General features: G+C 42.1%; 8 protein-coding genes across 18 annotated transcripts; 5 read left to right on the top strand and 3 right to left on the bottom strand.

Annotated features, from left to right (window-relative positions):
* Nucleotides 1–24,876: 24,876 nt before the first annotated feature.
* LOC124184327 lies at nucleotides 24,877–27,990 on the top strand. The gene is made up of 7 exons (XM_046573901.1): nucleotides 24,877–24,990; nucleotides 25,054–25,157; nucleotides 25,272–25,364; nucleotides 25,443–25,589; nucleotides 25,653–25,770; nucleotides 26,313–26,544; nucleotides 26,623–27,990. Exons 1-7 carry the CDS (start codon nucleotides 24,877–24,879, stop codon nucleotides 26,787–26,789), a joined length of 975 nt encoding a protein of 324 aa, XP_046429857.1. The 3' UTR covers nucleotides 26,790–27,990.
* A 25,379-nt stretch (nucleotides 27,991–53,369) lies between these two features.
* On the top strand, nucleotides 53,370–113,903 carry LOC124184325 (lachesin-like). Of its 5 annotated transcripts, none has more exons than XM_046573897.1 (9): nucleotides 53,370–53,641; nucleotides 93,926–94,019; nucleotides 97,835–97,956; nucleotides 107,034–107,219; nucleotides 108,191–108,383; nucleotides 109,730–109,861; nucleotides 109,932–110,051; nucleotides 110,608–110,778; nucleotides 111,543–113,903. In XM_046573897.1, the coding sequence occupies exons 2-9, from the start codon at nucleotides 93,959–93,961 to the stop codon at nucleotides 111,947–111,949; spliced, it is 1,392 nt and encodes a 463-aa protein (XP_046429853.1). In that variant the 5' UTR covers nucleotides 53,370–53,641; nucleotides 93,926–93,958; the 3' UTR covers nucleotides 111,950–113,903. The 5 variants fall into 5 exon arrangements, with proteins under 5 accessions (XP_046429853.1, XP_046429854.1, XP_046429852.1 ...); XM_046573898.1 differs by having other exon boundaries at nucleotides 93,923–94,019; XM_046573896.1 differs by lacking the exon at nucleotides 53,370–53,641 and adding an exon at nucleotides 73,966–74,324.
* Nucleotides 66,356–71,129, bottom strand: LOC124184329 (zwei Ig domain protein zig-8-like). The gene is made up of 6 exons (XM_046573906.1): nucleotides 70,095–71,129; nucleotides 69,480–69,637; nucleotides 68,627–68,837; nucleotides 68,083–68,233; nucleotides 67,277–67,425; nucleotides 66,356–66,969 (listed from the first exon to the last, which is right to left on the bottom strand). Exons 1-6 carry the CDS (start codon nucleotides 70,219–70,221, stop codon nucleotides 66,869–66,871), a joined length of 897 nt encoding a protein of 298 aa, XP_046429862.1. The 5' UTR covers nucleotides 70,222–71,129; the 3' UTR covers nucleotides 66,356–66,868.
* Nucleotides 113,904–114,573: 670 nt separating the features above from the next.
* LOC124184645 (leucine-rich repeat transmembrane neuronal protein 3-like) lies at nucleotides 114,574–116,467 on the top strand. The gene is made up of 3 exons (XM_046574595.1): nucleotides 114,574–114,892; nucleotides 115,287–115,643; nucleotides 115,743–116,467. Exons 1-3 carry the CDS (start codon nucleotides 114,672–114,674, stop codon nucleotides 116,161–116,163), a joined length of 999 nt encoding a protein of 332 aa, XP_046430551.1. The 5' UTR covers nucleotides 114,574–114,671; the 3' UTR covers nucleotides 116,164–116,467.
* Nucleotides 116,468–119,427: 2,960 nt separating this feature from the next.
* LOC124185762 (F-box/LRR-repeat protein 7-like) lies at nucleotides 119,428–122,216 on the bottom strand. The gene is made up of 2 exons (XM_046576850.1): nucleotides 121,810–122,216; nucleotides 119,428–121,337 (listed from the first exon to the last, which is right to left on the bottom strand). Exon 2 carries the CDS (start codon nucleotides 121,322–121,324, stop codon nucleotides 120,020–120,022), a length of 1,305 nt encoding a protein of 434 aa, XP_046432806.1. The 5' UTR covers nucleotides 121,325–121,337; nucleotides 121,810–122,216; the 3' UTR covers nucleotides 119,428–120,019.
* A 224-nt stretch (nucleotides 122,217–122,440) lies between these two features.
* LOC124185760 (pre-mRNA-splicing factor Slu7) lies at nucleotides 122,441–125,730 on the top strand. The gene is made up of 6 exons (XM_046576849.1): nucleotides 122,441–123,085; nucleotides 123,310–123,541; nucleotides 123,637–123,908; nucleotides 124,012–124,335; nucleotides 124,456–124,753; nucleotides 124,911–125,730. The coding sequence occupies exons 2-6, from the start codon at nucleotides 123,314–123,316 to the stop codon at nucleotides 125,553–125,555; spliced, it is 1,767 nt and encodes a 588-aa protein (XP_046432805.1). The 5' UTR covers nucleotides 122,441–123,085; nucleotides 123,310–123,313; the 3' UTR covers nucleotides 125,556–125,730.
* Nucleotides 125,731–126,099: 369 nt separating this feature from the next.
* Nucleotides 126,100–139,132, top strand: LOC124185759 (cytosol aminopeptidase-like). 6 transcript variants are annotated; one of them, XM_046576846.1, is made up of 9 exons: nucleotides 126,100–126,498; nucleotides 127,246–127,361; nucleotides 132,711–132,883; nucleotides 133,051–133,225; nucleotides 133,336–133,663; nucleotides 133,784–134,052; nucleotides 134,133–134,311; nucleotides 134,412–134,648; nucleotides 138,769–139,132. In XM_046576846.1, the coding sequence occupies exons 1-8, from the start codon at nucleotides 126,412–126,414 to the stop codon at nucleotides 134,636–134,638; spliced, it is 1,554 nt and encodes a 517-aa protein (XP_046432802.1). In that variant the 5' UTR covers nucleotides 126,100–126,411; the 3' UTR covers nucleotides 134,639–134,648; nucleotides 138,769–139,132. The 6 variants fall into 6 exon arrangements, with proteins under 6 accessions (XP_046432802.1, XP_046432803.1, XP_046432801.1 ...); XM_046576847.1 differs by lacking the exon at nucleotides 138,769–139,132 and adding an exon at nucleotides 135,002–135,435; XM_046576845.1 differs by lacking the exon at nucleotides 138,769–139,132 and having other exon boundaries at nucleotides 126,102–126,498; nucleotides 134,412–135,435.
* LOC124185763 (mediator of RNA polymerase II transcription subunit 28) lies at nucleotides 134,986–141,660 on the bottom strand. 2 transcript variants are annotated; one of them, XM_046576852.1, is made up of 4 exons: nucleotides 141,437–141,660; nucleotides 140,512–140,857; nucleotides 140,045–140,253; nucleotides 134,986–136,699 (listed from the first exon to the last, which is right to left on the bottom strand). In XM_046576852.1, exons 1-4 carry the CDS (start codon nucleotides 141,485–141,487, stop codon nucleotides 136,499–136,501), a joined length of 807 nt encoding a protein of 268 aa, XP_046432808.1. In that variant the 5' UTR covers nucleotides 141,488–141,660; the 3' UTR covers nucleotides 134,986–136,498. The 2 variants fall into 2 exon arrangements, with proteins under 2 accessions (XP_046432808.1, XP_046432807.1); XM_046576851.1 differs by lacking the exon at nucleotides 141,437–141,660 and adding an exon at nucleotides 141,102–141,430.
* Between the last annotated feature and the right edge of the window lie 2,519 nt (nucleotides 141,661–144,179).

The following is a 144,179-nucleotide window of genomic DNA, read 5'->3' as shown; positions in this document are numbered from 1 at the left end:
ACTAAGCACGTTGCCATTCATCCAACCACTGAATGAATAAAGAACAATTAAAATATATGAAGTTGTATTAGTGGTGAAAAATGAGACCCACCCTTGCATCCACTGTGAAGCACTGCTTTTCGTGCCTGGCTTGAAATTCTTGTTGGTAGTAATAAAGAGAGCAGGAAAATCGGGTATTGAATAAAATCGAAATTTGAGATTTACGATTCTTTAAACAAGCACAACGCTGTTTTTCTACCGCTGATATCAATGCCGCACGCTTGTCGATATCCGTTAACAAGCTTTTTTTACCAACGAACTTTTTGCCACGCATCTGCTTTTTAAATTTAGCGAATGACGATTTCGTTCTGTTCGATTACTATTTTAACCGATGCAACCAGTGTATGTTTTATCGTATTACTCGAATCCAAAACTGAATTTATTTGCGACATCTAAAAAATTTGTTACCCATGTCTACGTAGGTACATACATATAAATATAAGAACATCACATTGATGCTTGCGAATTTAACAATTTCTGTAAATTGGTCTAATCGGTTGGTGAAATAGAATTATTCTCCACACTTAAAAATTGGGAGGTGAAATTTTCTGAGATTTTTACGACGTTTAATTCCATTAAAATTCTTACGCGAAAGTCACTTTGGACGATGGACAGTTTTGTTGAGAGAGAAAATCCGGGGAAATAGAAGAAGACAGAGAAAGAGAATAAAGTGACGAAGGATGTTGCTCGTGGCACTTAACTCGCAGACCATTTTACTTTTTACAACATCCATGACATTATATACTTGCTTTGCTGTGTTGCAAGCTTCGCAATTTAGAGTGTGCGGCGCGTCGAGGTTGACGAGAAGAAATGAGAGTTAAAAAAACTGGATTTGAAGCCGAGTTTATCAATTTTCTAGCCAAAGTTATACGGGAAACGCCTCGATTTTTCCACGTACTTTACTATATAATTTTGTTCACTTTTTTTTACAAAACTATATTTCGAATGTTTGATTGTTCAATGAATTTTTTTTCGCAAGCGAAATAAAATGACCCAAGAAAAATCAGTGGCAACCTTTTCTCCGTCCATATATTTCATGGAATAAACTTCATATTTGGATTCCTCAATATGTATAATGGCATTGGATTTTGGTTTTGTAAAGTTTACGTTAAGTGAATATCCTGATTTGGCTTGTTCCCCTAATAATGCATGAATTTCAAAGACAATATGCTAGTTGAAAAATCGAAAGGTAACGTGATTCGATTACTTGCACATAAAAACTGAATCAATTTGAGCGAAATTTCACGTTTCCCATCGGACCCAAAGCTATTCCGTCTAGAATCTCCAATATATGACGAATAATTCTTCTCTCCAACTCGATCATAATGCGCATACGATGCATGCTCCTCGAACGTGAGATGCATAATTCACTATCATTGATAGCTCGTGAACCGGCCACGTCTCGCCGGAGCCGTGCTTTTACATACATACTACTGCGTGAGCCTCGTTGCCCGATTTACTTCTACAGAAACTGTTCGCACTCGGCTTGGGTTCCATTTACTTTTATCCATACGTCAACGCTATGAAGTTTTCATGCGTATTTCAAGCCGGATTCTAATCAGGCCGATTATGCATACGTAACTCGGTCTGAAACGTGCATTAAGGAATTCGCAGTAGTACAGCACGCAGTTGGGTCAGACAGAGCGATCAACGAGGATTGAATCAGTGATAACGCTGTTCGCATTCGTCCATCATTGTGATTTCATTTCTGTGTATAGATTTTTCGGGAGAATCCTATCGTGTTTAGGTCGTAGTAGTCGCTATAATTTGGTCTGTATCTCAAAGCGTGACAACGATTTCGTTTTAATTTTCATCGTTTCTCATCGATTCGACAACTTACTGTAGTAAATCAAGACAAAGTATTTGGCGTCCAGGATGAGGAGAACAACTTGTGCCAAAATTTCACGCGGTAACGAGAATTTGGGAACAGGAACTCGTAAGTGTCGCATAACCGTTTTGCATCCTCGAGTCAAAGGAAGCCGCGTGGTTGACGTATCCATGGGTCGCGAGCACGCTTGACAAGGATAGATGCGGCCAGCTAGGCAGAACAATGCGGATCTCATTACGAGACGGCGAAGAGATTTCTCCGGCGTTGTGGCAGTACGCGCTTCACGCCTCGGGGGCACTGGTATTGACATTTGTTCCTCGTCTGGGTAAAGTGACAGACGAGTTCGTAACGGTCCCTGAGCTTCTGTCGAATATTCCGACAGTGAGTTTAATGCGGCGCGAATACTTCCCAGTGGTCTCAGTCATCTATTTGCTCCTCGGGGTTCTCCACCTTCGGAAATAAGACTGCGTTTGTTTTTATGCGCAAAAGTCGAAGCCGCCTCGCAGAATCTCATCATGCGGACCTTGTCAGGCCGGAAGTTACGACGCTGCTGCCATCTTCTCCCTAGCTTTAATTGACGATGATTAACGATGCCGCGAATGAGACATGCAACAGGGGGATACAAAAGAAATGTTTGAATGCAAGAACACCGAGGGACCTCGAAGGTCGAATAAGCCGTAATCTGACCGGTAAATTGTTAAATGTCTCATAGGGGACGCTTTGGAGGCTTGGCCGGTTCGCTGAGGGTTGTTCTAAATCCCCTGTAATGGCTGAATGCAAAGTTGCTAAAAGACACGCGGTAAATAACGAACGAAATCCAATTCCGTTGCGGTTGGAATTCACGCTCCTGCGCGTTATCCGTTCTCCTGCCAGCATAAACTACCGTATATGCGGTGGGCGGGTGGTGGCATATATACAAATCGAAATAAGCCCGACGCGTTTGATCCCATTTCAGTGGCAATCGGACGTGCGGCAATCATGACGAAATGAGACTCCGTCGTCTGCTACGCACGCATCGTCGATTCGTTTTTTTTTTCTTTTTTCTTTCTTTTTTTTCATCCATCATAAGTCGGTCATTTTCTTGTTCCATCTTCTCGTCCCCCTTTTTTTGTTCCTCGTTCGGTGTAGGCGAATGCTAAAAAGTAACCACTGGATGAATAGCTGACTCCGCATTTCAACATCTATTTAGGATTTGAACTGCAGAATTTTGTACAATGTTACGCGTATCGCACGCGTACCACACCACGTATTTCGACCGGCGCACGTGTTGCTAACAGCTTCAACTCTGCGACACAAATAAAACGTTCTCGTTTTCTCTTCTCTCTTCCCTTCTTCCTTCCTTCCTTCCTTCCTTCCTTTTTCCGCTTCCGAGACCTGTTCGTCTCCCTTCGGATCGGACGTGCATAGCAAGAAACACCCTCTACGACCTTTTGCCCTCTTCTTTTTCGCTGCTGCGGAATACCGACGCGGAATATGCGAGTTTTATCTTTGCCACGGGCTTTTATACCTTCTTTATGGACGTTCGGTTGTCGTTTGGTTTCATTTCTTCCGAGTTAACACACCGGGGGAAAGGAATCGCCGATGATTACACGCTGGGTCAATGGGTCGACGCCAATTTCGGACGCGGAGGATTACCGCGGTGATACCTAGCGTCGTTTATCAAGCACCTCGAACTCCCCTTTTCCATCGGCTACAACTTTCTGGCCGGTGGAGTATGATTCTGCCGTTTCGTCGTATTTTTTCATAATTATTATTGCTTACGTAATGTATTACTAACTCTTCTCGTCCTCTTTACCTTCCTCTCTATCCGAACGTCAACACGCCGCTCGTCACTTAACCGTGGCAATTTTCGCGTGCTTAATTCGCCAACAGCTCGCTAGACACTAATTCAATTATACACGCCGACGCTGGTGGGAGTTTGAAATTTTATCTAAATTACGCACGCTAACTAACGAGTGTTAGAAATTATATGAGATTTTAGTTACAAGTTATGATGGGCTTCCCGCTTTAGCTACTGAAACGGAATAATATTGCTCTTCTTCGAGGTCTCGAAACTCAGTCACGGCGAAACGGTGAGAGAAGAGTGAAGAAATGGTGGGATCAGGGAAACGAAGGGAGGAATGGGAAGTGAAGGAAAAGAAGAAGCTGGAGAAAAAGTAAGGACGGTGTGTAATTTGTTGGGATCACAGCCTGAATGAATAAGTACGAAAATTCCTTGCAGGCTTTTATTATTATTATAACCGACGAGTACGTGAAACGAAATACAAAGTTAATAACTGTTGCTCCGCAGAAGCATGGGCGTTGTTTCACCGCTGGAATAAAATCCATTAGCCACTTCGCCCATCGTCGCCGTGTCCTCGTGCAGTGAAAGTGAAATTGGAATCATGAATACATTATAACGGGGGCGGTGAAAACCTTAATTTTATACGAAATATCATTCTTTATACATACATATATCTGCCATGTACCCACATCCCGTGCGAAGGTGAAGATCGGGTGAATGTAAAAATATGTTCTCGCTCATACTCTTCACCATCATTCACACAGGAACAAGGCTTTCTTTCCCGTAGTTTCCACTCACAGATCATGTATTCTAACGCGATGAAATGGGATTTAACCAAGGCATTCGATTCTGTCGCCCAGTTTCTCAGCCATCCGAACGATTCTCGGTACGTTTCTTCTTCCAAGTCGTATCGATATCTAAAAACAAGAGAATATAGCCGATCGGTGACACAAGTCGGACTTGCCAAGACTCCGGAAAAAATAACTTCAAAGAGGGGAAACGATCATTGGTAAAACGATCGTTGCGGTTTTTTTTTCGTTTTAGTCTCTTTCTTTACTTGTATTTTTCTTTTTTATACGCTCACTGTCAACGTCCGGTGATACATGTCGTGAATCGCTGGAGGAATCTTATCACACCGGTACGTCGGAGGATTGAACTACTCGTCGGGTGGCAAACATACTACCGCGGGTCTCAACAGATTTCCCATGTGAGGGTGGTTGACGGAGAAAATGCGGTAGACTTCTGTCCGCGGCAAGTTACTTCCGGCGCACCTCACATGTCACTGTCAGGTGTTCCAGACTCTGCAGACAGATGTTGCCGCACACGTTTAAATAAGTACCAACCACATGCCTTATTCATAATTGCGTTAACGCACGAAGATAAACATCTACCCGTGAAACTTGGGTAAAAAATTTGTCTTAATTCCGAGAGATGCGGAGTGTCTGTTTTGAATTGATAACGAAAACGCAAACACAAAAATAAAGAAAAGGGTATAGGAATTTTCGAGTAATCCGCAACAATATCTCCTGAGGGTACGCGTTAGCTTTACTGTTTGCACTTCTCCGGAGATAATTCTACTCGAAGTTGCAAGTCTGATAAAATTTAGGGACTTACGTGGCACGCGTACGTATAATGTAATAAAATAAAACGTGTATTAAGCCTTGGATGGTGGGATGCAGGCGACGGTGGTGAAAGCCTCTATGGTAAGTTGAGTAAGCTAGAACGGAGCCTGAGCTAATGAGACGAGATATGCTTGCTCAAACAAGTTTTGACAGAATCTACCATGATGCTCAACCGTGCAGTGCTCTTTAACGAAAGATGGCTCGCTAACCGTAATGCATACGTAATGGACGAAGTTTTCATTTACTATGGTAAATGGCTTCTTGCTTGCTTGCTTGCTTGTTTGCTCGCTTGTCTTTCGCGTTCCCTAGTCTCGATCAATTTTCCTCAAACAAAAGGTAACCCCTCCAAGTCTTGATTACACCTACTAGCTGCCTCATGAGTGCCCGGGGTTACCCTTGTGTTGCGTTAGCTGCGGATATCACGATGTCACGTGAACGCCTTGTAACGCTAATTAAAGGATTGCAGGTAATTAGGTTTTAGTGAGATCTGATCGTGATCAAAATAACAATAAATGTATTTAACGAATTGACACGATAGTAGATCGATGTGATTTCGTGTTACGGCGAAGTTCCGATTGATATGTCCACTTACGCGAGTATAGATTGAAAGTGCGTGGACAACTAATATGCATTTCAAATTGAAAGAAAGGTTCTAATGTTGTGGGGGAGGGTAGAGAAGAGACACGATGTGGGTCATAAATTTTTAGGATGAGGATGTGGTGGGAAAAATGCATCTAGGTACTTGAAAGGTTGGACATAGAAAATATGAATAGAATGTACGGATAGAAAACTGAAGGACCAAGTGAAACTTGCAATTAGCAGAAAATATGTGGAAACCAGATGCATGGTTGTAAATTACCTTTTAAAGCTCAGCGAGGATTTTGCGAAGCAATAATACAATATTCTTTCGCTAGGGATCATTGAATTTCACCACATTAGGTACGAGAATTTTCCATTTTTTCGATTCCCTCTCTTTTTGTCTCTTTGTTGAATTACAGATATATTGAAAATTCTTTTCGTTTAATATCGCCGGTTTCAATATTTTTTCTCGAATGGAACGACATCGTCGAACAGTTAGCTGAATATGGTCGTGATCAACTCGAGGAAATAACCAGAAAGCTTTCGGAGAGTGTAATCGTTCAATTACGGATTATTCTGACAATCGTTATGATTGTTGTCATTGTTATTGCGCACTATGGGCGCGGGTGGTTCTAATTTCGTTATTATATTATAATACACTTATACTATTACCGTTTACTTCGTGCTTCATTATATCCGTAATAAAAGCGTGGTGATTGATTTGGGGAAGAAATAATAACAGCTGCCAACGGCTGAGCGTCACAATTATAGGCTCAAAATACATCTCGACAACTTAACAGAAACTATATTTAGCCAATTGTTGACCCCCAGGTATAATCATTACAACATTATAAGTAATGATGCATTTTTTACCATTATATGCTGCCAATAACGCCGTCATTGATTGTTACGAAAATAACAGACATTATGAAAATTGGACCAATTTCCATTTCATCCTTCCCGGTCGCCGCACGTCGAACCACCTTTAAAGTGGCTTATTCGTCGATGTGTACAAGGCTCATCGCATTAGCCGACAGAGACGCATTTTTCTAAAACTCTTCGTATCGACGGTTACTTTATGCTTCGACAAAAGGAGCTCCGGATCGACGACGTGGGGCGGGACGGATGGGCATTGTGGTGTCCGATTGTAGCCGGGAAAGAGAGTCGAAGTGGGGCTCCAGAGTCCCGGGATTAGAGTGGGTTGAAACGGTCCTAATAGGCATTCAGTAAAGGAAACGCAATTTCAGAATACGTCTTCAATCCTTACTCGCCGATCGTTTTCTACGTCTCAGATTTCAGAACGTCAAAGATTTCAGAGGACACAGTTTTATGCAAAGGAGAAAATTTTCGCTCGACGTATATTGAGATCTTTCGATATTGGCAGATGCACGGCATCGTGTTGCAAAATTCTTCTTCACATCTTTGAGACATAAGTCTTTTCGTCAATTTTATTCCATTCGCTATCGCTTACCGTGATTAGACAGACACTGATTTCTCGTAGGTACTCGCATTCCAAACGTCGGGAAGTGATGCGTTTTCGCGAGTAGAACCAATTAGCAATTTCCCTTGGTTCGCATTTGAAGTCTGAGTGGAGTCGGATCCAAACTGTAAGTGTACCTCTCGACTAGGAGAAGTTGTCAAAGCCAAAGACCCGGGAGTGGTAGCACCTTGGAGTACGTTCGGCTGTAATTTAGTCATCGTGGCAGCGGGTTGCATGCAGGAAACAGTGAATTATGATCAAAAGGTACATGCAATATCACGATGTATGTCTTTACATATATATATATATATATATCACATTTATTATTTGTAGTGCAATGTAATTTACCTGATTAATTTCTGGGATGATGTTGTCTGCGCAAATTGTTTGAGGTTCTCTTCACGAACGTTGCAAAGTGGTGAAATTTTTCAACGACTATTGTATACGCAACGTGCTGCTCTCCGGCATCCGGTAACCCATGCACGCCGAGCTGCTCGAGAAGCGTAGATACGCGGTGTGGTTAATCCCAAAGGACCCCGGTGAATCGTGTTGTTTTTAGTCTGGAAGCGTGCGAGCTGGGTGGTGGCTCCTCTTTAGGAGCAGGAAATTTGACGACGTCAAATTTCGTTCAACATCCACGACCCGGGAAACCCGCTACGTTCCCCTCGGGCCGTTTTGAGATACGACCGGTCATGCATAAGACCTCTTTCGCTGCACCATTTCACGATTAAGCCGTTCGTCTCTTTTCCAGAAAAGAAAACAAACATGTTCAGAGACGCTCGTCGCGTCCGCGTGACGCAAAGAATCGCGTAACGCATTTTTTCGAAATTACGGAAAAACGTGGAAAGCAGTTTTAATACGCCTGTGTATATTACACACGTGTGTATTTGTCGGTAATGCCGATATATGAAGCTTGTACATTATACACATGTATGCACTTATATGTGTGTATAAACTCACCGCCGAACAAACAAGAGTCGAAGCAATTTGTACAGGGTTGCCGGTAAATCAACATCACCGGCAGCACGAATGGTCCACGACATTGATTTACAGATGTTCGCATTATAGCCATGTGTACAGGTACCAACCAGCAGCAAACGTGCTCGCATGGTGATAGAACGTGTGTTCGCAATTATTCCGTTTATTTGCCAATTCATGCCGTGGTCATCGTCGTCGGTTTCTGCACGCGTCCACCTTTGAACGAAACTCGTTTTACGGCCACTTTGACGAGGCTGAACAAGCTTTAAATGCCAAATTACAATCGTTAGAGGAACGATGAGAAAAATGCAATGGAAGAAAAAAAAAAACATATGGTCAACCAATAATACATGAAGGAAAAAAAAAATTTGCCATCCATGTTTTTTCTCCACAAAAACAGATGTAAAATTGGTTCATTATTATACCCTTCCGGTATTAACCCGCACCCATACATTACACGCTTGGGTATTGTAATAGGTCGTGGGATCTTGATACGAGGCTAATGGATCATCCAATGCTTCACAGAATAATTCGTATAAAAAAAGAGTGCTCGATCGTTTTTCACTTCTTCGGCCAAAATTTCGCATTATAAATCGTGAAAAAAAATGTTTGTTCTCGGCCTTTTTTTCACCTAGTATTTTTCTTTCTTTTTTTATTGTTCTTGTTTGTGTTTTCTCCCCCCATGTTCACCGGTTGAAATATCGCCCCGATTACTTTCGCCGGGCGGAGAATTACGGCAATGACTCTCGACGACGACGACGACGCAACGGACGCGGAGAGTACCCATATACATATATACACATGTGGCGCATTATACTTTTGTATTCAATTTCTGGGGGCATTGAGTGTTCACCAGGGAACGTGAACCGAAATGATTGTACTATACCAAGGTACTGTACAGGCTACGTTCGTATTATATGTTTCATACATATGTATAGACTCATTCGTGTAATGTTATGGGCATCCCAGCCACCCGAGCTATCGCGTCATATACGCTGCAATAGCTATCAAACGATGCCCCTAATTCGATTCCTCTGATTAGCCGATTGTTTTCCGCTACCCGAGGGAAATATACCGTACGAATCGAACGGCCCAGCAGGTGGAACAAGGTTCGTCCGTACGATCTGTAGGCGGGTAGATGCACGCCACCATCACTTGATCAACGTTCGTTCGCGTGAGCTTTCCCAGATAGAAGTGAACCCGTTGCATCTGTAACCTGGTTATACGGTGACTGGTACCTACTACCTAGGGCAACCGTTGCGCAGAAATATTGCATATGAAAATTAGCATAACAATCATCGCGTTGCTGATGCAAGTGTGTGTGCGTTGAACCGAGTCGGAACGCTACGTGGTGCGAATGCAAAACAATGCTGTGTATGTGACATTTTCAGTAATATTGTTGGCCTTTCATCCCCCCGATGTATGCAAATCACTTGTAATAAGTGGGTACGTTTTGATTTTTCAACCGGTCCGCCTTTGTACCATCGGGTTTGATATTCCCAACCTTCGTTTCTTGTTTATTATTGTTATTGCCGATAGCTGCACCTTAGTTGTATTGTAGTATAGTTATCAGTGCTAATTTTATACTCGCAGAGGCGTTAACACTGGATGTGAGAATTATTTTACTTCATATTACGAAAAGTAATATGTAATATACTTCGCAGGATTTCCATGGAAATCGTTGAGCTCTCTGGAGCAACTCATAGTTTATTCGAAGAATAGAATTTTCTGAGATGATATTCAGACAAATATTTGATACTCTATTTTTATTCAAAAATATCCCAGTTTCGATGCATTCCTAAGGTGCATCATTCGGTTTTACTTTTATAATATTCGTGCGGAAATCGACCCATCCCGAATTCCTGGAATTGCACCATGTACCTTGAAATTTTTAATAATTCTGTGATTCGAGAAAGTTGCAGCAACTCTTACAGTGTGTATATAGTATCTACGGTAAATTGCACGTGATATTACAGAAATTTGCAAACGAAATTGAATGGTCTTTCGGAGAATCAAAAACGATCCATCGATGGTTCGTTGAGCATATATGATTTGTTTTTTGTAGCGTTTGCTGGTGAAAAGTTTTCACCGGGAAATAATTTTCGGCATCGTGATTATGAGGGTTTGATTCAACATAAGTACGTTTGAGGAAAGAATTATTCCTGAGACTTTGACTTATGTACCCCGTCTGATTGAAGCTTCATTCAAAAGCGGGGTTGGAAAAATGTCTTGGATCTCATTATCCGTTGATGAGGTGGAATTCAATGTTCTCCATGTCTCTGGGTTTATTTTTATATATATATATTGATATTTTTGGCGCAGTAGAAGTTGCCATTTCTTTTTGCTTGGTACTTTTTTATCCGAAGCTTGACTAAAGAACTCGACAAAAATTATTAAATTAAGATTAACGATAAATATTGCGCTTCAAATAGCAATAGAGAAATTAACACCTTGCAAATATTCTTGAAATTAAAAAAGTGCTGATTTTCCAACTTCGTAAAATGCAAGGTTTCCGATTATTGATCGAGAAGTTCAGAAAATATATAATACGACTCCAGTTTTCCGTAGTAGGATTCAGCAAAAACCATGGTGACGCTTAGAGAATGATGAATTTCAGGAAGTTGACAGTCGGAATAAGCGATATTTGATGGAAATTTTTCAATCAAGAATGTAATCCTCAACCGAATTGAACGGCGTATTCGAAAATGGAGGGTTGAAATTGAAATTTGTTAAAATGATTTGAGTAACTTGTTTGAGAATTCTTGAACCTGAGTTACGTGGGAAGCAAATCCGCGACGCGAATTACCGGAAGCCTTATCGCTGCACGGTAGTTGATCATCCGATATCACGTATATAATACATATCGAAGATATTTTTTTTTCGTGGTATAAGGTCACATATTTACTCTTCGTAATCATTCTGTAAAGTCGAAGTAATTGTTTGGAGAAGTACGAAGCTTTTGTTGGTACAAGCGTAGGGTAATTTGGCGTGAAAAACAACGAGAACAATGACTGGGATTTTGGAGGGAACGCGGAATCACGTCCCTTACAACTGTCGGTACGCGCCCCATCGACTCGAACCATCCTGGGGTGCCAAGGCGGCAGAGTCATCGCCAGCCAGGATATGCATACAATACGGTGCTGACCCACACCCGGGCTTAATCAACGAAATCAATCCTCCGCCAAACAAATATGCGTGAGTGGTTGCTGCCAAATGTTTGAGCGACAACACGCACTTGGCCGTGGAATCCCCCGTGACACTAGCCGGTGTTTGCCCTCGGGGATGGCTTTATTCGTTAATGGCTCGCTGTCCCCCGAGTTTCGCGTGCAGCGCTAGGAGAGAGAAGCGTTTGTCTCCACGCCGTTACGCGATACCGGGATAAATCCATTTAACGATACCTTGCTTACGGTACACGTGACTGCGTACCAGCCTATCCGATTTTCACAGGCTCCGATGATCTTCTTTCAGAATCTCTGCGTCCATCCGGTCCTATCGATTCTGATGACTTGTATTATCCGTAGCGAGAAAACAGACGACGCATTTTTAGAGCATTGAGGAGGTTCGTTGCATGGACGAAAGTCGATACTGTTCGTCGATTTTATTACGAGATGGGAGTGCATCGGGTATTTATTGAATTAAGATATTTGTCAGCCTTTGAAGAGCTCTTTCAATTGATGCGAAAATAGAAAATACTGGAGTTATGAACAAAATATTGAATTGTAATAGATGCTTCATTTCAAATCGATTTAGAAGTGTTGAAAATTTATTAAATTCTACTACTGTACTCTTTAGTTTAATTCAGAAGATTATCTAAACTGCTAATTCACCGGAACACTTTTCTATCACGTGGTTGGCTTCGCTAAATTTTATATCTTACAACATCGCACCGATATCGATTACCAGTAAAAAGATCCTGATATTGAATTGACAATTGCCAAAAAACAAAATATATTAGAATTTTAACCATACATTTAGAAATATTTCGAAATGAAGTATCGGTATCTCAGTTTTTTTTCATACTTCCAGTATTTTTTATTTCTGTATTTTTAAACGGATGTCGCTGCTTGCGCAGATATTACGACTATGCCAGGCCGGAAAGTTAGTAAAAGTTGTTGATGTTTGGTGAACCATTGTTGTCAATAAAATTCACTCGATTTGGGTGAGATTTTCTGACGATCGATATTCAATTTTTATCCTCTCGAGGAGTCAGAACTCTGATTATTTGAAATTTCGATTATGAAGCCATATTTCGAAAGCTTTCGAATTAAATCCTTGCATGCCTCGCGAAGATTTCTTAATTCTTCCGAACCCTTTCCAGTTGTTTATAGGTACCAAAAATTTTATCGCACATGATGTGGTTACCGCGGCTAAGTTGCTTGCTCGCTGGGCGTTGAGGATAATATTTTTCATTTTTCTTTCTTGGAAGCGAGGAGAAACAATAATCGCTCTAGCCATTCTATGGGATATATTATGCTCCGTTGATAGAAGTGCAAAGATCTCGATGCGAGGAGCCGTACAGGGACCGTCCGGTAAAAGTTGCGCAGGGACGTCGAGTATGCGGGGAAAAGCTCATGTACCTTGGAAAGCTCGAAGTAGGAGACAGTCGTTTGGGAATTGGCACGGTGACAATAAGTTAGATTTCGACAGAGTGGTCGAAGCTTGGTTTTCAAAGTTGGAACAGAGATCTTGCCCGTCTCTGGCTTCGTACTTGGACGTTACTTTACGTACCGTGAACCAAAACTGCGTGAGGATGCTGACAACCGGAAGAACTCAGGTAAACGTGTCGTGGAATGGAAATTTATTTGAACGTTACCGAAGCTTTTCGTATACATACATGTTATATGGAAACGCGTTGAACATTTGACCTTGCGGATAGAAATCAAAGATATACCCAATATAATATCGAAGTGCAGATGCGTCGATAGAAATAAAAGTCGGAGACGAACGTCGTCGTCAACTTTATATCGGCACTAGAATATCGAATGGAAAAGGAATGACCGTGGCGTTGGTACGAATCACACGGGAACCCGTCGGCGACGGAATATCGTTGATTCGAATTCCCATGACACCGGTAATAAACCGTCCCGTAATCTACGAACTCGATCGAAAAAATATAATCGAAGCTTATTCGAGGGGATATGCTGCAGAAATGATGTGTGTATGTAGAATGATATATGTATAAATATAGGTATATGTGTATCATTCCCCGTATCGCGTCCATTCCCAAAAAATCGAACGGTGCATGGTCGAGCCGATTTTCGTCCCTCTGTAATTCTTTCAGTAATATCCATTATGGTAAAAGAATAGCGGATTATCTTTTCAATCGTGCAACGTCTGTCTCTTTGGCTTAATCACGGTTATTTTCTCTTTAGTTGGTGTTTATTAAAAAAATTTTATTGCTACAATGTCACAGCTTATTTACCCGGCCCAAATTTCTCAAAAGCGCTGCTTGTAAAGGCTTTGATAATTAGTCTCGACAGTATTGAATTAAATTGTATTATAAATTTTTAAAAATTGTACAATTGATGCAGCGTGAATATCATAGCGAAATATACATTATATGCATGTAGTGAACGCCTGTGGTTTGTATTTTTATTTGTACAAGTTCGACGTCGAGTTCTGTTTTCTTCCACGAGCAATCGAAAATCCCGCGATTTAATTTTCTACGTTTTATTCTTTTCCGCCTTGTTCTGGTTTCCACGGCTTTAAACTGCAGCCTGATTTTCAAAACAGTACGTCGTCCAGATTAAATTCCCTACCAATTGCATCATGGAGCCAATTTATTCAAATCCCGAAGAGCAAAAATAAAAAAAAAACCCAACCAATTTAACGATGTTGCTGCCAACAAAAGCTCGCAGCTCGTATAACTGCCGACCGGCCACGTCGAGAAGGGCAAAATAAAATTGCAAATAAAAAAAAAAAAAAAAAAGTAAAAAGGTTAGCTAGTCGGTATCGTTATATTCATATGTATATACCGCTCCCGATAGTTTTCCCTGCTTCAGCCATTTTTAACAAGCCATGATGTGCCGTATAAAGCGTTAGTGTGAAGGGCTTTGAATAGAAATGAGTAGGTATTATAATAAATAAAGAAGAGAAAAAGGAAAAAATTACGCAGCCTACAAAGTGATTTAAGCTGTTCAAGCTTGCAGCTCTTGGATTTCGGGTTGATATAGTGATATTGGGTAAACCCAGCCAACCCTACTTATCCCAGAACTCAACCTAGCGGAGCGAAACCCACAACCAACCGCCTTCTCGACGCACTCCAGCAAAACACTGCGCCGCCCCTAGCAAAAACAGGTAATTTGAATATCACTCTGCAGTGAATTTAATATTTTAGAAAGTTCCCCCTTTCGTTACATACACGTACGCACGCATGTCATAGTATGGGAGCTTTGTGCAGAGTGTAGAGCACCTTTCATATACTTATGCGGTTGATTTTATTGCTGGTAAGATAAAATTCTACCCCTTTGACGCTGCAGGGCACGGTTGCCACCCTCTATTTACCACCCACGCGTAGGTGTACACTTGAGCAATCTCTGCACGTGTCGCATCCTCGATGCCTAACGCCTCTGAATGTTAGCCACATTCTGCATCGCCTGTTAAGTTCCATGGATTGATATATTCTTTTCACATACTTGTAACTTTTATAATTTCATATTAAGTCATTCTTATATTTTACTTTAAATTTCCGTATGCATCGCCTCCATGCGGTTTTCTTTTTTTTTTTTATCTTTTAATCGTTTTGGCAACATTACTTGGCAACTGTGAGTGAAAACTTTTATTTCGAAAGCTCAACCGAGAGAGAAAAACTCTGCGTTCATCTCAGGCAAATCGTGTTTAGGAATTCTGTCTCTGCACGAGCGTTAATTTGTTGTAGCGAATTCTAGTTTTCTTTGTAAATAAATAATTTTCAACCGAAATCCAGCCCATGATACACGCCAGAGATATATTTTTTTGCACCTTGTTTGCGTGGGAAGATGATAAATTTAAGACGTCGAGGTTTGTTGCGACCGCATGAATCGCGGGAAAACAAATGCTCGAATAATTATTCAGGATTAATTTACGCAAGAATGAATTTGGAATCCTGGAAAATCCATTATTTATACACGTTTTGTGCACAACTTTTCACATTTTCCATGCACGATCATTTATTTACTTACCTTTCTTACCGCTCTTCACAAGGCGAGTACCCGTTTACGATTACACAATATGAGATTTGTGAATTATTATTAGTCTTTCGCACATATTAAAAAATTTTAATTTTAATACAATTTACTGAATTTCAGACAGTCCTAGAGTCGCGAAATAACGTTTTTCCTAAAAATCCATCGTCACATCAACCTTGCGAACTTCAACCTTATCTCAGTCAGTGACAGGTAAAGTTCAGAGCTTGCAGGTTTGGGCTTAGGTTGAACGGAGAAACTATGCCGTCCGCCATCTATTACCGCCCACCCTCCTTCCTGTCGGTGTAATATTACCCTCGATTGATAGTCCAGGTATTTAATTGGCGGAAATGTCAGCGTGCCTTGCGAGTCGAGGTTACTCTTAATTATATACGCGTATGCCGTGTCGGGTTACAAACAACGGCGAGTTATTTAGCCCGTCGAAATTGAGTTATGCCATCCATCGCCACCGCGGTCTTCGTTCGGGCAAACGTGAAACCCGGGTTTCAGGGCTCAAACTATCTCGGTACAATAATTCCAAAAACCCATTTCAGACTTGATACATACTCATCTATTCATCCGTGATTTTTATATCGAACAAAGGAAAATCAATTCATAGGTTTAAGGGGTTTTTCCGTGACGATACACTATATTAGCACGATACGCAAGCGGAGTTTGCTGGATGAATTCTTAGTGTCTCAAATTTTCACATTTCAGTAAATTTTTCCCAAGATTTTTTTGTCCGCGGTAGGAGCTTTCAAGTGGAGAAAAGAATCGCTGAGTCGAGATGAAATAGAAATGTTGATTTTCTGCCAAATTTTTGATTCATACTACGTGAAATGTATTGGAAACATTTCTTGCTCAATTTCAATCGAGTTTGAAATTAATCAGGTTTGTTCCACGTCCAATTATACCGTTATCTTTCTATGAATCATTTTTATGCTCACCGTTCCAAGAATACTTTATCATTTTGGAAAATTTAGTCTTTCATTTGTTCAGTACAAGACGGCAAACGTCTAGACTCGGTTTGTCCGTGACACCAACCCTTTTAACAAGTCAAATGAAAGTAACGAACGAACACGATATGGCTGCACAAATCATCTTCTTATTTTTCTCCCGCTTTTCTCTCTACTTAGAAGTATAATAAACAGATAGTTTTCATCAATCTTTTCCCAGAGAGAAGGCTGTAATAAGGCAGCAGTAGTGGACTGTTTTTCTCCCTAACAAATGAAGTCCCACGTTATATTTCGAGACGTTAAGGCGGGGGATTGGTTTGATGTAGATGTGAATAGAGGGGCGCTGCTTTGTGCCGCAAGATGCTGCGAGCGATGCAAACAGCCACTTTAATATTAATGATAATTAATCTCCTCACTCGCGGACTCGCTTTATCTCTGTAATTACACATTATCCTCGCACCGTGTCAGTCTCGTCTTTCTTTCACCTTGCGGCTAGAGGCTGCGGGCAATGGCGCCCTGGAAAAACCTTCTTGCTTCAGCCTGTGAGGCGATAATACGCGGTTAAACTATTCGCCGTACCTGAGGCTGGAAAATATTAACTTTTGAAAAATAGATCGAATTACACAGATGATAATAAGTATTCAGGCGAATAATATTTTTCTTTCATTTCGATTCAGTTGTTATTTTTCCCCTCCGCTGTGCGCACCTTCGTCGGAAGACGTCTTCTCTCTTATATACTGTATTATTGCACGGCCAAGACTCTGAAACTTTCCAATTATACACATACGTGTATATCCTTGACTATTCGTTACGGTACAATTCCAGCCTCACAATCAATATCCCATCGTTCCGTCCGGTTAATCCCCGTCGTATACGTATAATATGTCGTATTATCGACCATAGCAACTGTACCATTAGATGCGATAATAATAAGGAGCCTGCTCGCCATTTTACGCCGAAATCCGCCGAAGAACGAGGAGGGAGACTAAACAGTTCCGCGAAGATTCCGATCGAATTGGTCCGCACGTGAATTAGTTGAAAAGAATTGCTCGCGCCGTATCTCCTTGAACTGTATTCAATTGAAATAAACATTTATGTAGTACCTATGAAGTAGAGATAAAAAGAAATGCTTGGAGGGGAGAAAGGAGTAAAGAGGACGGCATAGAGAGGGAGTGAGAGAGAGAGAAAGAGAGAGAGAGGGGGAGGAAAAGTTGACGGCGAACGTTTCCTACGCTCGTATAAAGAGTGATAAAAATAACAATGAAAGTCGTGAACGAGTGACATTTTATTCCGTCACGGGAGGGACGTAGAACGATATAGGAAGGGGGAGGGGGTAGTGGTGGTGGTGAGGGGGAGGAATCGCATAGCCACAGGGCACAGGAACGGATTTCGTCTTAACTTATGTCGAGCCGTCGCGTCGCGAGTCGTCGTCGTCGTCGTCGGTGACTGCGTCGGTAAATGTCAGGTGCAAGGCTCATAAATAGCGTGGCATAGCGGAACGTTCAAGTACACAGGAGGCGAACCGAAGATATGCTAACACGGTTAAGGATGTTCGTCGTCGTTCCATGGAATTTCTTGTCACGCAGTGAACCGTACGCGGCGACATCTGCGCCAGATTTCTATCGATGCCGATTTCGCAATAGGATTCTATCTTATGAAAAATTTCCCACATCAACCCCTAAAAAGCAGAGAAATAAATCGACAAGGGGATTTCGCAGGTTCTAATCGCGGTGCCAGCTGTTAGTCGTCAGGCACGAGGCGAGACTCTGAGCTGGGCTGATAAACCAAATTCGATTATTCGCTCCTCCATCGATATTCTTATTGCACACAGGGCGTTTGAATCGCGGTGAAAGTGCGTGAAACACACTAATCCGCCTAGTCAGCCGCGAGCTTTTGTTGAAAGAGGTACGATCTACAGGCGCGTGTTAAATGTTACGACAAACAAACGAACCTCCGAACCTTAACCCCGTTTCCTCGGAGTGCTGACGAAGGATAGCCGATTCTGCAGGGTAAAATCCACACGGTGTAATATATTAAGTACCGGGTTACCTTACACACGCGCACCTATACATTATGCATACATACCTGCATACCTATACATATACACCCCTCTTCGATCCAGCCACTTTAAATTCTATCGGGTTATACCGGCGTGCAGCAGCATTTTTATATAACCCAACGCGGAAGCTGCTTGTCAGATCGAAAAAAAGAAGGCAATCAAGCCGGTCGCTCGTTGAGGGGTAAAAAGAAAACAAAAAGAAGTGAAAAAAAAACGTGATTAGCTAATAAACTCATTTGATGAAAAGCAGCCGATAATGAAACGTAGTGGGTAACGAACCGATAGAAGGAGAGTCGAAAAATGAGATGAAGCGAAAAGAAAAATGATTTAATAAGGAAATAAATAAATGGTATGAAAAAAAAGAAATAACAAAAATAAGAAAAAAAAAAACACCAAGAGCTTGACTTATAGATATATCGTGCGAGTATAACACATAGATTCGCAGAGTTCTACGTGAAGCGCCTCGTAAGGGAGGACATTATCGTATTTCTCGTGGACGACCGGCGAACAGGAGATATAAAGGCATTATCTTAACGTCTTCTGGGGGTGCTACTGCGACTGCATTCGTAATCGAACTGGGGCTAAGTTACTATTGATTTCAGTCAGCACCCCTTCCCTTTACAGCAAGCGGCATTCGGTCCTTTTTGGCTTTTCGCATTCAAACTGCAGAGTCGATTCACCGTGATACCCTGTTCAGTTTCATCGCATATCAAGAGTGCCGGGGTGGGTTAAATTTGACAAATGGAGAAAACAGTTGAAGCCATTGGTCACCCTTCATCTCTTCTCTGACCGTGGTACAATTTTAATTCTTCTCAAGCAGATATCAGAAAATAGCGTCTCCTATTGAAGTTCCCGGTTTATGTACGTATTCATTTTGCAGATGAAAAAACTGACGATGAAATAAATTCGAGAATGTTGAAATCTTTGTTTGCAGAGATGGTCTAAATATCGGAGTTTCGCAAGAAATTATCAGAATAATGCTACCGCATTTATATTTTCTCTGGATTTTCCAGCTCTCACGTGCCATAACCAACCCTCATAAATTGTTGCATTCGCTACTGAGACAACATTACGCGAAGACGCTGTATTATACATGGCTGCATTATTGCAAGCGATGGAAAGTAACATTGTACAGAATAAGCGATTGATCGCGAGAGACTGCAGCGGCGTTGGAGTGAGCGAGAAAATGTTGACACGAGGAAATTGAATAACGAGAATTTTATGTTATCGTGCAAAAGGCGGAAACACCCATAATACGTTGAGGGAAAATCTCGCGGCTTTTGAAAGCGGTCATTTCACTCACTTTAATATTTCCATATTATTACCATTACGCTATGCGCCAACTCACACACGGATATGTGAATATACGTATACATAATTACGTATACATATATATACATAGACATATTCACAATTTGCAGCACTTGAATAAGTATTTTCTCACCGGCAAAACCATTCGGCAGGCAAATTTCAACCTCCGCGTAATCAGCCGAGAACCGTAAAATAACCTAACCCCGTATTAATCCAACGCCAGTACGATTTTGAACATTCGGAGAGAGGACCGAAACTCTGATTCAAATCTAAGTCATATTAGAACGGCTGAATGGTCCTGCCGGATTCCCATTTCGCGTTTCGTGCTAGGAAAGGCGTTTTCTCCGTTACGATTCGCCGTCCGCGGGGACCGGTATCTATTAGCGCAGATTGGCTTCGCACGCAAGATATTCGGCTCGACCCTGCAATTAGAACGGAATCTACGCGCCTCGATTCTAGTACGGTCTCGCAACGATCGTACATACCTACCAAGAATCATGGCTGTGTACCTACAGAATCATGCTTCTACACGTGCCGTCAATTCGTCCAGGACTCTCGGGCTCTCCACCAAATTACCGAAATAAGGGCCTGGGTCAGGACACGCCAGCTATTTATACGTTATAGGCGCCGCCAAAGCGGACACGTGACAAACCGTCCGTATCAAATTTTTAAGCAAACTTCAGACAAATTCTCGAGTGCCGTAGGTGAAAGCCGAGAGAGAGAGAGAGAGAGAGAGAGAGAGAGAGAGAGAGAGAGAGAGAGAGAGAGAGAGAGAGAGAGAGAGAGAGAGAGAGAGAGAGAGAGAGAGAGAGAGAGAGAGAGAGAGAGAGAGAGAGAGAGAGAGAGAGAGAGAGAATAAGGGGAAAAACACAAAACTAGAAACAGATAAAAGAGATAAGTATAAGGGGTGATTTTTCACTACATATACGATGGCAGACTTCATTCATGGTGAGGGTTTAAAAGCCGGTATTATTTCCAAACCACATGGTTTGTCGCTCACTCGAGGTAGTTTATTTTCACAGATTCGTCGAAAGTTTTGGTGAAACAAGCCGTGAAAAGGGATATGCTTTGTTCGAGGAAGCCTCACGTTCCACGAATCGTTACACCGTGTATAGACAGTTTGTAATAGTACCGGACGCCTATGGCTTCGGTTATTTTCGCTGGTAAATAACGTACATTCGAGACGTGATGAAAACCCTTCGAAAAGTGGCCAACCAGACCGTAAACCGCGCGTGGTCGTTTCCGTGAATTTTTCCCTGCGCAGCAAATGATTTCCTCTGCAGTGTTTTCATTCCAATTTTCATATCCTCGCGGTTTTTTTTTTTTTTTCTTCACACCTTTATAAATATAATGTTTCCAGATTCTTTTTTTTTTTCTCCTATTTTGCCAGTGTCTGAACCGAGTGAAGACACAGTGAAAAAGAGGAGAAAGAAAATTAGACACAAGATAGTAAAAACATAATATAAGGCACAACGAAAAAAAGGATCCAAGAGTGAGGCCAATTTCGAACGTATTTTTGCCGGCGTCTCGTGTAATTCCATCAAATTCCGCATTCAATTTCGTATCTTCTCAGGCATTCTTCATTCCTCTCCCACGAATACCCCGCCATCCCGTTCCGTCGTTCTCCTCCCCCCCCCCCCCCCTCTTTCCTGTTTCTTCATTTTTCACCGCACCCCAAACTCCTCCGCTCTCCACCCCTTTTCGCCTCCGTGGCACGTCAACTATTCGACGTGTCGTCGCTGCTGCCTCCGCAAACGTCGTCTCGACACGTTCCCTTCTTGGCATAGGCAAATTGCGTTTGATAAACGATCACACTTTCCTAGACAGCCCTCACGCGATTTTACCGCTCACTCTTTCACAGCTCTTGTACATATACATAACATATACCTACCTATAAGACGTATGTGCCGTGTCTCGCTTTTCTGAATTCATTATTTCACCTCTTTTACTCTTTTTGATCTCCCACATCTTTTTTTTTGTCTTTTTTTGAAAAATTCATGTCTCTCTCCGTTCTCCGATCTTCTTTGTCGTAGCCCCTATCCATACAATATAAGCCTTTGTCCCTAAAATTTCGTCGTGATTTGTGAAGTGGCTTTGGATTTATGGCCCGCGGAGGTATAAAGCTTTCGACATCCACGCTTCCGCATATTTTGTCCAATACTTCACGGATATGCGTGTCTCTTCGCTTCTCCCTCTACCTCTCTCTCTCTCTCTATCTCTCTCACACCTACTCTTCACCTTTCTTTCTCTCCGTCTTTAACACGTGCGAACAAACGGTCGATCATTTTTTAGTCGCACTATTTGCAGAACCCTGCAGTGACGGGATCGCCGATTCGGCGCTGGTATGCCGGAAAGATATGGACGAGCCACATCGTTGAGATCCGGCTAGCGAAAGGATTCCCCGGTCGGAATTCGAGGCACCAAAGGGAGTTGATTCCTGTCGGATCGTTGGATATTTTTCTCCCCTCGCGGAGTTGGGCAGACCGACGCAGTCAAGGGTGTTTGCAAAACCGTGGCGAACCCGCGCGTTCTCTCCCCGAATCACCAGATCCGCCGTGTAATCCTGGCCATAGATTTGCCCGAGGATCTGGACCAGGGATTCCCCGACGGCTCCCTGGGCAAATAGAGTTAATGCACGATTCTGCTCCTTGCGAATCTCGCCCCGTTTATACTGACCTATATAACCGTTCCCCCAAAAAAGAGACACCAGGACCAACCGCACTCCTCGAACTAGCCTGCTGCTTTACGTCCGGCAGGCCATTTTGCCTCCGGTCGCCCGGTTCGGTGAGAATTAAAATGAATCTTCACCGGTCTGCGGTGTACTCGCGGTCACTTTAAGCCCCCCTCCCCATTAAATGATCTCCCGGCGGACCCTGCGGCTCCTGGATCGGCTAACTAAAACGGATCTCCGCAAATCCTTGCTCGGAACAATGATCGAACGACGTTGGCCATCCACTGCCCATCCATCAGTAACGCCGAAGATTTCTTCTCGCCGGCTAGCTGCAACTGAAACGACAGGGAAAATAAAATGTCAACGGCACCGCTTTCCTTTCGCCTTTCGTCGAGTTTAAATTGCGTGTTAGATATATGTATAAGTGTGTATACAGGTATACGAGAATTGATTTCAAAAGTACCGGAGATTCAAAGCTTTTACTTTACAGTTTCGAGAATGCGGGAAAGTTTTTCATTTATAGTTTTTTTCAATGAACCGACCGTGTGGTGAAAATTACCACTCTTTGACAGGCGGCTAACTCAAGCAGAGCACGCGCTGCTTTATCGTTTAAAATTTTCTTCCAAGCCCCCGTAGTTAAGTATGAAATTCAAAAATTATTTGGGCCCGGGCTTTTGTGCGTTCGATTGGTGGATATATTTTCAACGACACCCAGCTGAGCGTCGCTGCATTATACGCAGAATCGATCGTTGCCCGTTCAATCATTTTTGACGGGTTTGTCGATGAGTTAATCCCGCGTCCTTTGCCGGCACAAGACCTGAATAAATAGGTTTAATCAAGCGCTCGGATAGCGTTCCATAGTCGTGGCTCGTAAGCTATTTTTCTCGCCGACCCTGCAGCTTGTGCTGTGCTTTTCTGTTCTATCGAATCTTATACGTCTATGTCTCACTGAAACTGTGACGATAAAATTCGTGTTTATTTTTATAGCGTTCGCTGCAGTCTTCGGCCAATTTCTGTCCGTCTTTCCTTGTATAATTTCTTTGAAACCGGACAACGCGGTCTGCCTTTCGACTAACAAGCTGTACTATAGAAAGGGCGGTAAATATCGGGAGCGATTGGAAAAGTAGAATCGTGCAAAGTTCTTATCCTCCCGCTGCTCGGGGTACTCTAGAGATTCCAGGTAGACAGGTGCTTTTGGGTACCATAAGTCGCGTCCAATGGTCGGGGTTTTCTCCCGCCAAGGATTCACGTAGAGCCTTAACTGTTATTGGCGCGTTTCCACTTCCCGCTTGACACTTTCCACATCCCGTTTCTCGCTCCAGCTTAAATTGCTCCACGACCTTCTTCTGGGCAGCATCTATATCTACGGGTTTGCAGGGTGATCACGATATCAGGAACACCAAATTTCCATGATTAAGTCCTTCCTTCGTTCAGTCATTTTCCATTGATACTCTGCCTCCGTATAATACGGTCATAGAATATTTGAAAATAGTCAATTTCAAAAAAAATTCTTTATGTCGCATCTAAAAGATCTTAATTCCAGAAACTCGTTTTCAATGGAATCACAGCTACAATCCCTACGAATGCGTTGTTGACGGAAAACAGGCTGGACAGTTTCTTTGTTTATTTATTTATTCTTTTTTTCTTTGTTCTGAAGCCGCGTTTCATTGCCTGGATTGCGAGTAGAGAGCTGGATTAGCGGGAAACGGGAAGTTGGGGGGATGGATTCGGTCCGTCGGTAATCCCCAAAACTGGGTTTTACCACGTAACGGAATGGAGCTTAGACCGAAAGTGGAAAAGTAGGCAGGACGTAAAAGTGTAAGTATACCTTGATGAACCATTCGTCGACAAACCTTTGACGATCTCCAACCGCAATGGACTCGAGTCTCGTGTTACATCGCCCAAATTACTCTCGGCAAGCGGAGTAATGTTTCAAAGGTGATCACACCCTCCCTAATTCCTGCATTCAGACGCAAAACCTGATAGCGAAAATTTTCCCACCGACGTTTCCACTTTCGCTGGTCCGCTCTTTCTCCTTTATTCTCGCTTTCCCTTCATCGGTAACAATTTCACCCTACAGCTGATCCTTTTTTCAACCCACATGTATACTTACACGGCGTACCTGCTTCTCGGGTAAAACTTGATTACTATCATCACAGCAAGCGCTGATCAAGTCTGCAGAGCTTCGTTTGAAACAAAATGCAGTCTGGAAACCTTCAGGCTTCATTTATCGACTTCACTGCCTTCCGTGATTCGCAAAATTTTGACGGGTAAACGTCAGTTTAGAAATGCAATGATATAGAAATACTTCAGAATTTTTTCTCCACGCGGAACGCGTCAATTTAGTATAAATTAATCGATGCAAATTATCTGTCGATGACGATAACTCAAAATTAAAAACGTCATTATGGTATCAAAAAGGGTGAAATACGCTCTGGCCCATCTCTCACGGAGGCAGCACATGGCCATGCTTGCTAGACCGGCGTGGAGACGTCTGAATAAAACTGACATTCATTATATTGTAAGATGAAATTGAAATTTTCAGAAACATCGCTCAATTTCACACATTTTCCTTCGTGTTCAGGCAGACCCGTATTCCGTGCATCGTTCAGCCCTGAAATGTCACCCCTCAAAGAGACTCAGAATCATGTCGCAGCCAAGAGTAGTCAACAAAAAATTCGACCCCACGTAAATTATTTACGTTTAAATTTCCTATTGCACCTACGTCTACATTCGTTGACTATTTATTCGGGTTCACAATGCGCGCAGTTATTCAACAAAAGCATTTAATCGATGTTTCAGGAAGCTCGGGTCCAGCTATCCGAAAATCCATCCGAAAACTTTGAATGCAAAGCCCAGTAAGCGAATTGTCGAGATGTCACTGCCTAAGAAAAGGTATCGTTGATAAATGTCCATGAACATGCAACGTTCGTCGGTGTAAGTGAAACTTTAATCGGTGATGATGTTTAACAGAATGCTCCTGATAACGAGGAAACAGTTCTTTGAAAACAAAACAGTGGTACGGAATATCGACTCGATCCTCAAGGCGATCACCAAGACGCGTTACTTCAAGTACAGAATCCTCTGTCTTGCGGCGGAGCAGCGAATGATGGCAAAAGCGTAAGCACGAAATTCGCCGTGTATCTGACGTGGGTGAGAATCATTGAAAATTTCTTCCTCAAGGGCGAAGCTCCGTAAGCGGCTTCACAAGGCTCTTTCGAAGCCCGAGGATTGGGCAAAGCACAAGCAAACATTAGAGCGGATTGCAGTGCCAAAAGTTGTTCCTGAACCCTGGACACCCGTAAGTATTGACACCCCGAATGATTTCTGGTCCCGTTTTATCCGGTTCCTTGTTCCTTTTTCCTTCCTCGTTAATTAACGAAGCTTCGATTAATTTCTCTCCTGTCAGGTCGCTCAGCTTTTCCTTTCGTCATCCTCACCCTGTTTCTTTTAGTCGTCCTCTTCCTCCTCCTCCTCCTCCTCCTCCTCCTTCTTCTTCTCCTCATCACCCCGCCAAGACACACATGCAATATCCCGTCACGCCGCAGACATTTCTATCCCTGTCACCAGGATACTGTTTTCTTTTAGATTATCTCGAGGTTGATCCAAATTTCATTTCTCTACGTCACGCAATGTGCTTTTCCCTTGCGGGTCTCGAGTCGCGAAGCGGCCGAGTCCTACCTTCGGGATGTTTTACTATAATGGAAAAATAAATACTTACTCAACAGTTTGCCCGTACAGATTGTGACATACATCATGTCGCGTGCGAAACGCGTCATGGGGTATGCGTACAGGTTTGCATGCTGTGACAACTAATTACTTTTTCCAATCATCCGCGTGAAGGATCGCGGTGAGAAAAAGAGCATCGAAGAAATGAAGGATAGGCTGGATATCCTGGCCCAGCCGGTGGTCAAGGATTCAGGGGCGAAGCTGAATCCCTTCTCGGTCAAACCTGGCGCGTTGAAATACCAGGCAAGCGAACGCATCAAGGAAATAGCGGTTCGCAAGATAACCAAAGACGCGTATCCCCCGAAAGATCCAACCGCCGTTTCTCCGGCCGCCATTAGGGCAGTTCGTGAGTATCGACTGATTCTGCGAGATTCGCGTATGAAACGGAATTGAAAATTGTCTCCTTCTTGGTCCCTTTTCACAGCCACACCGAGGATCCTGATTCTCGCAAAACCAGCCGCCAGGCCTCCCGGACGCGAGACGGATTTGAAGGAAGACGCTTTCAGCGTCGTGCCAAGGGCGCTCAAGGCCAAGTGTACGGCACGAACGAAAATACTTGCCAAGCCCAAGTCGTACGGCAATTCCACATAAAGTGACCGGAGATGAAACGCCGGCACGTTTCGAACGGATCGACGCGACGTACGCATCCCTCGACCGCAGGACCCTCCGTTTCTTCATTCGCCTCGCAATCAGTCCTGGTGTCTCCTCTTGTGTCATACATGCGATATATCTCGTTCGTATAAGTTTTGCAACTACCGTCAAACCGTAAACCTTTCATTAATCATAAGAGAGACCGAGAAATTGTGGAAAGAGATGAAAAACCTGGAATATGATGAGCACTGTACTCTTGTCATGCCTCGCTGCCCACTCCGCGACATCGTCTCGACGACTCGCCGCAGTACTTGAATTAAATATTCCTGGGCTTATTTATTTATTTAGCCTATGAAGAGAGAAAGCTCTCGTTCTTCCCTTCGCGCTTGTTCGTCATCGGTTGGCTCCAGGGTAGGAGAAAATTGTTCGCTTACGTTACATAAATAACATCGCCTTTACAGGATTACGGTGAAAATTTAATAATATTGAGAGCTTACTTCCCGCAAGCTGACGGCGAGCTTACGGCAATAGGTATATAAGGTGCCTTGCTTACCTGTAACTGGAAAATGGAAAATTCACCGTGACAGACGACATGTACATACATACCTTCCGCCTAGATTCGCTCCATCCTTTGTCTACAAATTTTCCTCCTATGGTCACATTTTCCGCCTCACCTACGTGGACGAGACAGTAGAAAAGTAACATTTGGCTCACGGTGACCGAGCTTTGCAAACTGATACTGCACGGTTGATTTCGTAGGTGAACGATGCATCTTTTTTCCCGCGAAGCATTGTTATTAGATATAGTGATTCGCTTCACGATTTTTCATAAGATTGTACGGTTTCAAAAAAGAATTGAATTTTTCCAGATTTTTCCCCATAGGTAATGTGAGACATTGCGAAGCAGTCTCGTTATATTCTTTTGTCATCGTAGAAATTGACGATTGAAAGATACCTGATTAGAAATTCAATCTTTCTTCCTGTTCATCTCATAGACGTATATTTCTCTGTATGAAGAAGAAACGGGAGAGAGAGAAAGAAACGTGGGACAAGGAAGAAACAAAAATTATCAAATGATTCAATTATTTCCACCAGGAAAGGGAATGAGGCAAAGGTACGTATGTATAACTTCTTCTGGTACATCCTTGCATCCTGACTGCCTGTATCCTGTAAAACAGCTCTATTTTACGTGATATAATATATACTAGTCTTTTTTTCTCCACCTTTTATTTTAACTTTTTTCAATACATAATCTCATACATTCATTTATGGGTTTTCCATAAAAGTTGAATTATATGTACCCGCCGCCGCGTTTTAATCCGCACAATTATCTTATACATAATAATTCTTTATTATCAAAGTTGCACAGAGAATTTACATTTCCTCCTTGCCGTTGCGGCGACCACCTGGAACCTGCATGATTCGATGCTAAACTGAAGAAAAACAAGTAAGAAAAGAACTCGATAAAGTTGCTAGCGGAGAACCTAGAAGGAGAAACGTGAGCGCAGATGAGATTTGAATTTTTCTGTGAGCTGGCCTGCTCACCTGCCTTTTCACTTGAACGTCTGTTCATTGTAATGTTTTAAATATCGTCAGTTACCAAATAACCTTGCAATACCTACTAATTAAAATTCAAACCTTATACCTCACACAAAGGGCAATTATGAATGGAAAAAATTTGATTTTCAGCCTGCTCAGAAACGAGCAGCTGGTAGAAAGGAACCAACGTAACCGCTTAGTTGGCTTCAGTAGCTCTGAGAGAATAGAGTTTCCGTAAAATACTAATGAAAGTTAAAGTTCAGTAATTAATTACCGTTAAAATGATCAACTAGTGCCCAACAAACTCGGTATGACGTATCGCGTGGAGATATTGAAATCGTCAAGTCAAAGCATTGCTCACATTCAATTTTATTGATAATGATGCTTCGGTAATTAAAAATAACGTCGCACAACTGAATTGATTAAAAGTAATACTGTCGCCACGCTATTGCAGCGACAGCACAGCAAAGCAGTTCGAATAATCCTTCGTGTGTTCTTCTCGCTGTCTACTGGATTGAAAGGTTTTAATGGGATAGCATCTCTTGTGAACGAGAAACGAAAAAAAGTGTCAATATAAATCTGCGACTCGGCTCAGTAGTCCGAAAACCGCTTCGAAAACTTGGTTTACTTTACTAATTGACGCCAGAAACTTTCAATGCGAGTAATCTCTTAATATCATCAATGCTTTACGTTAACAGTGTTTTAAATTATTAGTAGCTGGAGTTCCACGTGTCGTAGATGCTTGCAAGTGATTCAACCGATCCAAAAATACAAGATAAAATCAGAGCTGTTATAAAGACAGTTAGTGAACCTTTTTTTCATTTCTTTTTTTTCAGAAATGATCAAACGAGAACTTTACTGATGGGACGGAGTGAATCGTAAGCTTGTCGAAACGATCTCTGATGATGATTTAGCCAGCATTGCACTCACCCAGCTTTTTGTAATACGCTTCTATTGAAATTATACCGATTACAGAACAGCGTCGCGTGACGTAAAACTGAGTCCGTGGCCGATGCTGTCGCATAAAAAATCCCAAAGTACAAATACGCTCTTGCTGTAGGTGCGACAGGTGTCAATTAGAGCCAAAAGCAGCAGTCCAACGCATCTACAGAAGAAGCTGCACCTCCACGAAGAATCGCGTGCACCAGATTCATTCGGCTCCGAGTAGAATCTAGACTCCAAAGAGAATGCAACCCATTTTCGAAAATCTTTAGCATCGTAACAATAGTACAAAACACGTGTTTTACAAACGCGTGAACCTCGCCGTGAATGTCATTTAATACGAATTCAAACAAGAACCGCGGAGTTCATTTCAAAGAAATACGGAAAATGCCGGAGACCCGGATTCAGACACAATTTCAATTTCACGCATGCCTGTGAAATCTTCAACAATCTTGAAGAAATTTATATCGACGTTTTTTTTTCATTTCTATTCACAGCTACAGAACGCAAACGTGAAATCCCGGAATTAATTGACGACCATTTACGTTTGATGTGTACGGAATATGTGAATCGGGGGTATAAATTTCAAGCTATAATGACAAAAAGGTAAATTGAATCTTCTTAATTCTAAAATGGTGTATAATTGGGTGTGGTGCAAAGAATCGGTGAAGTGAAATTCACCTTTTTGGTCCTGTTTGTTCTCCGGAGCTACAAATCATGGCTGTAGAGCTGTGGGAATTTTTTTTGACATCGAATTTCTTCGTCATCGTGCATACCTATCTACAGGGTACTGTATGCGCATACGCGGGAAAATTAATATGAACTTCTGGGTCCGCAGACGTTTCCTGCACAGTTGGCCTCACACCGTACGGCTACTCTCATATTTCCCATTAAATTTTTTATCGTATTATGTACGGAATACCGAAGCGTAAACCGTCGTGTACGACGAATTTCGCCTCAGACGCGCGCGGTTGTTCGAAGGTCGGCATTTGTTGCGTGATGAAGGAATCAGGGGGCTGGGTTATAAATTGATATTTACGAGCCGAGAGCGTTTATTCGGGGGAATAGATATCACGAGTCATTTTTTACTCCGTTATACACGTAGAACACCCCGCGTCTATCCAAATCGCGGCCGAAGTTTGAGGGAACGAAATTGTTTAAGATATTGTCAGAAACACCGTGCCTGACGTCAGTCCATTGATAAATCAACCGAGCAAAGTTTCCAACAGTTTGACGTCTGTGGTTGGGGGATTTTGGCTTTGCCTCCGTACTACATCATAAACCCTCCTCGGCGCGTTGATCATTGGCTGTTGTTTCCACGATGTTTATCAACGATCGATAACGCTCGATCAGGAAATCCGATGTACAGGCATGTCGCACCTACTCGAACCTCGAGCTTTCTGATTTATTACACCCGGTCAGGTGGGTGAAACCGTGTGGTTCGATACCAGCGTTCTCTTGACGGCTTTGCACCCCTTCGCGTTGATTTTCACGACTGTACCGAAAGCATCGAAGCAGCTGGTTTGAAAAAACAAAATCCCCTTCCGAAATAAGAATTCCGCCCATATGTGTACACATACATGTATAAAAGCGCAGTTGGGACGTCTGCAGTTCGAACCGAGTTCGTAAAGTTGGTAAACCGGTATAATAGGCGTTTGGTCCTGCTGGTGGGTCGAAGAGTTTCCGCTGTGTACAGCTATGTATCAGGCACAGCCACTGCATGCCGCTTGCACTCGAACTAACCGAGGGTAAGACGGGTATGGTTTCTTTTCAAATGGAACGATTCAATTAGAAGAATCCCGGAAGCTCGAATGAATGGGCGAATCCTCTATGGCAAGGATAAGCGGGGCCGCAGGTGGAGGGGCATCGGTGAAATGACGCAGACTGTGGGGACGACGTACCATCCGGGGGTGGTGGAAACGTCGGTGATTCTGGTCACGTAAAAGCCTGGCTGTCACCGACTCGAACCAACTTGAAACCGGCAACAATGAGCGGGCGGTTCGACGCAACTTCTGCCAGAGTTGAAGCAGCAGTTTAGCTCTCGGACACCTTGCCGTCACGCCGAGCCGCCCCCTTATTGGTTATTGGAAAATGACGACCAATAATCCCGCAGCCACGGTTGTCTGTAGAGCTGGACAAACTGAAATTCACTACCAGCGTTGGGTTTGGTCTGCAAGGAACACAAACCAGATCACCGTGCGAATGAAAATCAAATAAGAAAGGGGTGTAAACCGGGTCGAATCGATGCATGCGAGAAAATGAAATCAGAGCTTGCACCACTGGAGAGGGTTGAACGGGAACGAATCGCGTACAGGGGAAAGGATTGCACAGATTGTAATTGCCTGACGCATTGTTTTATGTACGTGAGATCGCTCTTGACGCGGCATAATGATCCAATTACACCCTGGGAAGATAATTATCGCGGCAGATGGCGCTACGAAGCGTTCGTGATCAGTCAGCGGGGAAAGTCTAGCGTCGTCTTCTCCTTAATACACGAGCAACGCGGTGTTTTGGTCCTTTTACACGGATGAGGCACGGGGTGGCGATCGGAAGTGGAAGAGACGGCGGGACGTGGACTTTTACTCGCCAATAAAAGCTCCGCGTTGAACAAGCCTGTCGTCGTCCTGCAGCAGGACGAGTTCCTTTCAACGATCCGACTAAAGTTCTCCGTTCTCGATTTCTGGTTATTCGAGTGCGGCTTTCCGTGCAGCCCGCAGCTTCTAATTTCCAGCGGGATTTTGTCTGCATATTAATGACCGAATATCACATGCCCTTCGGCCTGCACCCCCGCACCGCTTCCATTACCAGGGGCAATAACAGCACGTGTATTACACGTATCGAGTAAACTAGGTACGAATTGAAATACACGGAGAGAGCGAAGAGATTTTAATTTTAATTGAGTCGTTAACCTCGTACAGTATGCGTACCATTGCCGATAGTCGAGTAATAAATCAAAAAAGTATTACACCCCCATACTTAGCCTCGCGCACGTGTTTGATGTGTATTGATCGAGATGCAAGTACACCACCTTCAGTGGCCGAGTGCCTGCAGAAATGGATTGATCGAATCTCGTATATACGTTTCAGTGAGATTAAGCTCAACCGCTGAAAGCGCGGTGCTGTATCGATCAACGGTAAAATCGAGGATAATTTCGAAGGTGGTATAGATAGTGCGATTTTTTCCTCACAGTTCGCTCCGTCGAAGTGGATCAACGTGCATTGAACCCACGATGCATAAACCTGCTAAATCCACTCGGGCAGCGACTCGTCTGGATACTCCTACATGCGGTTTATTGACTGACGTATTTCCTGATCGCGGTAAGTACCGGGATTTCCGTCACCGAGATTTACTCTCCGCTGTATCATGGAGGCCGTACATCGAGACGCAGGATAAGATCAAAGACAGGAGGAGGTCGTACTCGATGTTCGCAGACGTAGATTTCCACTTTTCCAGTATCGGGTACACCACTACCTATGTAGGTACTTTGTTAGATCTCGATTCTTTACTTTCTCGTAAATTGTCACCGAGTGTGACGGCAACGTAATGCGAATCTTTTGTTGGACTTTGTGCGAAAGTATTAAAGAAAACGGGAACCGTGCCAAGCTTTTGTTGCTCTTGTCGACTGTTTATTAATGAGAGGAGCGGAATTTCGATGTCCGTCCTCGAACTTTGTCCAACTTTTTTTCTTCTTTTTTCTCACACCGTCGAAAGAAGATCAAATTTGAACTTTTCTCAGTCGAGATCTTTGTTCGACAATATTCACGCTTGATGCGAGGGAAATATGCCACCGTACTCTTCAAATTTCAGATTAACGTTAAATAGAGGTTATAAATGAAGGATATCGTCGATTTGAACTCTGCACCATCATCCGTATGATGTAAATTTAGGCCAGCTGAAACACTTTGCTAAACTAAAATACATATAAGCGGAAAAATGAATTCGATCGAGGAAAATAAATGTATACCTACTGTGATATTTGAATATAATAAGGCTGAAATGAATATATTTCCACCCTTTTCGAAATTCAAATGTTTATTCTTCTTTAGAGAGATGGAGGGGCTCTCTCGTGAATCTTTTGGCATCTTCATGCCACATGCGCTTAACCAGTGATCGAAGAACCGTAAGCTGCTGCATCTTCGCGAAAAACCATTCAAGGTGAATCGAACCATGAGCGGCTGAGTTGCTGTGAAAAAATGTGCATTCTTATAACGTGAGTAGCTATATATTTATGTACTATGTATGGAAAGGAACCGGCCAGAGTCCGGTGTGGAAATGTGCAGAGGAGATTTCTCGAAGGCCGGGAGGAGAATACGAGTATGATGGGCCGTGTTTGTTGTCGACTCATGAAACAAATCATGAATAAAAGATGGCATGACGTGCCCGACGGTTGATAAAAAGAAAATAAATAAATAAAGAATGAGACGACACAAAAAATAGCTTGGAAAAAAGGATTGAAACAGGATCGCGTGGAAGACGTCGCAACGATCCTTCGATCACCAAGTTGAAAATCCCCTTGATTTCAACTCCGCTTTGCCCGATCGCGGCCATTATAGCTGACAATTCCCTTTCGCAAACACAATTGAGCTGGGACCTTCCACCTCAGCAAGCGTCGCTACGGTATGACCCCCTTGTGACCTCCGTACTCGACCTTCATTGTCCTCCAGTGGTCTCGCTGGACCGAACCTCGACGATCGTTTGTCCAGCTGCAGCCAATGCCAAATGCCGATTCTGCACTCGCGCGTGTTCGTCCGACTATACGTGCATTCCTTGCCAATCGATTTCCCCGTTCATCCGTTACAATCACGCATCGATGAACCAATTCGGTTCCATGTCGATCGGGTAATGACACATCAATTGGTATGTGTATAATCAAATAGTACGGAATTGATGTGTACATTTGATATCTTCCAAAAGGTGGTAATTGGTCTCGTTACGATCCAAGCAGATGCCTGAAAGATAAGTGCGATATTGATATATATCTATTGACGATGTGGGTCGACAAACTTGGCACTTGACACTCATTTTTATACCTTGTCAATGTTGATAGCTCTGAATACAGTACAATGCATTCGCACCAAAATTTCACCCTGAATAATTTCGGGCGGTTTTTTTTTTTTTTATTTTTCGCCGTCGCGAATCATATCGCGGGTGAGCTGGGAGCGTGGGTTCTGCCCATTTCACGTTGGAATAGTGATTGACAGTGAGTGAAGCGAAAATTCCCGGATGGTAATACGGTGTTATGAAAAAAACATTCAAGAGGCCCAACGGAGTTGTTGAGATGTTTTCGAAACAAGGTAACTTGCTATATCTTGAGGGGCGTGCAAGTTCGCGATGCATGTAAAATGTAAAATGTATACGCGTATTCGCGGGATCTCAATTTCCAATTTTACACACTGCTATGCTCTCAAGCCGCTGTGAATTTGAGTCAAATTGACGTACTGAAAATATTAAAAACGGATATGTCGTAACAGATGATTGCTGTACCTGTGATATACGATTTCAAAAATATTGTCAATAACGGTTCTGCGCTATTAAGAATTTTCGAAGACTCGAGACTGTGTGAAAAAGTTAACATCACAAATATATGTCATCTTTTAAAAAACACATTTTCAAATATCTCCCTTGCGCTTGCTGTCTTTATTTTTACAATGGTTGCTTTCACTATAGCCGAGTGCATCGCGTTCTTTACTCTAATACTGTGACGTCAACGTGCCGGCTGCAATGCGCGTCAAGTAGAAGCAATATTCTAAATCCAGAGACTATAACGGCTGCTCCGTCATCACCGACGAGAAATGACCGCGTTGTAAATACACGTACCGTGCCTGGAATACGTCGTATCGTATTTACAGCATTTTCTGTGTATAAGTGATTCTTCCAGCGTTAGCTTGGTGACAGAAAAAGGATACGAATCGGAAAAAAAAATTCGTTTGGGTACAATAACCGTAATTTTCGTCTCCTTTTTTTTCATCTTCTACTCGTCGGCGTTACGGGGACCGAACCACTGCTAAAGGCCACCCTTGTCCCTCGGATACTCTCAATACTTTTAGTACCAATAACACTTTGATACCTCTACCCTACAACCTCGGCCCTCTTACATTTTTGTTTTGTCTTTTTTCTCCCATCCAGGCCATCTTCACCCGCGGATTGCGCGCCCTGTCGACTTGGGTCGTACGAGCGGGTCCTTTGGAAAATTCAACCTCGGCCCTGACCCGTGAAATCATTATGCCATCACGTGGAATGCGTATATTTTTCATTCGGATTCAAATTTTGTATTTCATACGGTTTCGATAATTTTTTGATTTCGTTAAAGTGTGGTCGAGCAACTATGAAGACATTAGCATCAAGCCCTGGATCAGTTCTTTCTGCGTTATTGCAACGCTGTGCCCCTGTGAATGCAAATATCTGCTCTAAAGGGCCGCGCAGCGAATTGTTCTGAAGAACTGGTGCCTAGGACGTTACGGGGCGCAGGGAATTTCGCGTTCGATGTTGTCCTCGTAAATTTTATGGAGACGTGGGCACCGCCCAAGGCAAACACTTTTATTTATCGGGGATTCGTAGGAACACGAGCATCGTCCCTACAACCGGGACTCGGTCCCGCGATCGTGGCTGTGGGCGTTGTTTACACACCGCATATCCTTTGCAAAGATATCTTATTGCGACGCAACAATCCCTGCGAAGCGTTGCATCCAAAGTAGGAACGGCGATGTGTCAAGGGCAAACAAGGCTCGAGAGGGAGAGGAAATTTGCAAGCGAATGAAAATAAGAGCACCGTATATCTCGTCGTGAGGTGCCGTTGTTTTACAAATCATTCCGAAGTTATAATAGGTGCTATCGAGAAATCTCATCCTCTGGGGAAACGAATAACCTCGTGATATTTGATACGCTTTCAATTAACCGAACCGCGGACAAGATTTTACAAATTTTGGATGTACAGGGTACTGTTATTATTATCAGATTGGCTGCTCCGAAGATTAAAGGCAGTTTTGGACCGACAGAAAAAGTGGAAGAGAATAGAGTCCGGGGTGATGCTGGCTAATGCAGATCTATCGGCCGCCCTGTCAAGCTCAAATTTCAATCTACCACCTAGTTACCCCGAAACCGTCGGTACGGCAATTTATCTTTATTTCCAGAAAGTTCCTGGATTCAACCCTTATGTTTTCTCATTGCTATACCTGCTTCCAAGGAGAGTCTCACCTCGTCTTAGAACAGCCAACTTGATAAGAACGTTGACTGAGGTTGATTCATCCCTTGGTGCGAATAGCCGGCAACCTAGTCATCCAAACTGATACTCCTCAGGCGATGTCATCGACATATTTTTTACGGTGACTTATACACTGCCTCGATATCTCTCCCTGATCTTATTCTTTTCTGAATCACAAAAGAAAGGTCGAGGCGATTGGGTTGAAGGAGGAAATTACGAGATTGCAGGATTCGGTGGGGAGGATGAGAGATAGGCTATGGATATAAGCCAGGACGGAGAGGGATTTGACGCGTAAGCAATGTTTGAAGGAATCACTGGGAATCAGTATTCGACGGTGAGGAGTCGAGGAGTTGAGCCAGAGCCTTCGGGATCCTTCCGGATTCCACGGTTCTACGATTCCGAAAGTTCTACGCTCAGGATGAAAATTATCCATCACCGACACGCTGGTCTTTCAGCGCTCCCTCGGTCCCAATTCCCCTGGTCTTCAAGTCCCTTTACCTATCGGTATATTCCCATCTGGCTCCGCGGACGGTCCCTGAAAGTTGGAGTTTTTGAAATTGGCATAGTTGCCGCAGGGTGAATTTCACGCACTCCAAAAGACCCTGTTTACAAAGCCACCCGACGATATTCTCAAGGCCGAAACGCGCTACGTGACGTGGCGAACGGCGTTCGGACATTAGACGAGCACGGGCTCTGATAGAAAACGATTCGTCACCGAGACGGCCGAATGGGTTAATATAGTCTCGATTCGGTGCGAAACTGTGAGTCGATTCGAACGCTCAACGAATCTTAATTTCCCCAACGTAGGTGGGTGAGAAGGAGCTTTCGTCCCTGGCGTAACCATCAATTTCGAGAGGCAGTCAGAGGGGGAAGTGGCGGCGGGCGAAGGTGGAGATGTAGGCATAGGCGCCGATTGTGATTTGTAGAAACACGCGGGCAGCCGGTCTGCTTCTGTTTTACTGACGGAGCTTAACCGCCCCCTTCTCGCCCTCAACCCTCAACCCCTTGAACCGGGACGATTTACAGCCATCTGATCTCCTCCGTCGTCGACTCTTATTTACGGGCCAACAAATCCAACCATTCCGCTGCTTAGATAATTTCTTATTTATTTCAAGAACTTGCGCTGAGATGTCCCTTGAATTTCCTCCCCTCTCCAGTGTATATACATGTATATACTGCTCTTCTTACTGCGGAGATTCTTTTTTTTTTAGTCCTCTTCTTTTCCCTCGATTCTCTAAAGATGTTCCATCCAAGAGCGTCGGGTGATAAGGCTGCGTCGAGGGATTTCGTTTTATTGAAGTACTTCAAATCAGTGAATTTGTGTTGGGATCATCTGCTTCGGAATATTCATCGGACATGTTTTTTATACTCTCTTAAATTCCCTCGCTAAGTACGAATTACGAATTACATCTTTTACGAACGAGAAACGGTCGGTGATCAATATATTTATTCCGTTGTCGGTGGTACCTACAGCTGCGTATGTTTCTAATTGATATTCGGGGTGATTTGTCGAAATATGTTGGATGATTATAGGAAAATAATAATTTTTCCGAAAGTAATGTAAAATATATTATCTTGAAATAAATTATTTTTCATCTATAATGCACTTAGTCACATAATTAGGAACTTGTTTTGAGTAAAAGAATATGAAAAATCACTGGGAAGATATTACCACGAGTAGGTATAAACGAGTCGGGTGCCAATATAATTACCTTCCGTACTCCAGACAAGAAATTTAATTACAAGGCAGCTAGATCAGAACGACGGGGTGATCCAATTAAAATGGGGCAAAAAGGAAAAGAGAGAATAATGTAAAAACTAAACCGGTGTGGGGGAGGGGGTGAAAAAAGACATAAAGAGAAAGAAGAAAAAACTGAGTGAGGGTTATTCGGAAGCATCTAAATTCCTGACAGGCGCGAGACTTGATTTTCAATAACGTGACGTCTGTGTAATTTATATGTAAATGAGTATCAGAACATTGATTTTACGTCGAATGTGACTGGTAGAGTTGACGACGTAGCTGACCTGGCATACAATCCATGTCAGCCACCCTTTGCGCAACCTGTTTCCTGTCCTCATCATAGAACTGTCCTCTCTGCAGCCCCCCTACCTCGGTCCATCGAAACTGGGGGATGATTTTTTGCACCCTTTTGTTCCCCGACAATATTGAAAGAGAGACACAAAAAGAAAGGCGAAACAGCAAAACGAAATTTGAAAAAAGATATGCACCGAATCCTGCGTTCCATCAAGCGTGAGAATTTTTTCATGCGATGCATCACTGGCTTCTGTTTTCTGCTTTACGCGTTGCATTATATACACATACGCGACATACATGACCAAGGCATATGCGTACAATAGTTGTAATTTGGAAAATGGCAAATTTTCTCTGCAATACTGTTAACGTTCGTCTCGCTTAGCATGTAAGAATCACGAGCAGCTGGTTAATAGCTAGATGTGTATAATATAAAAAGAATAATGCATCGCTGAGCAATTTATATTGTATATATACGCAGTATACATATTTGGCTCCATTGTCGCGTGAGTGATTTATTGCGAATAAATTTTCCACACACGTTATTGGCAGAACACACTCACATACAGGGTGGGGAAAAAGTATGGAAACCCCTAGAAATGATGAAGTAAAAAAAATAACCAAGGTTGAATCTTAGGTAATTTTTAACAAAGGATTCAATGGTGACCAAAGATATCACCTTAAACTATATCTTCAAGATCATTTTGAGATCAGCTTAGAATTTTTTAACGTAAGCCCCCATTTTTAATCCCAGCATCGGAAAAAGTGGGAAATTTTACGTTCAAATACGTGTTAAGGTGTTGGGTCAATGTGACCTCTACGGGTTACATAAAGGTTAAAAGTATGCTTGATAACAATAATGTGGAAAATTTCGAGGCTCCGCATCTCACGCAAGATGTTTCACACAAAACTTTTGAAAGCTAATCAGATCGTGCTAACCATACCCGACAAATTTTGTGTGAACTATCTTGCGTGAGATGCGGATCCTCGAAATTTTCCACATTATTGTTATCAAGCATGCTTTTAACCTTTATGTAATCCGTAGAGGTCACATTGACCCAACACCTTAACACGTATTTGAACGTAAAATTTCCCGCTTTTTCCGATGCTGGGATTAAAAACCAGGGTTCCCATTTGGAAAATCAAAGTTGACCTCAAAATGACCTTGAAGATGTGATTCAAGATCAAATCTAAGGTCACCATTGAATCCCTTGTTTAAAATTACCAAAGACCTAACCTTGGTAATTTTTTTGTTTCACCGAACTCCGCCAGATTTCTAAGGGTTTTCATACTTTTTCCCCACCCTGAATGACCGGGATCCATGCATTAACTATCAAGCAAGCCTGAGGTACGGGACGTGTGTATTATCGTCGAGTAATCAGTCCACCTCTCAAGCGGTCAATAAGGGCAATTTATACGTATACGTCGTATATACTCAGCGGTAATTTCACTATGGAAAAATCAGCCCCACGTCACTTTAGAATGACGGCCATTAACGGTGATACTTGAGTAGCAATTATCGTAATGATGTGAAATTTTTTTCGCACATTCGTATCCTCCTCCCACTTTCCCTGCCGCCAGCTCTTCTTTTCTCTGCGCAAAATTTTACCGGCGAAAAACACCGAGTCCCTTCATCGTAGTTTGCAGATACCAATTTCCACTGCCTTGGCTTCGCCAAAAGGTACTCGACTTGCATCTCGCGGTCAGAACCAGGGAGGGATCTGTGAAAGGTACGAGTGGATGGGACAGGATGGCTGCAGGAGGCGCAGATGGTGGAGTGGGTGAGACGCGCGATGTCGCGAAGGCAGGGAAAGATAAATGAGGACGCGTCATTATCTGATAAAGCAGAAGCATTAGAGGCGGGGGATCTTTTCTCCCCTCATCACCACCCCCGCCTCCTTTTCTCCTTCCAGAACAGCTCTTCCATTCTCTTCTCTTCTCTTCTCTCCTCTCCTCTCCTCTCCTCTCCTCTCCTTTCTTCTCTTCTCCTCTCCTTTTCTCTTCTCTTCTATTCTGCCGGCAAAGCTCTTGGGCGAAAGCTGGAGGAGGATCTGCACGGTGCCGTTGCCCTCTCGCCGCGATTTAGTGCCGTATCAATCATACACCCAAAGCACGGTGCTGAGTTATTTCTGCAGGACGTCGAACCTACACATTTAAGAGAGCGTTGCGGTGAAAGTCGGTGCTCCTCCACACAATCGCAGCGAAATCTCAACCGGGTCCCGTTTAATGGTACCAATATTTACCAATCTCCACCCTACCTCCCCTCCAATTTTCATGAAAATCTAATCAAAGTTATCATCGAATTATATTTCGTCCTACCCTCCCTGCATGGGACGAGTTAAGCTTGCAGAACCCGACGAGCCACCACCCTTGGGGATGAAATCCGTGTGCACAGAGGAGGATGCGAACGGCTGCCTGTGGGATCTCGTTGGTGTGATGAAAAACTCACGGATATAGGGGAAGGGGGGCATGTTTTTCAACCGTATTTACCGATCAATCAAAGGTTTCGGGTATTACGTATGAAAGTACGAATTTTTTTCTTCCTTTTTTTTGTACCGCAGCGCTTTCACTCGTTGTGTGTCCACAAAGTCAAGGAGATATGATGAAATTTCTTCTCTTTGGCAAGAGGGGGGGGGGGGGGGGGTGAAGGAGAAACCTCGTGCACCGAAACTCGACTTCGCCCTACGAACGAGGACCGCGTGGCGTGGCGGAACCACATGAAGAGCGAAAGGGAGAAAGATGAGAAGATCCCCCGCGGGAGGAGTTGGAGGTGAAATTGACGTGGAGAGAGTCGACGAGCTTGCGAGATTGAGCGCTTCTCGGCGCTCAAAGCAGGCAAAGCAAGAAACCAGCCTTCTGGAAGAATGTTCAAAAGCACCAACCGTCGCTAATCTTCTGAAATCTTCTGAAATCTTCTTATAACGTATATACCGCGTTTTTCCTCGCTACTCTGAGTCTTCGCGAGGTACGTATAGGTATATAACGGTCACCGTATTATTTAAATTTAATTGAAACTGTGTTGCGAAGGATGAAAGCGATCCGCAAACCATATTCGATATCGCTTCAGCCGAAAACATCGTTGCAGCCTTTCTACTTCGCGCAATCGCGGATGAAATATCGGGATAATTCATCCGGCGTCGAATTTCTATAAGCTCGCCATTGTAACACCCTGGAATTATAAGTAAGGATTTTTTAAATTCCGGTAAACACCTTTTACGATATTCATGATTGTTACATCCGTACTTTATTCTTTTTTCGGTTGATAAACCGCGATGTGGAACGACGAAGAAGCTCGATCAGTATTCGCATAATTTCGAGTCCGTTTACACAGTGATTTGTGTGGTTTTGCATTTGATTTAGTAAATTTGGTGAATTCATTTATCTCCCAAGTGCCTGGCGGTATGTTGTGTATGTACCTTTTAACTAAAAACATTTATGGGGGCTTTCCAATTTGCAAACCGCTGAAGGGACCGAGTATAAAGTACCGCAGCGGTCCCTCGTGAAAAATAGCGTGACTTTAATCAACTGACAAACAAATCATACCAACCACAGATCTTTCGATGTACGTATAGTAAGAAAAACTTCGAGGGAGCCAACCGGCATCGGCAAAGCATTAGATAGGTACTGATTTCCGTGTATATATACATATATACGTATAAGCGAACATTTCTCGCCAATAATGCTTCTTTACGGTTATTGGAAGTGAGTATTCACATTATACACACTCACGGTTTTGCGGATATTGCACAAATCAGAGATATAAGTTTTTCCCACTGAATTAAGCATGAGGAAAATCTCGTGAAATGATTTGAAACTTGGTCGTAGCGTTTCGACACGTGCTGCACCTCCGGAAGGTAAAGTTCACCGTCGCCTTTGGGTTTCTGCGGTTTTCGCGATCAGAGAAGGGGAGGCGCTTGTCCTCGATTCATTGATCGGCCGCGATTTTTTACACGTAATAGGTAAATTTGTTTTTCCCTCGGCACTTCCGCCTCCCCCCCCCCCTCTCTCTCTCTCCCCCTCCGTATTTGCTTCTTCATTTATTCTCACCAAAAAGTTCTTCGGGGTGCTTGAAATGTGACGAAGATGCGAAAAGGTTTGCGTATGCGCACTCCTACTTCATACACACATACCTGTAGGTTACGCCGCGCCGTTCGAACATCATATTTTAGAAACTTTCAAAGGTTTCAGATCACGTAGGTACCCAACAGAGATCGAACGTTCCGAACGATGTATAAGATAACTTTTCATCCCTGTGACTAACCCGAGCATGTACAACGGTCCGTACTCGTATTTACGTACATCGCCTGCATCCATTCGTCACACCGCATGTCATAGATGAAGATTTGATCGGTCAAGTAGATATCTTGATCCGTTACCGGTTCGGTTGTATGAAAAAAACGAACAAGGCGAGTAGAAAGACGGAAGGGAGATAACGCGGTTAGAAATTGCGGAAGTTAAGTGAAATAGAGACCGAGCCGCGATATTATGTATACAGACGGGCAGCACTTAACTCACAAATAGCGCGACCACAGCTGTGCGCATGACGTTCGGAGGGCGGTAAAGGGCGAAGAGGGTGCGTATATATTTTATACATATACGTAACACGTATACCTATAGAACGAATAACTGGCTTTTAACAAAGTACCACGAGTCACAGTGAATCTCTGAAATGGAGCTTTTTTTCTACGTAGCCCCGGAATGAGGTCCATATTTCAGTCGTTCCCTGTATACTGGCTGCTTCGTTAGCCACTCCGTCGGTTTGTCCTTCCCATCTCGTGCGCAAACCGTGCACCACCACCACCACCGTTATATTCACTGCGATATTTCTTTCGCTTGTTTTGGTTCCGAGGGTTGGACGTTCGCGAATATGGGCCAGGCGTGTCGCCTGGGGAAGAGAGAGAGAGAGAGAGAGAGAATGAGAGATTTGTTAATGGGACAGAGCCAAAACGCGTAACATGAATGCGGTGCAGGGCAATTCAGCCGCGCACACGTTATAGATTCTTGCACCGATCGTGATATCTATCGGAGCAACTCGATTTCTGAACCTTCTTATTTCTCTGGTGACCACCAATTACGGCGTGAATTCGAAATGAATTTGATTGAACCAGATTTAAAGGAACTCGAAGCCAGAGTCAACCTCTCATTACATATTGGATTAATGCTCGTTCTTCCCCACAGTAACGATTCATAGCCAAGTCGTGTGAAATTCAATTTTCCCAAAATTACGTTATGGTCAATTGACCGTTCTGAATTAGTGTCTCAGAAGCGAAGCACCTGCCATGATGTGCAGAGAATGTTTGCGGGGTGCAATGTAACTTTTGTCGATAGTTTACCGCCGCAAGGCCACATCGTTATCTCGGAGCTTCCGCGGAGTTGTTCGCCTATCAATAGGTGGGCGAAGTTGGCTCTGTTCGCTGATAATAATCACTCGACACTGTGAACAACGAGCAGATCTGTACCGTTCGTGTTCGATACGCGCGGTAAAGGAGAGCCCGGATATTATTCGACGGAAACAAACTGGTCTTTCGGGCCACCAGATCCAGGTTACTGCTCCTCTGCAAGCGAGGTTGGCGAGTCGAAATTTAGTAGCTTTTCGTTAACTTAAATACAAGAAAGTCGATCATTGATAATATACAATGTTTATGTAATCCCTTTTTCAGTTTTGTCAGTGATGAATGTAATTGTTGCTGTTTTTTGAATTGAAATCGTTGTCAGAGAAATTTGAAAAAAAATTAATATACACTGGTATCACGGTAATGAAGTAGCTTATTGTTGGTGGGATTGTAGAGAAGAGTTTTCTTGCCGAAATGAGCCATCGTGAAACGATATCGAACGAGGCAATTGAATTTTTTCAACCATTTCAAAATGATGCAATATCACAAATCGATCTCAAGGCTTTCTATAAGTTTAAATTTTACTATTTTTAGTTTTCTCTCTTGCATTTATGAGAAAATGTTCGTAATTTACGAATACGTGAATTTTGTTAATCCTCTGCAATGTGTAATACCTATATCGTAACGGAATAAACGAAAAAGTATCGTTTCTCGACTCATCAGCCTTCTTGTAAAACGGATATTAAATTTGGATAAGTGTCTTGCCTGCCGACTCGGTAGATAAAAACATTTTTCCCCAGCTCTGTCAAAGTGGCGAAATTTTCACGATTCATTATCTCAATGGAATATAACGACGAAGAAATAAAAATTTCAAACGTGTCCCGAAAACTTTAAATCGCTCGACTATTATGCCACCTTGGCTGGTTATGGTTATATACCAGCCACTCTGCGGTGGTTGAGGTTTTTACGATTGGCGGGAGGCACCTGGGTGTAGATGGGCGGTGATAACTTTCTCGATAAATCATCGCTGGCAAAAGTTTCCAACTAATAAATATTAATTCGAGACTCTTACTTTTTCTTGCTTAATCGATCGACGACGTTTACTGCGAGCCAACTTCCTCCCGGGCAGCCAGCCGCTCCCGATGAAATCGCGAAATTTCTATACCTGGCAGGTCGCTGCTCGCGGTGAAAGGTGCAGGCAATTAGCTGCAACCGAGTAACGGACGCTTTTACATTGATTGAATGTTCCTAATAAATGTTGGAATTATCCGCCTACTATCCACTGCAGTGGCCGATTCTAATTGCGATGATTTAAATGCTGCCAATTGGCGTGAAACGATTCCGTGCATTGATTAGCGGATAGCCTTGGATAACAGTTTCATTTAGGATTTCTGCTCATTGTGAATAGCCGCGTGGATCAATACATTTTATGCACACCGTATCAGGATTTATGTTTATTTTAACTGTGTATTCTACGGTTCTCGTGTGTTGTGTTGATTTTTCTTTTTCACTTCTCGTTGTACGCTTCACTGTTTGCGTTAGATTTCCCCGTATACTGGATACAAAATCGGATTTTGCTAGAACAAACCTTTCTTCCAGGTATTTCAACCAATTTCATTCCACGTATATATGTGTATACAAGAATTGTGTACTTAGATGTCGATTCGATATCACCTCAAAATTCATTTGCTGTTTAAATACCAAAGATGTCGGACGTGAAAAAATTTACTTCGCCAAAAAATGCGATGCCGGTCAGATTTTTCGTGTTTCTTCAGCTTGAAATCGCATTCCGGGTTCATCGAATGGTCAAGCCTCCGACAGATACCAAATCCAATATAATTTAATATAAATTTTTCTCCCCCCCGAAAAAATATTACACCACCTTTGGGATTGGCTCGTTCAATCAATTGAAATCTACTCCAAGCCTGAAAACACCGGCAGACGCGATATTATGATGGATGAGCCGTTCGATTTCGCGTGCAGTCTGCGAGGAAAGTGACAATAACTAAATCTCTCTGACGGCGAATCAAACGCATTAGACCAAGTCGCTGTGGGTGCCGGTACATTCTCCTCCGGGAACCTCGATCAATCGTCATTAATTACTTATGGGATTCACGCTGCTCCTGATGATCGAGCGGCGGAAGAGAAGCCCTCGCTTTTATAATGCCGTCTTGGTATGTAAGGCATTTCCAGCTTTTATACCTCTGACAAATTTGGAAATAGATATACGTTCGCATCGATGGTCTTCCCTGCTTTTTTCCCTCTTTTCACATTCCTTACACACCCACGGTTTTCTCCTTTATCAACTCTCGCTTTTGTTGTAACCCCGGAACGAAATGGAACGCGATAGAATCTGAGTTATTTTGTATCTTGTTTTCTTTACTCGGAATCAGTAAAGAATTCTACAAAGGCTTCCGATGAACACTCCATCCTAATTCATCTGCATGCACTTTGAGGAAAATATCTCTCAAACACCCCAGTCACGTGAGGTTTCGAGTCTACGAAATAATTCATGATGATTTTAAATTAAAAAAAAAACTTCGCTCAACTCAGAAAAATTTCCGATTATTTATAAGAATTAGCTAATAATTTCATTGAAGCTGAAAGAATTTCTTTTCAACAATTGCGTCTTTAATGTCATTTCTTTGGCAATTCATTTCGTTAAATCAAAGAATCACGTTATACGATTTTTTGTCAGTGTGTTATTTGCCTACATCGTTATGTGTTAATCTCACGCAAGTCGAATGCTATCCCCAATTAATCATAGCAATTTTTATATCCCATTAGAAAAGTACAGTAATCCGAGCCAGTGGGATTAAAATCAGTGCACAATTAAATTCGTCTGACATAAGCTCTCGATTTCGATCTGTGCAAACTCAATTTTCGTGGAGGATGAAGTAACATTCTTCCAGGGCATCATCACGGCAGTAGAGCACAAGCTTGCATTATTCGTCATGTGAAAAAGCGACACAATAGAAAATATATTTATTTAACATACACGAATTACAATTCCGCTTGTTTAGCGAAAAAGGGTGAGCAGAAAAAAAGACAGTTTAAAGGCTTTTGCCGGTAGAAATTTCGTTTCAGTCATTTGAAAAACTTGGCACGAAGTCACCGCAAAAGATACGCTTGAAAAACTTACTGGCAAGAATTGCCGAGGGCTATTTTTTATCAACATTTATTTCTTCCTGTCGGAAAGTTTCATTAGATCCTTTGAATATGGTCTCTGCCACGCTGCCAAGTTGTTTATTTATTTCTGCAGTCTTTCTGTTTTGTACCCAATGAAAGTCGAAGGGGTGACATGAGAGGGTTCAGGATTTAATGGTGGAAAATGAAGAATCAATCTAGTTTACACGCAGTGCCAAAATCGCGAGTGACATGGAAAATGACACCACATATTGAGACCTAGGGAAGTGAATCTGTAAAAAATATCCCGAGGATAAGTCAAGACCGAGGTAAAAATACAACAGAGTTTAAAAACTGTTTTAAAGTAAGGGCAGAGATTATCGCTGCAGGGCTTTTACCGGCGCTGCCCAAGTCTTTCTTCATAATTCAAGACTTCCTAAGTGCCCACCGTGCAGTACTAAGGGAAATCTCTGTGACAGAAAAGTTGAACGTCTGATATGAATATTTCAATTCGCAGAAACTACGATAAATTATTTGTTAAAGACATCATTTATTTCCGTTATATTTTTTTTTTTTTTTTTTTAATTCCGTACAGGTTGTATGTTTCCAATTGGACGCTGACTTGTGGGTATAATGTCTAAACGTATACCCTGCCTTCGTAAAATGCACACACATATTCTTCTAAGAAATATTTGATCGTTCGACGTTCAGACGGGTCTTGCTTTACTCTTGAATTATTTGTTTGACGGGTTTCTGTCCTATTACGAGTCGATTTCCCCTGCGTCGAATCGTACTTGATACTCGATGACGAGACATCGCAAGAAATGTTGGTTGAAAATGTCGAATTTTCCTAAAGCCCAAACCCCGAGAAGTTACTTAGTTGGAAACATGAAATGCAGCTTTAAAACAATTGCTGAAAATATTTGTGTCCTCATCATACGTCAAGCAAATCTAGCCGCAAAGTAATTAGCGACGAGTCACGTTCTGCGAGTTTCGTGCACGTGTTACCCACCCAAAGTAAGGTGGTATAAGGTCGAGGTTTTACGTGGCAAGAGGATCCAGTTATACGTTAATACAGTTTTGATTTTTATCATTTTCCACGCCTCATTCGACGAGCGTCCAGTGGTGAAAAAATGGACATTTGTTTTGCACTTCAAGTAAATATCCATTGCATGGAACCGTTAATGCAATAATGCGGTATATTTGAATGAATGTCTCCCCGCATGGGTTCACCTGTCCGGAGTACGCCGTTTCCACGCTATTATAAACCCCCATTTGCAGTTCCATGTTGTCGATAATTTGAAATTTGAATGGAAGTAACGGTTCGCCAAGTATAACGCCCAACGAAGCAGGTTACACGGATCTACCGCCAGCGTCAATGGCAATTTTTGAAAGCACGCCGTGTCAATCCATCCGAAAAAAGTGCCTGACATCGTATTACGTCCTACCTACCTTTTTCTCACTTCGTCGTCTCCTCGAATTTCATTTGATTCTGTATCAAAAAAAAAAAAGAGAGAAAGAGAGAGACAAAAGAAAAACGCTCTTTGACAAGGCTTTGCGAGTGGTTGCTGCGAAAGGAAATAATGGAAGGAGGGGGACGAGCGTAGCTCTCGGAACTTTGAAAGTACCTCGAATGACGGCACGCAAAAGAACACTCTATTCGTCGACGATTGAGAATAAAGAGCAATCAGAACGCTTCTTTGGAAATTGAATAATTTAGCAAAGAATGCGTCTCTTTGCCGTGCTCTTCGTCTACGTATACACTCTCAGAAGCGTGCCCGTGGTGAAAACCTTTTCACATTCTTAATCACCACCCACCTTTAAGATCTCTCTTGCTCTCCTTCTCTCCCTCTCTCTCGCTATTGAATAGCCTGGCTATCTGGTGCCATCCCACGGAGAGAAAATGATGTCTTAATTATTGCGATCTACCTAGAATCATAATCAAAGAGGGCATTATATCTTTGTGAAAAAGGCGAAAGACAAGACGACTTACAACTGGCAATTCAAGGGTGAACCAATGTCAAAGTTGACTCGAGCCGCGTTTCGTATCGTCGGTTATTTCGGCTGGTGTGACGTTTCACAACCCAAGTACCGGACTTTGTTGAGGAGAAATCCTAATCGCGAGAGGAAATGAGTCGAACGCATCGTTGCCTGTTTTCCAAGTTTACGCCAGAGGATTTGTAACAAAGTTAGTGAGGGTTAGCTGCGCGTTGATCCCATTATACCACAATCCCAAAACTACCATCTGTTGTTGCAGCATGGCAAACTTAAAGTTGATGAAACCTGTTCAGAATACGAATGAATTCCAATACGTTGGGGTGTCTGAAAAAAAAAATGGTGAAATTTGTATGGATTCAGTAAAGTAAGATATAACCGACGTTATTGGCTACTCGATGCGAGAGAAGAGTACGAGTACCTTTATTTATTCTACCAAGTGTTGCAGGTAACGATGAATTTATTTTGCCAATTAGGCAAGGCATAAAGTGACGGTGTTCGCTACTTTGGCGAGGATTCTCATCAATTTCTTCGCATTATCCACTTAGAGATTAACAAGTGCAATTTAAGTTTATGGCTGACGGTACAGCTGGCAGAACTTTGTAAAAAACTAAAGTTCGACATGATTCGTTGAAACTGCTATTTCAACCCTCTTTGTACTTATTGAAAAGACTTCGCGAAGGTTTATTTAACCGTGCCTACCCTCGAAGTTGTGCCAATTAACCGGCCCATCTATTGGACGCTGTGCGAATTGAATAATAGCTTTGTTTCATTTTGTCAATTATTCGTTTTGTTTGTTGAAAACTTACGAGGACGATAATTTTCATGAAAACGATGTTATTTCAGACGCTTTAAACACGCCCTTTGAGAATACGGTTCCTGTCGCGGATCCAAAAATTTCGGTCAAGAATCAAGTGAACTCTTCAAACGGCCACACCAAAACTCAAGATAACTAAAACTTGCCTCATTGCCTCTTCATATTACATACAGTTGTTGTTGTTGGCAAAATTTTCTGAATTTCTGAATCTATATCCTGTATTCATCAGTGGTCCATTCTCTTGCAGAGATCATGAAACACGACGGAATGCGACAATAAGCAATCTCGATGTTTCAAAAGACTTTCTGACAGGCAATTTCCGCATCGCTGTCCACGCCCTGGCACCCCCCGCGGATAAGTTGTACTAACTCAATACAACTCCCATCCCGGTCTCTGTTATGGTCACAAGAGTTGTAGCCAACTTATAAGAACTTGTCATGTTCCCTGATCGAGGCCTTCGTGTAATGGGTATTGGAACCACGGGCGTTGAAAAAGAAGAAAAAAAGAAAATAGAAAACTGTTGAAAAGTTTAAATTCAACTTTTGATACAAGTTTAGAGGAGAGGCAAGGATTCTCATCACGTTCAAATTAGTTATTAAAATGAAAGGCAAAAAGACGAGAAGCAGGACGAAGCAACGGAAGGAAGGAAGGAAGGAAGGAAGGAAGGAAGGAAGTAAGCAAGAAAAAGAGGACAAACCAAGTAAGGGTGAGGAGGGAAAAGTTGAGATTAACTACGAAAATCCGAGTGTTCTTAATTCTACGGCGCCGCAGAAAAGTCGTTTTGTGTAGTCACGCTGGTGGGCAAGATAATTTTTTAATTTTTGCGAACCAAAACACGACGCCGCAATTTCATTACTTTGCGTGCAAAAGACGAAGTCAAACTAAATATACCGATACCGTTACGCATCAAGGGAGTATAAAATATCTCACCGTTCCAGATATTTTTTCAAAGTAAACCTTTTTTCTTCATTCAGAACTGAAACTTAAATAGTTCCACAAGTCTTCTACGCGTCTCTCTGTGTGTACTATATTATACCCGCGATCTGCTCAACCGTAATATATTAAAGTCTTCTGCAGGTTCGTGATTGCGACATTAATGAAGCAGTGAAAACCGAGGAAGAGCTTCTAACACTCTCAGATCCGTCTATTACAAGAAATGACGTCTCCTTGGAAAGTGACTTTCAGCCGGCAGTCCGGGTTTGCATCCTCCGAGCTATTACTCTGGACTCCGTAAATCCCGGACGGGCTTGTTTCGAAGATTCATTACCATAAAGGACCTGTTCCGAATATGGCAAGTAAAATGTCTGTGAAAAAGCACCTCGCGTCCTTCGTCCAGCTAAGAGAGCCGTTTTATCATCCGGTGGTTCAAGTAGTGAAGATAAACGACTGGTTACGCGGAAGATTCTCTCGTGCATCTCGTTGCGCCATCTTCTTTCGCAAAGCTCAGTTCTCCTTCATTTTCTTATTTTTCTACTTTTTTCCCTACGTTTCGCCCTTCTTTGAAAAATCATTTAAAACAAATATCGAAATGCAAATCAAACCTCGAGTCAGGACAGCCTCTACGTCTTCAGGTCTCGTGCGTGTTCATAGTATTTCCGCTTTTCAGTGTCGTTTGGTCGCGGGAAGCTCAGAGGTGGGTCTATAACGGTTTGGTCCGCTTTCCTCTTCAATAAAGCCCACATTTGCGTGTATAGTGCATTCCCCGCATAACTTAACCCCTTTCCTTTCAACCTTCCGAGTCTCTTCTGACCCGAAGCAGCTCCGAGAAATCGTGACCGTGTTCTCGCTGCTTCCATCTCCTTCTTCTTCCGTTTTCCTTCACCTCACGTAAATTGGCAGATATTTATCCCCCTGTCGTTTTATATCCGAGTAAAATAATATTCCAATGCTTCCATGTTTCACGCTCTGTAACAACCGGTGCAGAAGGGAAAAAAATGAAAAGAATAAAAATAGAATAAAAGAGAAAATAGTACGAATTATTCATTATACTTCGCTCATAAATAATTCAACTCGATAATATAAATATATGTATCGTTGCTGGATTGTTTCTGTTTTTATTTCTCCACGTTTTTCGGAACATATTTCGCTGTCGCTGGGCGCTGCCGCGGTTTAAGACGAATAGCTTGGGCTGCAGGATGCCAGACCGAAATAGAACAGCGAAGCCTCGGCTTCGTCGAAAAAATCTCCGGAGGTTTCGCTCACGAACATCAAGAGACTGGGCCGGCTATCTTTCGTCCATCGAGCTAAAAAATACATAAATAAGCAAATGAATAAATGAATAAATGAATAACACTGTGTTCAATATCGACTTCACGCGCGTCCGCGACGATACCTATACCTATACTTTATTACACCTAAGCTTTATTTGAAGAACAGAATGAATTCCACATCAAGTTTCAGAATTTTATTCGATCTGTGTCTAACACCCGGTGACAAATATCGTCCAGCCTGAATCGAAACGCGTTTCAAGGCTAACCAACCATCGGATAGGACACCATCTCCGCATCGATATCGCAAATAACCGGAAATAAGTTTAGGTTTGCCACCAATTTGTCAGGAGATGGAAAAAATAATCCGTAATATGTAGCCACGGTGCGACGTCCGGAATTGATTTTTTCGATCTATATATGTACACGTTTTATCGATGGGATAATCGCACTCGTACCTAGATGATGATACATATAGAAATCGACGCGTATTTCACGAATCTACTTATAAGCTCAGATCTTATTGTACCTTCAATCCTGGGATAAAGTAACTTCTTTCAATCAATATTGCGCTCGGGGATGAATATTCGTATATATATAGTTTTAACAAATTTTTTTCACCCAAGTCTCAAATATTTCCTTTACTTTATTAGCTTTGCAAATAAAAAAGTACGTTCAGTTATTACCTCTGATCAAAAGTTTGGATTAACGGTCGTTTAACGATCAATCAGCTTGTACAAAATCTCAGACTCGTTTACTTTTGACTTGCTTGCAGCAAATTGAGACAAAAGTTCAACCACCCGGTAGTTAAATATCATATCAAAACGTCGCGGCGTTGATTTTATCCTTGTGGAATGAGTAAACTTACGGGTGCTTGAGTATGCTTGTCCTCTTCGTCGGCAGGGAAGCACCGCGAGTTCTGGGTTGACGGATGGAATTGGGTATGCCGCAGGGTAACGTTTTAACCCGGAGGCATCTCCAGTCATCTCGTCCCTCTCTCCGGCGTTGCTTTCAAGAGCTTTCGCACCGAACCCCACCGCGATCCATCCGAGCTCCTCCTTACTTCCTTGCTTCCTCGCTTCCTCGCGACCCTCTCTCACTCTCGTCCTCCTTCGTCCGAGGACAAGCAAGAGGCTTGCTTGCCCAAAATGTGATTTGTATAACCCAGCACTCCAAGGTAGCCTCACTAAATCATACTCTCGTGAAGTTGCTCTCACGTTCTCTCCTCTCCTCTCCTTTCCTTTCCTCCGCTCCCATCCACCCTGAGCGTAACCAGAAATTTTGAAAAAGCGTGTCCTTCTACGTGAAATAAATGCCTCATAGTGCAGATGGCGGTGAAAATTATGTACCATTTTTCTTACAGCGTAATATACCGGCGGTTGCACGCTGATACGTCCGGCCGTTTGGGACTTTCGAAGGTGTGTAATATGACTGGCGAGACGTGTACGGCAGGAGTGAACCAATGACCCTGAGAGAAGATAAAGGGAAAAAGGAACCGTCGCGTCAGGGGCATTTCGTGACATATATTACGCTGGACAGGCGGCAGCATTAAGTACTCCGAAGTGTCAGCGGGGGCCGAAACTCACCCTCGTGGTATCGTTGAACGCGTCAATCTAAATCTAAAGTCCGGGGCAACCAAGTCGACGGGTGTGTGACTATGGGTGAGTATATCTGTACCGGTTGGCTACGCCATTTTACTCTGGGCCGGTAAATTCCTCTCAGATTTTAATTGCTGTCGTGTTAATCCGACAGTGTTGCTCTTCAATTACTGCTGTACGAAAGATATAGGTATACAGGTATGTATATCGTACGGATTTACTTACACAAGGGTTAAAGTCCGAGAAGGTGGCCAGGCTGGATTTACGAATCGATTGAAATAAAGGAAGAAGAAATTAATTACGTGCCTAAAATGGCCTTAAGCATTTATCCGCGAGGCTGGGGCGAAGATTGGAACGCGAATGTCGCGAGAAAGCATTTGAGTAAACAAGAGGTTTACAATTAATTATATCTTATGATATCCTCGCGCATTAGCGAAAGGTTAGTTTTAACTGAGAGTTTAGTTAATTAGAATTAAGGTTAATTAGGGTAGGAAAGCGGCCGACCATTAATGCCAGCCTAGTCGAGATTACCCTTAGTTCGGTCCTTATTCCTTAACCACGTCCACCAATCACCCGCATCGCTGCCTGAAGTCACCTCGACACGATGCAAACTCCATCGCGTAATTTCTTAACCGATCGTACACAAGACTTGACACAGAGTCGAAGTCTTCTAACTCGTTTGACTGACATTGCTATGTAATTTATGCACAACGAGAACATTTCCGAATCTCCCTGTAATTAGACGGTACTTGCCGCGCCAGCTGCTTCAATTCTTCCCGGCTTATAAAAGCCGAACTGAATATTGTTGCCCGATCAATTTCATCCAAACGAAAATAATATCTCTTCCGAAGATTTCGTTTGCTTTGCACAACGTTGGCAGATATGGAAATCGCACAAACGTTACTTCGCAAATATTATGATTCATAAATTATCATCGTAAACTCGAGTAGTTTATACGTTATTTTTCGTTCTGGTCATTCAATAATACAACCAACAAACGTCGATTGAATTACTTCGATTCGATACCAATGTACAAATATACTTATAAAAAAAAAACAACGAAACGACACCTGAAGTATAAAAATTAAGTGTGAAAACCTAATGTCAATATTTAATTTTCGTATTACACTGCCCCTTTAATGAATACTGCGAATCTATGACCAATTCAAATTTTGTTCCAGACATTTTAGCGTGAACTGCGTAAAGCGATTGAGCAGCCTCACGCACACACGCCAAGGCGTGTTGGGGTTGTGCGCATTACAGTCTCACACCTATAGACAAGAATACACCCTTGACAAGTAAAGGCAGGTACGCGCGTTATTAGGACGTGAGGCGTAGCAACCAGAGTGGCGACGTTGTGTGGGAGTAGTCGAAGTTACTCGCGTTCCAATATGGCCATTGCTGGTCGATGTTAATGCGATTAGCAAGTGTACTTAATGTCCTACAGACACGTACACAGATTTTGAGAAACACGTACGAGAGGCCGTCGCGCACACAGAGCAGCTGGTGGCGTAAAGCCGTATATAGTACGGTATAAAACAGTAATCGCTTACAGTGCAGTTACGAGGCAAGTTCGATAATCGATTTAGGTACAGTTTCGGAAGTACGCCGCCGATGCCGTCCTTCGAGAGTTAGGTTTAAACCTAGTTTAATTAAACTGCGGCTTATTGGATGTACAGCTTGACGCGGGTCAAGCATTTTCAAAGAAGGAGCGCAGCTCCGGTTATAGAGATCAAAGTAGTTCGTGATACTGACCAGATAGTGCCTATCCAGTTCATCCATCGCGCATAGCTCAAAGCTCGCTATCTATCCAACCCAGAGTCCAAGGATCAAGAAAGATTGGGATGGGCATGGGCTGGGCTGCACTCGCCCACGATTTCTGGCGCGTCAGGATCACCGACGCTGGAGGATGCGAAAAAGGTATTTCTCAGAACTTCTTTCACTCTCTGTAACTGTACAGTCGATCTCTCATCAGCAACCAGATGCGTGCAGAATCACGGTGAACCTCGGAGCCAGCTACTATTTCTGTACGAAACTTAATTAAGCTAATAGGCAATTTATCAGTGAGATCCAACGTCCTTCATTTGTCTTCTCCACCCCTGTGACGCGGAACTATGACCTCGAGGAGCTACAGGCGAAACCGGATGCTGAGGAGACCCTCCGAAGGAAAGTATCCAACCCTCTTCTAAACGCGGTCAAAGGTAGACGCCAGTCGTGACCCTAATAAGAATAATTTTTATCCTCAGTTTAATCCCACCGACGCTTCCTGGATTTACTTACCAGGCTCGATTCAAGGCTCACGCTCGCTTAACGAGATGCAGGAGGGTGAAGACACGGAAGAAATCGCGATGCTGTAGAGGGAAGAGGTTCGGAGCCCCGTGCCTTTGCAATTTAGACCCGTAACCAGGAGAGACTCATTAGCACTCTCATCCACAGAAATACTCCCAAACCCCTGACTCGGCTCTCAATTAGACACCAGGGATTTCTTTACGGATGTCACTCGCGAATGAAAAGCACCCTTTTTCGATGCATTAACACGCCAGGCCGACTCTTAGGAAATGCCAAAAATTTAACTGCAGGCTTATTAACAGTCATTGACGCAGCCTTTTGTAGTTCTCTTCGTGAATACTGATTCAGGATCGTTATCTCTCCTCTATAGAAATCTACACTCGTACGTACTCCGGCTGCTGCAGCTGCAGCTCCTTTAAACGAATTGCTTTTCCCGTTCAGGGTGCTCGAATAAACCGCAACGCCGTTTTATCACGTAAATAGATACGTGGATACAGATATCAGTCAGAGCTTTGTCGCCTTGCATTTGCACTGACGTTGATCAAAGTCCGACGACGGATCGAAGCGTCTCGATTCGAGTGGAAAGCCTGCTCCGGGTTCTCTATTACCATGGAGAACGCGAACCGAGCTTTTCATGCACGTGCGACATGGACTTTTTGAGAGTGCTGGCTGTGCCAACAGTTGTTTCACCGTCCAATCTCTACATCGTTATCAGTCGGTGAGATTATTAGCCAGAACAACAGGACTTAGCCACTTATCCTCTCGTGTTATGAAAATTAACGAAGCTCGACTTCGATCAGGACATTCACACATGCTTGGTTCGGAAAACTTTATCTTGCTATGAAATAACTACCGCGCAAAGTTTATTTAACACCCCGAAAAGTTTCTCCGCGTTCTTAACTGCCTTTTGTTGGCTTTACTTACTCGATGGCCAAAGCTGCCGTTAAAGTTACATAAAAAAGGTATCGCGGGTCGAATTTTCATAACCTGTAAAGGTAATAGTATTTCAATTGCAGTTATAATTATTTAACTTCGGTGTGCAGTTTTTTCGTGACAGACAAAGATTGCAGTGCTATTAACTAGACTGATATTGTTCGCCTACCTAGGTATTATTAACTGGTCTGGACTCCTGTCGGAGTAACCATGGGAGGCGCCAATGTAGAATTTAATGTAGTCCGCGAAGTTATTAATTAATTTCGGACGATACGCTTCGAGTGTAATCAAAACTCGACTCAAGTTAGCATGGGCGAAGTGGTACGGAAAGGCCAGTTATCCTTTGCCTTACCAGACCTCAAGCTGAACCCTCGGCACTATTGAGTAGGCAATATGGGTGCACGACTACTGCCAAACACGATCCTAAATTCGTTCGGAATGGAGCAAGAATTGATGAATTCATGGATCGAGTTTCCACGGAAGGTAGAAACAAGCTGAATAATTGGCGAACATTTTACAATTAGACATTTGAAATTATTTTTCAACGTTGATTCATGCGCGAGCCATACATTATTTTCCAGATACTAGACGACGCATAGCACAATTCGGAATTCGACGTTCTTGAAGCTTTTCCAATTCGTAATTTCAACCCTGCCCCGATGAAATCGTGGTGAACTCTGCGCAACACTTGACAGAACAATTAGCCATTCAATTACCTTGATTGTTAGTTGAGACGACGTGTCAGGTTCCAGAACGAAACATCCATATGTAACACACCACTGTATTCAGAAGTTTGCTACCTACTTGTAAGTCACGAGTCCTAGAATATATGCATGCAAAATGTACCATGACAGACATCACCGAAGGATGCGAGGGCCCGATGAAACGTGACTAAAATCAATATTCAACTGTGAATATACGATTTTACTAGGGCGGAATTGATCTGTAGATAGTACGACGATTTCTTCCATCACAAATCGATCCTGAGATACCTAAGAATCACAATCTAAAGTTCGTGTTTCAATAGATATACGTGTACGTAAGTCAAACTTAGTATTCTTGTCATTATGTCATCATCTTGAGAGGCTTGTGAGTAAAAAACCAACAAAAATTTTGAAGGTCATGATTTCCCTTCTATATTTCACAGTTTCAAACTTGCATGTCAACCTTATTTCTAGGGTCCCTTTCGAAAATCACGATAACATTTTTCCTGGATGTCTGGACCCATGAGATTCATCGGCACGAATTGCAAGAAGCAAAAATCATCCAGATGTCTGGAACGTGAGTGGATATCGCTGAATGCACAGGCGATCTCAGTGAAGGTGGTGATGATCTACATTTTCAAATTCTGGTATAATCTCAGCACTTTTGCGGGGTTCAAAGTTCGCCATGATGAGTTCTCAGCTGTCCTTTCTACGTGGACATAAGCCCAGAATAGCTTCAAGTGTAACCCGAGAACCAAGCAAGTGCCAGAATGTTCATTCGAAAATCAAGTAGGTACAAAACAGAAATGAACCTCAAATAACGTGCATAAAATTACCACTTCCAGGGAAATTAAAGGTGCGATATGATATTGTCGTATCTGTTCGGATTGTTTGACAAAACAATCTTCTCGCCTTTTAGATTTCCCTACAGCTCTTGAGCTGCGGCTTCTTTCCGGGGCTGAATGTACCGTTTATTCCTGCTACTTGAAGCCTCGTCTTTTCTGCGGGTCTTATAACAAACCATGAAGCGCTTGTTACCAGCCATTTCATGTCTTGCAACTCGAGTTAATTGATCGGGAGATGCCGGATGTTGCCGAAGGATAACGACCGTCGACGAGGGTAATGGCCGTAGTCATCGGGTGACAATTAACCCGTTCTCACGAACCACCGCCGCCCCTCTACATCCTCGATAAACAATGATGTTTTGATCCTGCGAATGTGTGCTCGGGACGGTTCGGGTCGTTGAACTTTGTGTCTAGTACTTTCATTAATACATGGATGTTGTTTCCATTTTTTTTCTCCAAACGCAGTTTGACTCTTTGAAAATCGAACCAGGGAAAACGTTTAAAAAAAATAACGTATATGCCGAAAGTTGGTCGGTAAAAAAAGTGAAAAGAAAAAGAACTAGGAAAAGAGAAAGGGAGCTAGAGAGAGAGAGAGAGAGAGAGAGAGAAATAAGGGTAGACGGGTGAACTCTCGAGTTCTAGCAGAAATTGCTCCGTATTTTTGATTGCCTTCGGAGTTCCGCATAAGTTTTCCCTCGAAGAGATGAATTGCCAATATTTTCTCCTGTTCCCTGCACTTGTTTCTGGGGAAAATAGCTCCGGCTGCGCCACACGTATAATAAGGTGCCTCACACTTGGAATAACGGAATCAAACATACAAAGCATCTGCCCTCTTTGAGTCACATCACCTGCCAGATTTATAAACTTTTTTTTCAAACTGTGTATTTTTCATTTTTTGGCTGTTCCAGCTGTTTCGTTCACTCACCCCAAAACTTGGTGTTTCAAGTCAGAAATAAGGTCGAAATCAAACCCAAGATTGAATCTTCGTATAGGGTCGGGCAACGGCTTGAGATTTTCAGTCGACAGCGCGCCTCACGTTGAGAAATTCGATTGTTAAACGTTTGCACCTTTTTTCATAGGTTTTCGCGGTATTTTGGCGCGTCAACAGCTTTCAGTTTTACGACGGCCACGTCCACGGTTCCTTTTATACCAACTTTACCTTTTTCTAGGTTAATGCTAATCCGAGATCATGGCGTGTGAAGAAAGGAGGAGTCATTTCGTGCGTTCTGCACCGCCAGCGGAGGTTCGAATAGGCAAAGCGAAAGGAGCTGCGGTGGATATCCAACGGGTGCGAAGAGGATGTCGATTCGGGTTTCTGGGGTGTGACTTATGCAGCGGACTATCGCTTGAAAGAGGCATAAGGCCTCCTTATCGATGACGCAAAGGGATTGGACATTTTCCGCGTAACTAACGCCTCATTGGCTCCGGTTATCCGCTCAATTGTGTAACCCGTCTTCGCGAGTAAAAATTTTTGGCTTTGGGTAACTTCTTCGACCCGTTTTTCACCTCTCCGCGCAGTTCCGCAAGCCGGCCAAGCGTATAATGTTATTTGCACGAGCTTGCGACTTTTTCAAATACGTCTTCAACTTTTTTTCAATCAAACGAGAAGCTCGAAGAGTTTCTTTGAGCCGGAATTGTCGGTGATTAATTATTCGCAGAGTTGTTGTCACGTACCCAACGACAGGAGCTTGGGATCTAATGGTGGATTTTGCGACAACAGGGTGAGAAAGGTCCACTACCGAGTATAAAAGCTCAACAGTTTCCTCAGCTATCCAAGTTACTCTCACGAACGAGTTGATCTTTTTCCTATCGCGTTACGGAAGATTAAATTTAACATCCGTTCAGATAAGAAAGATTCCAGATATTGTCAAGAGAAATAAATTGCCTCGCGAAAAACGTGCTTACTGAATTCCAGCCTCTCTCATTTTACCTAAAACACTTTGCAAACTTTTACCAACACTTGGTTATAATAAATTTAAATCCACTTCGCTACTCGTCGGTTTCAAAATCTCTTTCATAAAGGCAGTTGTGGTCTAAAGATATTAAAAGTAAGGCTTGACACGTCTGGGATCTGAAATCCATCGAATCTAGACTTTATTAAAATACGAGAATAAACACCGGTGAGAAATCAAGACGTCTCGTTGTTAATGTACCTCGCTGATTTGTTCGTCACTCTTCGCTCTCAACTGGGTCTTTTTCTTCTTTTCAGCCCTCCTTTTGATGCCATGTCTACAAAAGCACTCGGAGAAAGTATCCTCAAGATAAGGTTTTACAAAATGAGGCCGGTTCAGAGCTACACTTTGCTCAGAGTCGTGCAAGTTGTTCTATGCTCGCAACTCGATGTGAACTAACGAAATGCAAGTGCAATCAATGATAGTCGATACTTCGTTGGCAGTGAGTTTAAATAGATTCGCTAACCGTCTTTTAAGTTTTCACTAACAATTTTATTCCAAACTTGTACATCTTACAGCTTTAAATTGAGTTTATTAGTGGACTTACTTGACCTGGTAATTGAATCGTGCGCAGCTAAAATTGCAACCAAATCAAATACAGAGAAAATCATCCGAGTCTCGGACATTTATTGCTTTGTTATCCTTTTTTTCTGATTGCAGTTATTCTCTGCCCAGGTAAACGAGCAGACATGACTGAAACAGACTTTCCGTGAAGTAAACCAACCGGCGTGATTCCTCGAAGGGAATTTTATTCAAACAGATCTCCCGCTGGCACTTTTTAGGTCTTATTTCCCCTCTTTGGTATCCGAGAGTAGAAAGGAAGCTGCTAAGATCCGGTCCGGAAATAATACGGAGGCTTATTAGTGTCCGAAACTCTCGGATCGGTGGGGCTCAGACAGTCTGACAAAAACACATTACGGCGTCTCCTGAATTTTGTGGAGTCCGTAAGTCTGCCTCACTGCCATCAACATTAAGTATATGTTATGCAGTAGAAACTATCCGCATTTAAGAAGTAAATAACTGTACAACCATGCGAATCCGCAAAGAAAGACCGCAACTCGACGTGACTCTGAAAGAATGGTCGTTTTTTAATAGAGGTTCATGCATTTTAAGGGATCCGTATGTGCAGCTAACAATTTTATGTTACGGATCGACCAAAAATTACATTTAATAAAGAAAACGCGGGAGTTCTTGGTGGTTCAAACTCGTAGAAAGTAGGAAAGACAATACTCGTTACACTATCCGTTCAGCCGTCTGTAAGTTTGTACGGTTAGGGGAATATATGTATTTAGTCAAGTGCACCGCACGTAGAAGTTTTATTTCAACGTAAAGTTTGTACGGTGTATATGTAAAATAGCGCGATCTCCTGCAGAACGGTATGTATGTACGCATGTTATATGCATGATAGTTACATACATACGTAGATGCCTACATCGGCGACAATAAAAGTGAACTGCAGTCTGTGCATCGTAAGAAAACATCTTTGTTGCACGTGGCTCTCCTCGAGATGCGATCGGAGAGAGGGTCGAACTGTAGTTTGGCCTTTTGTAACATTACAATTCGAAACTGCGGAGACTAATCGATTGCCGTTTCCCGTTCCACGTCCATGCAACTTTGTGTGTTTGCTATGAATACTACATTCGCAGTGATTCCCTCCGCGTTTCGTCGCTGAAAAATAAAGCAAACAATATTCCAATCGTAAAGCTGGAGGAGAGTTTCATATTTAGTCGCATCTACATGTGTGTACGTATATACGTATATATTTACGTATATGCACATACACGCGGTATTATTTGTCGACGGAAAATACACGCGCGAGCGAGTCCTTTTTCTTCCTCTGCAAATGGATTAGACCAGAAGGAAAAAGAGAGAAATTGAGTGAGCGCGGAGCGGCAGGATCGCATCGACGACCTACTCTCCTCCTGTTCCTGAAAAGCCGCTCGAGATGCGGCTGACTCAACCACGACTTGCACTACTCGAGTCTCTCCGATACACGGCTTATGCAGACGTTCTCCAACTTGAGTTTCCGCTGCTCGGCCGAACAGGACGCGGGACACAAACTCATCTGGTAAAAAGCGCGTCCCTCGTTTAATCTCGGTTTTAAAAGGTAAAAAACGGATAACGAACGCCGGTTGAGAGGGTGACCGGCTCTGAATTAAACCGGACTTTTTTTACCGACTAAAGCCGCCGATTTCGTATAATTTGCCAATTGCTGCAGTGCAGGGTATCGAGATTAAACCAGCCGCTTCGCGGTTAGAAAGGCTTGACCAGCATCTATGCGGTTGATTGTCCTAGACCTTTGGAATTTTACACGAGATCTTGAATTCACAATGAAAATTACAATGGAATCTGTACATGTACAGGAAAATTTTCACATCGTTCGTTTCTCCCTTGGAAAAATCGAGGGCTGCGAAAGCTAGATTCGTTTTGCCGAACGCCGGTTGGGTAACTACGAAGCGTATATGCCCGCAGGGTTATGAACGAATTTGAAACGCATTTACCCAGTTTCCTGTACAGCCGACCATCGTGTATCCAAACAAACGCATAGTTCGAAATGCAGTGGAATCGGATGAAATTATCCGCGGGCTTACGTAACTACACGCAATTTGCTTGACTTGAAAATCGATAACAAACTCAATTAAAAATTGCAATTTGATTATCCGTAACCAATTTCCAGCTCGGGAGGGTAAAAACTGTTGAAATTTCACCTCGCAATTTTCGGCACAGATGTGTGAGAGGATTTTTTAAGTGTTCGCGATATTTCGAACTGTTAGAGAATATATATACCGTAACGTTCGTTGTAAAAATTTCATTTTTCTTTCCTGCAATAGCGTATTTTCGCAGAATTTTGGCTCGAGGAAATTCAAGTGGCTTAACACCCACCCGTAAGAAAATACTTCGTAGGACATTTCACGGAATATTTGACAAGGAATTCATGCGAATAACTGAATGCATATTTGCACTGTCATCCAGCTATTCCATATACCTGTTTTACTACCCTTCATTTTATTTTTCCGTCGCCTTCTTCTCTCTCTTCCAGTTTCTCTTTCTGAGAAATTCTCTATATTTAAAAAAGAAACATATCACGATATCCACTCACACGTTTCCTCTCCTCATACGGATGTTTCGGTATATCGATAGAGTCGCTGTCCATCCAACTGACCGTGTATGTAATTTCACTTGCAATCTATCCGAATCATACACAACATCCCAGTATTCCAGTCAACCGGTGATGCTGATCGCCCCGATCACAGCGTTCCGCTGGCTCCACCTTCGGACAAGCTGGTTTTAGCTCGTTAATTTTAATTGCGCCAGTTTTCCGTTCGACAAATATCGAATTATATATTGGGTTGAAAAACGTATTGTATTACGCACCCCAGCCACCGCGAAATAGGGTCGTTTTACCTATCGCAATTCTGCCGGAATAAAATATTTGTGCTCTATAGTATTATAATTAGCGCCCGAGGCTGGGATATGTCAAACTATTATTTCAAATTATCAAGTTATGTTGTGGTATAATCACTGGAGTTGTTCTGGAAATTTGCTCGTTAAAGAGGTGGAGAGAGAGATAATATATACACGCAGCTAGTATACTTGACTTTAGAAAATTTTCATATGAATTTCATACGGCGACTTTATGGCCCAAAAGTTACCGAATCTGCACCAAGCTTTCGTGAAACGAACGGGAATTCTCACTTTTTTCACTCGGGTGCTTCCTGATTAATATTATTGTAATAACGGGGTTGAGACCTTAATTGAGAATGCATGTAAGATTATACGCTGGATAAAATCTTCCTAAATACTCATTATTCTGCGTATACGTTAAAAAAAAAAAAAAAGTATCGAATTCGTCGATTATTATACTTTGAAAAATTGGTATATTCTAACTCGTACTTCAAAATATATACGTCATTTGATTCCAAAAAGATAATTGAAAGTGAAATAATTTGAATTAACTCGTTGTAGTCATTCTGTACAACGAGACCCTTACTCTTCGAGTCTTAACGTTCCAACCTTGGATTGCATATTAGGAAAAAGAAGTATACCAGCGTCGATATGTACATGGACGAAAATCTAACGGTTCGTCAACAATCCCGATCCAGGATAAAAGTCCTGGAAATCGGAAGGAGGCGAAGGTTCTCTGACCAGTAACACCAGCGGCCATCGTATTTACCTGTCAAGTATATCATGCGAGCCGACATCCATATGCATGATTTTGTCCTGTCAGTAGTTGGAGATCCTCTGAGGGCTGTACGCGGGAAAAGGGGTCTCGTTAAAGGGGTTTGACGGGTTTCGGGACCCGGGATTGGGGATTCGGGAATTTCGCATCTCCAGACCCTATCGTTCTCTTTCCCAGGATATGCCGCAGTGTCAATCGCGGTCAGGACCGAAGGTACAAATGCGAGCTGACTGATGCAGAGCGCGAAGATTCGCGGATTTCGGGTTACGGGATGGCTCAGGTAGATAAATTTTATTCCCGAAATTTCCTCGCTCTTGCAGATGCGTGCGACGATCGGATAAGGACGCTGCGGTTTCATCGAGGATCAGGAACACGCGCACACACACACACACACACATTTATTTAAGTAGGTACGTGTACGGTGCGATACGTTGCGAGAAAATTTATTCATATTTATAACCATTACCCCTCGTTCATTGAAATTCAGCAGGAGCGTAACGTGATCCATTATCTTCTCATCGAAGATTCATCTCCGCCAGTTCGCCTCCCCCCCCCCCCCCCCCCCCCCACGCAGCCTGCATATTCCCCCGAGATCAAAGCGAGCCAATCTCAGACCTTGAGCATGGGCATAAATTCCAAGTAAGCTTCCGTAACCTTCGAACAAGGCACGATGTTTATTGGAAGAAATTTGATAATCGTTATCCTGCTATTTGGCAGAAGGTGGTACGACGCCACGTATGCGGGAGTAATATTGCGCCGTTGAACAACCGAGTTCCACATACGTTATACGGCTGTGAGCAGGATGCACATTCTATCTGTATGTATAATTTACCCGCCCGTGTATTCGCCGCGAAACGCACACGATCTTGCCGAATGTGTTTCAAACGGCATAAAGCAGCCTGTTACCATAGTTGTAGTACATAGTCAGCAGCTATACGTACAGTACAGTGTCGTGGCTATCCCCCAAAGCCGTGTGGCCAATGTGCATGAATTTCCATTCCACATGGTCCGTTCGCGAAACTACTATATCTAGGTTTCGCGGTGGACACCTAACCGCGGCTTCCTGGTGATTTGCATGAAATGAGGCTGCCTATACTCCGCATGTTCTATCCTCGGTCCCGAGACAACGTAACCGCACGTATACCGCAGCGCCCACTTAGCGAATACACTCTGTGCGAACATATGCAGGTATACGCGAACGGATGGAAATATAAAGTTTCCAGCGCACACGTCTGCTCGACGCAAAAGTGAGCAGCGGCGGCGGGCGCTCCGCACAACTTGCACTGTATGCATAATGCACCGACCACGCGATGCGGTATGGGACAAGTTATTGTGCTATTTTGGCGCCAGTAACAGGCTGTTGGAGTGATAATAACACCCAGCGATTATAGTCACGATGTCGGTTGCTCGTCTAGCGACAAACCTCTCTGATAATAGCGGTCCGCCAGCGCGTTACGTGTCGGTGATATAAAATTTTGCGAGCTTGCTGAAAACGGGCGCAAGTCTGGAACTCTGGATATAATAAACGTAGATACAGGGACGAAGTTAATTGGGTGTTGGGACTGGGGAGTAAATATCCCGAGGGAACTGGGTCAACTGCCTGCCATTGGGGGTACGGTCAATCGACTGCCATACCTACGATCCTTTCTGCAATCATGGGAAAATCGTCTTCTTCTCTCTTTATATATGTTCAGGGGATGAGAGCGCGCGGTCTGAACGATTCCGCCTTCTCGCTATTGAGAGTTATCAAGTTTTAATTGAGGATTTGTAGGTTCGATTCGTGGATGTATAGGTATACGATACTTGCTATTATACTCGCTTTAATCCAATGACAAATAATAATTATATTCACTTTTATTATCTCTTTTTGTGCTATATAAATTTTACACTGGGAGTAACAAGGAGAAAGAAAGGTGAAATAAAATGAAAAAATTCGATTTAAAACGGACTCTTCCGTTGATCGTTGATATACATATACCTATGTATAATATTTCACTGGCTCGCGTGCAAACTATCATATCTGTGTATAATTACTGATCTCCATCGTCCCTCGGATTTGCACGCACTTTTGATTACCGGTAAACAATGAACAGTTTTTTTTTTCTTATTATTTCTCCACTCTCTTTTTTTTTATCACTGTCCGATCTGCGGGTTCGTTAAAGTTTAATAGGGTTTCATTAGCATCGCTAAGTCACCGCCACGCGAACCTCCTAAATCACGGTGGCAGACACCTTCCGTGCAATTTGCCGTTAATCACAATCATTTGAATATACACTTTGGTACACTGTACACACCGAGTCACGTAGCTTCGGTTCAGGTCGATTGGATTTCAATTGGTTTCAATCGAGCTGACGGCGAGAATTACGGTCGGTTTACCCCCGGATCGCTCATCTCAGCATATTCCCAACGAAGGGCGTGAGTAGGGCGAGGAGAAGTTTCGGCGTAATTCCGCAGCCCCCACCGTGCTGCATGGCGGCCGGATGCTCACCTGCGACAAAAATTTCAATTTCAACTCCCGACTGGCGAACCCGCGAAACAGAATTATTACGAGCTTCCTGCACTTTATTTAAACCCCAGCCCTTGTAGAACGCTCGGTTGAATTTATATGCCAAGTGTCGCCGTATTTATAAAAGGCGCTGCAGGTAAACGTCTTGTGACCTCGAATATTCACGGTACCGTCCTCGTTACCCGGCACCGCGGCGTGAGTTCCTACTTATCTACCGACTGCTTCCTCCTTCGACCAACAAATCACATCCAATGTTCGGATACAAACATTCACCTTGATAAGAGCTTACCGTTCAGAACGTGGACGACGACGCTTGCGGAAGCTGCGTTCTTCGGCACGCACGAATAGTTCCCGCTGTCACTCAACTCGGCCCTGGTAACCAGCAGTTTACTCGTTGTACCAGTCTCCGACTTCTCCGTAACCAAGGATACTCCACCCCTGTTAATTACACCTAACGTTACCATTTCCTCCCTTCTTAGCGATCTCGGAATTTATTTACGGGACTATTTTTTCTTCTCCACCAATTTTGCCAAATATAATATTCAACGAAATTAAGATCGTGCATCATCTCGAAAAATTGGAAATGAAATTGAAATGGAATACGTCCCCAAACAATCGCGCTAGGTACAATGTTGGAAGTAATTCGTGCAGTATATGTTACGTGTTTCTTAAATCTATGCATTAAGCGTATATGCTGAAATTTTGTTCTTCAAATCAACTGGTTTTCAAAACTGATTTAACATGTCCCGCATTCACGTCAACTTACATACACTTAACGTGCCAACAGCTTTGTCCAGGTATAACGAATGTCAAGTTTCTGTTGTTTTATCGAGACAAAGCAAAATGTGAGTCATTATAATGAAACAAGTGATAGATATCACAGGTCACAGGGCACAAATCACTTCAAAATTGATTTAGCACCCGTTGAAAGTTGAATACTGGTTATATTTTCATTGGACCAAATCAATTGTCGAATTCATTCTCGATGGCGAATTTTTTTCAACGATGATATTCGATTTCAATCTCAAATGAATTGACGTTACGTATATACTTGGAGTTGTATTAAGTTACCGGATGGAGAAATTGGAAACGAACCTAGGGCCGTCAAAATCAATCACGACACCGGCATGATACCACAAGACGCTGCTTGGCGGGGCGGCTTGCACGTTGACGGTACACGTCAAGCTGATGGTGCTTCCCTTCTTAACGTAAACTTCCTCAGGACCCCAAATCTTGGCTTGAGCGTCTGTGACAAATTTTTTGTGCGCCTACGTGAACTTTAAGAAATTTAATAAAGCAGCGTTGTCATATTGTGTACATAACCTACACGAATCATTCCTCGTGGTGAATATGAAATCGCAATCTGACCGTTAGCTGTTCCGCCATGGAAGTTCTTGGGAGATAAAACGCACTGCCTAGAACCGTGCGAGAGCTTAGAGAAACTAGACTGCAACACTCCCAAGAATTCCGAACGGCGGAACAGACTTTGTAAGACCATAATATCCAATCGCACGGAATTATTCAAGTTACTCGCCAACTATTTCGGCCGGCTTCACCATCTTCTGAGAGACTCTACTACACGTAGACGCGCAAGATGAATGAGCTTTATCGATATACTGTAATTAGAAACGGGGATCACCTTGAACGTTGAGCATAATGGCCAAGTGGATCTTGGGCTCAGTGTTCACCTGGCACTCGTAAATCCCGGCATCTCTCTGCTGAACATATTCTATTTCAAGGTCCCAATCATCGGAGGCCTCCGGATGAATAACGGCGAACCTCTGGTCAGTGGTGTAGGTGAAGATCGAGGAAGTCAGGATGTGGAGATCCCGCTTGCGCATCCAGGACACCTGGGACACAGTATCACTGGTTGCCAAGAGGAAAAATCTTCGACACCACAGGCGCCGACCTGCATTTTAACCCGACTTGAACTCGCGTTACAATAACGTGCATCCGCGGTAAACGAAAGTCACGATGTTTCCCGAAATTAGAAAAGCGCAAGGATTTACGTTATACGACCAGCTGGACGATTCGTGAAGGACTACTTGGCAGCTGCAGTGTCAAAGGTTGTATTCGCCGAGCTTAAAACTGATCAAGCGTGTCTGTACTAAGGGTTTCGACCAGACCGGGTAGTTTTACAACTTGACAACAAGCCGAGCGAATGGTGGACGCGTCACATTTGTCATTTTATTTCCGGAGCTTTATAGGGTACGGTGGTATGCTACTTGACATTATTAACGTCCGTCTTGACCTCCGAGTGCTCTTACCGAGAAAAGAGGAATAATATAAAATTCCTCGCGGGTCGGGTTCCCCTGTCACTCCTGCCCTAAATGGGGATGGCACTTTCCTCACCGGGTGTAGGGTATTCGATCCCTACGATCTGTTCAAATACCGCGATATTTTCGGATACTCGAGTGGAAAATTTCGACAAAGAACCCGGGCATTCTGCTGCGTCACCTTTGACACTCTAGCTGAGAAGGGCGAAAACTTACCGTTCGCTCGCCAGGATGCTTGACTTGACAACGCAACACGACGGACTGACCCGCAATTGCCGTCACATTTTTGGGCGAAACGTCTGGAAAGTACGTCTTCTCCGTATAGTGATTCAACTTCTGGGTATCCCCCACCGCGTTCTGTGGGCTGGTTCCAGCTGCGGAGTAACATTTTGATTGAGGAATTGGAAGGCACATGTGCCCAGCTGCTGGGATGTGCCGTGCACACTCGGAATCTCAAACAATTCATAATGCGAAGCTTGACAGATTATTCCAGCAACTATATGAAATAACGTGACCGCGTATACGAGACCGCGAGTCTCGGAATTAGTCTTCGGGTAAAACCAGAGACCGTTAATCACTACCGGCTTTATAGCGACCACAGAGTGCCGCGTACTCTAAATTAATTCCAACTATACGCGCTTTGGTTCAGTGACCATAAAACGATCTGATTAAATACCCAGAAACACGAGGACAAAGAGGGACAGCGAGAGAATATCCGAAGGGGAGTTTACCTGGAATTTAGGACAAGAGGTGCCCACCACCGGAAAATTAACTCTTAAAACGATGACAATCTGGAGGAATTTGACCACAACACATTGACAATTCACGCACCTATGGCACCAACTCCGGAACCGGACGGTTCTCCGTGAAATATGTAAGCCGTCGCTCCCAGTAGCGCGAAAGTCACCCTCAGGACGGCCATATTTTTCTGTCGATTCTTTCCCCAATTGTCATTCATTTGGCGCTGCAGCTTGATGCACCATGTGTCGTGCTCCGGGTGCACTCGCGCTCAACCGAACAAACCGAATTCCTTGTCGGACATCCCGACCACTAGTTGCCACTCGGTGGTATTCCGCAACGCTGCGCCCGAGGGCGAGCGATAATTGATGGACGTATCGTGCGGGGCGATTGGCAATTTGAGCGTACGTCGTTACGCCGTCTCCTCGCGAAACGTATCCTGGCAAAGAAGTATCCTTCGCCTACTCTTCACCGAGACGAATGACTCTGCGCGTTGCACTGACATTTTTCTAAATCCCTTATTACTTTCGCAAGATTATACAACTCTCCCCGTCTGTGTTATACAAGGTCCACGTTCGCTCTGATCAAAGGAATTAGGCTTAAATAGCGACGATCGAGAGTCGTGACACGTGATACGGTGCCCCACTGAAGGATTAATCGCTCACTCTTTGACCCGGCAACGTCTCGTTAGCATAACAATTAGGTTTCCCACTTCACTGGCTGCCGACAAAGCTTTCCCCTCGATATGACGTTGGATTAGTTAACAGAGATGGTAGCTGCAGTAATTCGCCGGTATAACACCACTGAGAACTTTTCACTCTCCCAAAAAAGTAAGGCGATATTTTTCACCACGTGCAAGAATTTTAATATCGATGCAGAATAAAGAAAAACTGCCCAAAAAGAGCGGAAACAACGGCGCGACGACTGCGGACAAATCACCGCGTAACACTCGAATCACGATTTTCAAACGATAATCACCAATCCCCTTTCGCTCTACTCTTCCACATCTCCGTCACTGTCCACGTTTTAGGAAAAAAATAATCATCTCCGTCATCGGCGCGTGCAGGATAGCGGGGGTCGCGCGCGTTCGCCAGACTGGAATTACCGCTCCTCCTGCAGGAACAGACGTTCGCACGGAGGAACGCGCGCTGCGTGTACCGGCTTGGCCGAGCCGCGTTTGCGCGCCCTGAACCACCTTCGAATCCTTCGCCCTCTCCCTCGCCGTTTGTTTAGCCAGCCAGGACCACTTGCAGGAAGCCCTTGGCCAAAGCCCGACTCTGGCTTTTCCTCTGCGTTCTCACCGCATATTCTTGCGCCTTTAGGACCTACCTCACTGCCACTCCGTACCCGGAGCTTGATGAGAAAAGGCTACTCGAGAAGCGTGGACTCGTTCCGAAATGATTATTTCCTCCATTATTCCATATCCATATTTTTTGCATGGATACAGTGTTGTTACACACAATAGGAAATAATATGAACAGATATCGGAAATACCAAAACGAAGTGGCTTTTTCACCCTCCAATATTTGTTGACATCTCTTTTTCATCTGGAAAGTTCAAAGCTTAGAGTTTCACAATTTACTGTGTTTGACGAGCGGCTCTTTTTGGATGGACGAAAAATACTCTCGTGAAAGTCTCTCTCGTGTAACGGGGGATTTCTTCTACATGCGGGCTGATTTTAATAATACGTCTACCCTCGGGTATACTTGTATCGAACGTATAATATACGGTACTCGATACACTTGAAACAAAAGCAGCGTCCTTTCAACGAAACCTCTGCTAATGATTGAACTGTCGATACGCGTTTGTAACGTTCGCTTGAAATTGAATAATAATTATAGGAATTGTACCTCAAGTTAATGGCAACATTGTCAAATGACTAAAAACTCCCCAACATGGTGTTACTATGATAATTAATCTAACATCAACATCCGTAACACCATAATTACAAGTTTTTTTATGGGCAGTCATCGGCACAAATATATCAGATAAAAAATTACGACAGCAATATTCTTACTCATGGCGCTCATGGCGCAATGAGCAAAGTAATTGTAAACTGTTTCCACTATGTTTTCTAACAATAAAGGGAGCTCTGGATGTTCCAGGAAATAAATGAATAACGGAAAATGAAATCGAGCTCACGAGCTTTATCCATAAACATCAACAGTTGGCAAGGTACTGACGAATGACGAATGTTTCCCCACTGCGGATACTGAGCTTGAGGGCCTCGTTCTGCAGCCAACATAGCAGAACTCGCAGCTTTCTGTATTATCGACCGATTTCTACCCCTCCATATGCGCCAACCTACCCTGCCCAACGTCGCCAAAGTTGGGAAGTCCCTGAATCGCGATGCATCCTTCGGCTCACCACGCTAAATACGTTATCGAAACTTTTTTACTGTAGTTAGATTATCATATCGTAGATGGCCGTAGCTTACTTATTAGCCTTTAGATAAACGCCGCAATTTTTCCGGTTCAAATCACCTTTCAAAGCTCAGATGTCATCTCCCATACTCAATATTCAATCAGCTTTGTTCAAGGATGAAACTAGGGCCAAAAATCTAAATGAATCCTAATGTCATCCAACTCAGTACTCGCTTTTTGGGGGGTATGGTCTTCACGATAGCTTCTGGCCAAAATATTCCCTTCTGCTGATTCAGGCGCTCATATTCGATCAGCTAAAAGCTGATCTTATCGGAACTTGATCGGCTGACCGAGGGTGAAACTGCAGTGGATTCACTTCGAGGATGGGGGGCAAGCTGTTCATAGTATCCTCCAATGAAATCTGAATTGCAAGCGACATACCTAACGCGCCAATCGAATACCTCGTTGCGATCTCACATAGTTCAGGATACCGTCTTCATCTTGAGCTTCGAGTAATCTCACGAGAGCTTTTGAAAAAGTTAATTGACGCAGGATTCGGTCGCCTTTAGGACGTAGATTCAGCTTCTGAGTTTCGAAAAATTGATAGACATCATTTCATTTTAGATAATTCATGAATTGCTGAAAGAAAATCGAAATTGCATAATCCAAGCAATTTTTCATCGCTCGATGAGCAAGAATCCCCTGCGTAAGTAATAAAAATCTTGTACCGGCTGGGACACCAGTGGATTTGCGGTGAATTCATCTTCCGCGATGAAAATTAACCATATATATGCACAAACAATCAGGCATCTGAATTGCACCTTATTTCATATCAAGTAATTTTCTCAGCGAGTGCAATGAAAGCATACATGCTACTCAGCCTACGTCAAAACGACGTCCATAAAGTGGGAACGGTATTTACCATGCACGTGAAAGTAAGCCAGTTATTATTATCACAGTCAACTTGTCTCAAAGTATCTACAGGTAGAGCTATAAGTGTAATCCTGAAATCAATTAAAGTTCAATGAAACGTGTCAGGAAATCAACGACACGACAATTAATATCCCGAACTTTATCCATAATACATAGCGCAAAAAAAAAAAAATGATTTCGCCATCCGGCACAACGTGCGTCAACATAAATCAACCATTCCTCGGATCTGATCATAAATTAACGGCTAAAAACGTCGGCGAACGTCAATCACGTGTCTATCCCAAAAGTCCATAACGCAACAGTAATTCGAAAGGTCTACATCGATCCTCAATTTTATATACTTAATGTATATCTTACGTACATGCGATCCGCAGGACGAACAAGGTCGATGACTACAGGGATGAAATATGCACGAAGTTTAAGTCATGCCTAACCTACTCCAGAGCATCCGACCACAATGGGACCGAAGGTGCAGGATTCGATGCGAAGGGTCTGGCGAGGGTTGCCTTCGAAAGTGAGGGAAATAAAGAAACGACGGAAGGGGATGCAGGAAGAGTGGAAGGGGCAGGGGGTGGGGGGGTCTCGCGTAGCGCAGGATTCGCGGCTGCAGAGGGACGGGGGGAAGGGACGACGGTATTCCCGGTTGAGCGCAAATGGTTGAGCTTGCGCCGAAAGCGTACCGCGCGAAACGAAACCCGACGGTCGTGTCTCGCGTGGGTTACTATTCCCGACCGGCGATTCCCTGACGCCTCGAGTCCTGAGTGTGACCGGCGCATCGCCGGGTGTGTGACTGCTACTTGAAAGCTGCGGAAGGACCGGTGAGGGAGAAGTTGGTGCGGTTCGGTGTCGGAGCTGTAATACCTGCACCTGGAAAACCGCGTGGTTGAAAGGGCAGCGCTTTTCATCCCCTTGGGACCGGGTCGTAAAGCTGCTTTTGAAGATCTACACCGACAGATATGACGGCGCCGAAATCGGCGGTCTGCCCTCTTGATCTTGGCGCTTAACTAACAGGTGTTTTTTTCTACCGGTGAGTAAGCCTTTTCTTCATTAATCTTACACGGCAGTCTCGATTAACGCGCGCGGTATTTCCGATTGAAATTATTGTCAATTAGAGGTTGATCAAGATTGTAAATGTGAATTTAAAACCGGTAAGCTGTGAATTCATTCGATAACGTTACTTTTCGGGGCAATTATAAACGGCGGATAGTTGTTGTTGGTTTTTTTTCCGTCCTCTTGTTTTTCCATCTCACCTACTAGTCAGTTTTTGCTTTCGTCAATGACGTTCGACAGTGCCAGCGGGAAATTATCCCCGAGGCGAGAGGATAAACCCCTGACAAGTATTGTTATTGAATTCTTCCTTCATCGAATTACAACTTTCCTAGCGAGCTGAAAGCTTTCATTGAATTTGATTCTCCTGGTCTCGCTGGAGTTTCTTCCTCGTCTTCTTTTTTTGCTGTCTATATTATTCATATCTCCGAGACTGAGTACATGCTTTTTAAACTCTTGTTTCGGCGGTTGCTGATCCGATTCCGAGTTCGCAGACCTCGAGCAATCGTACTCTGTCTTTGTAGCATAAAAATTCGATCCACTTTTATTTAACTCGATTATAACGTATTAAATTGATAATATTTCGACGGGGATGTTAGCTGGCTATTTTATTTGGATTTTATATTCTCGATCGCAGCTATATTTCGATTCGATTGATACACGCGTTTGAACAAATTCAAGTTTCCATCACACCAACGTAATACGGTGCTTGAAACCGAGCTTGAAAGAAAGTAGTTGGAGATTGCATTCACTTTACTACCAAATGCGTTCTAATTTGTAATCCAGGCGATTACTTGATTGTGTGCGGTTTGCGTGGCCGTTAAAAACACGATTCATCGAAAAAACAAAGAGTTGCAATACGATGCTGCAGGGTTTTAACCAGGCTGCTAACGAATACTTGTGGCTACAATATTCAAACGCTACAATGTCAGAGTTCAAGTATCGAATGAAAAGAATAAACTTGATCAACGCTTGTAATCAATATTTCGATCAGATTACACACCCATAAATGAGAGTGAAAAAGATCGTCGAAGTAGTCGAGGAGCGTAAATATACGAGAAAAATCGAATTGCGAAAATTAAATCACATCTGCAGAGAAGAAGAGATAAAATCAGGGAAAGTACCTAAGTGTGCAAATATGAGTGCCTCGATAAAACCGCACTCAAGTGTGTCGCGGTTGCTGCGGCAGAAAATAGGTAAACAAAAGTGAATTTTCCCCCCGAATGGAGTGAGCAGCGGTAGCTATCTGAACGTGCAAAATGAGGCTCGTGGAAAACTAGGAAACAGAGTCTACGACCACTTAGGGTTTAGAGTCAAATCGGCAACGCAACGGAGCCGGAGTTTCGTAATGATATTTGTTCAGCGCAGTGGAGCTAATGCACTGCAAACAATTACATCCATTCCACCTTATTCAACCTCATCTAACCACCATTGGCCAACTCGCTTCTCCTAGCTATTATACCCACACCCGTCTGGATTCTGGACTCGGTAAGGTCTTCGAGTCCCAGAAACGTGCGAGAAACTCGGCGGAGAATCTCCGTATGATTCTCACCTACATCGAGGGTAACAAGTTTGTGTTGCATTCGCGGATCCAAGCCGCGTGTATGTACCTCGGCCATCTCGCAATAGAATTTCATCTACTTCCCGCTCTGGACTCCTGGAATCCTACCTTCAAACCAGGATATTTTCACTCCGCAGCTGCAGGAATTCGTCGCCAAGTGTTTCCCCGTATACGCTTGGACGATGAGCTTGTACGCAGAAATACTTGCGCCAAATAGACAGAAAAAAAAACGCAAAAAAATTAATTTTTTCAGCCAAGGAATCGATTAAAGGAGATATTTAGTTTATCGATCTTGTGCACAGTTCGAAGGAAAAATTGCAATCCTTTCTTCGTGAACTCTCATAAAAATCATCATTCGGAACGCAGCGATCTGCTTAAATCACTACTTGCGTCTCGATCGGTGTACAGTTTCTGTATAAACTGCAGGATACGGAAATGTCGTTATCTGTCCGTGCGCACGAATGAAAACGGCAGCATTGGTATCGTGAGCAAGGGGGATGATGGGAAGAAATTGAGTGTTGAGCACAGAGCGTTTTGAAATTAAAATCGTTCAGCCCTAAGCCCGTTTCGTATAATATAAACCGTTCTCCCGAATCGTACCGTGACTAAATTCCCGTTGGACGAAACGGAGGCACGATATTATTATATCCGTATAGGTACAGCGGGTATTAGATATTATACCTATAATAGTTCAGGGCCTTATTGTTTTATCAGGAGGTAGTCGCAGCCCCGGCAATTCACGGACTTCGGTATCTTCCGCGACCATCCCGCGTTGTTTAATCTCCCGAAGCGAGCTTGCGGTTCCGCATTGCAAGGAACGTTCCGCGAGAAACCGCCGCCACAACTGTGGGCGTTAAAAATCACGACAATCGTAAAGGTCCCCGGTCACAGGGCAAAATCTTACCCGACGACCTCATTTACCCCGTAGCTCGGATATGGTTCGCCCACTTTGCACCCCCATACCAAATAGCCCGGTACTTTGCGGGCGGGATACAAGCCAGCTTGAACAAAACAAGAGGAAAAAGAAAAAAAGAAAAAAAAAATCCAAGAGAAAGGGAGGAAGAAAAAGGCTGCAGCGGTACAATTGTCCGCTGCACCTGTTTGCGATCTGACTTTTTACGGTATCCAGTTTCACGAACATTTTCTCATTATTTTATCTTGTGCAGGATTCCACGAGGTATTTACACGTGTAAAGACCTCAGAACTGCGCGGTCAGAGTCCACTTTTTTCTTATTACTTAATAGTCTATTTTGCTCAGCTCGTCCAACTAGTTAATTCAGAACTCGTTGCTTGAACGAGTTATATGCTTTTCGCTCTACTTAAAAGGTTGTCAAGTAAAGTCGTGCGTCAATTGTGGAGCATGCAAGTGGTATATAATAAGCGTATAACTCGGGGCTATTGAACATGATGGAGAGAATTTTCTTTTAAATTAGTTTAACGCTTATTATACTCATTTCTATTCATAAAAGAAATTGCACTTAAAAATACTTTGTGTTTATTTGTTTTGAACTTTAACATAATGTTGTAATGGTAAATGTTCGTCCCATGGAACGTAGTTCTAGGTATATACTATACTTTGACCATTCAATATGTATTTAGACTATCAGTGACCTTATTATTTTCAGAAATCGAGATAAAACTCGAAACGTGCACCAAGACACAGATCTAAATTGAACTGAAATAGAATCAAATTGTGTGCTTAGCCTCACAATAAAAAAATCAATTTTAATTATTGTTTGTAAAAATTTAGTACTTGAAGTAAAAAAATAGCAGCGTAATTAACTTTTGATATTCGATACACTGCTCCGCAAACAAAACAAGTGTGCAGAGTTCGGAAAGATAATTAAAAAACGACGTTACTTATATCTTGAAGCGTCACATTTTCCGTCAGAGCGCCTTTCGACATGTCTAAGCCCAACATCTGTACAATCAGTTACAATCAGTACCGGGCTGATATCAGTTGAGACGCCTCACCTTGCAGCCCCGTAAGTTCTCGGTGAAAATCATCCCCAACACAAACCACAAGTGGTTGTTACGAAACAAGAGAATCCATACAGCGATGACAAGTCAACGTAAGGAGGAAAGGGACGAGTTGGTACTTCGGCACTGCCAACGGGCATATCCGTACCCGTATTAGAAATTCCAGAGCATCAAAGTCGACGCGACGGCGGCAAGTCGCGTGCTGGGACGGGATTCGCGACGAGGGGTGAGAGACTGCGGAGAACAAGCGTTGGCTGTAAGGGCGTCGGAAGGGAGCGGATACAAAGAGTGGCCGAGTCTCCGATGACGAGAAAGTCAAGTGACCGAAATTGACCCACACTTGGGGGGTTTTGATAAAATCCCGAAATTCCGAGAGGAGTCTTGAATCGGCGGCGCGCCGAACACTTTGAACTTAACATCCACGCACGCTACTCGTAGGAATTCGTATCCTTGTTGAAGTGGTTTTACGGCTCGCAGCGTCCTTTGAGCGGACGAAAAAATCGCAGCTTGAAACGGAACAACGAGTCCTGAAAATTATTTCAAAAAAGTGGAATGTGAAATTGCAGCGAAGAGCAGCGAAAGGTCGGCAAAATCTTACGCACGCGTAGACGTCAATCGCGCACTTAAGCCGACAACAGTCGAAAATTGGGCAAATCTCTCTCGGCCGTAGCCGGGTCCTCGAAACTTTTGTGGCAGGGTTTTTTACGCGCACTTCATCGCGCGATTTAGAGCCTCGGTAGTCAAGGAATCGGATATAAATTTCACGATTACTGTACGATCAGAAATAACGTCGACCCCCGTTTTGTCACGATTCGTATGTGTAACGGAGATATCTTATGGCCGCGTTTGTTCAGCGCGTATCTGCCCGAATATATACGAAGGTTGTAAAGCACGGTGACTGCAGTCCGCGCGAGGTTTGATTCACTGGTACTGTACATAATACCTACCCTCTGCAGTTGTTGGCTCTTATCGTTATTTCAAATATCCCAACACGGCCATCGAGTCGAGAGCAGCAGGCCGGAGGACAGTCCAGGATAACGACGCCTAGCACAACAACTGGTCGCGTATATCAACAGGAAGTAGCGCGGCAGCGTGTGGCGAGAATTGTTACACACCCCCTGTACGAAGGGGGAAGCTGCCACCCCGCGATCTCGAGGGCTAGGTTAAATGTATAATTTCATTGCTCGGGCAACGGAATTTGACGCGCCGGACGAGAATTGCGTCTTTCGTGACGAGTGGACCGTTCAAAGAAACATTTTTTCTCCCATTTTCCTCGTTCTCGTTTGCTTAGTTATTAAGAAAGCGAATTTTTTGCGTCTAGTCTCAGATTAAATCTCTCAGAGCGTCGATTCTAGCGAAAAATTTTCTTTCAAGACTACATGAAACGACGCATAGCCTTTATTGTATTCTTTAGTCTCGACATCTTTGCGGGGAAAAATTAAATGGAAGTATAAAAATATTTTTAATACATGCAAACCGAGGCAAAAGAAGGCTCCGATTTTTTTTTATTCACTTTTTTTTCTACTCTTTCAACGACGCAAAATTAAACGCGCAAGTCGAGCGTCGTTGAAGCAAAATCAATTTTAAGGCATCGCGACTTAGTCGATAAAATTTTGCCACGGGAGAAAGAAAACAAGAGCTTTCTTAGACCGGAAATTTCAAACTGGCGATATTTTTACGCACGGGCAACGTCGTCGTGACGTAAAAACCGAGGATTTGCGAGGGTAAAGCTTGCAACGATCCTGTCGACCGGAACAGCAGCGATGTGTTTGTGACAAATTGCAGAATAGAACGCCGTATGTCTAAAAATTTGACATATTTTGTTTCCTTTTTTTTAACGCTATTTCGTTGGCAGAGAAGATGAAGAAGATCGTTCCGCGTCTAGCTCGCCGGGATGTGATCGGATTATTTTAACGCCGGGTTTTATTGGACTATAGAGAGGATATGAAGAACCTCGTGTCTGTTATTTTTTTTACGTTTTTTTTTTTTCATTTCTTTTTCCACCTCAGAACTTGGATTGTAAATCACGTACGCAAGAAATATTCGTTCCGAGTGGTGATAAGCTGCCATATTGCCCCCGCTTCTTCCTCTCGCATGACATTTTCTTCTTTCTTCCTCCCCTTTTTCTGCCCCATTCTCAGACAGTGCAAAGTGACGTCTCGAGAAAATCGTGATGTGAATATTACACGGTATTACGTTCACTTGAAGATATTATTATACGAAATCCAATGCGGGAGTCCAGGAGATTAAACTCGTGCCAAATACCTTACAGTTTCGGTACCAGTATGCAGTCACATATAATAGGATTCAACCCTTGGCACAAAACTGAAGGATGGTCATTACGCTGCCGCAATCTGTAAAAACTAACGTCCAACTCTGCGGAAACGTTTGACAAACTACAAAAGAGGCGGAGCGAGCGATGTGGGTCTCTGAGTTTCATCCGGGCGATAAAACACGAGGAATTTGCAACCGATCTTCCACGCTGCAAAATCCTAAATAAATAAAAAGTCCGTAACGCTTGCGTATACAATGTACATTATGATTGGTTACGCGGGTGCGAACACACAGGTGCCGCCTCGCTTCTTGACCAGCTGATTGCGGAAGAGGCCAGCGGCGTGACGTATCTTTTCATCTTTTCGAATCTGCTGATCACCGTCCTCCACTCTTCAATTTTTCCTTCCAATGTCGACGGAAACGACCACCGTGTGATCCAGCCGACACCTCGCGTTTCTCTGGAAGACGGTTCATCGCGATCAATCGCCTTCACGTTTAATGAAATTAGCGCTGCTGGCCTGAGTTCAAGAACGATATGTCGACGAGGGACGCGAGAAGTCCGCCCCTCTGGGACTTAATTCTCTTCTTTGAATGCCGACCACGCATCGGTTGTATCGGTAACCGTTGAGAAGTAGTTAATTGAAGAAGGAAAGCAACTTGGTGTTGATAAAATTCCACGTCGACGTATAGTTTCTAAAATATTACTCGCGATTCACATTGCACGCTGGCTGCCCTGTTTTCCTCGGGTGAGAATAGGAAAATCTATGATCAAAGACACCGGTGGTCTCGAACAACCGTTTGAAGTTAAAGTAGACATTTACATGGCGCTATAAACTTGAAGTGAATTATTCAAAAAGGTATTTCGATTTGTGTATTGAAAACTATTCTCAAGTATATTTTTGCCAAATGGTACGCTGAATTTCGTCGCCGGTATATCTTTGAAGAAGATTCGGTTCAACTGCTCGTAAAATCATACGAAACGTTAACCGTGATTTGACGTTCGTTTCAGAATATCTTCGAGGGGATTCACAAGAGGTAGATATTTTCCTGGATAACAGATCTCCCGGGAGACAAAGTTAGCCGGAAATTGGTTCAGCGCTGTGCGTTATACTCTCTCGAATCACGGATGCTTGGATGGCGACGGATGCATTTCGCATAACCTGCACGTGTAATGTCATAATTAATAATTGTGAAGTTTTGCGAGGTTCCTATATGCCAAGGGAAATTTGTTATACGTCACGGAAACCTGCACGAGTTTCGGTACACTGATTAAAACGTTCACATCTTAATTACATTTCAACAAACTCTCGAGGAAGAAACTTTGACGTTTCTTATTCAACTTGGCAATCGACCCTACAATGGTTTCACCCTGACAATGGCATCGCACACGTTCGAAATCAAGAAATTCTGACAGTTTACCTGTTGCCGGTCTTTCGTAACTGCACCAGCCTGCAAGTCTAAAGAAAAGATACTGAGATACTTCAAGATCAAACCTACGAGCCTAGACAACATTTCCATCGTGTAAATGCTGTTTCTTTTAAATTTTCATCTCTCGAGTCTACTCTTTTCATCGATTTATCGGGGCCGAGAAAGGAAATTTTGACATTGGTTAAAATTTTTCGCGTCAGCCACGAGTGCGCCAGGTCATATTTGACGCAACACATCCTCCTCGGCTGCCCGTCCCCCGTGGGTTTCGAATGAAGTTGAATGATGTGGGTATTCGACGGGCTTCGCGAGGGTTGAAACGACGCAGGAGTGCGGGGGCGTAAGGGGGGGGGGGGGGGGGTGGCACGGTGCGAAGACAGGCTGCGTTAGGCTCGTTCAACTCCGTTCGGTTTTCAGTTCGGGGTTGGGTTCGAGCATTTGTTTAACTGACAGTAACGTACAAGTAATAAACATACCTGACTGCTTCCGTAGGGTGTGACTGGGCTCCGGGTTGAAGGTGTGGCTCGAACGGAGGTGAAGACAGGTTAGACTTCGACTGACACAAAATTGTAAAACATTCAACAACGGGAATCCGCATAGCCAATTTCCGGTTGTAAAATTATCCTTTTCATTTTCACGTATGAGAAAAAAGTTTACATTTTATCAGTGTCATAGGCGTAAAATTTTCATCCAGCATGTTCTACGTCATATTGATTGGATCGCTTGTTTTTCGAAGAGAATTTACGTGTGTTATTATTGTACATGGAACTTTCTCCAATGGGAGGAACAAATATTAAAACTAAATCCTCCAGGTTACACACCTTCTAGTCACATTACTCCTTTTCTCGTTGTTAACCTTTAAAGTGCATCGTTGTTTCGCGGATCATTAAGTGCATCGTGGGTGTCCGACACCCGCGAGACTTTGAACGTTAATTACTCAGCCGCTATCGAATATTTTGTTACAAAAATTTAATCCGATATAGTTTAACTTATATATTTTATTATATAGTAGGTATTTTAAGTATTTATTTATTTTAATAACACAAAAAAAATTGCTGAAAGAAAAAAAATGGAAAAAATGGATTTTTTTACTTAAAAAATTGTATCTCGCGTAATTTTAAATATTTTTAGCTAAAAATTTAGGATGGTACTCTTCAAATACTATACTTTTAGAAAAAAAATACTATAATACGGATGTTTTCAAAAAAGATATTTATTTGCACATTTGAAGTGCCAATTTTTCGGGTAAAATAACACATCAATTCTTAGCTATTTTCATGTTTTTATTTAATAAAAAAAGGATCGAAATAATGAAATAATACAAAATATTGAAGGATCACATAAAAAAGGATCGTATAAAAAAGTATTATTTATAAAAAAATAAAGTAATTTTCTTCTGCGTCACTTTCTTGGCCGCCAAAATTCTCTTCATCGTCTGCCGTTTCTAATAACGTTTCACGCAACAAGCGTGGTCGTAGGCTATAAGCCATCTACAAAGCAAAAATGTGTTAAATAATGAAAATAAAAATTTTTTTTCACTTTCGATAGTGTACTTACGTTAAATTATTGTTAATTACGTATACTAAAACAGAGAAAAAATTTGCTCCAAAAACACTTTTTCACCCACTACGTGCACAGTGGGTGTCGGACACCCGCGGATTTTAGAACGTCTACTTTGCGCAGCATCTGTTCGTATACTGACGCTTACCAAAATATACTAACCTACTTTACTTACAGTTAGTGATCTCAATTGCAGGTAGATGACGACATATACCCACTTTTTTCAAATTAAGTAATGTTTTTGGGACCTTAAACATTTCTGCGGGTGTCAAACACCCGTGATGCACTTTAAAGGTTAATTACATCGTTGCGGTACGTGCAAAATTAGGCCAAACCGTATTCTAGATCACTTGCATATTTCCGAATTCCGGGAAAAAACAAAAAAGTAGACAATCTTCAAGCAGTATTGCTATGTTCTCGTTAAAAGCACCCGACAAATAATAACACAAAATACAAAAATGTCGTCGTGAAACGAAGTAATGAAAAGCAAACCTTTGAAGGCGCTGACGTATCGACACGTTGCACGATGCAACAAATTTTCATTATTTTCGCCGTCGACGTTGCTCCGCGATGGATTTTCGTTACATGACCATACGGGGTCCAATAATTGTTCTCCGTTCATCCAAACTTCATCCTGACCGTAATAACAACTTTGTACGAACAGGAGTTTGCTGTCCGTCACTCTATATTTCGCCGTCGAAACCCTGCAGAGAGCGTGAAATTTTTTAACCAAGAAGAATAATCCGACTCCCTGATTCCTGTACCTACAAAACACCTACAACCAAATCCGAAATCCATATACGCTGTTTAATTTAACCCTCTGCTTGAATTATCACCATATACGACAGCACGTGACATCTAATTAGGCGTTTCGCGTTGTCGAGGCTCCGGATCCTGTCGTCAGTAGTAAGAGTCCCGTGCCTGTCAGACATAAGCTGGCGGCTGCTGCATCCGTTGGTGCGACATGCGAAATGCCTGCAACTTGTAAGCAGACGTATTCGAGCCGGGTGCAGGGCGATGATATAACGGATGAGACGGAGCGGAAGGCAAGAGGTATATCGCGATGGGACACGGTTGCCGCTTACAGAGAAAGGCGCGCCGCTGCCCGCAGGCACAACTTAATGAGCTTCCTGTTTGCGTTGATTCCGGACCTGCGATGCACATTTCGAAATTGCGCGATGCACGGACTCCGACGTTACGCTGCACGACGGGGAAGAATTATTGTTCAGGGACGAGAACCCGCTGACTCTGTGTCAATTCACCGAAAAAGACAGCGGGATATACGTTCGAACTTCTCCCATTCCTTCGAATTCCGATCATCTTTCATCCGTCAGAAGTTGCTGTGATAAATCTGCATCGACGGAAACCACGTTCGTCAGGTTTGACGCGTACGGCGTCACGTGATCGAACCACCCTCCAAGGATACGGAGGACTAACGGAAAGGATTCGTCCCTCGTTCTTATATATAGCGTTGTAACTATCATGTTTGTTCACTTCGGCATCAACGTGTCCGAAAGTTGTGAATATCCATGAAGTCGGAATATACCGTTTGTCAATGTTGACTGTAAAAAGTGCGACACTTGACTTTTTAGAGGGAAAATATTTTGTCGCACGGAAAATATTGCGAAATTATAAATTGCCGAGCGGAGTGGGTACCCTGTTTTTTTTTCTCCTTTGCAGAAACTTTAAGTGTCAACAGAGTTCTCACCGAGCCGTGTATCTTTTTAACCTCTCTCTAACGCTTCGCGAGATCCGGAAGGTCGATTAGCATCCGAGGAGCCGGAGATTGAACGAATTAAAATATAAGATCTGGGGAGGGATTCCTGGCGTCGAGCAGGGACGAACGAATCCGATCCTTCGTCCTTGCAGGAATTAAGAACCTTTTCCACCAACGGTCCGAGTGCCTATTCACATTTCAGCGTACGTATATGACGTGCATACAGGTGTATTGTGCTCCCGGTACCTACTATAGGCGTCAAGAGCCATTGCTCGGGTATCGTCGACGCGTTAGTAGGGGATCAGTGACTCGCACAATGCACGTACTAGAACCTGAATGCATTAATCCCACCTCTGCTCGCAAGTATCAAGAGGATTTCCACGGCTCACGTATCGTGCAAGTCCTCGTCCGCCATCTGCCAACTTGTCGTTAAGCTGCCAGGAATGAGTTCGCCGGTGGGGAATTCGAATGCTGCCGAATGATGACAATATATCCACATAACCGGGTGTATCACCCTTGTAACTTTCGGAAAACTGATCCGCACAGTTTCCTCGGGTTTCTACCCTGGCACCGAGGATACGTTTCCACCCGAGGTTTGCGTGATATTCAACAACCGCATCATTTTATCTAACGCGTTGTAATTCTTTTCTCAGCCTTGAAAATCCCGTTTTCCAGACCAGCGCCCGCGAGCAATGTTGACAACATTGTTTGGCGATGATTATCAGAGAAAGTTAAAAATTTACAATCCACATTCCTCAGCTCGTACCTCGAACAAGAGCTTTTTCGTTTATTGACAAAATTGGATTAGTCGAGATTCCGTTGCCTTCAATTTTAATTTCTAAGTTAAAAACGGCACGCGTGCTTTTATCAACAATGAATCAAATAGTTGTCTATGTAGGAAAGCAAATGTTTGCGATATCCGGTTCAGTCGCGAGTTTTGTGGAGATAAAATATATATTTTCTGGAAACATTTCCCTACGTGGTAGAAAACTCACCGTTCCCCGAGTGGCATTAATTTTGTTCAAAGTTCTAACTGATGTGAGTCAAAATTGTACAAACTGCAGGATACGCCGTGGCGTCGGGACGCCTGCAGACGTCTGTGCGTCGTCTCACGTGACCTATAACCCGAACTAAAGGAGTATGAGCTACAGAGGTGTCTGGGTGAAGTGCAGCCTGCTCACTCATGAACACGGAAGCAAACTTTACAGACAGTTTAAACCGCAATCCTTAACTTCGTAGGATGAACCAAGTTTTCGATGCACCGACAGCCGGTGCGACGAAAACTCGACTTTGCCGACTTTTCCAGCTGCATGCACAGCTGCCAAAATTCACCTCTTCGATAATCGACGACTGATAGCTCATCGATCTCTCGATCATTGAGCAATACGGAATATTTTATTTCGTTAGCTCGCGGCCTACGGGAGCCACAAGTTTGAAAGGCAACTTGTATATACGCTGATAATTTCATCAGCGCAATACCGGCATTCGTTATCTGTTAGTTATCGGAAGGTAGAATCTCAGGAGATTTGTACTCCGCAGGGAATCGCCGTTCTGCTACCGTTAGAGTTCCGGGATGCAAGATTTAAGTCGGTAGCTTGAGTATAAATCGATGGAAGAAAAATGACCGAATGAATTTCTGCTCGAATGAAGCCAGGGCTGTCGACTCCTCGGAACTCCGTTGAAATCGAGGACTCGTTCGACCGTTTACTCGCTCTTCATCCTCGCTCTTCTATATATACGTCGGCCTCAAGTTTCACTGACGCGGAATAAAATGCTGGATTTTCGCAAGCGTCTCCTTGTGCAGGCCGAACTGGCGTACCGAGGAGGAGCGAAATTTGGCGTGATTAATTCCAAGGCGGATTTCAGGGTTGAGACCCGGGGTCGGGAATAGGATCAGAGGTCTCGAGGTCCTCGGGTTAAGGAACAGAGCGAGGTGTGGGATGAATGTGGGACAGCGGGAAAGGCTCGAAGGAGCTGCCGAGGGACATGCGACACGGGTAAGGTCGCTGTAATCGGAAGTAGGGACCACTGTAAGTGCCAATTGATGCCATCCAGTGCCACGCGAGCAGTTGCTTGTCTGGTTATGACCGTGGCGATGGATGCTTCAAATGAATTTAACCGAGAATTTAACTTCTATACTGCTAAAAATCTTCGCAAAAAGAATCGTATTTTCGTTTCAATTTAGAACTAAAGATGAATCGAGTTATATGATATAAATATCGATAATGGTTTCATCTGTTGAAGGATAACGTTGTTTGTTTTTTTTTTTTCTTTATTTACACGCGCGCTGAAAGTATCAAGATTCTGAACAATGCGACCTTTTGTGTAAGGCTAAAGCATGTCGGTTTTACCGAGTCTCAGAATTAGCGATAGAAGATATGGAACCCGCAGCCCGCGTTAATAACTCTCAGTGAATATGTCGTGGGCGGACAGGGTGACGGACGGAGAAATGGCGGTTCTGCGTAATCCGGTTCTTCCTCGAACTAAACCTATACACGTTGGCTGACAAATGAGCCTAGTTAATAACGTATGGCAGTCGACTCGGAAGAACGGAGATGACAAGTAGATAGCATATTATAATACGGCGGTGAAAACAACGGCTTTAACGATAAAGGGCGCCGCATCGCGGCTCCGAGTGAGACCATCTCCCGGGTTAGATCTCTAAATTTCCGGTCAGTTGCACGGGAAAGTTTGAAATAGGATTAAACTCCGGTCTGAGCCATTTTTCTCGGTTTCCCGAGATTGGTGAACGGTGCGAGCTGGACCCTGCAGCGACGACTTTCAATCGTTAATCTTCGACATCAATTTCGGTGCCACGTTCCCCCGACACCGTAGCAACCTACTACACGTCATGTACCTTCCGAGCTCCAATTCCATTGCGGGAAGTTGGAAAGAAAATTAGCAATCTTCAGTCACGTCGACAAGTATTTCTTGAAATTGATAGACCAAGGCTCAAGATTCGCCTCGGTATCTGGAGCCTTGGATCAAAGATGCGAAAACCTCAGAGATTAGCCAAATATAAAGTAAGGCGGCTAATCTTGTACGCTGCTAGGTAGGAATTCCTTACGAGCAAAGAAGAGGGGGTGGAGTTTCCTCGGGCCTGTACGATTCGGTGTTTGCGGCTGAAGCAGCCCCGAGTCTTTTCTATAACAAGAGACGAATAGCACGCCAAGTGAAGAAAGAGATTTCGTTTCGTGTTTCCGAGAAACGGAGGATGGAGCGGATGCTCGAAAGCCGGGGGCGGAGGGAGGCTGCGGCCTCCTCTTCCTTCCGTTGTTAGCAATGAGCCGGCGTCGCGGGCTTAACTTAAGCTCTCCGGCTAAGAATCTCCAGCCCCCGCAGCAGCCACCTCTGACCTTCGCCCGAATCCCTTCTAGTTTTCCCCGTCGTCCCCAAACCTCCAGCAACACCCTCGATTTTCCTCAGCGCGTTTAGCCCCGAAGAACAAGCCGGGCTCGAACTCATTTCACGGGGATAACTATTCCCTGCAGAAACACGGCCCACCCTGGGCGGGAAGAGGACACACCGATTAGTGACAGCCACTGTGTACTCGTCCTCCACGCTCCGTGTAACCGGGTCCTAGTCGTCCTGTCGAGTGATAATCGCAGACCTTCGCTCGAGTTATTGGAGCTATTTCGACCGCCGTCCTTTCCGGCAAGATCAGTTTCCCTACGCGCAAGAGTGCGGGATTTGGGACGCAGAAGCCGTCTTTCTTACTTTAATAATTGTCCTCGTGTTACGCCGTTCACGCACCGAGAAAGCAGGTCACGTTGTACTTATACTCCAGCTCTAGGCCGGGATCGACTCAATTTTATACATGAGTTCGGGGAACTTGAAAATCCTTCGTAGCCTCAACTTTCCACCGCACGTGTCAAAAGTTATAGATATTTACATTTTCAAACCGTGCGGTAGACGTTCTTACAACTTACCCTTGCGTCTGTGCCTTCGTTATACGTGTATGGCCACGTGATTTCACAGCCATTAGGAATGATCGGGCTGTTTGAGATGAAACTCGTCCGCATTATTTTCTTGAAAGTCGAGAGTCTGCTATATAATGCTGAGAAAACGCGACCGCGATCCTCGCTGAATTTATACTTTATCATATTTTATCGGTAGGCCTAAACGGAGGTTGATAATTCCATAATGCTACCTCAAATGGACTGCGATATTTCACAAATGATATCGTATAAATTGGTTGCAGAATTTCCACTTCCTCTCCGTCGAGATTTGAACGACAAGATCATGTTTTCTCTTCTACATATTTAGCATAAAGAATTGTTATACAATTGATTTCTCGACTCGGGAAAACGAAAGCTCAAGAAAGAGATCAGGAAGAGAGGAAAAAAAGATATCGAGCCATTGTATGTAACGTCATTATTTTTTCTAATTCTTCTTCTTTTTTTTTTTTCTTTGGTAAAATACGTTATTCCCAGAAGTGAAATACCGGGGAAGGAAGGAATTAAACCTCCCCCTTTATTCCCCCTGAAAGCCACCAGCTCCTTTCTATGCCGTTCTCTTGAGCGGCTTAAGCAGAAGAGAGGGATAAAGAAGAGGAAAGAGAAAGGGGGATAGAGAAAATGTGAGAAAAGAAACCAAGTATTGAGCATAAATTAACATTCAGTTTCGGTTCCTAGTTTATTTCTCTCGCCTATTTTGTGATTTCTTGCGCCGAAGCCTTGCCGCTGGAGATTCTCTCTGCAACCCAGCAAATCTCTTTCTCTCTCTCTCTCTCTCTCTCTCTTTTTCCCTCAGGCGTAATTCAAGCCGAGCACCAGGAGCGACGAAGCTCTTTTTCCTCTCTGTACAAAACGACGTTTTAATTAAAAATTTAAGCGGCGATGAATCGCCGGGAACAAAAAACCAGCGAGCTGTTTACACGACTCAGGAACAACCGTTCATTATTATACACAGTTCACGGGTGAGATAAATCTCATAATTGCATCAAGTTACGATAAACGATCCACACTTATTTCGGTCAACGACGAAGGCTTGATTACAGGACGCATAGATTTCGGATGAACGACAAGTGCTCACAGAGTGGCAGGTAGATTCGGCAGGGTTAATATATAAATGCCTTGCGTGATTCGGACCGGGTGTTGAAGTCGACGGAATATGGATCAACTGAGGTGAAGGAGGCTGGGGGCGGCGGGTGGAGGCAGAAGGAGAAGTACATTACATCCGCATTAGCCTCGTAACTCACACGGGCCGCGAGGCGTCGCGAAGCTAACCTGCGGAGGCATATTTAACCATACCATAACCGCTTCTGATCGGATCAACGCGGCCGCAGGACTCGCGCTGAATCAAGCTTTATTCTCGCGTCGAGTCAGAAGCTCGCGTTTCAAGCTCGAGGATTCGGGGATGAAATCCCGAGGCTATCGGAATTGAACCGCGACTATACTAATCGAGGGGAAATAACCAGGCGACCTCAACTTGCCGACTAATGCTGCCGGGGAATTAGTGCTGATTCTAAACAACGCGGCCGCGTCTTCCCGGCCTGAGAGAGAGACTCTGGGAAAGCTGATACAGCATGGCCATGGTCGCTTAATGCCGGTACGCGAAGGATTATGGATGTTGGCGGTAGGGTGAGGCGGGGATGGAACGCCTTGGAGTTGAAATGGCTTCTGACAACGCTCGGTCTCGCAACAGCTTACCTATACATACCTATACCTTCGATGGTGTATCTGATACGCATTAATCTGACGCTATATCGACTTCTCGGATCCTTTCTATTCCGTCTTTTATTCGTTTGGGATATTTGAACCAGCTCATCCGACGATAGCCGACTAGGACAATGTTATTGACGTTTATGATAGATGCCGTTCACTGAGAGTGGGGGGGGGGGGGATAAACTGAAAGTCCTGCCTACCCTCGGCGTGATTCTCTTCACTTGTATAATATAGATTTACTGTTTTCAGGGGAGGCGTGAACGGTGTACAGATCGTAAAGTTTTAAAACGGTATAACAATATCCGAGAACGTAAATACAGATAAATCGGGCTAGGCGATCAGGGCAGCTTTTGGGGCCTCTTGAAATAAACTCGATGAAAGAACCGGGGGTAGAAAATGTCGAGTCTCCTTTGCGGTGAGAGGTCTTGGAATGTTTCGTCGAGAGATTTTGCGAAAAGGGAATTATTTTCGTGGCACAATCACATTCCGAAATTCTACCTCAAAGCGTTTACCGTGTACTCGGAATTCTTTGCAAAGTCGCGGCGCGGTCTCGAGCTTTTTCTTTCCGTCCTCCTTGAAAGAGCTAATTAACTCAAAACCTGACAAGAACGCAACAATCGAGCCGGCGAAAATTACCGAATTAAACGTCAGCCATCGTGTTATTTAAAGAGGAAAGGTGACTGCGCGTTTTCGTGCGATTGGGCCTTAAAATCTAGGCGATATCGACCCGGACGTATTGCTTTAATTCCCGCGGTGGCTCAATTGATAACGACCTCTGATAACGAGGGTCGCCTAGCTTCAATGAAACGCTGGCTGAAATTGAATATTCGGTCAACCAGAAGACGACCTTCGCTCCCCAAAGAACCGTCCGACACTTCTTCCCCGCTGACCATTCCGCGGTCAGGGGAATTCGCCTGACGGATCGAGCAACTTATTGTTAGTTAGACACACGGTCACTCATTCACTCTTCCGTACCCTCGAGGCCCGTGTCGCCAGCAGACATCGAGTAACATGTGTTTGAAGGAAAGGCGGAAAAAACAATTTACTCGCTTGAGGGAACAATTACATTAGACCATATCTCAAGCGCAGAACAGTGGGCACGATCAAGGAGGAGGGAGAGCCGGGCCCGCGACGGGAATCCTGCGACTAGGAGGAAGCACGATGTATAAGCAGAACCGCGCCGGGACGAAACGAAACGAAACGAAACAAAACGGAACTGAACGGAGCGGAACAGCTGTATTTTCGCTTCTACTTGTTACGCGAATATTGTTCCCTGGCATTTCCCCTAATCCTTCCTCTCCTCGTCGCTCTCGAATTCTGGTTTTTCATCTTCATCCCATCCTCGTAACGGCCGGGCTAAACAACCGTGCGCAAAATCGCGCACGGTTTCGGAATCAGCCTTTCCTTTCGTCTCTTTACTCGTCCTCCCCTATGTATAGGTAGCGCAATGTCACGGACCACCAGCTCCTCACTCTATCGTATGTACCGAATGGTAGCGACGAAATGTCAAGGCTCATGATACGGTCGAAACTAGACTTCTAAAGAATATTTCTTGTTCCTCTGTTTTGTCTCTATTTGTTCCTGTCCCGTCTAACTTAAAGTTCCCACAAGTGATCTGTACAAAAAGTCAATGTGGTTACGTCTCCGTTACATCTGTATCCAACTTGGTGAACCTGGTGCAAACGCAGTCTATAATTGCCGAGACACTGTTACATCCCTGGCAGGTCCTTCAACGACGCAAAACTGTCAATACGCTACCTTCTGTGACGCGGATGACGTGATATATTTATATTTTTGTTGTATTTCTCTAGTTGGTTTTTTATCATTCTTTTCATGCTTACCCGTTTGCAAGCTACGTACCCGTGTAAGCCTTGATTCTCCGAAGGATGAAGGCGGCCGTTATATCCAAAGTACCTACACCCTTCTCCTCAAAGAAACGTCTTTAATTCGCTCAGGTATAAAAAACTGAAATTTTCGCAGATCTTCGATTTCCATCGTTCTCCATGCACGAACGCCTCGTGCTTGATACGCCCACAGATGAAAAAAAAAAAACTTGCTAGAGGGTAAAGCTAGTTTCAATCACGATCGTTTGTTATAAAACACACAAAGCCGCTGATTAACTAATTCAGTGTCTGATCAATTTTTAGTGACATTTCTCTGCCGCACAATCGCTGGTCAAAGAATAAAATCTACTGGATGACTGTAGTGGTTGTAATATTCAAACCTACCGTCTTATATAACCTGATCAGCTCCGAATAATCGGTCGGCTATTCGAGTGCACTACATAATGTAAGATACAGATTTCCCGGGCGTCTTTCCGAGCTCTCATAAAAATAAGTTGCTTAGCTTTCATAGACCGGAAATAACAGGTTCCTGATTTCGAGGCATGAGGGTGATCGGGGCGCTGCGCAGCGGGGTGGAGGGTTTCCTTTCCCCCGTCCTCAAACAGCAGAATCAATTCTATTGGGATGAAAATATGTATATGTATAATGTATATACGTATACACGTATATTCCATACATATACTACAGTTATATAGAAAAGGCCAGAGTGGCGCGCGCGGTTTTGTGATTTGTAGGAATTTTGACGTCGGATTGAAAGCGGACCGAGAAGACAATAAAGAATAAAGGTCGATGCATCGTAAGCGAAATTTTCATTTAGTTTGGCGATAAAGGGACTCGGTGTGCGGTTGCAGAGAGCGGCGGACACGTTTCCAGCCAATCCGTCGGTTCCGCCGCGATGCCGTGTGCGTGTGGAACTCTTGACGGGCTTGTGTGCCGTCTGGCCGTGTGGATATGCGAAACGGCGGCGGTGCCACGGGGCAGTCGAGGGTGTTATCGGGGTCGGGAATGGCGGGGGTTGGGGGGTGAACTCCAGGGTGGATATATCAACGGTTGGCGTTTATGTGGCGACCAACTGTCGAGTTAATATTCACGCGGTCCTCAAACCCGGGCGCCGCCGGCACCCCGAGTGGAACAACCCGTCCTTTTTACCCCCAGAGAAATATAATATGAAACGTCGATGGGATCAAAATTCACTGCCCGAATCCCTGATCTTCAAGCCTCCAACTTTCGCTTAACAAATTAAAGGAGCTTCCATCGCCTCGCTCAAAATTAAACTCCCTGATTTAATCGGTGCAGGTTCACTTATCCGAATCGATGTTTTCATCAACTTCCTAATACGCTTGTTAGCCTTTTCGAGCACCGTTTGATTCAATCGGGGGTATTATTTACTCTGCTTAATTCACGGTTATCGGTTTCACCTCATGTTTTTTTTTTTGTTCATCTTCTTTATGCATATGCAATACGTACATACCTATCCACCCTTGTAAATCTCTTTTCAACGAAATTTCAAGACATCGTTACAGCCCCAATTATTCGACATTATCGTTTCAGAAGGAGCGAACACAAGGAGAGTCCACAGCCTATGGCATGGCCCCGAGTGACGTCAGCCTCGCACTTGTACTTGCTGCGTTCCTTCACTCCACATTCGGTGAGTTCAATCTTCTCGTATTATAGGTATTTCATTTTCTCTCACCTGGAAATAAACTTGACCTATAGGCGTATGTATCGCGTTATGCTGAATCGTGTGACGTTTATTGACGTTGAAATGCACGACGGTTGGAATGAAATAGCTGACGGCATAACCACGCTCACTCCGATCAATCCTGGGGCGATGAATTTTATAGCTTTCGTAGGAAGGTGCTGACTTTAACGTTAATTACCTACGCATGGGGAATGTTCGAAGGTCTGCTGGAAGGTCCTCGAATATTGCTGAACTTCGTTGACACTTTGAGCTCAGTTTATACGCCTGTGTATATTGCATGTATACGTATAATACCAAAGGTTCCGACTTACTTCCAATGCGCAAGTATTCCGAACGTGAGGCTTGTTCGGGACTAAAATCTCTTCGGGAATCGAAGGTCGGGGCTCCGGCTGGAAACTTTGCCATTGCGCATCGTGAAACGAACGTCAGACACGTGGTTCCCAGCTACGGAATTATATTCACTAGCTACCGGACCCGCCACTACCTCGGGGGCAACAACCGCTTACCTCGTAAGTACTGGAGAGGTTCCCTAAATGCGCGAGAGATAGTCACTTCATCTCGACCAAGGACCATTTATTTACCATACCGCTGCGGCTGCTGTTCATGCCGCTGGTTGTCATCAAAAGATAAAAGTCCAGTTCACCCGGCTAGGGAGAGAAAGGAAGGAAGTAAGGATTTTCTCTCGCTCCGAATATACACATACAATACATGTGTGTAACGCTGTACATTGTGTACGCACGGATACAGATTTGCACGCAGAGGAGGAGCCTGCCTCGCGAAAGAGACCAAAAATATTCCAATTCCTTTCCTGAGGGGGGGAGGATAACTAAGCTCGCCCCGTTGTCCTCGGCGGTTGGTCGTCACCCGTTTTAATATAAACGAAATGGAATGCGTAACTGCAGGCGAGACGCCGCGACGCTGTTTGAAGCGTCGAATAGCCGGAAGGGCGGCAGGTAGGGGCGAGAGTCGTACGAGGAACGAGTACCTACAGCTGAAAACGTGTCCGGAAATCCGAATCTTTTCAGGAGTCAAGATCGATTACAGCATGGTTAAGCTGCACAACGTCGCAGCTCCAGCTCCTCGCTAAGAGACCCCTAAAGCAGTCGGCTGGGGTTGCTCGACCCCCCCATCGAGGAGCAGTCTCGAGTATAAGTGGAGATTTTGGTACTACGGGACTTTGAGTGAGCCAGTACGCGGTTACTGCCTGGAAAACGAACCGTGACGGCCGAGAGTTGACGGTTGGCTGCCAGCGGGAGGGTATTGAATGCCAATTCAGAGAGTGCCCGAAACTCTCGCCTTCCTTACTCCCGAGATATCGTCGGTGTCCGGATCGGTCCACGCACACAAGTTCGAAATTGTACAAGAGCTTACGCGCTTACGCTGATCCTTCGGAAAGTGATTCGGCTGGACCGTATCAATTTCTAAGCAAATGGATGCCGGCGGGGACTTGCTTTTCGAAATAACCGGGGCACCTACAGCCACTCGGAAACAGCGAATCCGCGGAAACCCCTTTATCCCGACGCTTCTGATACCCAGAAAGAGAGAGAGAGAGAGAGAGAGAGAGAGAGAGAGAGAGAGAGAGAAAGAGACAGAGAAATGTACATTTTATACGCATATTCAAGCTCAACCACGAGCGGGCTTAAGGAGTTGAGTTGCAAACGCTGCTCCGAGTTTCTTAAAGATAACGCCCTGGCGGTCTTACCCTTACAGTTAAGCTCTAAGATTTTGACGCTCGAAATAAAATTTGATTTTATAGCGAAAAAGTTTTAAGCCCGTTATGGTGTAAAAAAAAAAAGGGTAAGCACAGCTGAAGCAAAGATAGAAAACTTTTTTTCGTCGTGGTTTTGCGCGTTTTGTTATACGTATAAGTAAGAAGAATATGTGGTTTGCCGTAAAATCGTTTCCAAAATTCATTGGCTTACGGCGACGAGTCTCAGACATCACCAGCCACCCCAGGCGGAAATTACGTTAGACATCCGTATCTGCGTTTCCATCCTCACTTTCACGCTATTCTCTTCCTCCCTTTTCCTCACCGTCCGCGGATGCCATTTCATTCTCGAATTGTGCCAGCTAAATAATAACGTTTCAGGAAAAATACGTACTATTTTTCAGCATCGAACATTCTACTTTTACACCCTCGCGGATTTTCATCCCTTGCAGATACGTCTAAACATTCTAGACACAAGGTGAATTTCTTCGAAGTTTTGCGAAGCTTGACAAAGATCGAATTCATACTTCGGCTAATAGTGCTCTACACTTTTCGTTCACGTTAGCTGTTTTCGGAGGAAAAAATGATCAGTAAACCGCTGTATTCAAGCTGGCCAAAATTCTGTACGCAGGCAGCTCGGATGGCACCCAATTCGCGAAACAGCCGCCCTATGTATCATTCACAGCTGATTTGGCGCTGTATCACTGAGCTTTCCTCCTCATTCCGCACCCCCGACATCCGCATCGGAAGATTCACCCCAGCCGGGTGATGCAGGACTGCGTGATGCCGGAATTATCGGCATTATGTATACGTATTATGACGCGCTCGCGTATCGCCGAGCCGAATCAATTCCTCGATTTGTCAAACCGTAAGGCGGAAAAACGTTATTGGCGCGATAAGAAATGAAAAGAAAAGGAGAAAATGGGGCAGGTGATGGAGAAAAAGCACCCGGCCTGTATATAGGAGAGCTCGGTGATCGGCAGCGCAGCGAATGTAAGGGCTGCTTGGAATTCAGTCGATTTTCTCGGGGTGGGGACGAGGCTCGAACGAAGCCAAGGTGGTTAATGCGTCTGCCATTTTCGGCCCCCCTTTTACGCGGCAAGAAATCTGCTTATGAATAAAAACACACTTGTCAAAGGCGGGGAGTGGAACATTCTTCGATCGAGATTCGCATCGGATGTGTCATATCGGGTATGAACGAGTATGAGCAAAAAGTGAAATGATAGCCCGTGGAAGAAAGGGAGAAAAAAAGGCCCGCCAGGCTCAGATTCATTCTACACCGATTCACCGTCGCCGCGACTTATTTTTCTCACGAATAAATAGCTTCGCTGCAGAAATACAGTGCGAATGTATTTTCGCTTCCTATTATATATTATTCGTATATGATACCTAGCCAGGAAAAGATGAATGTACCTGCTTACCCGATACGGCATAATTCAGGCATTTCCTGAAACATCATTCAGCTGACTCTCTGCAGATTTATACCAGGGCGAAACAAAGCTCTTTTAACCCTGCACACAAATTCTGGATACATATTTGTATCTTTGTGAGTGTACGGTAGTTTTTTAGCACGATTTCACGGCCGAGTTAACGACGTTGCGCTAATTCGCCATAACGCCGCATCGTTCGCAAATTCTGCGGTTTGAAATTACAACGAAATTCGCATCACTTCGTTGGCGTATGAAGTACAAGCTCGTTGAACTATCCGAAAATTATCTCACTCACGTGAAAATTATAGGGTATATCTATTGTGGTTGTATTGTGAGGAACCGAATCCGAGCAACAGATGAACGAAATTACCGAGAGCGCACGAGGCGCAATCCGGTCAGCTATTTCATCCAACTCAATTTAGCCAACATGATTTCGCCCTAGCGGCCAATATAGAGAGTCAAAGAGAAAATTCACGTTATAGGTGCTCTCGCGATGCATTGGAAATATACAGATCATTGCAGTGCTCGATTATACGAACGTTACGACCGCCGAGCAATATCGCGTATAATTGTAATATAGCGCACAGTTTCAGCGACAATTTCAATCTCCTCATTGCATTCAGGTCAACTGATGCCGATGGCGGAGATCCAGCCGGAATTCTTGGCACCACTTGAAAATCACACCGTGACGCAAGGCCGGGACGTGTCGTTCACCTGCGTTGTCAATCATCTTCAGTCTTACAAGGTAAGTCCGAAGTATCCCAATTTCCGATGACAATACAACGCAACTCGCGCCAGATATCATGATAACTGCATCTGAAATCTCGGGTATCAATTTCCTCGAATTGTGTAGCAAATGAATGAAAAACTTTGGTCTTCTTGCATTTGCATATCCCGGAAGTCTATAATAAAAACGGAAGCATATAATAAAAACGGAAGATGCACCGACGTCTCGTCAATCTCGTACAGATGTAGTTATATAATTGTGTAATGCAAATATATGCGAAAGCTAGGCAATAATCGATTCGGCGGGTTTCCGGCGTATATTCGAAACACTTTTAACCGTAAATCGAGGAATTTCTTGGATTTTCCACCCTTGGATTTTCAACGCCTAGCTCACTTTCAGCCCGCCCTCCACCTCCTCACACTATCGTCGGTATAGCTACCGGCATTCACCCCATCTTCACCTTATAGGTATAGTATAGTGAATATACGTGATGCGCGGCGGGCACGATTCTAAATTCCCGAAGCGTTTTGAATCCGATGAAATTCCGTCGGGTGAGTTTCTCCTTTCGAATGCCGCGACGCGGATTTTTCACGTCAGTTTGCATCGCCGTCAAGCCGCGACGGGATCGAAGGAAAACAATAAATGTGTATTCCACATATATAAATATACATACATTCATATGTATAAGTATATATATATATATATATATTCCCGTACCGTGCTCCGTCGATTTTCCATATCTGTAACCGGCTTCTATGCATGTAGTACCGCCTGGTCCATGTTTATAGATTATCACGTCGACGGGTCTCGAAGTCATGCATTTTTATCGACTTATAGACGACGCCCGGCATCGATTTGAAATAGATTCGCAAAACAAAAAAGAAACAAGACCAAAAAATAAAAAATAAAAATCACCGTTTTATGGAAATATGAAAGGTTCCATCGCCTGAAGATGAGCGTCATGTTCGCGGAGTAAGAAGAGACCGCCAAGTTGTGACTGGCCAGCTGTTTTAAAAATTTTCTTCAACGCACCTTACCGCGTCACGTTGTTCATAATTTCGTGCTGGAAGCTCGGTAACATTCTACGAAGCTATAAAGCCGGTAAACGATGTCACGTAAAGACGGCGAACGTATTGCGCCGAGCGTATACTTCAACTGCTGCAGGTGTAATTATTCACGCATTAGCATCACGTGACACAGTGATTAGCAATTTGTCCTAACAAGGACTCGGTTTCGAGACTTGAACAATGATTATTGCTCACACAATGACGAATCGATTAGGAGTTGCGGGATCAGTCGGGTAAAAAAATGGGAATTCTGCAGGCGGATATTTTTCGGGCTTATCCTAGCGATAAATGCGCCCTGCAAGCTTGCAGTGCCCGCGTGGTCCGCTATACACGATAATAAAGATAAAGTCTAGTCACCAGACTCCGCGTTTTAAATAACGAGAAATTCACCATCCGTGGTACGCGGTGGGGTGAAAAACTTCGCCTTAACGTTGCGCGAGTCTCGTTAACCTATACTGTACCAGCCGCTGTACCCACACACCGGGAAAAGTTCACATTCTTCAAATACTTTTCAAACTGTTGGAAAATAATTTCCAACTATATCTCTCGTCGCGGTGCCGTTCTGAGTCTATGATAATACGAAACGAGACTGTAGAAATACGCGTAGCCGTCTATAGCGCAAGCATTGAAACACAGTCTGTAAGAAACTACGGGATATAAATGTGAATTGACAATTGGAAAACTTTATTTCTTCCGGTATATCATCCCTGTTTGTACCGACGTCGGCCCTATCCGGATTGATACAGATGAATCTATTTTTCACTGGCGCCATAAATCCCTGAATCACGGAATCGTCGTGAAAGTAATCAGAAGGAAGTTTTGTTTACGAAATAAGTAATCGCGGGGGGACCGTTAAGGAACTCCCTCCACCTATCGGGCAGGACGAATCCCAAGGCGAGATTCGTTGCTCCTAAGTACGGCCTCTGGTTCTACATTAGGGCCAGATTACAGCCCGGGTTAGCCAAGACCGTTTAAACATTTGGTACACCTTGTAGCAGGGACTGAAATACATTGTATCGCGACGTAGCTTTTCAAGTTTCCAGTTCCAAATCCCCAATTCCTCGTTCTTGGTTTCCACAGTTTCCAGACTCACCCTAAGAACGCCTCGAGAGTAGTTGAATGAAACGACGACGACGACGACGACGATGAGGAGGACTTTGCCAAGGTTTCTGGAAGGCACTGAGGCGTCAGCTGTGGCGGCAACTAATGAACTCGCAGTTGAAATAAGGAGTATGGCTCAGTAGTAATTTCTTAACTGCCGCAATCAAATTTAATCGACTGTTTAAGTTTACTGCACGAAACAGGCAGCCCGGCACCCTATACGCAAGGTATAACTCCCGGCGCCCAACCGCCCCGAAGGAACTCGTGTCTATACGTGTGTATACTTCCGTTAATTCCGAATCTGTGTTGGAACCGTGCCGCGTATACTATCAATCCCGTGTCCGTACACTGCGGAGCACAATTGCAAACAATACAAACGTTATGCGATCCTGGCTCCTAAGAACAGACGATGGAACTTCTGCGATTGTGTCTATATGCACGTGTATACACACCGACGTGTATTATCCCTTCTCAAGGACGAGCTATTCTCTCTTCAGGATAAGTAGTCAATTTTATGAGCAGTTCCCGCAACCCCCTGCATGGAACTTCTCAACCGGAAGGACACGGTGAATTTGATACCCTTTCGTACAATTTCCGCGTAGCATAATCACCTCGCCTAGATCATACGTAGCTAGCTACTCTGCGTTCACGGCGGTTCTATCGTACGTGCGATACGATACGCGTGTATGCCAATTTTATTGCGCGGCAGAATACTATGTGTATGCAATTTCGTAAATTATGGATGTACACATCGAGGAATCGTGCCGCGAATACGAATCGTTCAGCTGCATTACATCAATTCGACACGTGCGAGTTGCTGCGCCTGATCGAAAATGTGCGGAGTGCGGTGCGAAGTGAAAGTTTGTCAAGAATTTCTCATAGTTCATGGGTGGCGCATGGCGTGACCAATATCCAGGATATCTCTTCGGAGATGGAATACAGGAGAGGGAATGATGAGAGAAGAAATCGTCGAATAGCCGGGTAATTCACTTTCTGAGGAAAAGTCCTGCAGGTTTGATTGCGTGTTTCACTTGGCGAACACTTCCATTGAGGAGAGGAAAAATACTTGGTGTAAGGTGGCGGAGGGATGCCGAGGATGTTATGAAGAGAGAAGCGAGGGAAAAGTACGTACGTGGTCTAGAATCGGTCCAAGTTGTATGGAGGAATATATAGGTATATCATATACGTGTACGGACTGTGCGGTGTGGGAGTAAGAATTGGAACGGATATAAATCGAATTTGAGAACTGGTAATGGATGATACCGCTGGTTTCACCAAGGAGAATCAACCCCTAAATTGGCCTGAATATAGCCCTTGAATGGGGCTCGTTACAAGGCTACGTTCTACGTACACCTTCGCTTCACGCTTTTGGATTCGCGCGGTAATTGGGGCTCATTGACGGACACTTGGCAAACGAAATGTCGACTCCGACCCTTTTTGTGGGTATATTTTTTCGGAAACAAATCCCATCCCGATATTAGGACGGTGGAAAACGGATTTTCCTCATCCAGTTCCTAGCTCGGCGGGTCCCCAAATATGACGGGAGGTTGGTATACTTGACTGCCTAAGGTGCGGTACACCTGCGGCAAGAGAAAACCGCCGAGATATGTTCGCATGGGAAAGGATTTGGCGAGAACAGACAGAAGACAAATATTGGCTCGAAACGGTTCCCCGAGGTTTTCATCCCTCGTCGCCGCGTGTTCTTCGGAGAATAGGGAGAGTGGTTCCGGGATGATCTGATGCTAAGACGGCTCGTGGGATCCTCCGGTTCCTCGGGTATTCACGAGGGAAGAAGGTGTAAGTGACGAGCCCGAGAGACACCTTGACTGTATCTTCCTTTTCCCCGTGCACGTATGATATTATAGATAAACCTCCCGAGCCCCGCGTCGGAACGTGGCGCAGCTTTAAGAATCGGATAAACTGTTTGAGAAGTGGTTTTCTGAAGAACCTTTGGCCCCTGCGCAGGAGAAACCCATCTCTCAGCGCAGCTTAGGCCTCGTATATAATTCACCGGGAAAACTACAATGGCACCGCGTCACTTCGACCGCGCGATGTGGTATCGAAGAAATTCCACATGCCACGCACGCCGGCTTTCCGGCCCGTAAGAGCAAACCGAAGTTCGGAAAATAATAAATTTCTACGATTTTCGACGTCTCGACCCGCGCGGGCTTCCCATCAGCAGTCAAAAGGCACGCTAGGAAAGGGTGAGGAGGGAAATGAGGTACGAGGAAGTGAGAGGGGGGAAAAGCTGGTGCAGGAAACAGGACTCGGAGGTGTTGCGAATGGGAAAAAATGAGAATAAAATGAAAACGCGACGTATAAGACGGATGAAATAAAAAAAATAAATAAAAATACAACAACGACAACGACAAAACAACGATTATACACGAACAGGTGCGATAATGCGAAACGGGATTAGACCAGGCAAGTCCCAAACGAGAGGGATCAAGCGGGCGCGAGATGGATTCCACCCCTGTGACCCCCCCCCCGTCTTCCTCTTCAACGAAACGGCTGAAGTGGATACGAAGTGGTAGAAAAGTGGTGAGAGCTGAAACGAAGTGAGCAGACCTCTTAGTGCGCGAAGGCGAAAGCCCGGGAAAATAGCGAGGACCGTGAAAGTCTCCAGCTGATATACCCCTCGGACCCCGCGGAGCAGAGTCGACTTGGAACGACCTCCGACGTATATCTGTATCCTGATGTACACCTACCACGACCCTGGGATTCGGATTTTTCCGCGACTCAGATCTTCCCGAGATCCCGGATGCGCGTCACCCGTTGCCTCCGTGATCGGCGACGTCACAACCGCCGTATTGATAAAAATATGAATTCAAACACACCGAAGAACCGGAGCCAAAATCTCTGACAATGTTTTTGCTTTGTGGGCAAGGTTCCGTTTGCCTCGATTGTGCGATCGGCGCGAGAAAATTAACGGACTGGTACATTTCGTCGATTCACTGATTGACTGGTTGGTATTGTTTCATTCTACTGTACGAGTACAGCACTTATTTGTCAGTTGATGGTAATTTCTTTTGGAATTATCGTGCACTTGGATGAAAAAAAATATAGAATTCAAAGTCAAATTTCTTTGCTGAGACTGCTACAAGAAATAATTGAAAAATCAATCATCTTGTATGCACTTTCAGACACTATTCACTGTGTACAATAATTAGAGGTATCTCTTTACGACGTCTTACGCGCTCCGACCCTAAAATACAGAAACTATAACCCTCGCGCTCCTGAAAATCGGTTTGCCTAAGCAGGCGTAGTTTTACGACCGAATCCAAATTCGGCACTTGTACAGTCTCTCGAAGGAGGCAATTCCTTCAGAAATCCTGTATATTACAACTGTTATATATGTACTTATATAGGATAGGTATATACGTATATACACATTCCGAGAGCTTGCAGGGTGTGTGGAGACTTCGAATTCGATGCTGCGGGGGGTTGCGAGGCAGAGAGAGAGGCGCGGGATTCTGATTTGGAATCCCTTGTTACAGCGGCTTACAATCTTCAGCCAGCCCGACCACCCGGGCCCGAATTCGCCAACCCGTAGTCAGCCGTACCTCCAGTTCTATCGTTTCTCTGTTCAGTGGCTCGTACCCTCCACCGAAAATTCGAAGACACTTCGATAAGCCGCGGGGGATACGTGGATACGCTCGGCCTCTTTCGTTCCTGGAGGTGGCGGCGCCGAACGAACGATTTCGACGCTCTCGAATTTCAAAGTTCAACTCTAAATCTCGCTAACTGTACGGCGCTTCTACAAACGACACAGTTTCGTTTTACCCTGCATGCACCGGAGCCGACAATATGAGTAATGCTGCCAGCAATTATCGGTTATACCGGAAAATAATGAGAATTGAAAACAAATTAACAAACTACCACGTTTTTTTAGCACTAGAGACAAGAAAATACAGCCGTACGGTAGTAAGAGAGTCTGTATTCGGCTGACACAATGTTTGGCAAAAGTATATTTTAGTTTTGATTACAGATAAATTTGTTGAATTTAGCAACCAGTCCGAAAACGTCCGAAAGTTAACCGTGTCAAAAAGTATTTCATTAAACTTTTCTTTGTTCCAATGTCAACCTCTAAACTTACGTACATGCATTATTTAACAAGATTGAATAACTACATTGAGTTACAAGAACCGTAACCACCATTTGGATCGTCGAGTCTTGTCGTCATTGCCTACCGAGAAACACAATTTTACCGGAGAACAGTTAACGCTACGTGACAGGACCTGTAAGTTCAATTAACAATTAAAAGTCCTGTAATTCCACGCAGGTTTTCTAACCAACGGATATAAAGAGGTACTAAAAATTCAGAGCCGCGTGCAGCCGGTTTGCGTTACCAACCAATATCAGAGGACGAAAGAATTTACTCTACTTACCTGGATTTATGGATCACGGTAGTTTACGGCAGATCGTGCCACGCTCAAGGAGGGAACAGGATGTGTCGATAATGTTCCTTCCTCGATAGCAACGATGCTTTTTGGCTGCGATTAATCTCTTATACGAAATAATGTCAAGTGTTTTTCTCTGTACGATCATCGACACCCGTATCACGCTAGCAGCGTGTACGAGTGATGCGAAGGCTTTGGTGTGTAGGTACCTGCTGCAAAGTAAAAGGGACGAGGAAAAAGCTCGGTGAAATGTTTTTTCGCAAGCAAAATTATTTTCATTCTCTTTTTCGGTTGAAAAAAAAAAAATAAAAAAAAAAAGAAATGCCCTCCGAATTTTTCCTCGCGTCTTTTTCGTCCTTTTCCCAACCGGTAACTAAATGAGAACTCTGAATGCTACCGTACTACCGCAGTGGTTTGTTTCCTCCCTTTTCCTCGCACTCATCCCCGTCCATATACCCCCTTAGCCCTCTTTTCTGTTGAGTGAAGCGCACCGAAGAGCGTATACACACATACCTCGAATATGGAAACGCGAACTCTTTGTTGTATTTTCATTTATCGTCGAGATGTAACGTATTTTCAGTCAAAATATAACGCGATGTTATACAATTTCACTTGCGAATCTAGATTGTATAGTTGCGTGCCAATTTCACACCGTTCACAACACTCTGCACATATCGTTTGCCTTCGTAAATACAGGCCGAAGAACTTTCAAGGCTTCGATTTCAGAAATTGTGTGTAGAAATGTAAAAAAAAAAAAGTTTTTTTAAACGAAGAAATCCTATCGAGTGTATATTTAGCCATTATTTCTAACTGTAATGAATATAATAATTTTATGAATCGTTTGATTCGCCAACGTAGTAAAAAGAAGCTTAACGTGCATAAATAAGTAAATGCGAAAATCGATCATTGAGTCATACATATACAATACAACATATACAATCGCATAATTTTTATGCATTCTCCTCTCATCGGGGCGATGAGTGACGTTTTCCGTAGGTCCGTACGACACCTCGCGACGCTGCTCCATCAACGTTATTTATGCAGTACACCTTAAATTGTATTGCCTCGGATAACGTGCGCGCTTTTGTTCGAAATTTAAAAGCTTTTCGCGCTCTGAATAGAGCTATGCCTGAAATATGACAGATCGCGGCGTCAGCCTCGCCAACTTCGTTGTGCAGTGCGGCACGGAACGGAGGCAAGGGTGGATTTTCCGCGGATCGAGGGATGGAGGAAGTTCGACCGCTTGATCCTGCACGCGTGTTAGTATCCAACGTGGCTAGGTACCAACGTAGTTCGCAGGTTCGCCCGTTCGTTCAGGCACTCTCTCGCCGCTTCCATTGTCTGCAGCCTGATTTCCGATAAACGCTTCTACAACCTGCCACCTACCCTAAGCATTCAATTTTTCAACCTGCGCATAAACACCCGGAAGTAATAGTCGCCTCAATAGCTGACTGCAGTCTTCATTATCGTTATTATAGTACGCACAAATAACAAAGCTGGGGAAAAGTTGCGTACAATTTTTTGAAACAATATGTCAACAATAAAAACACCAAATTTTCTCCCCACGAAGAGATAGACTCGACGATTCATGCGATATATAACACGCGTGAATAAAATTTATACCGAACAAGTTTATACAAATTATATTGTAAGTAATTCGGACTTTCATAACCACGAAATTAAAATTCAGATTAATGCGAAAATGAATACACAAGATGCACTTCAACAAACTTGATTTTATTTAAATTATAAATTTTTTCAAAGTAACAGTACTAAACCATGCTAGACAGCCGGTGTACATTTCGGCCAGAAGTACATTGCGTGTTATAGCTATGTGTGATATACCTAAGTATATATGCCTACATGTATGGTACCACTAGATTAAACTCAACTTTACGCTAGACCCATACGTTGTATAGTTTGAGAAACTGCCCGGTGCCGGTTTTGCACTTCATTTTTTCATCCGCTGAAATTTTTGCGCCACTCGCATTAACTCGAGAGCCAAACTTCACGAATAAGCCCGTGTGAAACTGACGTAATATATATTTGTAATTATTTCGTGGAGTTATAAAATTGCTATTTGACTTTGAGTGAGAGAATACTATTTATTTATTTATACAGTGTTTCAACTACACTTAAGAGCCACGTTTGAAAAGAGAAACGACAACGAATTTTCTCTAAAAATTCTGAAACAGGCGAAGGGATTTTCAGTATTCCTTAATAAGAAGTTATCGAGTCAACGACTGTGGGGAAAAATTCCTCTGCAGTGTTATCATTTGTGTTTTGGGAAAAGAATTAATGACTTCCGATTTCACCTGAATTTCACGTAAATACAAGAAGCGAAAATCCTGACTAGCGTATCCCGCTTTTTACCTAATTGCACTTCAAAGGATTCGCAAACGGCTTTAAGAAGATAATCAAAAATTTTGTCGATACACCAAACCTTCGTAAAGAGTCCCGTTTAGGGTGTGAATAGTCGAATACCGAAGTAAACATTACTTATTTAGGGTTGATTAAATGCTTTCAGGTTGCCTGGATAAAGTCGGACTCGAGGGCGATTTTGGCCATTCACACGCACATGGTGGCCCATAATCCACGGCTCTCAGTAACCCACAATGGCCACAACACGTGGAAACTCCACGTGGCTAATGTCCAGCGAAACGACTCTGGAACTTACATGTGTCAAGTCAATACTGACCCGATGCGCAGCCAGGTAAGTTGGTGTAATACATTGCGCTTAGCGAGACGTACATGTTTGATTAAATCCAATCTACATCTGTGCTGTAACCGCGAATTATCGAGAAACACATCGCTGTTTAGTCAAGCGTATAACGTGAGTGACGTTTATCGTGATTAAGGCGAAAATCGGTGTCAGAAAATTGGTTTCATCGAATTTCGCGTCGTTTGTGACAATTTCTTACCGCGCTGTATCCTCCTCGTCATACTTTTACTTTGCATGCGTGATTCGGTCATCCGGTAAAAAATAAAATAAATGTGTCGAAAAACACGACACATGTTATTTTTCGGGCTTCCATATACTCGGTAAATGTTTTTTCAATTTATTAATTTGAAGCTCTTACGTTGAACGTGATGAGAGACGCTGGGATAAAATATCCTGACGGCAAAAACTTTCGTCTGTATTTTCATTGCTACAAGGTTTTCCAACCCTACCAAAACAGAGCCTTAAGAATTATTAGCCGAAACATCAGTCGCTGTGTTTAAATTTAGGCCGAACTAGCAGAGTGAAACTCTTTTTAAAATATCCGGCCACGCGGAAGCTGGTTTCTAATTTTTCGTCAACCGCACGGTGAGTTGCACACGCGGTGAGACAAGGAAGAAGAGCAAGCAGCGCAGCTGTCAAGAGCAATGTTAATCCGCGGTCCATTTTGCGGTTGTAAAATAGCCGCACCAAGCCCGAATAGCGGAAAGGAGTAAAAGCCCGATATTAACGTGACTTAACATCCCCCGTACAATATTCGGCGGACAGACAAGCAGCCGGGCTACATCCCAGAGATTTCGGTGAACACGGACACCCAGCTCGCGCACCCTTCTATCATCAAATAACACCCCGCATGCAAGTCCGCGCAATGCGAAGACGGTGCGCAGCGCAATGTCGAAAGTATAATTAAGGTACGTGCGGACAACGTATAAATGATGGAATAACGAGATGGAATTTGAAAACAGATGGGGTACATGGAGGTCGTGATTCCGCCCGATATAATGGACCTCGACGACTCGACGGACGGCCTAACTACCGAGGAGGGAGGCAGCGTGCGACTCAGGTGCCGAGCTACCGGAACTCCGACACCGGATGTCACCTGGCGTCGAGAGGACGGTCGCAACATCGTATTGCGCAACGAGCACGGCATCAAGCGGGGTAAGGAACGACGTTTCGTTTTAATCGACTCGAGTCCTGATTACTAATTAGCGAGGGTCGAGAGCCGGAAGGGTCCGATCCCTAGGGACGAAACGCCCTTTTTCGACCTACGCGTCTTACAATTGGCTCAACTTTCGTCTACCGGTTGTGAAAAGAGCGAGTTGTAGGTCTAGAGATTTTAAACATCGGCAAAGTGAACTGGGTTTGTTTCAAAATTTATCTTCATCCACGGAAATTTATTGTTGGTACGTTTTTTACACACGTCCGAAGAAATGGATGTAACCTGTGGAATAACTTGAAATTAGAGTAAATTCTATGTGTCGAGATTTAAGAAAATCAGCAAAGTGAACTGGGTTTGTTTTCTTGTTTTTATTCATTTGTTTGAAATTTATATTCTTCCATGGAAATTTATCGTATGTACGTTTTTTGCACACATCTAAAGGAATGATTTTACCCAGCGGTATGGACTGGAACATTCACCACCCTTCACGTTTCATCTGGTAGCGCGCTGTTTAGGATTTTTCTGAGGAGAGCCGAAAAAGCGTACAACGAACTTTGACGCTCTCCTTAGCGCGGGTTATACCATAAGCTGGAGCAATCTATCCGAGAGAGCAACCAGCCTTTTTGACTATGAGTGATCGATGTTTACATACGGCTCACGCCTCTCCAGATCCTGCTATATCTATCCTTCTTTCTCTTTTCCTTCACCTTCGCTCTTCCGTGTTTTCATATACGGTATGCAATATTCATTGTGTACTCTTCGAATCACGGGGGTGAATATATATACATATCCGTATATATATATATATGTATGTTCCAATATTTTACGAAGGGATAGAAGTGCTGCACACGTTATTATGTATAACCTGGAGATGCATCATCTGATTTTTTGAAGGGTGTCGACGGCGTGGAGAAACCTATTTAATAAATTGAATCGCGAAGTTGGCGAAACGTGCATCGGAATACCGTCATTAACACGGTAAGATTGAACATTTCCTAACTCAGCTGTGCCACGCGTGCTTACCTACGTGAGAAATCGATTCACACGTCGACCTCCTGCATCATAAATACCCTTTTTCACCGATCGGCATGCAAAACCGTCCTATAAGCGATTCGGCGGTATCACCCCAAAAGATCTCTTTATCGTACTTGCGTATTTATAGCCCCCGTTCCCCTTTCTGGGTAAGTTATCATTCCGTAAACTCATCGTCGATGAACAGCGTGTATGAAAGTAAGAATATTTCGAACGGATAGCCGTAGCTAAAAATCGATCCTTATCCATCCCCTGCGGTAAAAAAATTCTCTGATTCCGATCAGGACCAAATGAACGGGGGTTTCTGTTCCAGCGGTAAAAAGCACCGAGGGTGAGCAACTGCACCTAATCGGCATATTGCGGCAGGAGATGGGCTCGTACCTTTGCATCGCTTCGAACGGTGTACCGCCTTCGGTCAGCAAACGATATTCGGTACGCGTGCACTGTAAGTACGTCATTTCGATTAATTCGTCCCTCAAAGCGAAACCTCAACTCTTTTTCACCTATTTTTCCAGTCCGACCGCTGATCAAAGTCGCTAGTCAGCTCGTAGCCGCCCCGGCAAACAGCGACGTGGTCATTCAATGCTACGTCGAAGCTTCTCCGAAAGCCATGAACTCCTGGTACAAGGATACAGGTACGATCATTTTTCGCTGCTTTTCATACCGAAATGCTTCAGGTACGTATCTACTCTGGGATTGAACTCCGAGGAGCGTGATATCATTCTCGATTTCCTCTAGGCAAGGGCTATCGAGTGGATTTTTATTGCTACGCTGTGAGGGAATAGAAAAAAAAAGTACGACGAAAAACAAAACTTTCATTGTATTTTCCACCGTCCGCTGGGAAAAGTTGTTTCTGCATTACTCCTCGAAACGCGTTCGTGGATCTTGGCGGCATAACTCGTTCGCAAACGATCGTTCCTCCAATAACCAATAACCGAACTGCAGGGAACTAGGAAACTATTTTTCTTCGAACCATCAAATGCAATTTCCGCAGAACAGACGTTATTTCACGTACATAGGATATAAACCGGAAACTGAAACAGTTTACTCATTGTTAGCCGATAGCGTTCCGGAGCTAGTACTAGAGTCCCGTCTATTCGTATCCTTTAAAGAAGCTGCCAGATATATTAATTGAACAAACTTTCCTCCAGCATCACGCCAATAATAAATCGCAATGATCTGTTTTTTCAGGTGAAAAAATCCTCCCAAGTAGCAAGTACCTCATGTCGGAGGTGGCGACCAGCGATTACTCCTATCAGCTTAATATGACCGTTCGAAGGCTCGAGAAATCAGACTTTGGAAGCTACGAGTGCTCCTCGGAAAACGCCTTTGGCAAAGCTGACGGCGCTGTGCGGCTCCAAGGTTTCCGACTCGATCATTTATTACAATTTACATTAGCGCACGTGGCATTCCCCCTGAGAACTCCTCGCTGCCGCTTGCTCAGAGAAATATGTCACTTCCTGTTATGTTCCACTACGTATATATATATATATATATAGACATTAGATAGAAACAATTCGACGTACCGCAAACATGATCACTGCTGAGTGTTGGAGTGAGCGGCAGTGCCTCCGAGATGGTATACGGACGTTTCCCCCGAGAATATTGAAGAGAAAACTTGACCCTTGCAGAGTATTGCGTCTGTATAACTTATCTGTCCATAGAAAATTCTCGGAAAGTTCATCACAGTCGGTTAGGTTCGTCGGAAACTGAAATTTCAACGTACTGTACAAGTACAGTTTTTCTATGTTATAGTACCTTCACCCCCGGAGATTATCTAGATATATTTGTTTTCGGTATTAGTTTTTTCTCCACTTATTTGACCACACTCGATTCGTAAAACAAGAAGCACATGCAGACGATCAGATCAGAGATGTCTTTTCCGATAATTTATTCATTGCGGAGTGTTTCCTCGCGATAAGAATTATACACGACGATACAGAAAATAGTCTGCGTGACTTCGGGAGTAAAAGTAAATATCCGTTTGTTCTTTGGGGATGAAAGCGTTGTAACACGGATTGTAACGAAAAACTCGGAATTTCTACTGCGAACCAGGATAAAATCGAAATTTCAATATCCACGCAAAGTTGTAGTTTCAGTTTCCCAGTAACCATAAACCCTTTCAGAGCTGCACATTGTGACGAAGACGACGCTCCCGTCGGTCCGGGATTCCGAGCCGAGTAACAAGTCCCGAAAAAAATCGCCAACGTTGAAATTGAACAAGAAGATACGACCCAGATTGTCGGCCGAAGCTGGTGTCGAGGACCTGGACGAGTCATCGATGGACTTCGGAAAAGGTGGAGAAACGCATCCGACGGTTATTTCCTCCAAGTCTGGCCGCGGCGACGATGCTCGAGGGGTCCCAAGGCCCCCGATTGGTCCCCCTCAGGCCCCAGCACCTGCGCCTGCGCACTCGCCGCCGACGGAGGTGGCGCTGTTTAACGAGGGTTCTGCGGCGCGACGCAACTGTCGGGTCGAAGCCCTGACGATGACGGTAATCGCCGTCGCGCTGATACCCCGCCTAATTTACTAGATGCAAGGGGGGGATCTATACCCCCGTCGAATTATTGCTCGCGTGTAGGATCGTGAAATTCAGCGAATAACGCGCGTCGTATCGCCGGTAATTACATCAGCCGTCGTGATTATTCACGTGGTTCGAACGGCCCGCGCAAACTTGAACACTGTATAATTGCCGAACCTTGGATATACTGTACAAAGTTTGTTCGATCCAGCGACTATTCAATATCGGGGTTCCTGGCAGCCTGTATTATAGCAGAACATCAGAAATTTCTCATTTTAATGAACAATATGCTCAACGGCGGGAACTTTGCCTATTTTAAAAAACTGAGTTTACGTTCTACGTCAAAGTCATGATCGCGTAACAAGCTAATGTCAAATCATTCTCAGAAAAAAATTCCATCACGATAACGGAGCATTTTAACATGGAAATATATCCTGCTAGTGATAGAGATTAATATTTGTTCCGGATATAATTTTGAATGTGTAAAGAACACTCTATCTTGTTGTTCAAAATTCATATCGTGTCGTGAACTCAGTTTTTGCACAGAAGCATTTTTCGACCCGAAAGCTGTGTGGAGCCTCTTCAGCTTTCCTGTGCAGAAATAGGATTCACACACGCATACACATAGCGGATAAATGAACGTAAGTATCAAAGAAAAAAAATTTATCTTACATGCTGCGTTATTCGAATGACAATAATATGTAGTTAATATTATTCGTATCCTTTCACCTAAAGTATTCGAATCTGACATAGAGTTTCATATTTCACCTGAAGTAAATTTTCCATTTTATGGAATATTGATCTAATTAAATAAACAATAATTATAATTATGATCATAATGAAAGAACCATCTGAATGAATATAGCACATATATATCTGTATCATATAATAATATAATATAGTATAGTATATTAAATCTTATGTACAAATTTCAAAGAGTGATATAGTCGGTGCCGTTGAAACGACGAGGAAGCATCAAAAATTTGATTCTCTATAACCAATACCAAGGAATTAATATTTTTTATTCATCGTTGTGTGATACATAATCACCTGCAGCGAAGTAAATTCAGATGTATGGACGTTTCGTTGTACGGGTAGCGACATTAGAGACGATTTGTAAAGTTATCCATACGATTATAAATGCCAAGTTTAAATTTAGCCTGCTCTCCCGCCGATGAATCAATTTCAAGGTTTATGATTTTTCGATATTGTTTTATGTAACGCGTAATTCGTACATTCCATAAAATTCCAGTACGAGTAGCAAAAATACATTTTTGATTAAATTTTACGAAACCGATTTCATTGAAACGGTTTTCTTACAGCTTAGGCGTTATTGCTAAAATACAATACACAACTGAGTGTTTAAATCAAGAAATGAATGATGTCGGACCGGTTCAACACTTTTAACCAGTCGAATTGTTGCATTTTGTTGAGACAATCCGCAGCTTGGATGAGATCTGCTGATCAGGCACGTTGAAATATTTCACTTAGTGTCCGGGGATCCATGATTAAATTTGAATTAGTAGTTTAATAATTATCGGTAAAATTGACGGTAATTTTATAATGGGAAATCTGAAAATAAGGAAACAAAATTTAATTAGCTTGTGAACAAATTGTTGTATAGACTGAATATTATACATATATTTCTATTATATATATTATTGTAAAATATAATGTGCATATATACACAACTATGAATCACATAATGCCAATGCTGTTACGTGAACGGCCAGCAAATCATTAAATCTTTATTGAATATTGTTGTCCGAATAATAATAATAATAATAGAGAGAACTGAAATTTCACAAAGATTTCGACGCCTGAAATTAATTGCTACTCAAGACTCTGGGTTGTAAATTTAAAAATGAATTATTGAGTAAACCAGCAGAATCAGAATGCCCTGTCCTCTTATATCATAATCTAGTATAATGTAAAAACATGTGACAATAAAACATTTCTTACTGTACGTCGTTTGCACGATATATAGTCGTAATATAAATTCGCCGTATACTCCCAGAAATACAATGCATTCGTAAAATCATACCGAACCCATGCGAAAAGTTGAGTTCAAAAATCCGAATCGACAATGGTTCATTTGCGAAATACCTACGCATCTGCAGCATAAACGTCAAACAAACCCCAATGTCTTACAAGCGATTTAACGTTTAATGTGGCAAACATAAAAAATACAAAGAAGTAAATTTTCTTAAAGCTCAAGGGGAATGTTAATGTCTCCATAAATTGAATCCCTGGTACATCGCGATCATAAGGAAAATGATAATGTCGCATCAAGAACTCGTATCTCTTTTCAAGGAAAAAAAAACTCCGGTGCAATCTACGCAGCTTAGTCGAAGGAAAACAATAAAATTTCGTTTGAATCAAAACCGCGTCGCTAATTATACGCGAATTTCGTCAAGGTCGTATAACGAGAATCTTGAAATGTCGGAAACAGACTTCCGCAACGCCGCAACTTGTCAATTACGTAAAACTTATTTTGATCCTCCATTAGCAATATGGTCGGTGCTGATTACGACGGAAAGAAGCATTCCGGCGTTTGGCCGTTATCGACATCAGCAGGAAACGACCCACTTGCTGGTCTTTGCGGTCTTCGAGCTTCCACGAATCCGGAGTCGGAATACCCGGTTCAGTACGGGACCGAGTCCCATTGTAACAGTATCTATTTACTCTCTGGATTTAGTGCATCACTAGTGACAAGACTGTTGATCATTTGGCAATGATGTCACGATTCTGCGCTACTTTCTTGGCGATCGTAGCCTTCGCGTGCTACGTCGAACTCGTTTCCGGTGAAAAATGGGCGAAATACTGGATCGATAAAAACAAAGCATATCCATATTTCGGGAGCTATGGTGTTTCAAAATTTTCGTACCTCGATAAAGCACCTTCTAAATTGCGTTCAATCACGTATTACAAGTGTAACTTACCGAATATCGAAGGGTGAGTACATCGAGTACATCATACGCACACACACACAATATTGACTGATCTAATTCCAACTTCCCGGAGTCACGTTTCATCGAGTCGATCAAACAGAACCGCGAAGAATCGCTGACTCACGCTTATTAATAATATATGTTTGATAAACTATTGGGAAAAATTAAGTATCAGAGGTAATCGGTACATATTCAGAGGTGATGGAAATTTGTAAAATCAGGACGTCAAGCATGAAATGAATTCTCGTTTGTAAGATCCGGAAAAATATATACAATTACGAAAACAAGAGCTTTTAGATTGTACAAGATTTTTTTACCAAGGCTAATAACAGCTTGACTATGACTGATTCAAACTTTTCCATACTGTGACAGTAAATTGGAATTACCGCTATTTGCAGAAACGTCTTTTATCGCTTCCGAAATACTTTGGAAAATTTGGACATTCACGAGTCAAATGTCGAGACTATAAGTTCAGACGCATTTTACAAGCTGACACACTTGAGGAACTTGACTCTCTGGGGAAACAAATTGCAGAGGGTTTTCCAAGCTTGGTTTAAGGATCTGTCTGAATTGAGAACATTGGATCTATCCTTCAATCAAATTTCTTTGATCGACGAAGAAGCTTTCACGAAAATGCCCAAATTAGAAAATCTCTATATTGAGCATAATCTATTGGTTGTCTTGAATCCGGCCGTATTTACGTACTTGGGAAATCTAAAGACAATACGGCTCGGAAGAAATCCGTGGGACTGGTGGTGAGATTAAACATTCTACCTTGAAACCTCAATTTTGGAAATGTATAGGCTCACGCATTTGGCGCAAATATTTGATATGTTCTCATTTTTCGTTTCAAGGTTCCGCACGCTAATCATGCGGCAGCTGGACGACCAGCGTGTCTCCTATTCAAACGATTGGGAAGATTTTAAATGGATAAGCCACGTTATCTGGACTTGTATAGAAAAAGATCAAGCGAAAAATGACGACGATACGATACTCGATTGCGCATCAGCTTATCTGCTTTCAGAAACGTCAAATATTTCTAACACCGATCAAAAATACTGCAGCCAAGAAGCGAGAAATCTTTACAACTGCGAAAAAAATCACGACGAAAAGAGAAACGTGTCGATGACGCCAAAAGTTGTAGTGCGAAAAGTTTTCCAAGCATTTATTGGCGCGGTTAACAAAATGCTGTATCCAGACGCAGAGTTAACTTATCGTGGAGGTATAGCAGCTCCAGAAACTAGGGGGGAAGAAATTGCAATCTTCGGAGATTGACTACACGCAGTAACTGGCTTGCCCTCTTTGGTATGATAATATGCTAGGAATTTCGTATACGTGGCTCACAAAGTTCCAAAATCATAAAGTAATTACAAATGCGAATTACCTATACTTGTTTTATTCGTTATGATTCTTTTTCTTTTGTCGGAAGGTTCTGCAGTCGATGATTTTAACATAAACTTCCATTTTATAATCGCATAACAAGTTTTTGTATATCTACTCGCAGTGTCTTTTTTTTTATTAATAAACATTTCCCACTTTAATTACAAATAAATTTCTAGCTTCAGTTTTAATGGATAAATTCATCGTACTTTTTTCACAGCGGTGCACCGGTATGAAAAATAAATAAGATCCGATATTTATTCCAGCTATCACTTTGATTTGGTTCTGAAATAGTACCTACAAAGGGAGACGTACAAATGTACAAATCGCGTTGTTCTTTGTTAATTGGACAGTGTTGTGTACGTGATACATAAATGTCAGACTGGGGGCTACCAATGGTCCACCGATTTATAGCCGGAAACAGATTGGAATCGTCTCCACAGGAGAAGGATGTGGGCGTCGGGGATTTCCGGGTGTCTAATCGTGATTCAGTGCCTATGTTTGAATCGAATTGACAAAACCGCTTTCTTTTAAAGCAAAGGCTTTTCATTCCCTCCCATGTCTACTGTTAATTTTAGCAATCATCGCTTAAATGGGGTAGTTTTTCCGACTCGAAACAGTGAATTCCATGTCACATGCCGTTTCAATTAAGCTCTGAATGATACCGTGCATCGTCAATTTTTGAACCATGAAAATAGCTCCAGTTCACTTCGTTTGCTGATCTTTCACACTTCACGTTCGCTGAGTTTCCGATTGCTGGTCTGAAAATTATTGCAAAGATGTCGTGCGCTGACTGTAGTAAAAAATCAGGTACAAAAATGCCATGCGTATTGCGTTGAGTATTTTATCGCTCTATTTCCGCTCATAATCAACCTGATGAAGTTTGACCGACTAGGCTGTTATCTCCACCATAGATTTTACAAACATGGAGTGAATATGCTGACGTTTTCCTTCAATCCAATCCAGGTCCCAGTTTATACTCTCTCTAATCTCCATGTATGTAAGCTCTGTGATCTTTACAGGTTCTATCTTGGAACAAGTCTAAAGTTTATACTCTGTTAAAATCCCTAGTCAGGTCAGCATTGTTTTAAATATTGATTTTAAGCTCGTACATTAGCTTGCGGTCAGTACGATGGTGTGACGATACGAATGATGGATGGGAGAAGGATTCGACTCGCGGATGTCTCTTTTTCCGACACCGTCGACACGTTGAAGCGCAGAATTTTCACGACATTGCAAAGTTCTTGCAGAAATTTGGGGTTCGAAAGGGGCGAGGCGTGGCCGCCTGAAAGACAGAAGCTATGGGCGTACGGATGTTATTTGGAGAACGGCCGTACACTTTCGGATTATCACCTAAATTCCGGAGATAGAATTCATCTGACGTTGCGTATCGACGAATAACTGTTCGCAGATATGATGTACAAAGCAAAGATTCATAATCCGGCAGATCGAAAACATTAAAAATTGGAACGTTGCAAATTTTGGCAAGCGTTATATTTGTTTTTACTGCTATTTTCTACGGAAGAGATTCGTTGACGGGTAATCAAAAATTAGCGCGTAATAATTAGAAAACAATTTATGTAATGGATGTTTTATTTTTTCTATCTAATATTTTCGTATTTTTTTGTTTTTACATCATTATATATTGCGAGAAATAAATTAAAAATATAACAAGACATGAAGTCATTATCATCATGCTATATTCATTTCGATATTCGTTACTTCTTTAATTTATTACGTTAAATACTATAGATTATAAATATAAAACTTTTGACACGTGTTAAAAAGAAATATATATATATATATATATATATATATATATATATATATATATATATATATATATATTTATATATATTTATTTATATATCGCCTACCCATAACCCTCGATTTTGCAATGGAGTTTCTATTTTTCCCTCGCAAAATCTATTCGAACAGGGGAAAAGTAACACCTCCATCATTTTAATAAACATGCAAGAATGTGTTAGTTGGGATGAGATAAAAGGACTTTGAACATCAACGAACACGGTAGGGGAAAAAAAGATCCCGCTGCTATAACGCGATAATCTCTTTTATGCATTTTGTATAGAAAACGCATAGGTATAAAATTTCATTACCTATTTTCAGATATACCCTCTATCTCTATCTATTTCGTCACACTCATCATTATACATTAGAGTGTTTCAAAAAAACCGACTATTTTTTGTTCGAAGTACATTGAAAAATCTTCCGAGTGTCCCTCAAAAATGACCTCGGTAAAATATGAGCTCTTAATATTGATATTTAGAGGTGGCGATTCTCAATTTTCTATTTCCCATTTAAATAACATGGGAAAAATTTTTTTAAAAATTTAGAATTTTATTGCTCGAAAACGAATCAGTGTGAAGATATAAACAAAACATATTCTTGTAGGAAATTTTACGCTCTACAAAAAAGATCTGAAAAAGATTTGCGTAAAGTAAGTCGTTTCGGAGTTATCAGGCCTTAAACATCGAACCGTTTGAAATAATGATGCTATTAAGTTATAAATGCTACAAAATTGACTCATATCGTTGATTAATGAAATTTATTAATTAACATTTCATTGGAAGTCTATAGTTTTAATTTTAAAATCAATAATATTGTGTATTTAAGTGATATGAGTCAGTTTTGTAGCATTTATAAATAACATCATTATTTCAAACGGTTCGATGTTTGAGGCCTGATAACTTCGAAACGACTTACCTTACGCAAGTCTATATTCGGATCTTTTTTGTAGAGCGTAAAATTTCCTACAAGAATATGTCTTGATTATATCTTCACACTGATTCGTTTTCGAGCAATAGAATTCTAAATTTTTTAAAAATTTTTTCCCATGTTATTTAAATGGGAAATAGCAAATTGAGAATCGCCACCTCTAAATATCAATATTAAGAGCTCATGTTTTACCGAGGTCATTTTTGAGGGACACTCGGAAGATTTTTCAATGTTCTTCGAAAAAAAAGTCGTTTTTTTTAAAACACTCTATTATACATACGTACAGTTTTACGAATATATTTTCATTTGTTTACAAAAGTCGGTAATAAGTGGCCAGCATGGTTCTAAAAGATATATATTTCTTCGAATTCACCAAAAATGTAGAATGAATCGCGGTTTAACCGAACCGAAAGATAACACTGTATCATGCTGATCAAATAATTTGAAAATTTTGTTAAATATTGTCGTTTTAATACATTCTTACGGATCAAATTTCTTTAGGGTCATGTACGCTTCCAACTCACTAATCATAAATTTTATACAGTCTATTGTAATGTTAATGTAGCGTATACATTCGTGTAAGTAAAAATATTTACACAGAAATAAGAAACTGTCGACTTTGAGCTCTGGTTTATCAAGTTTCATAGTGCACTGTGTCTTATTTTCAGGTAAATACGGTATACGTTGAATAAGGCGAATATACGTTTTTTGTTTACCAAATATTAGTCTATAAAATTTTACACATATATATATATATATTTATGTCTTCTCTTTTCATCTGATGCTGCAATTGTACATGGACGTTTAATTCTCAATACTAATCTTTACACGATCATCATGCAATTTAATATTTTCATATGGCAACACTAAGTGGCACTGGACGGATTAAAATCATCCCAAAAATTGGGACTGCTCCATTTCGTGGAATGTGGCAGTTGAAGAGAACAAAAAAAAAATGTACTTATGTGTAAAAATGACACTGGATCGAGTGATGACACGCAAATGATGCTAAAGATCAACTCGAAAAGCCAGGGTTGGTGTGCTCAATGACACAGCGTCGACAATAGCGTTTAACAGCACGATATCCAAGACAAGTGACTTTTGGACAATCTCCGATATTCAATTGCCGCAAGCCACGGACATAATAGGCAAGAGCTTCAAGGCCATCATCAGTTATGCGTTCACAGCCCCGTAAAGAAAGCTTTTTCAAGTTTGGACAACCTGTTGATAGAGCCTCCAGGGTTGCATCACCAATGTCACACTTCCCGAGGTCAAAGGCACGCATGCGAGGGCAGCCCTTGGCCAATGCGAGGACAGCAGTATCGCTGAGTGCTTCGCATCCTCTGGCATTTAGGTATCTCAACTTGTAGCAATGTCGTGCGACAACTAGGATTCCAGCATCCGAAACACGATCACATTTGCCAACGGAAAGGTACCTCAAAGACGGACCCAAACGCGCAGCTAATTCTCGCACACCAAAATCTGTTACTCTTCCACAATCTGATACGGAAAGTTGACGCAAAGTTCCGCAGTATGAAGTCACAGCAACAAGGCTGGCATCGGTTATTCGTGCACAACGTCGTAAATAAAGACAAGAGAGATGAGGCATGCGAGAAAGGGTGAGAGCAAGACCAGCATCGTCCACGCCGTGGCAATCGCTCATATCCAACGATTGGAGCTGCAGAGCACTGCGGTGAGTATAGGCTCTTGTGACAAAGGCACATCCGGTTAAGTCTAGCTCTCTTAAATGCATACAATTGTCCAGTATTGCTGCAACAATGTCATCATTCACATGTCTCAGGTGACGCAAGGCCAGAGTCGTCAGTCTTGGCAAAGGAAGAGCCGCTAGGACTCCAGGATGTCCGCTGGCTCCGTCCAGGATGAGACGATGGATTCTGGAATGGTGGCCATGATATGCTATTGCATTCATAGCTGCAGTCACGCACTGCGTATGGTCCATCTCTATGTCGTGCCATAGAGAGGGATGCCATGCAACTTCTCGCAGTCGATGGCATGTTTGAGCTACTGTACATCGTTCCTTGGTTGTAAGCCAGTCGAAAATCTTCAATAACAATTCTTCGTCCAATTGGCATAGAGTCTTTTGCTGTTGATGCTGGTGTTGATGTTTGATGGGAGCTGTGACGTTTGAAGTAGAGGACGATGACCTGCAAGCACTATTGTCCAAGGTGTGGTAGCCCAAGTCACTCGTGTCTGGGCTTGGCCTGTACAGTGGCAACTTCTGCACCAGATATCCAACTCCACGATCGGAACCATTCTGTTCGCCAAAATTTGAGAGGAGTAGGGGGCACGATCCATCCATTCCATTCTCCACCCTGAAATCAGTAGCATCCGTGTGAAAGAAACAACAGAACTTGGTTTGGCTTATGAGGGTGAAGTGGTACATATGGTATTCATAGTATAGATTGATGAAACAGAAATAATGATAGTTTTTAAGGTGTTTCATACGATCTTTGTAGTACGGTAAGACAAGTGGCTCTCACTTACAAAATTGTCAATTTTCCCAAGTAATGCTTATTTGATCGGTAATGTTTATCATATTGTAACGATTTGGCCGTCCTTTGCTTTCATAACATGACTGGTAACGATTGTGACTCTAACATTAGCTTTGGAGTGTGGAGAAGCACACGCATTTTTCAAGTACTTCTTTAATAACGTTTCAAGGAATTTTAGTAATTCAGTACCTTCAAGAACGGGTAAACAGCGCTGACAGGTGGTTTACCATTCGGGATTTAATCCTAAGCGGAAGTTAGTTAATGATAAGTTTACAGCATGGTCAATAATTACCTCGTTTACGACAAAGTAACAATATCGAGTAGTGGGATCTTCACGAGCAGGGAAAGGCGGCGGAGGATAACAACGAATATTGTCGACCAGCTACACGGCCCTCCATTTTACGTTCCAATTCATAGTACACGGTTCAACTACACGGATCCTTTTCCGCAGTGATCCTTTGTCCTTCCTTTCACTTTGGTGCGGTTGGCCATCCACCGTACGTTTAACGTCTAATTGAAAGTACGTGTGAATAGCACTGAAGAGTATAAGCGGGCAAAAGTAATTGTCTTGAATAGTGACGACCACCTGTTGGAAAATTAATCGTTGACCAAACGGTTTACTGTAGAAACTGGAACCTGGAAGGTGAAAATTACAAGTGGTTGACCGCCTGCGGCGTTGGCCATTTTTAAATGCAGCGTTTTAAGGTACGCTTTCACGAAGGCTGCATTCGACAATGCTGAATTGATCGAACAGTAACGTTTGTAAGATTTTCCCCTCTACGCGAAATTAATTTCGGAATGTACCGACGTTTTTTTTCCTGTAGAAGTGAAAGAAAATCAGAAAAGAGTTACTCTATTATTGACAAATTGCGTAACGTCACCTATGACGTCAAAGCTATGTCCAATACATTTGCACGGATAGTTACTCGCTGTCGCGGCCTCGCACTGCTTGCAGCCTGTGAAAATCCAGCCATAGCTCGAGTTAGACGGAGACGTACAGTCGGTTAGTTCTGGACATGTCGGAGGTGAAGTGGCGTCTCTTTCTACTGGCTACTGTGCATGCGTGGGATAGTCGAAGCAAAAATATTCTGTTACAATTCAGCAAAGGGAAAAGCGTGCGAAAGACACACTTTGGTATACAAGCTTTTTGAAGGACTGTACCGGTGCAAAAGAAACAGCAGTTCACCTTCAGGGCATCTTTCTCCCTCCGGAAAACCAAGCGTATACATAACCATACAAGTGATTGTTCCAGTATTATTATATTTCAGTGAGAAAGAACTTCGGTTCAGTTACTTGACGTTTTGACGTGTTCTAAATCATTTATCGAACACTTGGCGATTGATATTACGTTATTAACGCGTGTGAAGTGACAAACTTACCTGCGAGGAGCCCTCAAAAGTGAACTAAATTTTCTACTTACGTTAATATGCTTACAATTGATTGAGATTGAGTTTGTATCTTGTAACCTGAAAATCTAAGAGATGTAAATATTGCTTTTCTACGTATTTACTACCCACAAAATCGGATATTGCTGCATGGTGAAACTCTGGGCCGGACACTACGCAAAGGTAATGCATTATTTACTCATACGATTATCTGTTTCTTTGCGGTGGAACACGATCAAAAATTTGTAAAACTGCCAGTGAGCTACATCAGTGCGCTTTTCACCCATTTGTTACAAAAATAACGTTTGAAAAAAGTTTTGTAACAAGCACTGTAAATTAACAAGTTGACATGTAAGTGCTGTTCAATTACATTGGTAACAAACGAATTATGTATATTGTTTTTTCAGCAAAATGACAACTCCATCGGCCAACGTTCCTGTATCTGTAATACTTAAAAATAAAAGCGAGTTTGAGGATGAACCAAGAAAAAAGAGCAGGGAAGATTGGCGCAAAGCAAAAGAGCTAGAGGAGGCTCGGAAAGCAGGTACTGCGCCTGCAGCTGTTGACGAGGAAGGGAAAGATATAAATCCACACATTCCTCAATACATCAGCGCTACACCTTGGTATTTTGGTGCAGAGGTATTTTTTGTTGTCAATTTTTTTCCTCGGATAAACCAACCATCGCCATAATCCTTGATAAAAACGAAATAATCTATCCAATGTCACGTTAACAGGGCCCAACACTCAAACATCAAAGACCTCAACCTGAGAAACAAAGACAGTTCAGCCACTTGGATGAATGGTACAAACGTGGTGTAGATACAAGCAAAGTAGCAGTAAAGTATAGAAAAGGAGCTTGCGAAAATTGCGGAGCTGTTACGCATAAGAAAAAAGATTGCATGGAAAGGCCTCGAAAAATTGGGGCTAAATTTACTAATGCTAATATTGCGCCAGATGAATTTGTCCAACCTGATTTATCTGTTGATTACGATGGTAAAAGAGATAGGTAAGAGTGATGAAAAGAGAAGTAATAATTGTCCATTGCATTTACAAATAAGCTTTTTTTATCACAAATGTAACCCGTTTTGTTTTTTTAATTATCAAATTAGATGGGCAGGCTATGACCCAGCGGAACACAGAGCTATTGTTGAAGAATATCAAAAAATAGAAGATGCCAAGAGACAAATGCGTGCTGATAAATTAAATGCAGAAGAAAACGACGAGCAAGATTCGGACAAAGATGAAGACAAATACGTAGACGAGGTGGACATGCCTGGTACAAAAGTTGACTCAAAGCAAAGAATTACTGTACGAAACTTGAGGATTAGAGAAGATACTGCTAAGTACTTGCGAAATTTGGATCCAAATTCAGCATATTATGATCCCAAGACGAGGTCTATGAGGGACAATCCTTACGCAGGGACGGATCAAGAGTGAGTTCTTTACCTAATGTAATTTTTCCTCATCCATTGATTTATTTAAAGTATTTTTCATCCATTGTACGTTCTGCGACAATACGAGATTTTATAAATCTTCTGTTCCTTTTTCTGCAGGGTTGCTTACCGAGGGGAAAATTTTGCACGTTTCTCTGGTGACACTCAGCAACATGCTGTTGCACAGCTGTTTGCATGGGATGCTCATGAACGCGGTGTTGATGTTCATCTTTTGGCCGAACCCACTAAGCTTGAATTACTCAAACAGGAATACGATAAAAAACGGGACGAACTTAAAGACGAGGCACGTGGTGGTGTGATTAAGAGATACGGAGGTGCGGAACATCTTCAGGCACCACCTGCCGCTTTGCTACTTGCTCAGACTGAAGACTATGTCGAATACTCGAGATATGGAAAGGTAATGAATTGAGTTTTACAACATGGCCATATCTGTTCAGTGCTGACAATTATTGTCGATAGTGCATTCGACTCATAGAAGTATTCAATATTCTAATCATTGATGTTTCTCCAGAGTTTGATCGACTTGACAATTTTTAAAAAAAATTTATCAACAGGTGATTAAAGGTCAAGAAAAGCAAGTGATACGTTCAAAATATGAAGAAGATGTTTTTCCAAACAATCACACATCGGTTTGGGGTTCCTACTGGGAAGGGGGCCATTGGGGATATAGGTGCTGTCATTCATTTGTTAAGAATTCCTATTGCACTGGTGATGCTGGAAAACAAGTCACAGATGTACCAACCCCGGGGCCTACCTTAATAGATGAACAGAACCAAAAAGTAAGAGAGACTGACATATTAGAGACCAAAGAGGAACAGATGGTAGTTGCACGAGATGCTGAACAAAACAGCGATTCCTCAGTCAATGACAAGGACTCAAGTGATTCTTCAAATGAGGAAGAGAATTGGAAATCAAAAACAGAACGTAAATCAAAATCCAAAAAGAAGAGTAAGAAACGAAAGCAAAAGGAAAAACGAAGGAATAAAAAGGCAAATAAAGATGAGGATAAATTGAAAGAAGCTTTAAGAAAAGAAGTTGAAAATCAAAAGGAAGCAGACAGACTGCTAAAAATGGATGAACGAAAACGGCCTTATAACAGTATGTTCGAAGTTAAAGAACCAACTGCAGAAGAAATTGAAGCTTTCCAGATGAAACGAAAACGTGACGAAGATCCTATGGCACATTTTCTGAATAAATAATCTTAATTTTTGATCCAGACAAATCGAATTCAATCTAAAAATTTTATTTGTCGATTAATGATCAGAAACTTCAAAATCTGTACAAAGAACCTCCGTTATTAATGTAAATCGTTTGTTTACCGAAACTTATCCCGTTGTTGTATTTATTAAAAAATAATATCTATTGACAATGTAACTTTGGCTGCAAATATTTAGTTCCGGATAATTTCTTGAAACCAGTGCTCCGTTTAGTTTTGGCAAGTCATCTTAAACTCTAAAGAAAGGTATTAAGAACCTTTTTTTTCGGTTTGTATAGTTGACTTGATTGGCAATATTGTGCTTCACAAGGATAACTCTACAATTCAAAAATCTAGTTTAATTTCATTTTACATCAATCATAAATGTGTTGGGGCTATCTAGTCTTGCAATAAATTTTATCGTAAATAACCGGTCGATCGTGCGTCCAGATTAAACTATGCCGAATTAGTCTAGCGGATTACAACGCCGACAGCAGGCAACCATGTGGACTGATTTATAACCTTAAAAACAATCCAAATTCCAGTTGATATCCGACAAGTGGTATTTACCTACTAAATCTTAATCCCTTCTTGTCAACAGTTTTGTATATTTTCCAATTTTGGCCTCGTTTTTTTCTCTATTAACAGCCGTAGCGACATTGCAGTTACTGGTAAAAGCGAATTATCGGAAATATTTTCCAACATTCGTAACGCATCGTGTATTTTAAAAATTCCACATGTTTTCTGCCTCGAATCGGCGCTGTTCGTCTGAAATTTAATTCCGGTATGGCCGACCATTAAGCGTTGCTCGGGCGGCAGAGGGTCGAGAGATAAGTATTTGTTTCTGCTCTTGCGAGCAAATGATGGCATTGCTTCTTGTCAGGCCCAAAGGAGTACGACAAGGAATAAATCAGTTGCGTTTCTTCGCACACCAATCGACAATGAAGGTGATTATTATGGTTGAAATTATTTAGGTTGAAAATTGTCTTCTTTCTGTCTCATTTCTCTGTCTTTTTCTCTATCGTAAACCGTAATATCCTTTCTTCTTTTTTTCGTCTACATTTTGGCCTAATTGTACAGTAAGTCACACAGTTATGTCCGTTACTTTTTATATCATTTTATTCTCGCGTAATGTCCTTCGATACGGGTTCTAATATTTTTCCGTAAAGGAATATCCGATATTAATGTTATTAACTAGCCAGTAATCGTTCAGCTGCGTATTTGCGACAATTTTATCTATATGTTGTGGAAATTATAAACCGAGACTAACCGATAGTACATAATGCATGTTGCTGATAAAGTCATTTATCAATACCCTTCTAAATGTGGATGAAGTGATTCACTGGTATGACTCGCAAATATTTATGCGTCTTTATAATGTTATTCGCACATTGAGTAGTAAACCCAGTAAACCGACAAGTGCACACAATGGTGAGAATTAAATGTATTAATTTTAATAATTGTTTGCTCGTAGGACTCATTTGTTTCGTTTTTCAAGTTTATACTGAGCATTGGTATTACAAATCAGTAATAGGCGATACAGTAAACATAGTATCGACGAATCGTAGAGGACAAATAAATACAGATTTTGAATTTCGCCCTGTCGAAAACAAAAACAGTGCTTTTGTCAAATCTTACCTGTTTCAAAAAAAAGTGACGACAATAATATAAACTCGTTTAAATATTTATTACAGAAGGGATTAGTGCTTGGGGTATACGAGACGGAAGGCCAAGATGGTGTTAGGCTAACACCTACAGCTGTACAATATAACGAACTTGTGAATGGAAAGTTACTGGAAAACATTTCTCTGTAAGTATTACAAGATGACTAACAAAAATCCGATTCAATACTAAGCTGCAATTTATGCTTTCGATGTGAATTCTTATATTTTCCGTGTAGTCGAATTTAAGTTTTTGATCCCCAAAATTTCCGTCAATTTATGGTTAGCTGTTAGAACGAATGACCATATCAGGTAAGAATAATCGTAGATCATAGCTTAGTATATTTACGCGTATCTTATTTCAGTTCTTGGGACAAAAAACTTGTTTCTTATAAGTGCGTTTGTAAGTAAATATTTTATCATTATTATTTACATCCAACAATTCTTGTTCATTTAATTTTATCCAATGTGTTTTGCCATTTTTTACATTACATTACAGCCTGAAACAATTACTATAATGCTGCCTGAGCCCCACCCCAATGATAATTTTCATTATCTTCTCGTAGCCGTCTTTTATCAATCTTATTCAAGCTTTCTTTTTGTTTTAAATTCCTTTTTCAATTTTTTGTTACTTTATCTAATGAAAGCAATTTGCTAACTTGAATTGATTTTTTTACATTTTTCACTCCCACGAGCTCACAGGCATTATTTTGATTGTTTCAGGAAGGGATAGGCTGTGTTGGCGTTTACCCAAAAAAATGAGCTACGTCGATTTGTTAACGGATCAAGAATTAAAACGAATAGTAATATTTTCATAACCGGCCAACATTTCACTTCGTCATATCAAATTTTTCACCAATCATTCGATTCGACGTCTTAAAACAACTGTTACAGCCTTCACTCAAGTACCGAATAAGAAGATCCTAAACACACTCACTAAAATTTCACTATAAACACAGATATTAGACTCCACTACATAATTTAAGAGCAGAATACAACAATGTCTGTTGGTGACAGTGGCGAACTTGAAAGCAGCGGTGTGGGTGTTAGCTCAGGTAACGAGGCTTCGCCATTATCCACCACTCGACGTGCGCAAAGTGTTAAACGTTTATTGCAATCTGCGAATGTACTCCAAGGTATCAGTGGTACCCTTGAAGACAAAAATAATGATTATCTATGCCCCATATGTATCGAAGTGATGAATGAACCACACATCACTCGATGCGGTCACACATTTTGCTACCCATGTATTATCAATTCGCTCGAAGTCAATGGCCGCTGCCCGAAATGTAGTTTCACACTGACCCAGCAGGATATATTTCCTAATTTCGTATTGAACGATTTGATCGCAAAGTATAAAATGCGAATGAAAGGCCCTGGTGATTCGGGAAGCGGTACAGGAAGTACCAGAGTTGGAGGTCTTTCTCAAACAGAAATCGATATGCTCATTCCAGTATGTGATGGACTGAGAGGCTTTGTAGCAGCGGAAAGTGCTAATTTAACTTTACCAGATGTAAATGTAATGCTGGAGGTCCTTATGCAGAGGAAAAATTTACTCGAAGCCGAATCCTGCGCGACTCAAAATAAATTGCTTCACGAATTTCTGAGACATTTGCTCAGGCACAAAGAGGACCAAAGAAATCAGTTGGCGAAGGAAGTCGCTTTGATCAAGCGTGACATTGAGGAAGTTGAAAATATTTTAAAAGAAGTTCAGAGCAAATGCCCTCGTGTTGAGGATTTGAAAAAATCTAGCGAAACTGATACTGCACAAGTTTCGGCTATCAAGCGAGAAATGATCGAGCTAATTGATATCATAGACTCAAACATGGTTAAGGATGGAGACCTAAATCCACCGGATTCGTGCAATAACGATCTTTTTGCTTCAGCCATGATACAGAAACAAAACTGTGCCACTTCAATCTTGGCAATTCGCCGGAAGAGAATGCATGCACATTTTGACGAATTTGTTCAATGCTACGCTGACACTCGTATCAAAGATCTACTTTTTGAACAGTCCGAAAAGGTCCAGCACCAAACAGAAACGGAACCAGGAACTAGTTCTGGATTAGATGTATTCAGGGATAATTTAGTTAAGTTTTTAAGGTATAACTCTCTGCGAACATTAGCTACATTGAATTATTCATCGGATGTGTTTAATAGCTCTACTATCGTATCGAGTATAGAGTTTGACAAAGATAACGAATTCTTTGCTATTGCTGGTGTCACAAAACGCATCAAAGTGTTTGATTACGGAGTAGCGGTACGAGATAGTGTTGACATTCATTATCCGTGCGCTGAAATGATATGTAGTTCAAAGATATCGTGCGTCTCGTGGAATTCCTATCATAAAGGAATGTTGGCTTCTGCTGATTACGAGGGAACAGTCACTGTATGGGATACTATAACTGGTCAACGTACCAAAATATTTCAAGAACATGAGAAACGTTGCTGGTCCGTCGACTTCAACGATGTTGACACAAGGCTGATAGCTTCAGGATCGGATGATGCGAGGGTGAAATTATGGTCCCTCAACAGTGACCACTCTGTAGCTTCACTCGAGGCTAAGGCAAATATTTGTTCTGTTAAATTTAATCCAGAAAGCTCTTGTCATTTAGCGTTTGGATCAGCGGATCATTGTGTGCATTATTATGATTTGCGTAACCTGAAGGAAGCGATATGTGTATTTAAAGGCCACCGCAAAGCTGTGTCCTATGTTAAATTCATAAACAAAGAAGAAATTGTTTCTGCAAGTACAGATTCTCAGTTGAAAATGTGGAACATCAATAGTCCTCACTGTGTTAGGACTTTTGTGGGTCACGTAAATGAGAAGAACTTCATCGGCCTAGCAACAGACGGTGAATACATTGCGTGTGGGTCAGAAAATAATGCACTGTATATTTATTACAAGGGATTAACGAAACAACTGTTCTCAAATAAGTTTAATGCTGCAAGAAGTGTTTTAGAGATGCAAGAAAAAAAGGAGGAAGAACTTAATGAATTTGTATCAGCTGTCTGTTGGAGAAAAAGGTCTAATGTTTTAGTAGCAGCTAATTCTCAGGGTATTATTAAAATTTTGGAACTTATTTGAACATAATTCAAAGAAATGAAAGATTGAAAGTAATTACTTGACGCATTTTTATGGATCAAATCAGTAAAACATTGCTAATAAAGTAAATGGAATGAAACGGAAATGTACTGCAGGATCATTAAACTGCATGCCAGTGATGTTTTTTATCTGGAAGCTGTATGATTTGATCCAACAAAAAATGTTGCACATGTGTAATTGTACCACATGTACCTATTGTATATATGTATAGGATTTCCGAATGTATTTTATATTTTATTTGATATTTGTGATGAATTTTGTGCACTTTTTATCCTGGCATGAATTATCCACACTTATAATGTACTGACGATTTTACATCCTTAGCGAATCGACTTCAAGTCTTATTAGCACGCACAATAATTGTATTACTGGTCTTGGATAACCATGGATAAATTATCATTACAGAATTAGAATATTGCTATAACATTAATAAATTTACTTTACCGGGTACCTAATAATTATCTACATATTTAACATATTCTTCAATACTAGAATGCCACCAGTTGTTATTTTAAAAGTTATCATAAATGATTCTAATGAACGAAAAAAGTATTCAATACTGAGGTTCATGGAAAGTCACCGATATCTCTGTGAAAAGATCATTTAAACTGATTTAAATGATTAAAAATCATGTTCCAATTCCAAAAAGTTATATTACTACTAAAAGGATATTTTATTGTAAAATAATTGCATAATCCTTCAAACCCAGTTTAATAATAATGCCGAGCCGTACGGCTATGTAAATATAAGCTTTACCTTCGCATGCTCAATTTTAGGGAATTTATAAATGGGTCAGATTTACGTGTTCGAAAACACGATATGACTATTAGGAATTGATATACATTTAATAGGTATAGTTGTAATATTGCTATATGAGTAAATATAATTTTGTCAAACAAGTTTTGCCAAGAATTAAGTTCGTCCAACTTTGAGCCTGGTGAACAAATGACTAATTAATAATAGCAATAAAACAGGTCGTTGCAAATTTTGTGCCAATATATACATATTTGAATAAAATTTCAGGCTTTGTAAAGAATATCAATGTTCCGTAATGTGATATATAGTAGTAGTTAATTGTTGTTCTTTTTCCGAGTAGCTAGTTGCAATAAACAGAAATATTATAAGTGTATAATTGGACAATTATCGTGAAGTAAATTGCTCTGTGGAAACAAAGATTAAATAAATACTGTACTTATATCTACAGACATTCTAAATATGAAACAGATAATTGAAAAACAGTATATTTTTAGACTGTATTTTAAACAAATAAAAATTGTATCATATTTGATGGATCAATTGGTATCCAAGAAACATAGAAATTTCCAATTCATGTCTATATATATTTTCAAATATACCTGAAAATGTTGTAAAATTAGAATTCTCAAAACTACAAGTTGCCGGATAGAATTGTCTATTAAATGCTCAAATTTAGATGCTGTTCTTCCTTTCATCATATTCAATTTTTCTGCAAAGTTTAAATTCATGTGTTCATAGTTGTATGTCGACATCAACAGTGTAGTCATCTTTCTGTGCTACCGTGGTAATATTATTGTAATAACAAAAAATTGATCAAAAGTGTAAAGTTCATTATTGTTCTATTACTTGATTTTGATGTACTCCATTTGTTGTCAGATAGTGTATTTTCGATATGTGTACAATGCAAACCATCAGCACTCAATAATACGTATTTTATAGGCTCCGTTTCAACAGTTTATTAGGAAACTATAATATCGATCATAGTCAAGCCCTCACTCATATTTTCTAAAATACGTACTATCTTTATTCCTGTATAATCGAAAAATTTGCTGCATTTTTCTAATTAGCTTTCACATTCAGGTTTATCATGTCACAAGTTTGTTATGCGAATATATTGGAGCACAACTTTTTACTTGTACATAGATTTTGCGATGTGAGATTTTCTTAACATTGTTTTCCACTCATCTTTTCTCTTTGTATTCATTCAATCATATTTTTGAAATGTTATTCATTTGCTAAATACATCAAAATCAAACTATTTTTAATTAAATTGCTAATGAATGTTGTATAGTGAAAACAGTGTTTATTTATTTATGTAAAAAGAGATGAATAAAACTAAACGAACCTGATATAAATCGATGATATGGTAGTTACATTCAGTGTAATATAGTTTGTTACCTTGATATTGTTCAGTCATTTATTGTAACACCTATTGTCATGTGTTTTTAAAATATGAATTGTTTTCGTTTCATTTAATAATTAGAATACAGATTTAAATTATTCGCATGTGAGATCAGTTATCAAACCTTTGATTACGATCGAGCAGTCCCGAGTTCTCAAACTTTTTCATACGCGTCATAACAATTTCCATATTCCACTTATAATTACTATGACATACAATTGTGAATAATTACAGAGCTGGGCCGAAATTGAAAAAGGCAGAGACTAGGGTGTTCTGGGGTCTAGAACCTGCTGAGAGCAGGCAACATGTCGGAGTGGCAGTTGTTGGTTTGGGAAAGCCGAATCTCGGTATCAACGAATTGGAAGAAATACATGAAGGCAAGGAAAATGTACGGGCAGCAGCTGCTGGTATGTTACTTTTCACATGTCAGCACGAATGATATTTACTAAGATTTTATAGAAATCTTCAATCAAGCTAATCCTGCTTTGGGTATAAAATCAACATATTGTTTATGAAACAATGTATCAACCATTTGCTAAATACTTGATAACATAAAATTTCAAATCACTGGTAGCTGGATGTCGAGCATTGGACGCCGTTGAAATAAAAAACATAAGCATCGAATCACTAGGAGATGCTGAAGCAGCAGCTGAAGGAGCTGGTCTTGCATCATGGTTTTTCCAGGAATTCAAAAATAAAGAAAAGCAGAAAGTTTTACCACAGGTTTCTTTCTATGGTTCGGAAGGAAAGTAAGTTGAATCGAATACGAGTCTTTAATGTGTAACAGTACATGGAACTTGCAAAAATATAGTAGTATCGCTAATAACAAATCATGATATATGCATCTTATTCAACACAGGCAACAGTGGCACAAAGGACTTATTAAGGCAGAAGCTCAAAACTGGGCCCGGAAGCTGGCTGATACACCAGCAAACTTGATGACCCCAACAATCTTTGCTAACCAAGTATCTACCGAGCTTTCACAACTCGGGGTCAAGGTTCAAGTACACGACAAGGCATGGGCGGAACAGAAGGGCATGGGCTCATTCCTGAGCGTAGCTCGTGGCAGTGCTGAACCTCCTAAATTTCTTGAAATCAGCTATGAGGGAGCAGGTAAAGGTACCAAGAAACCAATCGTCTTTGTTGGCAAAGGTGTTACCTTTGATTCTGGTGGCATCAGTATCAAGGTGATTATTTTCTCTTTTTTTATGTACCATTTCTAAATTTGTCCATACCAATATTTTGATACAATCAATTCATGTCAAGTAATAACGTCGTATTTCATACATAATCACATAATCTTTCAGCCCTCGGCTCAGATGGACGAGATGCGTGCAGATATGGGTGGTGCTGCTTGCGTTGTCGCTTCGATCAAGGCAGCTGCTCAACTGCAGTTGAAAGTTAATATTGTTGGCTTAATTCCACTCACAGAAAATTTACCTTCCGGTACTGCCACAAAACCCGGTGATGTTGTCGTTGCGATGAATGGCAAAACTATTTGCGTTGATAATACAGATGCCGAAGGCAGACTGATCTTGGCTGACGCATTGTGCTATGCCCAAGAATTTAAACCAAGGTAATAATTGTGAGAAGATCGTAATATTTCGAAAATTGTCCCTCTACAGATTCATCACTCCTCTATGTTATCCGTATTAGATTGACTTTGGACATTGCTACATTGACCGGTGCAATGAGAATTGCATTAGGGGGGGTTGCTACAGGCGTATTTACAAACAGCGCCGAATTATACGAAAACCTAAGAACTGCCGGAACATTTACTGGTGATCGAGTGTGGCGGTTTCCACTTTGGCAACATTTCAATGATGCAATGACAAGTATGGAAAATTTATTCTCACTCTAATTAAAAATTATTTCTCAAGGTGAAAGATAATTTAAGCATAAATTGAAACCTGTCCCACTTTTCGATGATTACAGAAAGTCACAAAGCTGTGGATGTTAACAACCTTAGTAAGAGTAAGGGCGGTGGTTCTTGTACGGCTGCAGGTTTCTTGCGAGAATTTGTCGAAAAGGACGCTCCTTGGCTTCACTTGGACATTGCAGGTGTTATGGGTCCTGGTAACGACGAGCTACCCTATCTTCCGGCTGGGATGACAGGTCGTCCAACGCGTACCCTCGTCCAGTTTCTCGAGCAACTGTCATAAGTACCAAACCGTACGTACAACACTGTGCATTTGATACTTTTACATTAACGTATACTTGATATAATACTGTTGTTGATTAAATATTCATACTTGTTTAAAAATATTTTGCATGATCAATCACTAGATAGTCGCCTGTACAATTAAAACTTCTGGAGCGTATCATTATTTTTATTGTAATATGCAAAGTGAATCTGAGTTTCACATATTCAGTAAAATTTTTATCAAGAGTAAGAAATCGTTTGCTTACAACAAGTGTGTATTATAATGATTACGTCATAATCATTTGAAATAATGCAGTGTCCGGAATTTCAATTTTAAAATATCGACTATGTATTGCCTTTTTTTTGTTTTCTGCTACCAAAGGCACCCAGCGTATATCTCTAGTTCATTATTCGTACCACTGTTTCTTCACTTGGGACAAAGAATCATGACCAAAAAGTTAATGCGTTAGCAAATAACGTTAATAATATAAGTATTCGTAATATGTACCATTAACAACGAAAACTTTCTGCTTATCATCATCATCCTTGAGTCAACTGATGCACCGTAGAGTTTCTACGTTATATAAAATGAAGTATTGAATATTATGACCTGATGAACGTCTTTTTATGCAGTAACGAAACAAGAGGCAGATTTGATCTCTTGCACGAGAGCAATGTATCATACGGCGTTGTATAAACTGTTAGATGTAGTAAACGTAATGTAACCTAAGATGCCATGTTTATATCAATATGTTGAAGTAATCAATGTAAGTATCCGACGGAATTGAAATAAAACGGATTTGGTTTATAACAGTGTATGAGATACATCTATATTTGGATTATACTATGAAGTCTCGATTTTATTCATCATAGAATGGATTATTTTCTACATGAATCAAGATTACATGTGATTTTATAAACCGTGGAATAAGATAAGTAGGACTATGATGTATTTATCTAATTCTATTTACATCTCGATAACTAAGGATTATTTGATTATCATAGGTATGTACAAATTGTTTTACAAAATACACATTGCCGATTCTTCGATCGCTGTTGAAGAATCCTCAAGCATGTACTATTATAGTTGCATTTATTGCAGCTATGATACAATTGAAGCAAATTCGTTTTAATTCACTAAATATAAAACAATTTTTAAGTGAGTGTGACAGCATTAGAAACTGTAGAGCAAGTAACAAAGTCGTTTACCAAATGCCGTATACGTGTCTATGAAGTAGCGAAGCAATACAAAGTCAATATCTGTACCTAACAACAGATTTAAGAGTTATGAAGTAACAATGGTACCCGTACCAGGTTGATCAATTTGGTTTGAGAGAAACCAAACACTCATCAGTAGCATGCCCAATCTATGCTTGTATTGCTCAATTAGTATTTAAAAAATATTGCTTACTATTATTATTTGCATGTCAAAGTTTTCTATGCCAATGTAACATGAAAAACATTAACATTCACGATTCGTATTACAAAAAAAAAAGTCTATCGTGAAGAATGACATACGATTCTAAATAGGTTTTGTACTTCTTATTTAGTATGTAGGTAACAAGATTTGGATATTGGAACAAAAAAGTTTTATCGTTATGATAAAAAAACTAAATGTAATCGCAAAGAAATATTGTTGGTAATTGCTACAATTACTGAATCCTCCAAATAAAATCAACTATAGAAAACGAACGAAGAAAGAAGAGGAATTTTAAGTACATGGAGGAGGAGGCTGCTGTTGTTGAGAGGGAAGGGGCGCTGCAGCAGCAGCAGCATACGAAGAAGGGTCGGAAGGATCGAGGAGGGACGGTTGTGCTAAACCACGTCCCCTGCCTCGGCCTCTTCCTCGACCTCTGCCTCGCCCCCTCCCTCGTCCGCGTCACCTCCGCCCTTCCGGCATTCCTATATTGCTTGTAGTCTTCTCAAGGAATGCGAGTGGACCCTGTAAAGCACCGCCTCCTACCCCAAAGCCACCTGCTCTTCCCCCACCCCCTTGTGACATGAACATCCCTTGTTGCGCCACCGATACGCCGACACCTTGTAGACCCTGAGGCGGCGGAGCACCTGCACCCTGTTGGACCTGTAAGATTAAAATCAACAAGACTGTTTTTGAGTCCTGTTCTCAAAGTTTCGGTTCAAACTGTCCTCAAATATGGAGTTGAAGTTGATAACATTAACATAATGAAACATGGAAACAAAAATCAGTGTTTCGTAATTTTAGAATAATGATAAATAAGCCCATATTCCAACATATGAATATATTTTGCTTCATTACGATTTAGTGAAATTTAGATGTAACTAAAAATTCTCAAGTTCAGAAGTACGATTTTTCTTACAAAAATGAAACGTTGCATTAATGTTACGAACTTCAACAACATCTTAAAATTAATCAAATGAATGTGAATGTGTGCGTCACGGACAAATGAGGGGGGCAGATAGTACACCGAAGAGGTTCTTTGTGGCATAACATTAAAACAAGAATTTTAAAACTTTCAAATTGAGAGCGTGTTACATTTTATTACGACATGCCCGAGTATGATGGAAGTTGCGCATGTGGTAAAACAGCACAGACGATAGAAATTGTTGAGATTTCATTTCGTTAATTCTGCGCATTCAACATTGTCTGATAAATGTGTGATCTTTGTTAACTGCACCTATTGATTTAAGCGATAATGAAGATGAGTAAAAATATATTGCATGCATGTAGACAGATAGACAGACTATGAAGCAAAGGGAACTTGGGAGCAGGCGATAGGTAGGCAAGGTGAGTGAAAGAAAGCACAACATTTCACCAGTAACAGAGCTTTTATTCTAAAAGATATCTACTAGCGTGTGACGATGACATAACATAATTAGGTAATCTATTCTTTGTTTTTATGTAAAACAAATGATTTAGAGTCTACAATGAGCGCAATTAAAAATTGTTAACTTTGGAAAATCGAAACAATAGCAATATAGCAATTGCACAAAGATTCAATCTAATCTTTCGGAATTCCTGATGTTTCCTTTTATTCCTTGTGCAAATGCAAGTAATGTGCGTGTGTACATGCAAATAGTACGTACCACCACTATCAAAAGGAAGATACCTACTAATACAAATGTACGAAACTTAGGTAATATTAAATATCGACATATGAAATTACTGACATTAAAGAGCAATTATTACAGCGATGTGTAAACAATGAGATATGTGACACGGAAGAAAAAAAAGAGTAAAAAAACAACAATGTATAAGAAACAAACAATGACTGTAAAAGTAAACTATGAGGAACCCATATACCAAGAAACAACCAGAACTAAAAAGTGAAAAGAAAGTCAACTACTTTTTACACGAATTGTGTATATATGATTATAAATAATATCATGGAAGCATCGGAATTTTTACTTATCCAACATTTAGTCAGCTAGTATAGATATGGAGTGACAATATATTAATAATTATTAAAATAGGGTATAATCTCTTTAGTAACAATAGGTATTGTTTTTCTGGTACAATCAACAATATCAGATAAATATTTCAAGAAATAAACCTTACTATTTTGAAACATTTTATATACTGAATAATACTATTGTTCAATCTGTACTGTTTTAAATATTTCTTCACGTTATCGTTTTATTTGGCTAGATATTTGTACCTGTTTTACAACTTAATTTGGCACATATTTTCACATTTCTCTAATTATCTAATGCTATCGCTGTACATGACGATTCCATAAATAACAATCTCTAAATTTCTTAGTTGTACCTATATTGGTAGCGCTCACTCTATAGTTTCGTGTTGTTATTTCGTAACTATGTAAATTTTAGTTTTGTTATTACAAAACCACCGCAGATTTAGCAGTTGTATAAAGATGGCTTAGGTTTTTCATTTGATAAAATAATAAGAGCACTTTGTGTTGGCATATAGTAAGATTCAGGTAAGGCACTAATTCACCATGACTTGATAAATAAACTTTTTTACTAGCCATCCCTGATCTCTCACTTGCATGTAGCCAAATTTATATGTCATAACATTGGTAGATCATTTTCTGCGTTTTCAGGCTCACATGAATGAAGGGGTGCATCTGACAGGTACAAAATAATGTCTAATGTTTTGCACACTATATATTATGTACTAATGATATTCGAATCGATAATGTTTGTTTACAGTTCTGTTATCGCGCCTACGCATCACGCAACATTCTACGATTTGTGGTTAGGGGGACGGATCACTTCACAAGTAGATATTTCAACATAGCATGGCTGCTAATGTCTAAATCATTTCAAAGAAGCCAAATACGTGGATCACAAAGCCGACTGATGAGAATTAGTCATCATCTGTTAACTATAATCAAGAATGGACTGTGCTGAATGTCTCAGCTTATGTTTAAAAAGATGATTTCTACTTGAAATACGGTATGCCACAATATTTTTAGAATACCTATTTTAGCATTTACCACATACTGGGTAGGCACCTATTTAGAGTACTAGCGATATCAGCGGAAGAAATGAAGTGCATTTGTAAAACTGCCAACAATCTTAGTAGTTTCTCAAATTCTTAGGCCACGGGGCATCTAAATTGCAATAATTTTAGTGAACCTTAATAACTAACTTATTGTGAGTATTATGTAGCCACGAAATATTTTTGATATAATCAATTTTTCGTCTTATATTATTGAAATAAAGTTCAGATATCAAATGACTCAGTTGCTAGCAATGGCTATAATATAAATAAAAGTATTTCTAGGTGGCAAAACTATCCTTTGTTAGAAAATCATTTAGAAAAAGAATAAAAATTAAAAAAGAAAAAAAACAAAAACAAAATATGGTTATCTTTATAAATATAATGGTAAAGCCAAAGCTTGGAGATGATACTGAGTAATACGAATCTAAGCAAAAAATACTTTCAAAATATTTGTGAAATAAATTCCTATTTACAAAAACTAGATTAGGTAATAAATCAACACCTTATTAAGTGCCAATAGATAGTAACAGTCGTGCGGCCTGCACTTGAAACAGTTGACCTTTGTGCAAATTTCATACGATAGCACTCAAATTCTACAGAATGCCCAGGTTTAAAAACTTCTGGAGTGTTAAATACTCGAATATTTTTTTTTTAATTACACGGTATCTAAAATATTAGTTTGTGATCAAATGTACCAGTGACATTCAGCCATAAATAATTGATAGTAATGTGTCGTATCGACATTGAGTCAAGATGTTGGAATGTCTCGCTTTCAAAATTTTCTGACTTGTATCCACTGTTGCAAATCGATCATTATTAATGTGTATATAAACACAGTACTCAATATCATACCGTTAAAATAAAACCATATCAGTCGGTTATTTGACGCTTAATATATATATATAATTATATATATACATATTTCATCAGAAGTGTGTAAACTTGAGTTGCATTAACAATATATTAACGTTACTTAAATACCTGTTGTTGATGGAGCTGTTGCTGCTGCAGTTGATGCTGCTGTATCTGTTGCAGTTGCTGTTGTAGCTGGAGTTGTTGTTGTTGGTGCTGCTGCTGCTGTTGTTGCTGCTGCTGTTGCTGTTGTTGCTGCTGCTGCTGTTGTTGCAATACCGGCCCCCCACTTCCATTACCAGGTGGTTGCGCCTGAACTCCACTACCATTTGCCAGTCCTATGATATGATTAAGAAAACTATTCTATCAGATGTCAATGTGGATATCGAATAATCAGAGATAACACTGAGGTTTGAGTTTTTTCTGCCGTTCAACTGTATCGAGGAATAAGAAGGAAAAATTTTCCAATTTTTGTTTTTTTTATTCTTTAGGAGCTGGAGGGCATTCCTAATATCTTCCAGTGCCAAAAAAAAAATGTTTATTCATCAATTTCATATCTTATCTCAGTAGAACCACAAGAAGTTTTATAATCTCACCATTAGGTGCAGGGCCTTGTACCGGCGATTTGGCCCAGCCTTGTAAATCAGCTAGCAGATTTTGCCATATGGCAATTTTGTCGTAATGCCTCTTGATTAGTTCATCTTTCCTGACAAGTTCTACTTTCAGGTCATTTATGTCTTCCTTGACAACTAACTCAGGCTTCAAAGCGGACAGCAAAAAACGTTTTTGTAGGAAAAATGCTTCCATTTGCCGAGCAAGATCTATGAACCTCAAAGTAACTTGTTCGACCTCTGCTCGTGCCTCGTCTTTGTCAACAGATAGACCCGTGCCTACGTTGTTGATCCCAAGGCTTTCATCTTTTGTCAAGACATTCAGACATTGCTGTAAGCGAATTCGAAATTATGCAAAAATGTCAAGTCAAACATTTCAAGTGAGTATTGAGGTTGGTTGATAAATTTTGTTCAAAATATTTTGTATTCTTTGTCATCGTTTTTCGTGGCGCAGTAATGCGTGAACAGCTTAGTGCATTATTTGTCAATATATCCTGAGAGCATGAATAGCATTTTTCGGAGGGTATAAACTTTTATAGGTTGGAATAATGACTTATAAATATTATTCTAGTAACCTGAAATGCTTCTTCGAATTCGTCGACCAGATTTCCATTGCCATTTGTCGGAGTCGCCATGTTTCAAATTAGATAGTAAAAACGCACCAAATTTTCAGACATTTGGCATGAATATTCACTTGGCACGTCAAATCGCCATCATAATTGCTAAACGCAACGCTTACACCGACTTAAATGAAACCTTCTGACGAACGCAAGCGCGTTTGACGAAAGCTAAGATTTATAAAGGTAGATTCTAATCAAACTACTGTATTCACATATCTCCAAATTTTATTTCAATAAAATGTTCTCATCTAGCTAGGCATCGAATGCCCTCCAAATTGCTCCTAACTTGCCGTCTTTTTGACTACCATCCATAGGCTTCCAGGCATAGGCTTACAGAGCATTGTTTATGGCTACGCACATCAAACCATCACCGCGTACGTTCGAAAGGTCATAGACTGTACGAACATTGACTAGAATCTCAGAGTTGAATGGCCCAAGCCACCTAAACGGTATACAAATAAATATCTCCATAAATCGTTTGTTGGATTGAATTTTTTATTTGCTTAGTGTCTGCGACTCAAATTTGCAGAGCATAAGTGTGGAAGTTCAATTTTGCGATTGCAGATGGCGCGCGCGTACGTGGTCGGAGCAAAGTCGAGCTGTGCCAGGAGCGTTTTGCGTCATTTGTGTACGACGAGCGCGCGCGGAACAACGTGTGCGGCATAACGTTGTGTAAATCACGCTACTCGGAGTGTTTCGCGTAATATTTTGAGTGCATTTTTATCAAAAGGACATCCGCTCCACATTTGTGATCCTGTGGAAATACAATGGCAGTAGAGACTACTGTAACAGCTTCCCGAAAATATCACGTAAGCATATGAATTTCTCTAGATTTGAGTTTATAATTATAAGTGTTGATGTTGTTGTATTATTACTGATGTTGTGAATTTCTTGTCTTTTTTGTCACAATTGGTCATTGCTTAACGACTAGTTGCGAATTGTCGATGAAGCAGTGAAGATCCATGGTTATTTTTATAGTCTTTTCTCGCAATTTTTGGAATACCGATTCAAAACAAACTCGTCTGTTTGTCATTGGCAGTTTTTTTTTCGTGTGTTGTACTCTCAACACTGCATTCATTTTAATGTTTCCTTCGGGATTGGGGCTCTATTATTCAATTATAACATGAATTCTGCACTCTATCAAAATATCAACACAGTACAACTTCGTCCGTTGCACCGAAACTTATAGGAGTAAGAATTCCTGCAATGCAGGGCGATCAAGCGTCAATCAGGAGCTGCCATACCATCCGTACTTATAACTATGTTTCCTTCACCTGATTTCGACTTCGACTCTCTCCTCATTTACTACCTCGTTTACATGCGGTGGAAAAAGAAGATAATTGCATATTGCGTAATTATAGATTACCTAAACTGTGGGTTCTACGTAAAACGACAGAGAATGTTGGGTACTGTATTGCGTTATACTGCACATTTTGAAATATTCATTTTTTATTTCTCCCAAATTATCTCCAAACGCCATTCTTTTAATTCTACATAAAATTCATTTGTTTGGTATTGAAAGTATATCTTTCGAATTAATGATATTGTTGAAAGATCATCTGCCTTCAAAACTGTCGAAGATTAAACAATACGACGGATATTCTTCTTGTCATTTTACCTGTCGGGAAATAGCGTTGGAATCAGTCAACAAGCAGTAATAAAAGTACAAGTATGCAATCCCAACATTCCTGTTATGAGAGGCTAGCACGTGGAGATTATACCATGACCCAGTATAACCATAGGTTTGAATTTTTTTTATACGATGACTTTGGTTAATATTTGATTGCAAAATTTTGAAACGAAAGTATGATTTTAGTTGAGAAATCGTACCACGTTCTCAGATTCGAGGTAGAATAACTTGAATATATGTCAATGCCTGTTTATTTTTATCACCATGTTCGGGAATTACCAGCCAACACGTAACCTACTCTGGCCGTTACCGGCAATCGCTTAGCCCGCGTTGCAATTTACCGACGTATGATTTCCCCACTCAAAGCGGGACCAATTGGCCCACTATTTTCTTACAATCGACCTCGAAAACTGGCAGAAAAAATTTACCCTGGATCCGCTGCAATTGTCGCGGAGTTCGTACAAGATATCTTCGATGGCGCCACCGCCGTAGATCGACTGGATTTTTTATTCTCAAAAATGGGCTAAAAAATTCATAACTTTGAAAATTATTTTGGCACTTTTTGTGAACTACCGATAATTTCCAATAGTCGATGATAGAGCTGCTGCACTAAATAATAAAAACTTTTTTCTTTTGTATGTAAAATATAAAAACTCTAAATTAGATGTATTATATTTATGATTATGTAATCATTAATAATCACATTACATATGGAATCCGTGATAACGTCATAAAAAATATGAACTCATTGTACATTAAGAACGTAAAGCAACAAGTTTTGTACATTCAACCACACTAATCGTGGCCCCCAGGTCGTAACTCATCACCGCGTCGTTCTGCTCTATTACCTCAGAATACAGTTCTACGCTGCAAAACAATATGTTAAAGCCCCATGATATATTTTTTATTAATTCAGAGTAGATAAAATCTTTCTTTGAAATAATTGTTTTAATCGAAACACCTAATTGTATTTTGAATACATGTTTCATTATTACGTAATTACTTAATGAAGAATTTAAAATCATAAAATATCTACTAATACTACTATATAAAATGATATAAGCTATTTTGCACACGGAAGAAAAATATTTTAGTCTTTTCTATGAAAAACTTTAATACTGCAACCCGAAAGATATTTCTCAAGCGATGTCGAAGTTAGATCTGCACAAACGCTGATACCACAAATTTTGATCAGTTGTATCTCAGTTGTGCTGATTTGACTAGACTAACCCATTCTATTAAAAGCTGCGATTAACCGCAAGTGAATTGTACGAATCAATGTATTTAAATGTGCCAGAGCTAATGCAGCTTCATTATTTTGATAATATACAACTATCATTACACGAAATTTTTCAAGTTCGATATACCGTAGTCACTTATTTCTAAAAAATGTTTGCAAGATA

This window comes from Neodiprion fabricii, chromosome 6 (genome assembly GCF_021155785.1).
Source record: "Neodiprion fabricii isolate iyNeoFabr1 chromosome 6, iyNeoFabr1.1, whole genome shotgun sequence".
NCBI classification, from domain to species: domain Eukaryota; kingdom Metazoa; phylum Arthropoda; class Insecta; order Hymenoptera; family Diprionidae; genus Neodiprion; species Neodiprion fabricii.
Note: the sequence above shows the minus strand (reverse complement) of the source record. Positions and strands in the feature narration are given on the sequence as shown.

What these genes read in the sequence shown, in the direction of transcription:
- LOC124184329 (XM_046573906.1), bottom strand. Translation starts at nt 70,221, where the DNA reads ATGAATGACAATTGGGGAAAGAATCGACAGAAAAATATGGCCGTCCTG. An exon ending in CATTATGCTCAACGTTCAAG is followed by an intron (nt 68,234 to 68,626) that starts GTGATCCCCGTT and finishes AATTTGTCACAG; the next exon opens with ACGCTCAAGCCAAGATTTGG. An exon ending in CGTCGTCCACGTTCTGAACG is followed by an intron (nt 66,970 to 67,276) that starts GTAAGCTCTTAT and finishes TTTTTGTCGCAG; the next exon opens with GTGAGCATCCGGCCGCCATG.
- LOC124184327 (XM_046573901.1), top strand. Translation starts at nt 24,877, where the DNA reads ATGGTATCAAAAAGGGTGAAATACGCTCTGGCCCATCTCTCACGGAGG. An exon ending in AAACTGACATTCATTATATT is followed by an intron (nt 24,991 to 25,053) that starts GTAAGATGAAAT and finishes CTTCGTGTTCAG; the next exon opens with GCAGACCCGTATTCCGTGCA. An exon ending in ATGTCACTGCCTAAGAAAAG is followed by an intron (nt 25,365 to 25,442) that starts GTATCGTTGATA and finishes GATGTTTAACAG; the next exon opens with AATGCTCCTGATAACGAGGA.
- LOC124184645 (XM_046574595.1), top strand. Translation starts at nt 114,672, where the DNA reads ATGATGTCACGATTCTGCGCTACTTTCTTGGCGATCGTAGCCTTCGCG. An exon ending in AACTTACCGAATATCGAAGG is followed by an intron (nt 114,893 to 115,286) that starts GTGAGTACATCG and finishes CGCTATTTGCAG; the next exon opens with AAACGTCTTTTATCGCTTCC. An exon ending in AGAAATCCGTGGGACTGGTG is followed by an intron (nt 115,644 to 115,742) that starts GTGAGATTAAAC and finishes TTTCGTTTCAAG; the next exon opens with GTTCCGCACGCTAATCATGC.
- LOC124185762 (XM_046576850.1), bottom strand. Translation starts at nt 121,324, where the DNA reads ATGGATGGATCGTGCCCCCTACTCCTCTCAAATTTTGGCGAACAGAAT.
- LOC124185760 (XM_046576849.1), top strand. Translation starts at nt 123,314, where the DNA reads ATGACAACTCCATCGGCCAACGTTCCTGTATCTGTAATACTTAAAAAT. An exon ending in CTTGGTATTTTGGTGCAGAG is followed by an intron (nt 123,542 to 123,636) that starts GTATTTTTTGTT and finishes TCACGTTAACAG; the next exon opens with GGCCCAACACTCAAACATCA. An exon ending in AATACTCGAGATATGGAAAG is followed by an intron (nt 124,754 to 124,910) that starts GTAATGAATTGA and finishes ATTTATCAACAG; the next exon opens with GTGATTAAAGGTCAAGAAAA.
- LOC124185759 (XM_046576844.1), top strand. Translation starts at nt 128,213, where the DNA reads ATGTCTGTTGGTGACAGTGGCGAACTTGAAAGCAGCGGTGTGGGTGTT.
- LOC124184325 (XM_046573894.1), top strand. An exon ending in CGAGCACGGCATCAAGCGGG is followed by an intron (nt 108,384 to 109,729) that starts GTAAGGAACGAC and finishes TTTCTGTTCCAG; the next exon opens with CGGTAAAAAGCACCGAGGGT. An exon ending in ATATTCGGTACGCGTGCACT is followed by an intron (nt 109,862 to 109,931) that starts GTAAGTACGTCA and finishes CTATTTTTCCAG; the next exon opens with TCCGACCGCTGATCAAAGTC.
- LOC124185763 (XM_046576851.1), bottom strand. Translation starts at nt 141,161, where the DNA reads ATGGCGACTCCGACAAATGGCAATGGAAATCTGGTCGACGAATTCGAA. An exon ending in AATTCGAAGAAGCATTTCAG is followed by an intron (nt 140,858 to 141,101) that starts GTTACTAGAATA and finishes ATTCGCTTACAG; the next exon opens with CAATGTCTGAATGTCTTGAC. An exon ending in ACAAGGCCCTGCACCTAATG is followed by an intron (nt 140,254 to 140,511) that starts GTGAGATTATAA and finishes ATCATATCATAG; the next exon opens with GACTGGCAAATGGTAGTGGA.